Source organism: Siphateles boraxobius, unplaced genomic scaffold (genome assembly GCF_051911475.1).
Source record: "Siphateles boraxobius isolate OS27281-9 unplaced genomic scaffold, OSU_SipBor_1 39, whole genome shotgun sequence".
Classification (NCBI taxonomy): Eukaryota; Metazoa; Chordata; class Actinopteri; order Cypriniformes; family Leuciscidae; genus Siphateles; species Siphateles boraxobius.
Window position 1 is genome coordinate 1554113 of NW_027509019.1, and position 139144 is coordinate 1693256.

Sequence of the window (139144 nt, forward strand, 5' to 3'; positions counted from 1 at the left end):
GTTATTTGAGCGCAGCAAAGTTGTGTAAATAAAGAAAAGAAGAGGAGCGAGTACTGAACCTTGAGGCACCCCAAAGATTAGCTGAAATGTTGCAGGTATGCTGATATAAAAGTAATTTTAGTACATTATTCTTACATTCTGTTTGTAAAAAAAATAAAATAAATATATATATATAAATATATATATATAAATATATAAATATACACTCACCTAAAGGATTATTAGGAACACCTGTTCAATTTCTCATTAATGCAATTATCTAATCAACCAATCACATGGCAGTTGCTTCAATGCATTTAGGGGTGTGGTCCTGGTCAAGACAATCTCCTGAACTCCAAACTGAATGTCAGAATGGGAAAGAAAGGTGATTTAAGCAATTTTGAGCGTGGCATGGTTGTTCGTGCCAGACGGGCCGGTCTGAGTATTTCACAATCTGCTCAGTTACTGGGATTTTCACGCACAAACATTTCTAGGGTTTACAAAGAATGGTGTGAAAAGGGAAAAACATCCAGTATGCGGCAGTCCTGTGGGCGAAAATGCCTCGTTGATGCTAGAGGTCAGAGGAGAATGGGCCGACTGATTCAAGCTGATAGAAGAGCAACTTTGACTGAGATAACCACTCGTTGCAACCGAGGTATGCAGCAAAGCATTTGTGAAGCCACAACACACACAACCTTGAGGCGGATGGGCTACAACAGCAGAAGACCCCATCGGGTACCACTCATCTCCACTACAAATAGGAAAAAGAGGCTACAATTTGCAAGAGCTCACCAAAATTGGGCAGTTGAAGACTGGAAAAATGTTGCCTGGCCTGATGAGTCTCGATTTCTGTTGAGACATTCAGATGGTAGAGTCAGAATTTGGCGTAAACAGAATGAGAACATGGATCCATCATGCCTTGTTACCACTGTGCAGGCTGGTGGTGATGGTGTAATGGTGTGGGGGATGTTTTCTTGGCACACTTTAGGCCCCTTAGTGTGAATTTGGCATCGTTTAAATGCCACGGCCTACCTGCGCATTGTTTCTGACCATGTCCATCCCTTTATGGCCACCATGTACCCATCCTCTGATGGTTACTTCCAGCAGGATAATGCACCATGTCACAAAGCTTGAATCATTTCAAATTGGTTTCTTGAACATGCCAATAAGTTCACTGTACTAAAATGGCCCCCACAGTCACCAGATCTCAACCCAATAGAGCATCTTTGGGATGTGGTGGAACGGGAGCTTCGTGCCCTGGATGTGCATCCCACAAATCTCCATCAACTGCAAGATGCTATCCTATCAATATGGGCCAACATTTCTAAAGAATGCTTTCAGCACCTTGTTGAATCAATGCCACGTAGAATTAAGGCAGTTCTGAAGGCGAAAGGGGGTCAAACACAGTATTAGTATGGTGTTCCTAATAATCCTTCAGGTGAGGATATATTAATTGTGAAATGTAAAAAAAAGTGCTTTTGTTTATTGGTTAAAAAATTAAATTGAATATTTAAAAACCAACCAATTTAAAACATGTCAAAGTTGTTTGTCTTGTTTTTCTGTATCAGCCATTTTATCTATACAGATAAGCACAATGTTCCAAGGTAAAACAAGGTAAAAATGTTGTATTAATAAGAAGCTTGAGAATGTAGTGCAACATGCAGTCAGTGCCCACTTTTTCATTGACATTTGTGTAGGGAAATATTTTTCTCATTCTTTTGCTCCATATGGAGTTCATAGAGACCAGCTGAGATGAATCAAATCACAAAATGTATAATGTTTAGCAAATTTTTGAAAATCATAAAAGATTTCACATGCTAATAAATCTTAAATGCTATTAATTTTTAAAAAAGAAGCTACAGAAAAAAAGCTTTTGTCTGTAGACACATATAATCGCTTAATCTGAGCTTATAAAAGTAGAGCTTTTCAAACATTAAAAGTTTCTGAAGTGTACCTCTTTTGATATGAAATCAAATGTGACATCAGAATGTTCCTTTGGTTATGGGGTGTTATCTTTTAGGATCTATTACTTTAAATTCTCATTTACCCCAAAATAAAAAGGTCATCCTTTGCTTGCCCTCATGTTGTTCCAAACCTGATTGACTTTATTTATTCCCTTCAAACTCAAAAAGCAAAACTTTTTTTTTTTGAACTATTGATGAACTATTTATTTACGTAGGTTTCTAAGGAAATCGTGTAAGGAGATTGTTCTCATAGTGCTGACAATCCCAATTAGTGCATAAACAGCTTCTTACGTTTAAATTACCTTAGTATCATCCCAGTGCTCATGAGGGCGAGTCCTTCCTTTCCGCAGAGTAGGCCACACTTGTCTATATTTCTCATGTGTTTAATTAACATGCTAAAATATCTATTCCTTTGTTATACTGGCTTTTTTTCTGCCTAGAGGATGGGTGCTCTTCAGAAAACAGCCGCACCTTCAGTAATAAAATATACAATCATACTGGCTGTCACATTCAAAACCGTCCCGTTGCAACAGGGTCACTTTTATAAGGATGTGTCTGAGATTCAGTGCCGGGATGCAAAAAACCTTTCTTATATTTATATTTTATGTTTTTACATAATTCATAACTCAAAATGTCTCAATTTGCAATAGTAACCATGTGTCAAATGTTTAATACAAGATAAGTTGAACACTCCTCAGTTGGTGATTGTGCCGGGGCAGGTCATTGTGGGGAAGTATGTAACACCCAGCTGAGTGTAAAAGGGAAAGGCCTTATTATGGAATACTACTGCATGGAAAACAACACTTGACTCATCCTCCAACACATAAACTACACATTGGGAATTGAAACATGTTAGGAAAGAGGACGCTGAGCCATGCCAAAGCTCTAGAGAGTTGCCTTGCTTTGCATTAAATATCCCTTTAGGCTTTGAAACAGGACTTAAACTGAGGACGTGTCAAACACGAGAATCAAATTTCATTCCTGTCTTTATGTTCAGAAAAGCATAATTTTAACTGAGGAAGTGAAGCCTTAATCAAAGTGATATTCCTTGCTTGATTTTATTATTAAGTGCTCAGAAACCCAACAACCCAAAGCCTACATTGTGATTTAAGTTTCATACAATATATTACATATGATTTGATATTACAGTTTATGTTGTTGAATCTGCGAGTAATGAACTGGTTATGGAACGATGCCTCCTTTGAAAATGTTGAGTGGAATAATCAATATACCCTGTCTTAGAGGCTCATTGATATGTAACTAATTAAAAATAAGCTGAAATGGCACGTGATGTACAGGATCATTCAGTTAAACTTTTTGTTGTCAAAATGTCTGATCTCTGATCTGTAAATAAAGACAAAATAATTGACTAATTATCTAATTGAAAACAATAATTTTCTCTTAATGAAGTTTTAAGATATACTTAATGTTCAAAACAGTCTGTAAAGAGATCCGCGGCGCTCTTAAAAACACAAACTATGCACAATTTGGTTGATATGCATTTTTGGTGTTTTTCCCCAAAATAAGACATTTAATTTTAAAATCAATTTAGCCTTTCTGGCGTGGTTAACACAATGGAATCAATAGTGTTGGCTGATGCTCATTTAAACAGTACACTTCTTTCTCTCTATGATAACAACACTACATCTAATTCCTCCCATGTCCATATCATGTAATGTTCAGTTCAAGGTCTAGCCCTGGTTTATACATGGAGAGGGCGTTAGTCAGGGTAGAGCAAGAACCCAGAGAAGGTGCTGTCATCCTCGCTGCTAGAGTAGACACCATTCCAGTCTCTCAGCGTCTCTACCCATACCTGGTCTCCGACATCTAGCTTCAGGATCACTAGATTGGATGCCTGGTCAATGTCTTGACCTTGTAGAGTGTCCCTCGAACGTACCTTACGCACGCCATTCACCACCAAAGAAGCACGAAGTGGCTTGTTTCTCACCGTGATCTGGTAGGAGAATACATAAACTCCTGAGTAGGTGCAGTTGAATTTGCTTATGACAATGTCATAATGGTTTTCTCCGTTGTAGAAGATCTTGTCGAAGCGAACTGGAAATCCAGAAGGAGGAAAAGACTTGCTGGGATATAGGCCAACGCTGAAAGCAGAACGTACTCTCGATTCACTTTGACCCATAGCACCCTTCATTCCCTGTAGGCCTCGGTCTCCACGTTTCCCTTGGGGGCCGCGGTCACCCCTTATTCCCCTCAGACCTCTTATACCTTTGGTTCCTGTTGGCCCACGTGCTCCTGGCTCTCCCTTTGCTCCGGGAATTCCTGGTTCTCCACGTTCTCCGGCAATGCCTGGAGTTCCATGCATGCCATGTTGCCCAGATGGACCAGGGTCTCCACGCACACCTGGTGGTCCAGGGTCACCTTGCTCACCTTTCTGGCCCCTCTCACCAAGTAACCCGCACTCTCCTCTATCCCCTTTTTCACCCTTTTCACCAGTCATGCCTTGGGGTCCTGGTGGTCCATCTTTGCCTGGATCTCCCTGATCACCCTTTGACACATTCAGATTCGGATCTCCTTTTTCCCCTTTAGAACCTTTGAATCCTGGCAGGCCAGCTGCACCCTTCTCACCTTTAATACCCATCTCACCTGTTGAGTAAAAACATTGATTTCTTATATTCATGTTGTTTGGTCTAACATTTATATTTCCATGGATAATTATGTTCACCTTTCATTCCAGCCTTTCCCTGGTTGCCTGGAGATCCTGCGAGTCCTATGTTTCCCTGATCACCTTTCTCTCCTGTTGCATTACAATAGGACTGCAATCTTATATCTGATGACGGATTAAGGATAATATATGTAATATACTGCTCAAGTACTTACCTTTATCCCCTTTAGATCCTGGAATACCCTTTGGCCCTATTTGACCTGGTAGACCTTTGGCTCCAGGTGTTCCCTTTTCCCCAGGTGTGCCTACAATACACAATTAAACAAAATTACAGATCATAGGTTTCCCCCAACCCCATCTTTAGTAAACAACACACTATTTAGTTTCATGTATAAATGGAGGACTTGATACATGTGTGTAGGGACGACTTGACTTAGCTGACCTGGGAGTCCTATGTCTCCTTTGAACCCTTGTGGGCCTTTCTCTGGAGGGCAGCACTCACAGAAATTGAAGTAGCATTCATTATAGTCTAGCGTGTAATTGTCTTTCGCTGCAGTGGGAGATACGGTTGTGTCTGTAGGGTAGTCTATATAGCTGTCAGCAGGAACTGTTGTGCTCTCTGTGATGTATGCAGGGAAGCGCTCTCTTGGTTTGGTGTGGTCCACAATCCGTGCTGTGACTGTAGGCCTGGCTGCATATACAGTAGTTTGGATCATCTCTCTAGGGGGTTTCTTGGTGTACTGGTACTTTGGCCTCTGAGTGGGCTTGATTGTGTCACACGAGGGTATAAAGGTAAGTGCTATTACAATCAAGAAGAAAGTGTGTGCACAGACCATCCCCATTTTCTATCTGTAGAGAAAGAAGAGACATGTAAATAATCACAGAATCAAATGTTGGGTCTAATTGGACAAAACATCACCTTTTAATTTGTTAAACCTTAATTACAAAAGGTGGTAAAAGAAAGGGAGCGCACACAATTGATTAATTTCAATCACCATTAGATTGCATGCTAAACAAGTAATTCAGGGCCATCACAACTGTATTTACAAGAAAGAGAGATAGCCACTCAGTGCTCTTCCCAAAACCAAATCATCAAACCAAATCACTGATCAGCTTGTGTACGAAGCACAATTCAGATATGGCAACACGTCATGGTGTCATAATGTTAAGTCAAGTGATTTGCAAAAAACAACAAGGTTTAATGTTTACTAGCATATCACCAAACTTGATTTTGACAATGGTCAATGTTTTGATTTGAGTGAATAAGTTATTAAATTTCACTCTGTTCATCATATAAAGTTATTGTATTGCTTCAGAAGACTGGAGTAGTTTGGATCAACCGGAGTTGTTTGATTCCCTTTTTTTTTACGCTATCTTTATGCCCAGTTTGACTTTCACTGCATGAACAAAAGCTTAAACATTCTTCAAATTTCTTGTTTTGTATTCCACAGAAGAAAGTCATACAAGTTTGGACCAACATGAACCTGAGTTTTAATTTTGTGGCGAATTATCACTTATATAAAAAGTCATCTGAAAACAACATTAGGCCTAAACAGAAACTGTACACCTAATTTTAGTTTGCAGACCATCCCTATTATACTTAAAGTCCCCCTGTAGTCAATCGTTTTATCTCTTAAAACTCATTGATCATCAATAGTACTTATTTAAATGGTTTTCCTTGGAAAAAAGTCTTCATGCCTTAAAATATTTTGAATGTAACTTGACACCCTTGCCTCATTTAATATACACAGTTCTATGAATATGCAAATGAGCCCCGCCTCCACTCACTCACTCACTCACTCAGAGATCCACTCGTTGACGATCACACGTTGATCTGATTGGTTACAAGGTAGTTTGTGACGTCAGAAACACCAGCGATTTCAAACCGGGTTTTTGAGACTTTTCACTGCAGTTTTATGGAGAGAATACTCAGCAATGCTGTCGACTTGTGAATTTGCAAATGGTGTGTCTTAAAGCTTATCAAAAACACCACATAGACATATAAACAACATTAAAAGCTTTATTTTCACCACAGAACACTTTAACTGAACCTTGAAAAAATAGGTTACATATCTGCGATGTAGTATGTGTGCTGTCAGGGTGACATTATATGATCAAACGTGAGAAGAACATTTTTCAGAATTTCTCCTTCTATGCTCAGAAAAAGAAAAATGATCATACTGCTTTAGAACAATACCGATGTGAGCAAATAGTGACAGAATTTTCATTTTTGCGTAAACTATGCCATTAAAAAAACAATATGTTTTCACGTATCATGGATATTAAAATATTCAAAATGGCCATATTTGTTTTAGCATTTTTAAAATAAATAATTTGTAAAAACAAATAATAATAATACATTCCATTATTTTATAAGAGAGAGCCACAATGAAATACACAATGTGAGCATATCTCCCCCCTAATACTTAAAAGCATCTGCTAAATTAATAAATGTAAATGTTTTGGATTAAAATTCATCTTCTTTGTTGCGGTCACAATTCTAGCCTGCTCGGTTGTATCTTTATTGAGAACACAAGCTGCAGTCATCACTTCTAAGGCTGTGTGTAAGGTCCACACCTTTAAGGACTCCCCCACCAAATGCCTATAAAATACAATGTACAGCTCCTTTATTCAGACTTGATGATTGCAGCTACCAACAGCTCGTGTTCTCAATAAAGAATTCTGCTGGAGATACAACCGAGTGTCCTGGTCTTTCGCTTCTGAGTTTCCTAAAGGGGGTAGATCCTTTAGTCTCTGGCTCTGGCCTTTCTAGCATTGTTCGAGACACACTCTCAGTTTTGATCTAGACTCTAGTCTAGAGATAGTCAACACTGATCCTGGAGAGCTTCCGTCCTGCCGAGTTCATCTCTAACCCCAGTCAAACAAACCTCAGCCAGCTAATCAAGGAGTTTCGTGAAAATAACTGCACACTGAAAAAAGTGAACGTGCAGTTGTTGCTTTAAGAAGGAGGTTTTTCTACCTGATTCTACTTACAAATTCTAATTTTGTTGTTGTAACCTACTTCAATCAGTTTGATGTAACATAAAAGGGGAATGCTGTTTTAACTTAATTGAGTTATTGACCCAACATACTATTTCCATTAAAGATCTGTATGGATTAGGAGAGTATATTTCAAGGATGCAAACAGCGCGCTTTTCGGCGATTTACGCTTTTTTCACGTCAGTTTGGGTGACTTGGGTCTGAGACTGAGAGGGTCTTATTATAATTTCACAAAGTCATCTGAAGCCATTCCATAGCTTAATGTGAGGGACAGAAGTCTATTTACATCATTAAATTAAAGTTTACAGAAACTCGTTTTCCCTCCTCTGCGGCTGTCAATCATTCTCCATTCAGTATTCAAACAGTGCGCGCGCCTCGTCCGGTTACAGCAGGATGCACAGTAAAACTCTCTCCAATATGATATATTCACATTATAGTGCTTGATCTGTAGATAAAAGACTGTGGATTTGCATAAAATTACTTTATTTTGTGTATTTGTATATTTTGTTTGTTGCTGTTTTTAAACGACTCGCTACCGTGCCTGTTAGCACAAGGACTATGAATCGGCATCAAACGCACAATAACTGGAATTTAAAACTGTGAAGAAACAAATGATCAATAAACTGTTGGACAGATATACTCTAGGATTTGTGCGGTTGACATTTCTTCGCTTTGTGCCGTGAACTTTTAAATGCGCACTTGTGCAGCGCAGCGCTGCACACTGTGACTCCATGTTGCTTTGAGCACATCATTCTGCACCCGCGATGCGCATACGCGCTTTGTGCGCTCTGTTTTGAAGGGTTCATGGTTTTGCGCACTGAAAGATTATTAAAAGCCAATTTTTTTTATACCTATCCTGCACAATGCATTTAAAATAAGTATCATTTAATTGTATATTATTTGTGTAGTGTAGTGTAGGCTATATAAATATATACACTTCTGAATTCTTGACATTCATATATAAATATAAAATTGTGAAATGTATGATTGCATGATTACATTTTATAAGAGTACTAAAAGTAATTTGTTTTTATTAACGTGTTTAGTTTTTATAAAATTACTGTGCAGATTTTTTCAAGAATTACTTTTTACTGCTGATTTATACACTCATTAAGTTTAATAAAAATACATAAAACATTTATGCAATATTTAAAGGTGTTAACTGTAATCTTACATTGCAAAATGATAACTTACAAAGTTATTAAATTCATCACAATTATGGATATTTGCCGCGGGGCGAGGGCTTCGATAACCTCTCTCTTTTTTGACCATACATGTGTTTGCATCCCTGAAATTTAGTGTTATTGTATGTGTATTTCAGTAAAAGGTTGGTAGTTTATGTTAAATGTTCAGTTGGACATTTAGAGGAGTTTCTGTTACTGAATTTTGTGGTTACCATTGTGATTGGGACACTGATTTATTTTAAATAAACTCATTTTAGTTGTGTGGAAAAATTGTCTTAATTAATTACCCTTATTTTATTTAATTGGTGTTGCATCAAGGTGGTAAAGGACTTTCATCATATAAAACGAAAAAAATATTTTATCAAATTTAAATAATTTTACATTGAACAGGTTATTAAATCATGTTATATCTACTGACATGCTTCAGTAAAACCTTGTTTTTCAGGTTGGTTGAACTCAGTTATAATCAGTAATCTTAAATATTTTATTTTATTTCAACAAAACCAGTTATTGTAGATATTACCAAATGCAGTACATTTCCTAAATTGAACTGACTAAACATAGTCTAGACTAAAGAGTAAATACTGATCTTTTCAGTCAAGTATACACCTACTCTCATTCTTCAATTCACAGTTATGCTGCGTTAGTCAGTCAGGTCAACCAATCTCCTGCTATATAACTGCTTTAAGAGTAAACTGAATATAATAACCTATTATTGGCCACAGTGTGTACTTGTACTTTCCTTTTCTGACACATCCTTGATCAATATCATTAAATCCATATGCAGTGTTGAGCAGTTGGCTAAAAGAAGAGAGTAAGAGTGGGAGATCTGTAGCAGTTTTTATAAGACTATCTAGCACCTTGCAACAGTGGCCACGTTTCTTTATGTCTATAGTGTGTGGCTCTTTTGTGACATAGAATACTGGACCCCATGAATCAAGCCTTCTAACCAATTGCAAACAGGGACAGGAAAAATACTAGTCTTTCAGCTGGACGGCTGGACTCGGGGGCAACGTGACACATGATCCAGGGAGAATTTATTCTGCAACTCTCTGGCACTAATGGATGGACAGGTGCCAAGCACACAGCTTTCATAGATATATAACAACGCCTTATAGGCTGATTCATCAAACCTGCTACTTGGATCAAAACTTGTCATGTTTTTAGTCTTTGTAACAGAATAGTTTGTGACTATTACATGTGGTGTTTGATTCTAGATTTCTGAAGCATTCATTGAGGCCTGAACCTGCCAGCTTAATATAACAGACTCAGTCAGGAAATCAGAGTCTCATTCCAATCTGTTTGGTGTCAATCCAAAAAAGCTTTTGTCCAAAAGAGCACCGATAATCTCAGGAGCTCACTTCAGCATCAACTGTTTTCTGATGGGAAATGGCTTATCCATTGAAGCTGCTTTTGAGGTAAAATGAAGGCTACTGGCACCCAGAGACCATGACAAGCTTAGTTCTGGGAATGTGTGTGTGATGTGTTAGGGGTCGTTCACAGAGACGGCTTTTTAAAACTTAACACAGTGTCTTAAAAAACGAGGCTCTCACACGCAAGATGCTGCGTCAAAGACGTCAGTCCAGTGGATGGTTACATATGAAAACAGTGTAGCACAAAAACAAGTTTTCTGTGAACTGACTCTTAGGTTGTGCAATGCTTAAAGTGGCTATATGTAAGAATTTTCATGCATTAATCACTTTTTGTGTTGCCAGTGTGTGAATAGTTGTAATAATACCAATGTCCTAGTTTGTGTATGAAAGCCTGTAGACTGACTTTTATGTGAAGGACCTGGGCCGGTTGTGCCGAGAAAATCAAAAGGACAAGGAAATGAAACAAATGCTTATACAATGTTCAGGATAACAATGAAAGAGCCGTTCTGCACTGTAATGTCTATGTGTCATGCAAAGAAAAGGGATTAATTCAAACTATAGTCTCACATAGCCAGATCAATATAGTCTATAGTCTCAAGTACACTTTATAATCAAACTACCATAACAGTGTAATTTTAATGACCTCATCTGTCGACATGATGCTGGTGCAAACATATCCACATCACTGTGATCAGATGCTTTCTGAACTACTGCTTTCTCACCGCTGTCATTTTTGTTGTGTTTATTTTGTTATTGAGAGGAAAACGCGCAACACATATTTACATTGGCGGCGTCTGAATGTTTGTTAACCGTATTGCTGCAAATGTATTTCCAAATTCTTTTTACTTCTAAATGAAGAAGGAAAGAGCCTCGCCGTGAGTATATCGTGGCCTTGAATCTCGTTCAGTCTCTTTTACCTTACGTGTGCATGAGGAATAAGTTGCTGGCTGGCTGCAGTTCACTTAACAGCCACCGGTGTTGCTAATAACAAGGGTTTCTGAACTCTACATATAGCACCTTTAATATACAGTGGTCCCAAAAAAGTACATATTTAAAAATGTATGGATGTCTTTGCACTATATAACAAAATATAAATGCTAGTGTCATTTATTGCAAAGACAGATAGTAAAAACACATTCATGTACTTTTTGGAGTTGCTGTACATCTCTGTAAACTGATAAACGAAGCTGAAAAAAGGCATAAAGGAAATTCAGTCTCTCTTATGTTTCAGACTGGAGCATAGGATATAGAGTAAGGTATGCAGACCACAGCAAGGCAAGAGGCCGATACCCATCTGAAACGTGAGAGGAAGGGCTGCTTCAGGAGGGTAATACTCCACCTTGACCTGCTGGTGTCACTCCACCATTCAACACAAACCCAACCATAGTGCTCACTTTACCCCAACCCATGCAAAGAGAGGCTCTGCTGAACACAGGCCCTGTGCCGCCAACCCCCCCATTCCTGAAAAGCCTTATGGGAGCGAGACAGGGTAAACCATAGGACACGGAGCCCGTATCACAATACAACCCCAGAGCCCCTGGTGCACTACTCCACAATCAAGAGCAACAGAGCGGACAGAAATAGATGGTTTTGAGTTCAAATGATCCTTAGATCGAGAGGTTTAAAATTGCAAATAAAGAGACGGACATTCATTTTATCAAGGCATCATGTCATGAATGTATAGTATATCTGTAAAGCATGTTTGCTCCTGTTTAAGGGGATCTGAAGAGCATGGAGGATCGAGTGTCACCTGAGCTGGAGGTGTCTTTGGTAACGGTTAAGGCTGTGCTCTACTGGTAAGCCTTTAATGGAGATCACTATGACCTTGTCAGCAATAGAGAGGCTTTTGGACCATTCACCTTTTTTGCTTTTTTTCTCTTCAAATTCCCAAGACAGACTGGAAGACTTTTTGATTCACAGGGTTATGTAAAAAGGAAGGTAAATTTAACAACAATGGACAAAAAGAAAGACAATAAAGACCTGAACAAAAAGATATGAGCTTTTTTGCTTGCTTTTTTTTTTTCTTCTCTTTAGATCATTTGAACTAGTCCTGTGATAAATTATTTAAAAAATATTGTACTCTTCAATAAATATAAAGTCATAAAAGCAACTACAATAATGATCTGCCTAAATATCACTCATTTTAAAGAATGAACTCAAAATGCCCTGGTTAAACATGATAAAATGACATGTACGTAAAACACCCCAAATCATGCAAATTACATTTTGGCTACAGCTCTTGGAAATGGACATTTGCAATCTCCTTAGGTCAGCTTCACATTTTTGACATTTTGCTAAAAAGTTTAGAAATGCACCTAGATCTAAATTAGGTAGATGTACTGTAGTATAATACACATAATATACAACAGAACTGCAGTACATGACCAGAGATTATCTTTAAAAATGCATTTTAATTTAAAAGTTAAATAACATAAGGATAATACGTAACTTTAGGAAGCTGAAATGTGACTTTTGCTCTACATCACCACTGCATCCTCACACAGAGCTGAGGTCAAGTCAATGAAAGGCATCAGTAAAAGTGTTTACCAGACAGCAGGCTTGTCTCGTGTCCTGTGGCTTCAGCTGTTTCCTTCCGATTGAGCTCAAAACACTGAGGACGCAGAGAGCATGGAGATGCAGATCTGTGTCTGTTTGTCTCTAGCTCACGCATACACACAGATTTTAGGCTCGAGCAAGGGGTGTGTACTACTGTTCTGGCCCAGTGCTTCACAGTCACAGTCACCCAGACTGAACCTGAACAAAGTGCCGGGCAGTGGTGTTACCAGAACTGACCCAGAAACCTGACCCAGGCCCACAGAACACTGTGCGCACTATTCACCTGCTCGTCCTTCCCATTCCCTCCCATTTACTCCCTCTTTCTCGCTTTTTCCATTCATTCTCATGTAGGGCTCAGACATTTAATCTAGTACTATGGGGGGATAATAACAGTTTTGTATCCTTTCATTTGAAAAAGTTCCATCTGAACTGTGGGGAAATTATATTTTCACACCTTTAGGCACAAAGGGCCGTCACCACTGTATCGAAGCTTGTTTCCGCCACAGAATAAAACATTTTAAAGGATAATTGCGACTTTACCTTTTTTTTTATTTTTTTTTACCTTTTTACCTCGCAATTGCAAGTTAATATCTCACAATTCTGACTTTATATCTCGCAATCCAGAATTGCGAGATGTAAAATCTCAATTTTGAGATAAAAAGTCGCAATTATCTTTTAAAATGTTTTATTCTGTGGCAGAAACAAACTTCCACACCACTGCTCCTCCTCAACATTATCTGTTTTTCAAAGGCCGTTTCTGCAGCGATTACCCACAATTATAAATGTGTACTTACAATGAAAATATATATATATATATATATATATATATATATATATATATATATATATATATTTGTTGAGTGCCTCGAAATAAATGTATTAACACCGTTACTGAATTTAACGTGTCGCCTCTTTATTCTTCCACATCACATGTTCTACACTTCTCACTTTCCATTACTGTCTTACACACCAGAGCTCCCTCTAGAGGCTTACTATACAACACCACATATTCCTCTCTCTTAAGAACAAACATACCATAACAGTGACTCATTACTAGTAACAGTAAGAATACAAGATAACAAGTATTCCTTTTGGTAATATTACTCCCAACAGTATTTGAACCCAGAACAAGTAGTCACCTATTAATGCAATTACAAAACACTCAAATGTAACTCTCACAAACAGTACTCACAGAATACTCACAGAACAGCTATTCATTATTTTTCTTATAATGCAGAGACACATATGATGTGCTAGCAATACGTTAAATCACATGTTACATCACATAATCCTGAGTCCATGCAGGCGCATGCCTACTCCGAACAGGCCGTGCTATTGTTGGTATTTCACTCCCTAACGATTCAGTGTTCCCAGAGTCAAACAATGACAGTTCACTTGACTCATCTGACTCTGTTCTACTTGGAACAAGTGCAGGTGCCAGGTGAGATGCATTCCAACATCGTCCATCAGACAGTCTATATGTGTATAGTCCTTTCTTGCCCACAACCTTTAGGGGTTTCTCAAATTTAGACTGGGTCTTTGGCACAATTCCTGGTCTCTTTACACGAACATAAGACCCACACTGAAATGAGACATGCTTTGCGCTGCATTTTCGGTCACTGTACTGTTTACTTTTTGCCTTTTTCTCGCTCACATGCGAAGCCAGCTGTTGAGGTGAGAGCAGTTTACCAGCAGGTGGCAAGTGAAGACCCGAAACGTTAAGTTTGGTTAACATGGGTCTGCTATGCAAGAGTTCAGTTGGGGTACACTGTGTTGTGGCATGCGGCGTTGTGCGATATGCCTGCAGAAAGTCTTTGGTGAACTCCTTCCACCCTCTTCCCTCCAGTGATGCAGTTTGTAAGCTATCCTTCATGCTGCGATTGAAACATTCAACTTCCCGTTTGCTCTAGGGTAATACACAGGTAATTTTCCCAGGCGTCAGACGGAAAGGGTACAGGATGGAGTGGTGTTATGTGTGTGACAGCAGATTTGTCATGTAACTGGGATGTAACACAAGATTTCAAAGCCATTTACACTTGTGTGTCCATGCCAGGCCACCAGTAGAGTTCTCTCAGCCTCCTTTTCTTCCTCACAATGCCTTGATGTGTGTCATGCGCAAGAGCGATGAACTTGGGCTGGAGACATTCTGGAACTAGGAGGCGGCTGGTCCCCCGCACCACACATCCATCCTGGAGTGAAAGTTCAATGCCGTATTTGAAAATATGGCCGTAAAACACAATCCAGTGCCTTTGCACACTTTGGCCATTTTGAAGTGACCAATCTGCGTAGCTCGGCTTGAATAGGACAAGAATTGCATGCTGCTTTGAACTCAGAGCTGGTTATTGCAGTAATTGTGGAAGTGAGTGCTACAACTTCAACATCATGTTCCAAACTAGGTTCAGTACTAGGCAGCGGTAAGCGAGATAAACAGTCTGAAGTCACATTCTCACGCCCTGGCTTATACTGAATGTCATAGGTAAATGCCATCAGCCTAGCTGACCATCTGGCTATGCGCATACCTGCTCTACCTTGACCCTTAGATGTTAGAAGAGTGGTCAGTGGGCTGTGATCTGTCCGCAGTATGAAGTATCGTCCCCACAGGTTGGTCCTCCATCTCTCTGTGGCCCAAACACATGCTAGTGCTTCTTTTTCTACCGTGGAGTACTTCCTCTCTGCTGCTGTAAGGGTGCGTGAGGCAAATGCCACTGTTCTCTCTGTGTTGTCTGCATGCAGCTGGGTAAGAACACCTCCTACTCCATAGTATGAGGCATCTGTGGTCACAATAGTGGTTAGTTTTGGATTGAAGAGCGTGAGGGCAGCACTATTCACGATCAGACTTTTTACAGACTCAAAGCTCTCCTGGGCCTCAGGTGACCAAATGAACGGAGCAGAGCCGCGTAAAAGCATGCGCAGTTTCTCCTACACGGTAGCGAAGTTTGGTATAAATTTAGAATACCATGATGTAAGACCCAGAAATGAACGAAGACTAACCTCGTCGGCAGGAGCTGGGGCATCTGCCACTGCAGAGACATGTGAAGCATCAGGCCGCAATCCCTTCTCAGACAGCGTGTGACCCAGAAATGATAGTTCTGATTGTCTGAAGTGACACTTTGCGGTGTTCAGTTTGAGTCCTGCCTTGTTAATTCACTGCAGCACTGATTGTAGGTTATCATCATGTTCCTCAAGTGTTGCTCCTGCGACCATGATGTCGTCTAAGTAGCAATGAGCTCCAGACTGACCTTTAAGGATTTCAGACATCATCCTCTGGCAGCAGCTTGGAGCTGAGGCCAGTCAATAAGGAATCCTTTTGAAACGAAATAACCCATCATGCGTAATAAACGCAGTAAGGTTAATACTTTCCTCGTGCAACTCAACCTGATGGTAAGCACTTTGGAGGTCTAGTGTGGAAAACACCGTAGCTCCGCACATATTTGCGAACATCTCCTCCATATGCGGAAGAGGAAAACTGTCCACAACAATGGCTTTATTAGGCTCCCGTAAGTCGACACAAAGCCGAATACCCCCGTCTTTTTTTCTGGTGACCACTATCAGTGAGACCCACTCAGATGCATCCACAGGCTCGATTACGTCCTGTTGTACAAGCTTCTGTAATTCCTTGGACACCTCGTCACGAATTGAGAAAGGCAAGCGCCTCAGTTTCTGCTGAATGGACTGAACCTCAGGCCGAAACTTGACACGATGCACAAATCCTCTTGCACATCCCAATCTGTTTTCGGAGATTGCGCACACTGAGCTGTACTGACCTGGCCATCACATAATTGTAAACACAGTCCCGTAAGAAGATCTCTGCCTAGCACAGCTGAGCCCTTTTGTACAATGTATAGGTCTGCAGTAGTGCAACGGTTACCGTATGAGATACTGGCTGGCAAACATCCTTTCACATCAATTGCATCACCCCCAAAACTAACTAGGCCGAGTTTCGGTGATGAGAGGGGTGCTTGACTGAACGATCCAGTGTAAATTGACATTGGTAGTATAGACACAGCTGATCCAGTATCTACCATTAGCTGAATGTCCCGTTTTTGTCCTGTGCTTACACGTATTTGTACTGTACACATTATTTTGCCAGTCACGCGCAGAATGTTCAACATTTAACACAGTCACTTCAGGCACTGTAATTTCACTCACCCGTTTGTTTCCACGGCATGCCTTAGCGTAATGTCCTTTTTTGTTACAGTTCCTGCACACTGCGTCCTTAGCAGGGCATCCGGGAAAATTAGCTGCGTGTTGCTCAGAGCCACAGCGGTACCAAGTAAGTGCACGGACGGGTTTGGAAGGTCCGCGCATCGCGTCAGCTTTATGTTTGCTCCATCGGGGTCTGTTATGTTGTTGAACTGCTTGTACTGAGTTGTCGGATATGCTATCGTCGCTTTGGCCTCCGCTGTAGCAATTTCAATTTTCCGGGCGACAGTCACAACTTTTTTAAGGTCGAGTGGTACTTCCAACAGCAGCCGTTCTCTGGTAAATGGATAATTAGTCTTTTCAACCAGCTGATTGTGTATCACCTCATCCTCCATAGCGCCGAATTCACAGGTGGCAGCCAGTTCACGGAGAGCAGCGATATACTGGTCTGTGGATTCGCCCGCGCGTTGACTGCGTTGCCGGAAGCGATAACGTTCAGCGACCACGTTAACTTTAGGAATGAAAAAGTCCTGGATTGCACTCAAAGCAGAAGCGTACGTATCATCTCCCTGTTGACTCACATTCAGAGTGTAGAACAATCTTTGCCCTTCGGCTCCGAGGCAGTGTATCAGCAGAGCAAGCTTCCTTGCATTAGATATCTCCTCTCCCAGGGCCATCAAGAAATTGTCGAAAGTTTTAATCCATGCCGTGAACGGGATCGGCGGTTCTCCCGGTGTTTGCAGGAACGGGGTGGGTTGGCTCAAATTCAAAGCCATCCTCATCGCCAATATGTTGAGTGCCTCGAAATAAATGTATTAACACTTAACTTAACGTGTCGTCTCTTTATTCTTCCATATCACATGTTCTTCACTTCTCTCTTTCCATTACTGTCTTACACACCAGAGCTCCCTCTAGAGGCTTACTATAGAACACCACAAAATTGATTCTAAACTTAGGCAAAACCCTAGAGCACTTCTTTACTTTAACTGTGTCTCAGTAAGTTTGGAACTGATATAATTTGAATAGAGTAAACTAAAGCAGTATCACTCAGTTAAATAAATCACAAATATAAAAATATCCCTGACTCATGACATTTCTCTTTCAAAACATGTCAACCCTTTTAGAATGTTTTGGAGCTGATTGTTACCGGGTTATTAGTGTTTTACAAGTATTTTTTATGAATTTCTGCTTGTCACCAAAAATTATATTGAAGGTCACTACATTAAGATTTCTCAATCTTCTTTAGTATCCTTTCAAGTAATATGTATGATGTAAGTGTACACTTCCTGGACAGTCTTTCAGATAGTTTAGTGTACTTGCAAGTATATATTTGATTGGCTTTACTGGATGTCTGTTTTATTAACTCACTGGAAGATTCTTTCGGAATTCTAGGTTGCATTAGGAAAGTGAAAAGAGGTCTAATAATGCAAAACCAGCTAAACCAGATTTCATTTATATAAACAATAAACTCAGGAACTGAAAGAAAGTATTACAGAGCGTGAAATTAAGGTTAACACACACAACATGCAAACATCAACCGTCAACTGAAGACTGAACACAGAAGAACGTCCTGGTTTCGTATGCAACCCACCGTTCCCTGAAGGAGGGAGCGGAGGACGTAGTCGACGGTCGACTGAATGGGGGATTGCGTCAGAGAGCCTATCATCTTCGAGTACTATTGACGAGTCAATGTAATTGGCGTGCGTGATTCGCATCACACACTCCGCCCCCGCGGCACGGGTATAAATACGGAAGTGGATGCACGCACTAGTTGCTTTTTCGCTGAGGAGCCGAGCGTAACCCGGAGTCAGCGGTGGTCCAGCGGTAGTGGCAAGGGGACTACGTCCTCCATTCCCTCCTTCAGGGAACGGTGGGTTGCATACGCAACCAGGACGTTCCCTTTCAGTCGATAACATCAGACGTAGTCGACAGTCGACTGAATGGGGATAACCTTTGAAAGCGCCACTAAAGCTGCCACCTTCCAGTGCCCTGATGCCCCCGCAAATTTAAGGCGGGGAAGGACAGGGCTTAGGCCAGGGAAGTCACTGCTGTTCCTACAGGACCACTGGGAAAGCGTTCCCCGTACATTGGAAGGAAGGGAGGCTGTGGAAGCCACATCCAACCCAGATGGAGGTAACGTGGAGAATACACATATGAACTGGGCGGGAACCGGGCAGTCTAACATATGGAATGTCACTGGGGTGGCTCCAGCCTAAGACGGGGGGAGACACACCGGACAGTGACGGCAGAGAGACTCTGCCGAGGGAAGACACGGGCTCGCCGTAGGGAGTTGTATCGAGGAAGAATATACATATGGGATCACCGTAGGGACCAGAACATATGGACCCAGCCTAACACAGGTTCCACACTGCTTACAAGAGGTAGGCCTAACATCAGACGTTCCGCACGTCCGACGTTGGAGGGGTGCGGAGGAACTCAACAGGGTTCAATTTTAAGGGAACTCAACTGGAGTAGAAAGGCGCACGTATCCAGTCCATAGGAGGGGAATGGCGCAGCAAGCCGACACTTGAACCGGGCTCACGGTGAAACTGGCTTCATGAGAAGGGAGCCCACGGGAAGCAGCGGTTCGACTAGGTGTCATCCAGCCCCCAACTCTAGAATCTGATTAGCAAAGCATATCGTCAACGCCCAGGAGCACTTTACACTCATCATAGAGGAGCTCAACACCTAAGTGGACATGTTGCATCTCGGAATTTTTACCAAAATGAAAGCAAGCACTAATTAGCCAACTTTGCTTGGAAACAGCCTTCCCTCTCTGCTGAATTCCTAACAGATATTTGTAGAGCTGGACTGAGGTCTATGGCTTGCGTTCTGTACACGTCTAACCGCTATAAGTGAACGGACAGAGAAGCCAGGGCTGGATCTGCCTCCTAAGGGGCAGCGCTTGCAGGCTCACCACCTGCTCCTATTACGGAAGAGGTTGGAACCTTGGGCACAATCCGAGCCGGGGTCTCAGCTTGTGAGAGTTAGCCGGCCCGAACTCCAGGCACAATACGTTGACCGAAAGTGAGCAAGTCCCTACCCTCTAGTAGAGACCACGCGAGCAGGAGAACTGATATAACAGAATTTTTAACTCACTGCCTGCAGTGGCTCAGGGGCGGTCTCTGCAGTGCAGTTGCACCAGAGACAAGGCCCAAGAGGATAAAGAGGGACGCAAGGACTTACATTACCTTGCTCCTCAGGAACCTGATGATCAGGACGTGCTTCTCCATACTTCTGCATCACGATGAGCGTCGTTTAAACACAGAGGCAACATCATTTTGAGGGTATAAAAACAGCCTACTCCAACCCATCTTGCTGGAAAGAGAGCACTGAAGTGATCGAAAGCTTTCAGGATCTCCTCTGGAGAGAAGACGCACTCAACGACTAGGTTCCACTTCTAAAGGCGTAAGCACACTACCCATTTCTAGGGGGTGCTCGCGGAAGTGATGGTAACTATCACATGTCCCTGTGATAGCCACCTGAACCTCCGTGTTCTGATGTAAGACCGCCCGGAATCTCCAGGGGTAGTACGCGGGTGCCATCGTGCCCCGTCCCTGAAAAAGTGTTCAGGGGAAGTCAGGAAGGCTGTCGATCGGAACCAGGTCTAGTTGGGCCAATAAGGGGCAACTATGAAGACCTGCTCCCTCCTGACTTGGCACCGTAGGTGCAAGCGACGGGCGCAAAAAGACAGGAGCATTGCTCAACACAACATGTGAAGATCACTGAGCTTCAGGAGCATTTTCTTCTCAGCACTTGAGTGTGATAAGTTCACTGAGCTTCAGGAGCATTTCTGCTCAACACCTGAGTGTGATAAACTCACTGAGCTACAGGAGCATTTCTGCTCAACACTTGAGTGCGAAGAACTTCACTGAGTAACAGGAGCATTTCTGCTCAACACTGAGTGTGAAAGGATTCACTGAGCTTCAGGGCATTTCTGCTCAACACCTGAGTGTGATGAATTCACTGAACTACAGGAGCATTGCTGCTCAACACCTGAGTGCGATGAACTTCACTGAGTTTCAGGAGCATTTCTGCTCAACATGACGTGTGAAGAATTCACTGACTTAAGCAGGCGCCAGACGACCCTGAGTCGCAGTCGCTTTTAGGAGGCTCACTGGGGAAACGTATTTCTGCAGGCCCCTGGGGCAGTTGAGAGCTAGTGTCTGTCCAAGGGTAGACCGCTCGGACAATACTGGCAAGGAGACGAAACCGGAGAGGCAACTGGGCGGCTCCGGAGTGGTCATGACCCAGCTGGACCCCAGGGGATGGAGTCTCCACTCAGCCTGGCTCTAACTGTCATGATGCTTGTCGGCGGCACGACTGAGTAGGGCGGAAATAGTGGAACAAAGCGTCCTCAGAAGCTTCAGACTCCAAGGAGGAGGGGACGGGTGAGTCGTGACATGCGAGGGTAGCTTAAGCAATCAGTCGCAATGCCCAACAACTCAAGGCACATATGCCCGTGTAGTCAAGGGTCGCCCAGGCCCTCGTTAAAACACGCCCTTTATACATGGCCCCTCAGTTGAATAGGGTTTGGCAGCAGACCGGGATGACTATAGTCACACAGGGTGAGCTGCTCTGCCACCCTCACCTCGGGACTCGATCATGAAGCTAGCCCTGAAGCGGTCATATATGGAGGAAGCCAATGGCTGCATCTACCATATACCCCAGGAGCCTCTGAAACTTCTTTAAGTGGGACCCTTTCTCACTTCAAACACCAGCTGAACACATTTTCATTGGAGAGACGTGTTAGACCGAGTCCATCTCCAAAACTGAAAAAGAGATACTCAGCCCGTGGGCGAGATTACTCTCTCCCAGTTGACCTGAAGACCCAACGGGCTCTGGAGCACTCGAAGGGAAGGACTCTGTACTGATACTCAACCCTCTCACGCAACACACAGGATGGCCTGCGGTGCGGAGGGTAGAGATCTGAAGCACATGTCTTTCAGGTCGGAGCTGCAGACCAATCTTGGGCCAAGATGGTCACGACCCACCACCTAGTAACACGAAGAACGAGTTTACAACTGGCCTTCGTACCGGCTGGAGGAGTGGCTATATCAAATCCTTCGCCAGCAGGAGAAGATAAGCACGCACAAGTCAGGAGCACTGCTCAACACTCGGTGTGATGAATATCACTGGATTTTAAGGAGCACGTCTGCTCAACACCTAATGTGATGATTATCACTGACTTGAGCGGGATAGCCGAGCCTGAGGTGGGGCAGCAAAGTAGAGAGAGTGATGTTAGTGTGCTGTGCAACACTTACCTGTCTCCACTAGCGGCAGGGGGTGCGTGAGAAGGCGGATGACCGGGTCCTCGAACGCACCAAGCTGCCTGCTGGCGACTAAGGGGGAGCTGAGGGGTGTAAGGCTATACAGGGTCACACCAGCCAGACTGGCCCTCTTGGGACCCAGGAACAGATGAAATTGCTCTCTCTTTGAAGTGTGGGTACCGCTTGCTCCGCTTTTTTTTTTTTTTTTTTTTGGGAGCCAGCGGCGGAACAGACACACACACAAACAAAGACTCCACCCGGCCCTCACCCGGGGGGATGGAGTGATCGTGCCAGCTCCAAGAGCATCTCATCCATCCCTGGGCGTCTCTACTGCGGCCGGCTCCATGCTGAGGCCTGGGTGGAGACTGCTGCGGAGGCCCAGCGGGAGCGGCGGCCGGGGAACGTCCTCGGCGACGAGCAGGCGCAGGAGCTGCCACCGGCGAGGGTGGAGGCAGCAGCTGGCCACCGGGGCAGAATGTGCCGGATGACCTCCGTCTGCTCTTGAGCGGCAGAGAGCGGCACCTGTGTCGACAGACCGCTCCAATGGAGGGACAACTCAAACCCTTCACCGTTCCTCCATCAAGGGTAGTGAGGGCGAAAAGCTATTCAGGCAGTTTCTGGCAGAGAAAGATGCTGTTCACCACCTGACAAGCTCTCCATGCATTTCGGGAAAGAAAGGCACTGGGGCAGCGAGCTGAGAACCAGCACGGCCCGCCCCAAGATACCAAACTCCAGATTCCAACCAAGACTGAACGGGACACAGTGGAGGTTCCACTCGAGCCCAGCAGCCTCGGCGGCCCGTTTCAGAATAGCTGACATTTCTGGATCTGGCTTGGGCAACGTTACACTCACAGAGGGAGATAACACAGCCAAGTCGTCATTTCCAGAGGCCAGCTCACCCTCCGATGCTGCTATCGACATCTTATCCTCAGGGGGAACCCCCATTGAAACAGCTGATCAGTCTATTACAGAGGGACCAGTATGCTCAACAGGAATTCCATCGGCTGCGGTGTGATGGAGGAGTGAGGAGCCCACAGGGAATGGTTACCAGGCGAGACATCCATCACTATCCTCCGATTACCCATCCCACACGGCATCCGGGGTGGGGCATGGTAATGGGGACTCGCACTTCGCGGACGAAGGCGAGTCTCGATCTCAACACCGTGACAGTCATATTCCCGCAATGAGAACTTGAACCGTCCACAAAAGCTGCCCCAGCATGCTGAACCTATAAGCACATATGCATACATATTTATATACATATAAACATATAGCCCAAACCCGTGATGGAACAATTGTGACCGTCAGAGAGGAAAAGGGAACGATCGCATCCAGAAACGCACAGGTGGAATGACATCTTGAAAAAGACGCAAACGCACCCGTGTTGCTCTTTCAGAAAATACGACCGTCACCAGTGCCGGAGCACACAGGGGAATGACCGCAGCAACACTGAATAGAGAACTGAAACAGTGAAGCACTCACTTTTCCGCCCTCTAACCAGCCGTTAACACACACAAACATTTAGAAATTTGTTGCTGTTAAAACAGCAGTTGAGAGCTCAAAGCTCGCGATCAACGCTGCACTCGCGCTGTAGAACACCAGCACTGGGAGAGTCTTCCTGAAGAACACCGACACACTTGCTCGTTGTAAACAACAGCACTCTCAGAGACATCAAACGATCGGCTCCGAAGCGAAAGGCAACTAGTGCGTGCATCCACTTCCGTATTTATACCCGCGCCGCGGGGGCGGAGTGTGTGATGCGAATCACGCACGCCAATTACATTGGCTCGTTCAATAGTACTCGAAGATGATAGGTTCTCTGAAGCGATCCCCCATTCAGTCGACCGTCGACTACGTCTGACGTTATCGACTGAAAGGGAACTAAATACACAGAGGTAATGAACTACATGATGTGCAGCTGTGGAGGAAGATTAGTGGAACAGGTGAGTGGTGGGAAACAAAGACAAAGAAATGCATGACTTATGAAAACAAACTAAAAGTCCATAAAAGTGAAACTAAAGATGAATGAGTCCAGATAACTGTGACAGAACCAGTTAGTCTCCCAGTAGACGGGACCTCGTGCCGTAGTAGCAGTTGTGAGGGAGGGATGGAGGGGGGCGAGGCGATGACACAAGGAAGACAGGAGATGAAGGGATGGTGCCAGGGACGGACTGGGACAAAAAATCGGCCCTGGAATTTTGTCCCAGACTGGCCCACAACATATGATCAAAAACACCACCCATATTTGCACGCCCTTGAATATATACCAACTCCTATTCCTTAAAACCACTAATGTCATGTAATGAGTGAGAGTTAACAGATGAAATAACTCCCAAATTGTCATTTATCAATAAAATAGAACTAAACTCCAGGTACACCACTAGGATTGGAAGACAGGGGGGGCTTAGCCCCCAGGGTATTTCTAACTTGCGTTTGTAAAATCTTTGCACTCACATCTAGAGCTACACTTTTGTCAACAACCAGAAAGGTTATATTATTGGCAAAGAATAAAGAGTTGTGATTAGCTTGCTAAGTTAACCATTTCTTGTATTTTGCTTGTTCACTCTAGCTAGACTACAGTTTTCCATAGCAAACCAAAATATACGGTATCCCCTTTCCTTTACCTCAAGAAAACGTAGCTAAAGGTAACCAGGTAATTAAAAAACAACTTACAATTTCACTCTGTATCACGACACTTACTTAACAATCTTCCTTTCACCATTAGCGTGTATCGGTGTGTGTGGGCGGGAGCGTGTGTATCGGTGTGTGTATCGGTGTGTGTGGGGGCGGGAGGGTGCATAGCGAGTTCAACTTCAGACCAAACTAGAGTAAAGACGAGACGAGAGGAATCCTCCAGTTACTTGCAGCGCTCCGGTCTGCAACGCTCTGAAAGCTGCCACAGTTCACACCAAGACAACGAGACAGTGTGGTGCATCATCTTGATAGCACAAGACTCTTTGTACTTCTGTCCAACTTACGACTTTTCAGCTATTTTTTGCAGCTGGATATATATCATTTGTTGCGTCTAATTCTAAATATGAATGAGTGTACTCATTCCAATGAGGTTATTGATGAATCAAATTGTTGTTGTTCTTATTATAATTTAGGGGGGTTTAGGAACATTTTGGGGTAGCTTCAGCCCCCCTAAAATAGGCCTAACGACGTCCCTGGAAGAAACAAATTTAATGTTCTATGTATGTCTTAATCTAGTAAAGTATTAAAGGACTATTTGGAAAGATTGTTTTAAAACGTAATCACCCTCATGATAATAGCTCCAGTGGCTATAATCCCCACATTAAATTTGGTATTGTTCTATGTATATCTTAAAGTATTAAAGGACTATCTTGAAATATTGTTTTAAAACTGAATCACCCTCATCATAATAGCTCCAGTGGCTATAATCCCCTCAAGAAATGTGGTATATTTTCATCTTTAGAAGCTCCAGAGGCGCAATCGGTTAGCGCGCGGTACTTATACGGCAGTACGCAGCTAAGCAATGCCAAGGTTGTGAGTTCGAGTATGGAATTTAAATTTTTCAATGTCTAAGTTAAAAGATCGTCTGAATATCACATTGTCATCATCCAATAGAAGAATGATCACGAAATGAAACATGTTTAATGTTTAATGTAATCCCCTCATGAATGGTATATGTTCTTGTTTAGAAGCTCCGGTGGCGCAATCGGTTAATGCGCGGTACTTATAAGGCAGTACTCAGCTGAGCAATGCCGAGGTTGTGTGTTCGAGAGATGCTATGGAAGATAAAGGTTTCAATGTTTAACTTAAAAGATCGTCTGAACATCACATTGTCGTCATCCATTAGAAGAATGATCATGAAATAATCCAAGAAACACATTTAATGTTCTATGTATGTCTTAAACTAGTAAAGTATTAAAGGACTATTTGGAAAGATTGTTTTAAAACTGAATCACCCTCATGATGATAGCTCCAGTGGCTATAATCCCCACATGAAATTTGGTATATGTCTTTTTGAAGCTCCAGTGGTGCAATCGGTTAGCGCGCGGTACTTATAAGGCAGTACACAGCTGAGCAATGCCGAGGTTGTGAGTTCGAGCCTCACCTGGAGCATGGTTTTAGAAAGCAAGAGATACTATGGAAGATAATGATTTCAATGTCTAACTTAAAAGATTGTCTAAATATCACATTGTCATCATCCATTAGAACATGGATCACCAACCCTGCTCCTGGAGAGCTACTGTCCTGCAGATTTTAGCTCCAACCCCAATCAAACACACCTGGACCAGCTAATCGAGCTGTTCAGGGTTACTTGATAATTACATGCATGTGTGTGTTGGAACAGGGTTGGAACTGAAGTCTGCAGGACAGTAGCTCTCCAGGAGGAGGGTTGGTGATCCCTGCATTAGAAGAATGATCACGGAATAATCCAAGAAACATGTTTAATGTTCTATGTATGACTTAAAGTAGTAAAGTATTAAAGGACTATTTGGAAAGATTGTTTTAAAACGGAATCACCCTCATGATAATAGCTCCAGGTGCTATAATCCCCTCATGAAATTTGGTATATGTTCTTGTTTAGAAGCTCCGGTGGTGCAATCGATTAATGCGCGGTACTTATAAGGCAGTACGCAGCTGAGCAATGCCGAGGTTGTGAGTTTGAGAGATGCTATGGAAGATAAAGGTTTCAATGTCTAACTTAAAAGATCGTCTGAACATCACATTGCCGTCATCCATTAGAAGAATGATCACGAAATAATGCAACAAAAAAGTATTGTTCTAAATATCTTAAAGTATTAAAGGACTATCTTGAAAGATTGTTTTAAAACTGAATCACCCTCATCATAATAGCTCCAGTGGCTATAATGCCCTCATGAAATGTGGTATATTTTAATCTTTAGAAGTTCCAGTAGTTCAATCGGTTAGCGCGCGGTACGCAGCTGAGCAATGCTGAGGTTGTGAGTTCAAGCCTCACCTGGAGCATGGTTTTAGAAAGCAAGAGACGCTATGGAAGATAAAGATTTCAATGTCTAACTTAAAAGATTGTCTTAACATCACATTGTCGTCATCCATTAGAAGAATGATCATGAAATAATCCAAGAAACACATTTAATGTTCTATGTATGTCTTAAACTAGTAAAGTATTAAAGGACTATTTGGAAAGATTGTTTTAAAACTGAATCACCCTCATGATAATAGCTCCAGTGGCTATAATCCCCACATGAAATTTGGTATATGTCTTTTTGAAGCTCCAGTGGCGCAATCGTTTAGCGTGCGGTACTTATAAGGCGGTACACAGCTGAGCAATGCCGAGGTTGTGAGTTCGAGCCTCACCTGGAGCATGGTTTTAGAAAGCAAGAGATGCTATGGAAGATAATGATTTCAATGTCTAACTTAAAAGATCGTCTGAACATCACATTGTCATCATCCATTAGAACATGGATCACCAACCCTGCTCCTGGAGAGCTACTGTCCTGCAGATTTTAGCTCCAACCCCAATCAAACACACCTGGACCAGCTAATCGAGCTGTTCGGGGTTACTTGATAATTACATGCATGTGTGTTGGAACAGGGTTGGAACTGAAGTCTGCAGGACAGTAGCTCTCCAGGAGGAGGGTTGGGGATCCCTGCATTAGAAGAACGATCACGAAATAATCCAAGTAACATGTTTAATGTTCTATGTATGACTTAAAGTATTAAAGGACTATTTGGAAAGATTGTTTTAAAACTGAATCACCCTCATGATAATAGGTCCAGGTGCTATAATCCCCTCATGAATGGTATATGTTCCTGTTTAGAAGCTCTGGTGGCGCAATCGGTTAATGCGCGGTACTTATAAAGCAGTACTCAGCTGAGCAATGCCGAGGTTGTGTGTTCGAGAGATGCTATGGAAGATAAAGGTTTCAATGTTTAACTTAAAAGATCGTCTGAACATCACATTGTCGTCATCCATTAGAAGAATGATCATGAAATAATCCAAGAAACACATTTAATGTTCTATGCATGTCGTAAAGTATTAAAGGACTATTTGGAAAGATTGTTTTAAAACTGAATCACCCTCATGATAATAGCTCCAGTGGCTATAATCCCCACATTAAATTTGGTATATGTTCCTGTTCAGAAGCTGCAGTGGCGAAATCGGTTAGCGCGCAGTACTTATAAGGCAGTACACAGCTGAGCAATGCCGAGGTTGTGAGTTCGAGCCTCACCTGGAGCATGGTTTTAGAAAGCAAGAGATACTATGGAAGATAATGATTTCAATGTCTAACTTAAAAGATCGTCTAAATATCACATTGTCATCATCCATTAGAACATGGATCACCAACCCTGCTCCTGGAGAGCTACTGTCCTGCAGATTTTAGCTCCAACCCCAATCAAACACACCTGGACCAGCTAATCGAGCTGTTCAGGGTTACTTGATAATTACATGCATGTGTGTGTTGTAACAGGGTTGGAACTGAAGTCTGCAGGACAGTAGCTCTCCAGGAGGAGGGTTGGTGATCCCTGCATTAGAAGAATGATCACGGAATAATCCAAGAAACATGTTTAATGTTCTATGTATGACTTAAAGTAGTAAAGTATTAAAGGACTATTTGGAAAGATTGTTTTAAAACGGAATCACCCTCATGATAATAGCTCCAGGTGCTATAATCCCCTCATGAATGGTATATGTTCTTGTTTAGAAGCTCCGGTGGCGCAATCGGTTAATGCGCGGTACTTATAAGGCAGTACTCAGCTGAGCAATGCCGAGGTTGTGTGTTCGAGAGATGCTATGGAAGATAAAGGTTTCAATGTTTAACTTAAAAGATCGTCTGAACATCACATTGTCGTCATCCATTAGAGGAATGATCATGAAATAATCCAAGAAACACATTTAATGTTCTATGCATGTCTTAAAGTATTAAAGGACTATTTGGAAAGATTGTTTTAAAACTGAATCACCCTCATGATAATAGCTCCAGTGGCTATAATCCCCACATGAAATTTGGTATATGTTCCTGTTCAGAAGCTGCAGTGGCGAAATCGGTTAACGTGCGGTACTTATAAAGCAGTACACAGCTGAGCAATGCCGAGGTTGTGAGTTCGAGCCTCACCTGGAGCATGGTTTTAGAAAGCAAGAGACGCTATGGAAGATAAAGATTTCAATGTCTAACTTAAAAGATCGTCTTAACATCACATTGTCGTCATCCATTAGAAGAATGATCATGAAATAATCCAAGAAACACATTTAATGTTCTATGTATGTCTTAAACTAGTAAAGTATTAAAGGACTATTTGGAAAGATTGTTTTAAAACTGAATCACCCTCATGATAATAGCTCCAGTGGCTATAATCCCCACATGAAATTTGGTATATGTCTTTTTGAAGCTCCAGTGGCGCAATCGGTTAGCGCGCGGTACTTATAAGGCAGTACACAGCTGAGCAATGCCGAGGTTGTGAGTTCGAGCCTCACCTGGAGCATGGTTTTAGAAAGCAAGAGATGCTATGGAAGATAATGATTTCAATGTCTAACTTAAAAGATCGTCTGAACATCACATTGTCATCATCCATTAGAACATGGATCACCAACCCTGCTCCTGGAGAGCTACTGTCCTGCAGATTTTAGCTCCAACCCCAATCAAACACACCTGGACCAGCTAATCGAGCTGTTCGGGGTTACTTGATAATTACATGCATGTGTGTTGGAACAGGGTTGGAACTGAAGTCTGCAGGACAGTAGCTCTCCAGGAGGAGGGTTGGTGATCCCTGCATTAGAAGAATGATCACGGAATAATCCAAGAAACATGTTTAATGTTCTATGTATGACTTAAAGTAGTAAAGTATTAAAGGACTATTTGGAAAGATTGTTTTAAAACGGAATCACCCTCATGATAATAGCTCCAGGTGCTATAATCCCCTCATGAAATTTGGTATATGTTCTTGTTTAGAAGCTCCGGTGGTGCAATCGATTAATGTGCGGTACTTATAAGGCAGTACGCAGCTGAGCAATGCCGAGGTTGTGAGTTTGAGAGATGCTATGGAAGATAAAGGTTTCAATGTTTAACTTAAAAGATCGTCTGAACATCAATTTGCCGTCATCCATTAGAAGAATGATCACGAAATAATGCAACAAAAAAAAGTATTGTTCTACATATATCTTAAAGTTTTAAAGGACTATCTTGAAAGATTGTTTTAAAACTGAATCACCCTCATCATAATAGCTCCAGTGGCTATAATGCCCTCATGAAATGTGGTATAATTTCATCTTTAGAAGTTCCAGTAGTGCAATCGGTTAGCGCGCGGTATGCAGCGCAGCAATGCTGAGGTTGTGAGTTCAAGCCTCACCTGCAGCATGGTTTTAGAAAGCAAGAGACGCTATGGAAGATAAAGATTTCAATGTCTAACTTAAAAGATTGTCTTAACATCACATTGTCGTCATCCATTAGAAGAATGATCATGAAATAATCCAAGAAACACATATAATGTTCTATGTATGTCTTAAACTAGTAAAGTATTAAAGGACTATTTGGAAAGATTGTTTTAAAACTGAATCACCCTCATGATAATAGCTCCAGTGGCTATAATCCCCACATGAAATTTGGTATATGTCTTTTTGAAGCTCCAGTGGCGCAATCGGTTAGCGCGCGGTACTTATAAGGCAGTACACAGCTGAGCAATGCCGAGGTTGTGAGTTCGAGCCTCACCTGGAGCATGGTTTTAGAAAGCAAGAGATACTATGGAAGATAATGATTTCAATGTCTAACTTAAAAGATCGTCTAAATATCACATTGTCATCATCCATTAGAACATGGATCACCAACCCTGCTCCTGGAGAGCTACTGTCCTGCAGATTTTAGCTCCAACCCCAATCAAACACACCTGGACCAGCTAATCGAGCTGTTCAGGGTTACTTGATAATTACATGCATGTGTGTGTTGGAACAGGGTTGGAACTGAAGTCTGCAGGACAGTAGCTCTCCAGGAGGAGGGTTGGTGATCCCTGCATTAGAAGAATGATCACGGAATAATCCAAGAAACATGTTTAATGTTCTATGTATGACTTAAAGTAGTAAAGTATTAAAGGACTATTTGGAAAGATTGTTTTAAAACGGAATCACCCTCATGATAATAGCTCCAGGTGCTATAATCCCCTCATGAAATTTGGTATATGTTCTTGTTTAGAAGCTCCGGTGGTGCAATCGGTTAATGCGCGGTACTTATAAGGCAGTACGCAGCTGAGCAATGCTGAGGTTGTGAGTTTGAGAGATGCTATGGAAGATAAAGGTTTCAATGTCTAACTTAAAAGATCGTCTGAACATCACATTGCCGTCATCCATTAGAAGAATGATCACGAAATAATGTAACAAAAAAGTATTGTTCTAAATGTCTTAAAGTATTAAAGGACTATCTTGAAAGATTGTTTTAAAACTGAATCACCCTCATCATAATAGCTCCCGTGGCTATAATGCCCTCATGAAATGTGGTATATTTTAATCTTTAGAAGTTCCAGTAGTTCAATCGGTTAGCGCGCGGTACGCAGCTGAGCAATGCTGAGGTTGTGAGTTCAAGCCTCACCTGGAGCATGGTTTTAGAAAGCAAGAGACGCTATGGAAGATAAAGATTTCAATGTCTAACTTAAAAGATTGTCTTAACATCACATTGTCGTCATCCATTAGAAGAATGATCATGAAATAATCCAAGAAACACATTTAATGTTCTATGTATGTCTTAAACTAGTAAAGTATTAAAGGACTATTTGGAAAGATTGTTTTAAAACTGAATCACCCTCATGATAATAGCTCCAGTGGCTATAATCCCCACATGAAATTTGGTATATCTCTTTTTGATGCTCCAGTGGCGCAATCGTTTAGCGTGCGGTACTTATAAGGCAGTACACAGCTGAGCAATGCCGAGGTTGTGAGTTCGAGCCTCACCTGGAGCATGGTTTTAGAAAGCAAGAGATGCTATGGAAGATAATGATTTCAATGTCTAACTTAAAAGATCGTCTGAACATCACATTGTCATCATCCATTAGAACATGGATCACCAACCCTGCTCCTGGAGAGCTACTGTCCTGCAGATTTTAGCTCCAACCCCAATCAAACACACCTGGACCAGCTAATCGAGCTGTTCGGGGTTACTTGATAATTACATGCATGTGTGTTGGAACAGGGTTGGAACTGAAGTCTGCAGGACAGTAGCTCTCCAGGAGGAGGGTTGGGGATCCCTGCATTAGAAGAACGATCACGAAATAATCCAAGTAACATGTTTAATGTTCTATGTATGACTTAAAGTATTAAAGGACTATTTGGAAAGATTGTTTTAAAACTGAATCACCCTCATGATAATAGCTCCAGGTGCTATAATCCCCTCATGAATGGTATATGTTCCTGTTTAGAAGCTCCGGTGGCGCAATCGGTTAATGCGCGGTACTTATAAGGCAGTACTCAGCTGAGCAATGCCGAGGTTGTGTGTTCGAGAGATGCTATGGAAGATAAAGGTTTCAATGTTTAACTTAAAAGATCGTCTGAACATCACATTGTCGTCATCCATTAGAAGAATGATCATGAAATAATCCAAGAAACACATTTAATGTTCTATGCATGTCGTAAAGTATTAAAGGACTATTTGGAAAGATTGTTTTAAAACTGAATCACCCTCATGATAATAGCTCCAGTGGCTATAATCCCCACATGAAATTTGGTATATGTTCCTGTTCAGAAGCTGCAGTGGCGAAATCGGTTAGCGCGCGGTACTTATAAGGCAGTACACAGCTGAGCAATGCCGAGGTTGTGAGTTCGAGCCTCACCTGGAGCATGGTTTTAGAAAGCAAGAGATACTATGGAAGATAATGATTTCAATGTCTAACTTAAAAGATCGTCTAAATATCACATTGTCATCATCCATTAGAACATGGATCACCAACCCTGCTCCTGGAGAGCTACTGTCCTGCAGATTTTAGCTCCAACCCCAATCAAACACACCTGGACCAGCTAATCGAGCTGTTCAGGGTTACTTGATAATTACATGCATGTGTGTGTTGGAACAGGGTTGGAACTGAAGTCTGCAGGACAGTAGCTCTCCAGGAGGAGGGTTGGTGATCCCTGCATTAGAAGAATGATCACGGAATAATCCAAGAAACATGTTTAATGTTCTATGTATGACTTAAAGTAGTAAAGTATTAAAGGACTATTTGGAAAGATTGTTTTAAAACGGAATCACCCTCATGATAATAGCTCCAGGTGCTATAATCCCCTCATGAATGGTATATGTTCTTGTTTAGAAGCTCCGGTGGCACAATCGGTTAATGCGCGGTACTTATAAGGCAGTACTCAGCTGAGCAATGCCGAGGTTGTGTGTTCGAGAGATGCTATGGAAGATAAAGGTTTCAATGTTTAACTTAAAAGATCGTCTGAACATCACATTGTCGTCATCCATTAGAAGAATGATCATGAAATAATCCAAGAAACACATTTAATGTTCTATGCATGTCTTAAACTAGTAAAGTATTAAAGGACTATTTGGAAAGATTGTTTTAAAACTGAATCACCCTCATGATAATAGCTCCAGTGGCTATAATCCCCACATGAAATTTGGTATATGTTCCTGTTCAGAAGCTGCAGTGGCGAAATCGGTTAACGTGCGGTACTTATAAAGCAGTACACAGCTGAGCAATGCCGAGGTTATGAGTTCGAGCCTCACCTGGAGCATGGTTTTAGAAAGCAAGAGACGCTATGGAAGATAAAGATTTCAATGTCTAACTTAAAAGATCGTCTTAACATCACATTGTCGTCATCCATTAGAAGAATGATCATGAAATAATCCAAGAAACACATTTAATGTTCTATGTATGTCTTAAACTAGTAAAGTATTAAAGGACTATTTGGAAAGATTGTTTTAAAACTGAATCACCCTCATGATAATAGCTCCAGTGGCTATAATCCCCACATGAAATTTGGTATATGTCTTTTTGAAGCTCCAGTGGCGCAATCGGTTAGCGCGCGGTACTTATAAGGCAGTACACAGCTGAGCAATGCCGAGGTTGTGAGTTCGAGCCTCACCTGGAGCATGGTTTTAGAAAGCAAGAGATGCTATGGAAGATAATGATTTCAATGTCTAACTTAAAAGATCGTCTGAACATCACATTGTCATCATCCATTAGAACATGGATCACCAACCCTGCTCCTGGAGAGCTACTGTCCTGCAGATTTTAGCTCCAACCCCAATCAAACACACCTGGACCAGCTAATCGAGCTGTTCGGGGTTACTTGATAATTACATGCATGTGTGTTGGAACAGGGTTGGAACTGAAGTCTGCAGGACAGTAGCTCTCCAGGAGGAGGGTTGGTGATCCCTGCATTAGAAGAATGATCACGGAATAATCCAAGAAACATGTTTAATGTTCTATGTATGACTTAAAGTAGTAAAGTATTAAAGGACTATTTGGAAAGATTGTTTTAAAACGGAATCACCCTCATGATAATAGCTCCAGGTGCTATAATCCCCTCATGAAATTTGGTATATGTTCTTGTTTAGAAGCTCCGGTGGTGCAATCGATTAATGTGCGGTACTTATAAGGCAGTACGCAGCTGAGCAATGCCGAGGTTGTGAGTTTGAGAGATGCTATGGAAGATAAAGGTTTCAATGTTTAACTTAAAAGATCGTCTGAACATCAATTTGCCGTCATCCATTAGAAGAATGATCACGAAATAATGCAACAAAAAAAAGTATTGTTCTACATATATCTTAAAGTATTAAAGGACTATCTTGAAAGATTGTTTTAAAACTGAATCACCCTCATCATAATAGCTCCAGTGGCTATAATGCCCTCATGAAATGTGGTATATTTTCATCTTTAGAAGTTCCAGTAGTGCAATCGGTTAGCGCGCGGTATGCAGCGCAGCAATGCTGAGGTTGTGAGTTCAAGCCTCACCTGCAGCATGGTTTTAGAAAGCAAGAGACGCTATGGAAGATAAAGATTTCAATGTCTAACTTAAAAGATTGTCTTAACATCACATTGTCGTCATCCATTAGAAGAATGATCATGAAATAATCCAAGAAACACATATAATGTTCTATGTATGTCTTAAACTAGTAAAGTATTAAAGGACTATTTGGAAAGATTGTTTTAAAACTGAATCACCCTCATGATAATAGCTCCAGTGGCTATAATCCCCACATGAAATTTGGTATATGTCTTTTTGAAGCTCCAGTGGCGCAATCGGTTAGCGCGCGGTACTTATAAGGCAGTACACAGCTGAGCAATGCCGAGGTTGTGAGTTCGAGCCTCACCTGGAGCATGGTTTTAGAAAGCAAGAGATACTATGGAAGATAATGATTTCAATGTCTAACTTAAAAGATTGTCTAAATATCACATTGTCATCATCCATTAGAACATGGATCACCAACCCTGCTCCTGGAGAGCTACTGTCCTGCAGATTTTAGCTCCAACCCCAATCAAACACACCTGGACCAGCTAATCGAGCTGTTCAGGGTTACTTGATAATTACATGCATGTGTGTGTTGGAACAGGGTTGGAACTGAAGTCTGCAGGACAGTAGCTCTCCAGGAGGAGGGTTGGTGATCCCTGCATTAGAAGAATGATCACGGAATAATCCAAGAAACATGTTTAATGTTCTATGTATGACTTAAAGTAGTAAAGTATTAAAGGACTATTTGGAAAGATTGTTTTAAAACGGAATCACCCTCATGATAATAGCTCCAGGTGCTATAATCCCCTCATGAAATTTGGTATATGTTCTTGTTTAGAAGCTCCGGTGGTGCAATCGGTTAATGCGCGGTACTTATAAGGCAGTACGCAGCTGAGCAATGCCGAGGTTGTGAGTTTGAGAGATGCTATGGAAGATAAAGGTTTCAATGTCTAACTTAAAAGATCGTCTGAACATCACATTGCCGTCATCCATTAGAAGAATGATCACGAAATAATGTAACAAAAAAGTATTGTTCTAAATGTCTTAAAGTATTAAAGGACTATCTTGAAAGATTGTTTTAAAACTGAATCACCCTCATCATAATAGCTCCCGTGGCTATAATGCCCTCATGAAATGTGGTATATTTTAATCTTTAGAAGTTCCAGTAGTTCAATCGGTTAGCGCGCGGTACGCAGCTGAGCAATGCTGAGGTTGTGAGTTCAAGCCTCACCTGGAGCATGGTTTTAGAAAGCAAGAGACGCTATGGAAGATAAAGATTTCAATGTCTAACTTAAAAGATTGTCTTAACATCACATTGTCGTCATCCATTAGAAGAATGATCATGAAATAATCCAAGAAACACATTTAATGTTCTATGTATGTCTTAAACTAGTAAAGTATTAAAGGACTATTTGGAAAGATTGTTTTAAAACTGAATCACCCTCATGATAATAGCTCCAGTGGCTATAATCCCCACATGAAATTTGGTATATCTCTTTTTGATGCTCCAGTGGCGCAATCGTTTAGCGTGCGGTACTTATAAGGCAGTACACAGCTGAGCAATGCCGAGGTTGTGAGTTCGAGCCTCACCTGGAGCATGGTTTTAGAAAGCAAGAGATGCTATGGAAGATAATGATTTCAATGTCTAACTTAAAAGATCGTCTGAACATCACATTGTCATCATCCATTAGAACATGGATCACCAACCCTGCTCCTGGAGAGCTACTGTCCTGCAGATTTTAGCTCCAACCCCAATCAAACACACCTGGACCAGCTAATCGAGCTGTTCGGGGTTACTTGATAATTACATGCATGTGTGTTGGAACAGGGTTGGAACTGAAGTCTGCAGGACAGTAGCTCTCCAGGAGGAGGGTTGGGGATCCCTGCATTAGAAGAACGATCACGAAATAATCCAAGTAACATGTTTAATGTTCTATGTATGACTTAAAGTATTAAAGGACTATTTGGAAAGATTGTTTTAAAACTGAATCACCCTCATGATAATAGCTCCAGGTGCTATAATCCCCTCATGAATGGTATATGTTCCTGTTTAGAAGCTCCGGTGGCGCAATCGGTTAATGCGCGGTACTTATAAGGCAGTACTCAGCTGAGCAATGCCGAGGTTGTGTGTTCGAGAGATGCTATGGAAGATAAAGGTTTCAATGTTTAACTTAAAAGATCGTCTGAACATCACATTGTCGTCATCCATTAGAAGAATGATCATGAAATAATCCAAGAAACACATTTAATGTTCTATGCATGTCGTAAAGTATTAAAGGACTATTTGGAAAGATTGTTTTAAAACTGAATCACCCTCATGATAATAGCTCCAGTGGCTATAATCCCCACATGAAATTTGGTATATGTTCCTGTTCAGAAGCTGCAGTGGCGAAATCGGTTAGCGCGCGGTACTTATAAGGCAGTACACAGCTGAGCAATGCCGAGGTTGTGAGTTCGAGCCTCACCTGGAGCATGGTTTTAGAAAGCAAGAGATACTATGGAAGATAATGATTTCAATGTCTAACTTAAAAGATCGTCTAAATATCACATTGTCATCATCCATTAGAACATGGATCACCAACCCTGCTCCTGGAGAGCTACTGTCCTGCAGATTTTAGCTCCAACCCCAATCAAACACACCTGGACCAGCTAATCGAGCTGTTCAGGGTTACTTGATAATTACATGCATGTGTGTGTTGGAACAGGGTTGGAACTGAAGTCTGCAGGACAGTAGCTCTCCAGGAGGAGGGTTGGTGATCCCTGCATTAGAAGAATGATTACGGAATAATCCAAGAAACATGTTTAATGTTCTATGTATGACTTAAAGTAGTAAAGTATTAAAGGACTATTTGGAAAGATTGTTTTAAAACGGAATCACCCTCATGATAATAGCTCCAGGTGCTATAATCCCCTCATGAATGGTATATGTTCTTGTTTAGAAGCTCCGGTGGCGCAATCGGTTAATGCGCGGTACTTATAAGGCAGTACTCAGCTGAGCAATGCCGAGGTTGTGTGTTCGAGAGATGCTATGGAAGATAAAGGTTTCAATGTTTAACTTAAAAGATCGTCTGAACATCACATTGTCGTCATCCATTAGAAGAATGATCATGAAATAATCCAAGAAACACATTTAATGTTCTATGCATGTCTTAAAGTATTAAAGGACTATTTGGAAAGATTGTTTTAAAACTGAATCACCCTCATGATAATAGCTCCAGTGGCTATAATCCCCACATGAAATTTGGTATATGTTCCTGTTCAGAAGCTGCAGTGGCGAAATCGGTTAACGTGCGGTACTTATAAAGCAGTACACAGCTGAGCAATGCCGAGGTTGTGAGTTCGACCCTCACCTGGAGCATGGTTTTAGAAAGCAAGAGACGCTATGGAAGATAAAGATTTCAATGTCTAACTTAAAAGATCGTCTTAACATCACATTGTCGTCATCCATTAGAAGAATGATCATGAAATAATCCAAGAAACACATTTACTGTTCTATGTATGTCTTAAAGTATTAAAGGACTATTTGGAAAGATTGTTTTAAAACTGAATCACCCTCATGATAATAGCTCCAGTGGCTATAATCCCCACATGAAATTTGGTATATGTCTTTTTGAAGCTCCAGTGGCGCAATCGGTTAGCGCGCGGTACTTATAAGGCAGTACACAGCTGAGCAATGCCGAGGTTGTGAGTTCGAGCCTCACCTGGAGCATGGTTTTAGAAAGCAAGAGATGCTATGGAAGATAATGATTTCAATGTCTAACTTAAAAGATCGTCTGAACATCACATTGTCATCATCCATTAGAACATGGATCACCAACCCTGCTCCTGGAGAGCTACTTTCCTGCAGATTTTAGCTCCAACCCCAATCAAACACACCTGGACCAGCTAATCGAGCTGTTCGGGGTTACTTGATAATTACATGCATGTGTGTTGGAACAGGGTTGGAACTGAAGTCTGCAGGACAGTAGCTCTCCAGGAGGAGGGTTGGTGATCCCTGCATTAGAAGAATGATCACGGAATAATCCAAGAAACATGTTTAATGTTCTATGTATGACTTAAAGTAGTAAAGTATTAAAGGACTATTTGGAAAGATTGTTTTAAAACGGAATCACCCTCATGATAATAGCTCCAGGTGCTATAATCCCCTCATGAAATTTGGTATATGTTCTTGTTTAGAAGCTCCGGTGGTGCAATCGATTAATGCGCGGTACTTATAAGGCAGTACGCAGCTGAGCAATGCCGAGGTTGTGAGTTTGAGAGATGCTATGGAAGATAAAGGTTTCAATGTTTAACTTAAAAGATCGTCTGAACATCAATTTGCCGTCATCCATTAGAAGAATGATCACGAAATAATGCAACAAAAAAAAGTATTGTTCTACATATATCTTAAAGTATTAAAGGACTATCTTGAAAGATTGTTTTAAAACTGAATCACCCTCATCATAATAGCTCCAGTGGCTATAATGCCCTCATGAAATGTGGTATATTTTCATCTTTAGAAGTTCCAGTAGTGCAATCGGTTAGCGCGCGGTATGCAGCGCAGCAATGCTGAGGTTGTGAGTTCAAGCCTCACCTGGAGCATGGTTTTAGAAAGCAAGAGACGCTATGGAAGATAAAGATTTCAATTTCTAACTTAAAAGATTGTCTTAACATCACATTGTCGTCATCCATTAGAAGAATGATCATGAAATAATCCAAGAAACACATATAATGTTCTATGTATGTCTTAAACTAGTAAAGTATTAAAGGACTATTTGGAAAGATTGTTTTAAAACTGAATCACCCTCATGATAATAGCTCCAGTGGCTATAATGCCCACATGAAATTTGGTATATGTCTTTTTGAAGCTCCAGTGGCGCAATCGGTTAGCGCGCGGTACTTATAAGGCAGTACACAGCTGAGCAATGCCGAGGTTGTGAGTTCGAGCCTCACCTGGAGCATGGTTTTAGAAAGCAAGAGATACTATGGAAGATAATGATTTCAATGTCTAACTTAAAAGATCGTCTAAATATCACATTGTCATCATCCATTAGAACATGGATCACCAACCCTGCTCCTGGAGAGCTACTGTCCTGCAGATTTTAGCTCCAACCCCAATCAAACACACCTGGACCAGCTAATCGAGCTGTTCAGGGTTACTTGATAATTACATGCATGTGTGTGTTGGAACAGGGTTGGAACTGAAGTCTGCAGGACAGTAGCTCTCCAGGAGGAGGGTTGGTGATCCCTGCATTAGAAGAATGATCACGGAATAATCCAAGAAACATGTTTAATGTTCTATGTATGACTTAAAGTAGTAAAGTATTAAAGGACTATTTGGAAAGATTGTTTTAAAACTGAATCACCCTCATGATAATAGCTCCAGGTGCTATAATCCCCTCATGAAATTTGGTATATGTTCTTGTTTAGAAGCTCCGGTGGTGCAATCGATTAATGCGCGGTACTTATAAGGCAGTACGCAGCTGAGCAATGCCGAGGTTGTGAGTTTGAGAGATGCTATGGAAGATAAAGGTTTCAATGTCTAACTTAAAAGATCGTCTGAACATCACATTGCCGTCATCCATTAGAAGAATGATCACGAAATAATGCAACAAAAAAAAGTATTGTTCTAAATATCTTAAAGTATTAAAGGACTATCTTGAAAGATTGTTTTAAAACTGAATCACCCTCATCATAATAGCTCCAGTGGCTATAATGCCCTCATGAAATGTGGTATATTTTAATCTTTAGAAGTTCCAGTAGTTCAATCGGTTAGCGCGCGGTACGCAGCTGAGCAATGCTGAGGTTGTGAGTTCAAGCCTCACCTGGAGCATGGTTTTAGAAAGCAAGAGACGCTATGGAAGATAAAGATTTCAATGTCTAACTTAAAAGATTGTCTTAACATCACATTGTCGTCATCCATTAGAAGAATGATCATGAAATAATCCAAGAAACACATTTAATGTTCTATGTATGTCTTAAACTAGTAAAGTATTAAAGGAATATTTGGAAAGATTGTTTTAAAACTGAATCACCCTCATGATAATAGCTCCAGTGGCTATAATCCCCACATCAAATTTGGTATATCTCTTTTTGAAGCTCCAGTGGCGCAATCGTTTAGCGTGCGGTACTTATAAGGCAGTACACAGCTGAGCAACGCCGAGGTTGTGAGTTCGAGCCTCACCTGGAGCATGGTTTTAGAAAGCAAGAGATGCTATGGAAGATAATGATTTCAATGTCTAACTTAAAAGATCGTCTGAACATCACATTGTCATCATCCATTAGAACATGGATCACCAACCCTGCTCCTGGAGAGCTACTGTCCTGCAGATTTTAGCTCCAACCCCAATCAAACACACCTGGACCAGCTAATCGAGCTGTTCGGGGTTACTTGATAATTACATGCATGTGTGTTGGAACAGGGTTGGAACTGAAGTCTGCAGGACAGTAGCTCTCCAGGAGGAGGGTTGGGGATCCCTGCATTAGAAGAACGATCACGAAATAATCCAAGTAACATGTTTAATGTTCTATGTATGACTTAAAGTATTAAAGGACTATTTGGAAAGATTGTTTTAAAACTGAATCACCCTCATGATAATAGCTCCAGGTGCTATAATCCCCTCATGAATGGTATATGTTCCTGTTTAGAAGCTCCGTTGGCGCAATCGGTTAATGCGCGGTACTTATAAGGCAGTACTCAGCTGAGCAATGCCGAGGTTGTGTGTTCGAGAGATGCTATGGAAGATAAAGGTTTCAATGTTTAACTTAAAAGATCGTCTGAACATCACATTGTCGTCATCCATTAGAAGAATGATCATGAAATAATCCAAGAAACACATTTAATGTTCTATGCATGTCTTAAAGTATTAAAGGACTATTTGGAAAGATTGTTTTAAAACTGAATCACCCTCATGATAATAGCTCCAGTGGCTATAATCCCCACATGAAATTTGGTATATGTTCCTGTTCAGAAGCTGCAGTGGCGAAATCGGTTAACGTGCGGTACTTATAAAGCAGTACACAGCTGAGCAATGCCGAGGTTGTGAGTTCGAGCCTCACCTGGAGCATGGTTTTAGAAAGCAAGAGACGCTATGGAAGATAAAGATTTCAATGTCTAACTTAAAAGATCGTCTTAACATCACATTGTCCTCATCCATTAGAAGAATGATCATGAAATAATCCAAGAAACACATTTAATGTTCTATGTATGTCTTAAACTAGTAAAGTATTAAAGGACTATTTGGAAAGATTGTTTTAAAACTGAATCACCCTCATGATAATAGCTCCAGTGGCTATAATCCCCACATGAAATTTGGTATATGTCTTTTTGAAGCTCCAGTGGCGCAATCGGTTAGCGCGCGGTACTTATAAGGCAGTACACAGCTGAGCAATGCCGAGGTTGTGAGTTCGAGCCTCACCTGGAGCATGGTTTTAGAAAGCAAGAGATGCTATGGAAGATAATGATTTCAATGTCTAACTTAAAAGATCGTCTGAACATCACATTGTCATCATCCATTAGAACATGGATCACCAACCCTGCTCCTGGAGAGCTACTGTCCTGCAGATTTTAGCTCCAACCCCAATCAAACACACCTGGACCAGCTAATCGAGCTGTTCGGGGTTACTTGATAATTACATGCATGTGTGTTGGAACAGGGTTGGAACTGAAGTCTGCAGGACAGTAGCTCTCCAGGAGGAGGGTTGGTGATCCCTGCATTAGAAGAATGATCACGGAATAATCCAAGAAACATGTTTAATGTTCTATGTATGACTTAAAGTAGTAAAGTATTAAAGGACTATTTGGAAAGATTGTTTTAAAACGGAATCACCCTCATGATAATAGCTCCAGGTGCTATAATCCCCTCATGAAATTTGGTATATGTTCTTGTTTAGAAGCTCGGGTGGTGCAATAGATTAATGCGCGGTACTTATAAGGCAGTACGCAGCTGAGCAATGCCGAGGTTGTGAGTTTGAGAGATGCTATGGAAGATAAAGGTTTCAATGTTTAACTTAAAAGATCGTCTGAACATCAATTTGCCGTCATCCATTAGAAGAATGATCACGAAATAATGCAACAAAAAAAAGTATTGTTCTACATATATCTTAAAGTATTAAAGGACTATCTTGAAAGATTGTTTTAAAACTGAATCACCCTCATCATAATAGCTCCAGTGGCTATAATGCCCTCATGAAATGTGGTATATTTTCATCTTTAGAAGTTCCAGTAGTGCAATCGGTTAGCGCGCGGTATGCAGCGCAGCAATGCTGAGGTTGTGAGTTCAAGCCTCACCTGGAGCATGGTTTTAGAAAGCAAGAGACGCTATGGAAGATAAAGATTTCAATGTCTAACTTAAAAGATTGTCTTAACATCACATTGTCGTCATCCATTAGAAGAATGATCTTGAAATAATCCAAGAAACACATATAATGTTCTATGTATGTCTTAAACTAGTAAAGTATTAAAGGACTATTTGGAAAGATTGTTTTAAAACTGAATCACCCTCATGATAATAGCTCCAGTGGCTATAATCCCCACATGAAATTTGGTATATGTCTTTTTGAAGCTCCAGTGGCGCAATCGGTTAGCGCGCGGTACTTATAAGGCAGTACACAGCTGAGCAATGCCGAGGTTGTGAGTTCGAGCCTCACCTGGAGCATGGTTTTAGAAAGCAAGAGATACTATGGAAGATAATGATTTCAATGTCTAACTTAAAAGATCGTCTAAATATCACATTGTCATCATCCATTAGAACATGGATCACCAACCCTGCTCCTGGAGAGCTACTGTCCTGCAGATTTTAGCTCCAACCCCAATCAAACACACCTGGACGAGCTAATCGAGCTGTTCAGGGTTACTTGATAATTACATGCATGTGTGTGTTGGAACAGGGTTGGAACTGAAGTCTGCAGGACAGTAGCTCTCCAGGAGGAGGGTTGGTGATCCCTGCATTAGAAGAATGATCACGGAATAATCCAAGAAACATGTTTAATGTTCTATGTATGACTTAATGTAGTAAAGTATTAAAGGACTATTTGGAAAGATTGTTTTAAAACTGAATCACCCTCATGATAATAGCTCCAGGTGCTATAATCCCCTCATGAAATTTGGTATATGTTCTTGTTTAGAAGCTCCGGTGGTGCAATCGATTAATGCGCGGTACTTATAAGGCAGTACGCAGCTGAGCAATGCCGAGGTTGTGAGTTTGAGAGATGCTATGGAAGATAAAGGTTTCAATGTCTAACTTAAAAGATCGTCTGAACATCACATTGCCGTCATCCATTAGAAGAATGATCACGAAATAATGCAACAAAAAAGTATTGTTCTAAATATCTTAAAGTATTAAAGGACTATCTTGAAAGATTGTTTTAAAACTGAATCACCCTCATCATAATAGCTCCAGTGGCTATAATGCCCTCATGAAATGTGGTATATTTTAATCTTTAGAAGTTCCAGTAGTTCAATCGGTTAGCGCGCGGTACGCAGCTGAGCAATGCTGAGGTTGTGAGTTCAAGCCTCACCTGGAGCATGGTTTTAGAAAGCAAGAGACGCTATGGAAGATAAAGATTTCAATGTCTAACTTAAAAGATTGTCTTAACATCACATTGTCGTCATCCATTAGAAGAATGATCATGAAATAATCCAAGAAACACATTTAATGTTCTATGTATGTCTTAAACTAGTAAAGTATTAAAGGACTATTTGGAAAGATTGTTTTAAAACTGAATCACCCTCATGATAATAGCTCCAGTGGCTATAATCCCCACATGAAATTTGGTATATGTCTTTTTGAAGCTCCAGTGGCGCAATCGTTTAGCGTGCGGTACTTATAAGGCAGTACACAGCTGAGCAATGCCGAGGTTGTGAGTTCGAGCCTCACCTGGAGCATGGTTTTAGAAAGCAAGAGATGCTATGGAAGATAATGATTTCAATGTCTAACTTAAAAGATCGTCTGAACATCACATTGTCATCATCCATTAGAACATGGATCACCAACCCTGCTCCTGGAGAGCTACTGTCCTGCAGATTTTAGCTCCAACCCCAATCAAACACACCTGGACCAGCTAATCGAGCTGTTCGGGGTTACTTGATAATTACATGCATGTGTGTTGGAACAGGGTTGGAACTGAACTCTGCAGGACAGTAGCTCTCCAGGAGGAGGGTTGGGGATCCCTGCATTAGAAGAACGATCACGAAATAATCCAAGTAACATGTTTGATGTTCTATGTATGACTTAAAGTATTAAAGGACTATTTGGAAAGATTGTTTTAAAACTGAATCACCCTCATGATAATAGCTCCAGGTGCTATAATCCCCTCATGAATGGTATATGTTCCTGTTTAGAAGCTCCGTTGGCGCAATCGGTTAATGCGCGGTACTTATAAAGCAGTACTCAGCTGAGCAATGCCGAGGTTGTGTGTTCGAGAGATGCTATGGAAGATAAAGGTTTCAATGTTTAACTTAAAAGATCGTCTGAACATCACATTGTCGTCATCCATTAGAAGAATGATCATGAAATAATCCAAGAAACACATTTAATGTTCTATGCATGTCGTAAAGTATTAAAGGACTATTTGGAAAGATTGTTTTAAAACTGAATCACCCTCATGATAATAGCTCCAGTGGCTATAATCCCCACATGAAATTTGGTATATGTTCCTGTTCAGAAGCTGCAGTGGCGAAATCGGTTAGCGCGCGGTACTTATAAGGCAGTACACAGCTGAGCAATGCCGAGGTTGTGAGTTCGAGCCTCACCTGGAGCATGGTTTTAGAAAGCAAGAGATACTATGGAAGATAATGATTTCAATGTCTAACTTAAAAGATCGTCTAAATATCACATTGTCATCATCCATTAGAACATGGATCACCAACCCTGCTCCTGGAGAGCTACTGTCCTGCAGATTTTAGCTCCAACCCCAATCAAACACACCTGGACCAGCTAATCGAGCTGTTCAGGGTTACTTGATAATTACATGCATGTGTGTGTTGGAACAGGGTTGGAACTGAAGTCTGCAGGACAGTAGCTCTCCAGGGGGAGGGTTGGTGATCCCTGCATTAGAAGAATGATCACGGAATAATCCAAGAAACATGTTTAATGTTCTATGTATGACTTAAAGTAGTAAAGTATTAAAGGACTATTTGGAAAGATTGTTTTAAAACGGAATCACCCTCATGATAATAGCTCCAGGTGCTATAATCCCCTCATGAATGGTATATGTTCTTGTTTAGAAGCTCCGGTGGCGCAATCGGTTAATGCGCGGTACTTATAAGGCAGTACTCAGCTGAGCAATGCCGAGGTTGTGTGTTCGAGAGATGCTATGGAAGATAAAGGTTTCAATGTTTAACTTAAAAGATCGTCTGAACATCACATTGTCGTCATCCATTAGAAGAATGATCATGAAATAATCCAAGAAACACATTTAATGTTCTATGCATGTCTTAAAGTATTAAAGGACTATTTGGAAAGATTGTTTTAAAACTGAATCACCCTCATGATAATAGCTCCAGTGGCTATAATCCCCACATGAAATTTGGTATATGTTCCTGTTCAGAAGCTGCAGTGGCGAAATCGGTTAGCGCGCGGTACTTATAAAGCAGTACACAGCTGAGCAATTGTGCTGTACACAAAAACTGCAGTACACAAAAACTGAGGTTGTGAGTTCGAGCCTCACCTGTAGCATGGTTTTAGAAAGCAAGAGACGCTATGGAAGATAAAGATTTCAATGTCTAACTTAAAAGATCGTCTTAACATCACATTGTCGTCATCCATTAGAAGAATGATCATGAAATAATCCAAGAAACACATTTAATGTTCTATGTATGTCTTAAACTAGTAAAGTATTAAAGGACTATTTGGAAAGATTGTTTTAAAACTGAATCACCCTCATGATAATAGCTCCAGTGGCTATAATCCCCACATGAAATTTGGTATATGTCTTTTTGAAGCTCCAGTGGCGCAATCGGTTAGCGCGCGGTACTTATAAGGCAGTACACAGCTGAGCAATGCCGAGGTTGTGAGTTCGAGCCTCATCTGGAGCATGGTTTTAGAAAGCAAGAGATGCTATGGAAGATAATGGTTTCAATGTCTAACTTAAAAGATCGTCTGAACATCACATTGTCATCATCCATTAGAACATGGATCACCAACCCTGCTCCTGGAGAGCTACTGTCCTGCAGATTTTAGCTCCAACCCCAATCAAACACACCTGGACCAGCTAATCGAGCTGTTCTGGGTTACTTGATAATTACATGCATGTGTGTTGGAACAGGGTTGGAACTGAAGTCTGCAGGACAGTAGCTCTCCAGGAGGAGGGTTGGGGATCCCTGCATTAGAAGAACGATCACGAAATAATCCAAGTAACATGTTTAATGTTCTATGTATGACTTAAAGTATTAAAGGACTATTTGGAAAGATTTGCTTTAAAACTGAATCACCCTCATGATAATAGCTCCAGGTGCTATAATCCCCTCATGAATGGTATATGTTCCTGTTTAGAAGCTCCGGTGGCGCAATCGGTTAATGCGCGGTACTTATAAGGCAGTACTCAGCTGAGCAATGCCGAGGTTGTGTGTTCGAGAGATGCTATGGAAGATAAAGGTTTCAATGTTTAACTTAAAAGATCGTCCGAACATCACATTGTCGTCATCCATTAGAAGAATGATCATGAAATAATCCAAGAAACACATTTAATGTTCAATGCATGTCGTAAAGTATTAAAGGACTATTTGGAAAGATTGTTTTAAAACTGAATCACCCTCATGATAATAGCTCCAGTGGCTATAATCCCCACATGAAATTTGGTATATGTTCCTGTTCAGAAGCTGCAGTGGCGAAATCGGTTAGCGCGTGGTACTTATAAAGCAGTACACAGCTGAGCAATGCCGAGGTTGTGAGTTCGAGCCTCACCTGTAGCATGGTTTTAGAAAGCAAGAGACGCTATGGAAGATAAAGATTTCAATGTCTAACTTAAAAGATCGTCTTAACATCACATTGTCGTCATCCATTAGAAGAATGATCATGAAATAATCCAAGAAACACATTTAATGTTCTATGTATGTCTTAAACTAGTAAAGTATTAAAGGACTATTTGGAAAGATTGTTTTAAAACTGAATCACCCTCATGATAATAGCTCCAGTGGCTATAATCCCCACATGAAATTTGGTATATGTCTTTTTGAAGCTCCAGTGGCGCAATCGGTAAGCGCGCGGTACTTATAAGGCAGTACACAGCTGAGCAATGCCGAGGTTGTGAGTTCGAGCCTTATCTGGAGCATGGTTTTAGAAAGCAAGAGATGCTATGGAAGATAATGGTTTCAATGTCTAACTTAAAAGATCGTCTGAACATCACATTGTCATCATCCATTAGAACATGGATCACCAACCCTGCTCCTGGAGAGCTACTGTCCTGCAGATTTTAGCTCCAACCCCAATCAAACACACCTGGACCAGCTAATCGAGCTGTTCATGGTTACTTGATAATTACATGCATGTGTGTTGGAACAGGGTTGGAACTGAAGTCTGCAGGACAGTAGCTCTCCAGGAGGAGGGTTGGTGATCCCTGCATTAGAAGAATGATTACGAAATAATCCAAGAAACATGTTTAATGTTCTATATATGACTTAAAGTATTAAAGGACTATTTGGAAAGATTGTTTTAAAACTGAATCACCCTCATGATAATAGCTCCAGGTGCTATAATCCCCTCATGAATGGTATATGTTCTTGTTTAGAAGCTCCGGTGGCGCAATCGGTTAATGCGCGGTACTTATAAGGCAGTACTCAGCTGAGCCATGCCGAGGTTGTGTGTTCGAGAGATGATATGGAAGATAAAGGTTTCAATGTTTAACTTAAAAGATCGTCTGAACATCACATTGTCGTCATCCATTAGAAGAATGATCATGAAATAATCCAAGAAACACATTTAATGTTCTATGCATGTCTTAAAGTATTAAAGGACTATTTGGAAAGATTGTTTTAAAACTGAATCACCCTCATGATAATAGCTCCAGTGGCTATAATCCCCACATGAAATTTGGTATATGTTCCTGTTTAGAAGCTGCAGTGGCGAAATCGGTTAGCGCGCGGTACTTATAAAGCAGTACACAGCTGAGCAATTGTGCTGTACACAAAAACTGCAGTACACAAAAACTGAGGTTGTGAGTTCGAGCCTCACCTGTAGCATGGTTTTAGAAAGCAAGAGACGCTATGGAAGATAAAGATTTCAATGTCTAACTTAAAAGATCGTCTTAACATCACATTGTCGTCATCCATTAGAAGAATGATCATGAAATAATCCAAGAAACACATTTAATGTTCTATGTATGTCTTAAACTAGTAAAGTATTAAAGGACTATTTGGAAAGATTGTTTTAAAATTGAATCACCCTCATGATAATAGCTCCAATGGCTATAATCCTCACATGAAATTTGGTATATGTCTTTTTGAAGCTCCAGTGGCGCAATCGGTTAGCGCGCGGTACTTATAAGGCAGTACACAGCTGAGCAATGCCGAGGTTGTGAGTTCGAGCCTCACCTGGAGCATGGTTTTAGAAAGCAAGAGATACTATGGAAGATAATGATTTCAATGTCTAACTTAAAAGATCGTCTTAACATCACATTGTCGTCATCCATTAGAAGAATGATCATGAAATAATCCAAGAAACACATTTAATGTTCTATGTATGTCTTAAACTAGTAAAGTATTAAAGGACTATTTGGAAAGATTGTTTTAAAACTGAATCACCCTCATGATAATAGCTCCAGTGGCTATAATCCCCACATGAAATTTGGTATATGTCTTTTTGAAGCTCCAGTGGCGCAATCGGTAAGCGCGCGGTACTTATAAGGCAGTACACAGCTGAGCAATGCCGAGGTTGTGAGTTCGAGCCTTATCTGGAGCATGGTTTTAGAAAGCAAGAGATGCTATGGAAGATAATGGTTTCAATGTCTAACTTAAAAGATCGTCTGAACATCACATTGTCATCATCCATTAGAACATGGATCACCAACCCTGCTCCTGGAGAGCTACTGTCCTGCAGATTTTAGCTCCAACCCCAATCAAACACACCTGGACCAGCTAATCGAGCTGTTCATGGTTACTTGATAATTACATGCATGTGTGTTGGAACAGGGTTGGAACTGAAGTCTGCAGGACAGTAGCTCTCCAGGAGGAGGGTTGGTGATCCCTGCATTAGAAGAATGATTACGAAATAATCCAAGAAACATGTTTAATGTTCTATATATGACTTAAAGTATTAAAGGACTATTTGGAAAGATTGTTTTAAAACTGAATCACCCTCATGATAATAGCTCCAGGTGCTATAATCCCCTCATGAATGGTATATGTTCTTGTTTAGAAGCTCCGGTGGCGCAATCGGTTAATGCGCGGTACTTATAAGGCAGTACTCAGCTGAGCCATGCCGAGGTTGTGTGTTCGAGAGATGCTATGGAAGATAAAGGTTTCAATGTTTAACTTAAAAGATCGTCTGAACATCACATTGTCGTCATCCATTAGAAGAATGATCATGAAATAATCCAAGAAACACATTTAATGTTCTATGCATGTCTTAAAGTATTAAAGGACTATTTGGAAAGATTGTTTTAAAACTGAATCACCCTCATGATAATAGCTCCAGTGGCTATAATCCCCACATGAAATTTGGTATATGTTCCTGTTTAGAAGCTGCAGTGGCGAAATCGGTTAGCGCGCGGTACTTATAAAGCAGTACACAGCTGAGCAATTGTGCTGTACACAAAAACTGCAGTACACAAAAACTGAGGTTGTGAGTTCGAGCCTCACCTGTAGCATGGTTTTAGAAAGCAAGAGACGCTATGGAAGATAAAGATTTCAATGTCTAACTTAAAAGATCGTCTTAACATCACATTGTCGTCATCCATTAGAAGAATGATCATGAAATAATCCAAGAAACACATTTAATGTTCTATGTATGTCTTAAACTAGTAAAGTATTAAAGGACTATTTGGAAAGATTGTTTTAAAATTGAATCACCCTCATGATAATAGCTCCAATGGCTATAATCCTCACATGAAATTTGGTATATGTCTTTTTGAAGCTCCAGTGGCGCAATCGGTTAGCGCGCGGTACTTATAAGGCAGTACACAGCTGAGCAATGCCGAGGTTGTGAGTTCGAGCCTCACCTGGAGCATGGTTTTAGAAAGCAAGAGATGCTATGGAAGATAATGGTTTCAATGTCTAACTCAAAAGATCGTCTGAACATCACTTTGTCATCATCCATTAGAACATGGATCACCAACCCTGCTCCTGGAGAGCTACTGTCCTGCAGATTTTAGCTCCAACCCCAATCAAACACACCTGGACCAGCTAATCGAGCTGTTCGGGGTTACTTGATAATTACATGCATGTGTGTTGGAACAGGGTTGGAACTGAAGTCTGCAGGACAGTAGCTCTCCAGGAGGAGGGTTGGTGATCCCTGCATTAGAAGAATGATCACGGAATAATCCAAGAAACATGTTTAATGTTCTATGTATGACTTAAAGTAGTAAAGTATTAAAGGACTATTTGGAAAGATTGTTTTAAAACGGAATCACCCTCATGATAATAGCTCCAGGTGCTATAATCCCCTCATGAAATTTGGTATATGTTCTTGTTTAGAAGCTCGGGTGGTGCAATCGATTAATGCGCGGTACTTATAAGGCAGTACGCAGATGAGATATGCCGAGGTTGTGAGTTTGAGAGATGCTATGGAAGAAAAAGGTTTCAAAGTTTAACTTAAAAGATCGTCTGAACATCACATTGCCGTCATCCATTAGAAGAATGATCACGAAATAATGCAACAAAAAAAGTATTGTTCTACATATATCTTAAAGTATTAAAGGACTATCTTGAAAGATTGTTTTAAAACTGAATCACCCTCATCATAATAGCTCCAGTGGCTATAATGCCCTCATGAAATGTGGTTTATTTTCATCTTTAGAAGTTCCAGTAGTGCAATCGGTTAGCGCGCGGTATGCAGCTGAGCAATGCTGAGGTTGTGAGTTCAAGCCTCACCTGGAGCATGGTTTTAGAAAGCAAGAGACGCTATGGAAGATAAAGATTTCAATGTCTAACTTAAAAGATTGTCTTAACATCACATTGTCGTCATCCATTAGAAGAATGATCATGAAATAATCCAAGAAACACATTTAATGTTCTATGTATGTCTTAAACTAGTAAAGTATTAAAGGACTATTTGGAAAGATTGTTTTAAAACTGAATCACCCTCATGATAATAGCTCCAGTGGCTATAATGCCCTCATGAAATGTGGTATATTTTAATCTTTAGAAGTTCCAGTAGTTCAATCGGTTAGCGCGCGGTACGCAGCTGAGCAATGCTGAGGTTGTGAGTTCAAGCCTCACCTGGAGCATGGTTTTAGAAAGCAAGAGACGCTATGGAAGATAAAGATTTCAATGTCTAACTTAAAAGATTGTCTTAACATCACATTGTCGTCATCCATTAGAAGAATGATCATGAAATAATCCAAGAAACACATTTAATGTTCTATGTATGTCTTAAACTAGTAAAGTATTAAAGGACTATTTGGAAAGATTGTTTTAAAACTGAATCACCCTCATGATAATAGCTCCAGTGGCTATAATCCCCACATGAAATTTGGTATATGTCTTTTTGAAGCTCCAGTGGCGCAATCGTTTAGCGTGCGGTACTTATAAGGCAGTACACAGCTGAGCAATGCCGAGGTTGTGAGTTCGAGCCTCACCTGGAGCATGGTTTTAGAAAGCAAGAGATGCTATGGAAGATAATGATTTCAATGTCTAACTTAAAAGATCGTCTGAACATCACATTGTCATCATCCATTAGAACATGGATCACCAACCCTGCTCCTGGAGAGCTACTGTCCTGCAGATTTTAGCTCCAACCCCAATCAAACACACCTGGACCAGCTAATCGAGCTGTTCGGGGTTACTTGATAATTACATGCATGTGTGTTGGAACAGGGTTGGAACTGAACTCTGCAGGACAGTAGCTCTCCAGGAGGAGGGTTGGGGATCCCTTCATTAGAAGAACGATCACGAAATAATCCAAGTAACATGTTTGATGTTCTATGTATGACTTAAAGTATTAAAGGACTATTTGGAAAGATTGTTTTAAAACTGAATCACCCTCATGATAATAGCTCCAGGTGCTATAATCCCCTCATGAATGGTATATGTTCCTGTTTAGAAGCTCCGTTGGCGCAATCGGTTAATGCGCGGTACTTATAAAGCAGTACTCAGCTGAGCAATGCCGAGGTTGTGTGTTCGAGAGATGCTATGGAAGATAAAGGTTTCAATGTTTAACTTAAAAGATCGTCTGAACATCACATTGTCGTCATCCATTAGAAGAATGATCATGAAATAATCCAAGAAACACATTTAATGTTCTATGCATGTCGTAAAGTATTAAAGGACTATTTGGAAAGATTGTTTTAAAACTGAATCACCCTCATGATAATAGCTCCAGTGGCTATAATCCCCACATGAAATTTGGTATATGTTCCTGTTCAGAAGCTGCAGTGGCGAAATCGGTTAGCGCGCTGTACTTATAAGGCAGTACACAGCTGAGCAATGCCGAGGTTGTGAGTTCGAGCCTCACCTGGAGCATGGTTTTAGAAAGCAAGAGATACTATGGAAGATAATGATTTCAATGTCTAACTTAAAAGATCGTCTAAATATCACATTGTCATCATCCATTAGAACATGGATCACCAACCCTGCTCCTGGAGAGCTACTGTCCTGCAGATTTTAGCTCCAACCCCAATCAAACACACCTGGACCAGCTAATCGAGCTGTTCAGGGTTACTTGATAATTACATGCATGTGTGTGTTGGAACAGGGTTGGAACTGAAGTCTGCAGGACAGTAGCTCTCCAGGGGGAGGGTTGGTGATCCCTGCATTAGAAGAATGATCACGGAATAATCCAAGAAACATGTTTAATGTTCTATGTATGACTTAAAGTAGTAAAGTATTAAAGGACTATTTGGAAAGATTGTTTTAAAACGGAATCACCCTCATGATAATAGCTCCAGGTGCTATAATCCCCTCATGAATGGTATATGTTCTTGTTTAGAAGCTCCGGTGGCGCAATCGGTTAATGCGCGGTACTTATAAGGCAGTACTCAGCTGAGCAATGCCGAGGTTGTGTGTTCGAGAGATGCTATGGAAGATAAAGGTTTCAATGTTTAACTTAAAAGATCGTCTGAACATCACATTGTCGTCATCCATTAGAAGAATGATCATGAAATAATCCAAGAAACACATTTAATGTTCTATGCATGTCTTAAAGTATTAAAGGACTATTTGGAAAGATTGTTTTAAAACTGAATCACCCTCATGATAATAGCTCCAGTGGCTATAATCCCCACATGAAATTTGGTATATGTTCCTGTTCAGAAGCTGCAGTGGCGAAATCGGTTAGCGCGCGGTACTTATAAAGCAGTACACAGCTGAGCAATTGTGCTGTACACAAAAACTGCAGTACACAAAAACTGAGGTTGTGAGTTCGAGCCTCACCTGTAGCATGGTTTTAGAAAGCAAGAGACGCTATGGAAGATAAAGATTTCAATGTCTAACTTAAAAGATCGTCTTAACATCACATTGTCGTCATCCATTAGAAGAATGATCATGAAATAATCCAAGAAACACATTTAATGTTCTATGTATGTCTTAAACTAGTAAAGTATTAAAGGACTATTTGGAAAGATTGTTTTAAAACTGAATCACCCTCATGATAATAGCTCCAGTGGCTATAATCCCCACATGAAATTTGGTATATGTCTTTTTGAAGCTCCAGTGGCGCAATCGGTTAGCGCGCGGTACTTATAAGGCAGTACACAGCTGAGCAATGCCGAGGTTGTGAGTTCGAGCCTCACCTGGAGCATGGTTTTAGAAAGCAAGAGATGCTATGGAAGATAATGGTTTCTAAGTCTAACTTAAAAGATCGTCTGAACATCACATTGTCATCATCCATTAGAACATGGATCACCAACCCTGCTCCTGGAGAGCTACTGTCCTGCAGATTTTAGCTCCAACCCCAATCAAACACACCTGGACCAGCTAATCGAGCTGTTCGGGGTTACTTGATAATTACATGCATGTGTGTTGGAACAGGGTTGGAACTGAAGTCTGCAGGACAGTAGCTCTCCAGGAGGAGGGTTGGGGATCCCTGCATTAGAAGAACGATCACGAAATAATCCAAGTAACATGTTTAATGTTCTATGTATGACTTAAAGTATTAAAGGACTATTTGGAAAGATTGTTTTAAAACTGAATCACCCTCATGATAATAGCTCCAGGTGCTATAATCCCCTCATGAATGGTATATGTTCCTGTTTAGAAGCTCCGGTGGCGCAATCGGTTAATGCGCGGTACTTATAAGGCAGTACTCAGCTGAGCAATGCCGAGGTTGTGTGTTCGAGAGATGCTATGGAAGATAAAGGTTTCAATGTTTAACTTAAAAGATCGTCCGAACATCACATTGTCGTCATCCATTAGAAGAATGATCATGAAATAATCCAAGAAACACATTTAATGTTCAATGCATGTCGTAAAGTATTAAAGGACTATTTGGAAAGATTGTTTTAAAACTGAATCACCCTCATGATAATAGCTCCAGTGGCTATAATCCCCACATGAAATTTGGTATATGTTCCTGTTCAGAAGCTGCAGTGGCGAAATCGGTTAGTGCGCGGTACTTATAAAGCAGTACACAGCTGAGCAATGCCGAGGTTGTGAGTTCGAGCCTCACCTGTAGCATGGTTTTAGAAAGCAAGAGACGCTATGGAAGATAAAGATTTCAATGTCTAACTTAAAAGATCGTCTTAACATCACATTGTCGTCATCCATTAGAAGAATGATCATGAAATAATCCAAGAAACACATTTAATGTTCTATGTATGTCTTAAACTAGTAAAGTATTAAAGGACTATTTGGAAAGATTGTTTTAAAACTGAATCACCCTCATGATAATAGCTCCAGTGGCTATAATCCCCACATGAAATTTGGTATATGTCTTTTTGAAGATCCAGTGGCGCAATCGGTAAGCGCGCGGTACTTATAAGGCAGTACACAGCTGAGCAATGCCGAGGTTGTGAGTTCGAGCCTCATCTGGAGCATGGTTTTAGAAAGCAAGAGATGCTATGGAAGATAATGGTTTCAATGTCTAACTTAAAAGATCGTCTGAACATCACATTGTCATCATCCATTAGAACATGGATCACCAACCCTGCTCCTGGAGAGCTACTGTCCTGCAGATTTTAGCTCCAACCCCAATCAAACACACCTGGACCAGCTAATCGAGCTGTTCTGGGTTACTTGATAATTACATGCATGTGTGTTGGAACAGGGTTGGAACTGAAGTCTGCAGGACAGTAGCTCTCCAGGAGGAGGGTTGGGGATCCCTGCATTAGAAGAACGATCACGAAATAATCCAAGTAACATGTTTAATGTTCTATGTATGACTTAAAGTATTAAAGGACTATTTGGAAAGATTTGCTTTAAAACTGAATCACCCTCATGATAATAGCTCCAGGTGCTATAATCCCCTCATGAATGGTATATGTTCCTGTTTAGAAGCTCCGGTGGCGCAAATCGGTTAATGCGCGGTACTTATAAGGCAGTACTCAGCTGAGCAATGCCGAGGTTGTGTGTTCGAGAGATGCTATGGAAGATAAAGGTTTCAATGTTTAACTTAAAAGATCGTCCGAACATCACATTGTCGTCATCCATTAGAAGAATGATCATGAAATAATCCAAGAAACACATTTAATGTTCAATGCATGTCGTAAAGTATTAAAGGACTATTTGGAAAGATTGTTTTAAAACTGAATCACCCTCATGATAATAGCTCCAGTGGCTATAATCCCCACATGAAATTTGGTATATGTTCCTGTTCAGAAGCTGCAGTGGCGAAATCGGTTAGCGCGCGGTACTTATAAAGCAGTACACAGCTGAGCAATGCCGAGGTTGTGAGTTCGAGCCTCACCTGTAGCATGGTTTTAGAAAGCAAGAGACGCTATGGAAGATAAAGATTTCAATGTCTAACTTAAAAGATCGTCTTAACATCACATTGTCGTCATCCATTAGAAGAATGATCATGAAATAATCCAAGAAACACATTTAATGTTCTATGTATGTCTTAAACTAGTAAAGTATTAAAGGACTATTTGGAAAGATTGTTTTAAAACTGAATCACCCTCATGATAATAGCTCCAGTGGCTATAATCCCCACATGAAATTTGGTATATGTCTTTTTGAAGCTCCAGTGGCGCAATCGGTAAGCGCGCGGTACTTATAAGGCAGTACACAGCTGAGCAATGCCGAGGTTGTGAGTTCGAGCCTTATCTGGAGCATGGTTTTAGAAAGCAAGAGATGCTATGGAAGATAATGGTTTCAATGTCTAACTTAAAAGATCGTCTGAACATCACATTGTCATCATCCATTAGAACATGGATCACCAACCCTGCTCCTGGAGAGCTACTGTCCTGCAGATTTTAGCTCCAACCCCAATCAAACACACCTGGACCAGCTAATCGAGCTGTTCGGGGTTACTTGATAATTACATGCATGTGTGTTGGAACAGGGTTGGAACTGAAGTCTGCAGGACAGTAGCTCTCCAGGAGGAGGGTTGGTGATCCCTGCATTAGAAGAATGATCACGGAATAATCCAAGAAACATGTTTAATGTTCTATGTATGACTTAAAGTAGTAAAGTATTAAAGGACTATTTGGAAAGATTGTTTTAAAACGGAATCACCCTCATGATAATAGCTCCAGGTGCTATAATCCCCTCATGAAATTTGGTATATGTTCTTGTTTAGAAGCTCCGGTGGTGCAATCGATTAATGCGCGGTACTTATAAGGCAGTACGCAGATGAGATATGCCGAGGTTGTGAGTTTGAGAGATGCTATGGAAGATAAAGGTTTCAAAGTTTAACTTAAAAGATCGTCTGAACATCACATTGCCGTCATCCATTAGAAGAATGATCACGAAATAATGCAACAAAAAAAAGTATTGTTCTACATATATCTTAAAGTATTAAAGGACTATCTTGAAAGATTGTTTTAAAACTGAATCACCCTCATCATAATAGCTCCAGTGGCTATAATGCCCTCATGAAATGTGGTTTATTTTCATCTTTAGAAGTTCCAGTAGTGCAATCGGTTAGCGCGCGGTATGCAGCTGAGCAATGCTGAGGTTGTGAGTTCAAGCCTCACCTGGAGCATGGTTTTAGAAAGCAAGAGACGCTATGGAAGATAAAGATTTCAATGTCTAACTTAAAAGATTGTCTTAACATCACATTGTCGTCATCCATTAGAAGAATGATCATGAAATAATCCAAGAAACACATTTAATGTTCTATGTATGTCTTAAACTAGTAAAGTATTAAAGGACTATTTGGAAAGATTGTTTTAAAACTGAATAACCCTCATGATAATAGCTCCAGTGGCTATAATCCCCACATGAAATTTGGTATATGTCTTTTTGAAGCTCCAGTGGCGCAATCGGTTAGCGCGCGGTACTTATAAGGCAGTACACAGCTGAGCAATGCCGAGGTTGTGAGTTCGAGCCTCACCTGGAGCATGGTTTTAGAAAGCAAGAGATGCTATGGAAGATAATGATTTCAATGTCTAACTTAAAAGATCGTCTGAACATCACATTGTCATCATCCATTAGAACATGGATCACCAACCCTGCTCCTGGAGAGCTACTGTCCTGCAGATTTTAGCTCCAACCCCAATCAAACACACCTGGACCAGCTAATCGAGCTGTTCGGGGTTACTTGATAATTACATGCATGTGTGTTGGAACAGGGTTGGAACTGAAGTCTGCAGGACAGTAGCTCTCCAGGAGGAGGGTTGGGGATCCCTGCATTAGAAGAACGATCACGAAATAATCCAAGTAACATGTTTAATGTTCTATGTATGACTTAAAGTATTAAAGGACTATTTGGAAAGATTGTTTTAAAACTGAATCACCCTCATGATAATAGCTCCAGGTGCTATAATCCCCTCATGAATGGTATATGTTCCTGTTTAGAAGCTCCGGTGGCGCAATCGGTTAATGCGCGGTACTTATAAGGCAGTACTCAGCTGAGCCATGCCAAGGTTGTGTGTTCGAGAGATGCTATGGAAGATAAAGGTTTCAATGTTTAACTTAAAAGATCGTCTGAACATCACATTGTCGTCATCCATTAGAAGAATGATCATGAAATAATCCAAGAAACACATTTAATGTTCTATGCATGTCTTAAAGTATTAAAGGACTATTTGGAAAGATTGTTTTAAAACTGAATCACCCTCATGATAATAGCTCCAGTGGCTATAATCCCCACATGAAATTTGGTATATGTCTTTTTGAAGCTCCAGTGGCGAAATCGGTTAGCGCGCGGTACTTATAAGGCAGTATAAGTCAGTATAATGTCTAACTTAAAAGATCGTCTTAACATCACATTGTCGTCATCCATTAGAAGAATGATCATGAAATAATCCAAGAAACACATTTAATGTTCTATGTATGTCTTAAACTAGTAAAGTATTAAAGGACTATTTGGAAAGATTGTTTTAAAACTGAATCACCCTCATGATAATAGCTCCAGTGGCTATAATCCCCACATGAAATTTGGTATATGTCTTTTTGAAGCTCCAGTGGCGCAATCGGTTAGCGCGCGGTACTTATAAGGCAGTACACAGCTGAGCAATGCCGAGGTTGTGAGTTCAAGCCTCACCTGGAGCATGGTTTTAGAAAGCAAGAGATGCTATGGAAGATAATGGTTTCAATGTCTAACTTAAAAGATCGTCTGAACATCACATTGTCATCATCCATTAGAACATGGATCACCAACCCTGCTCCTGGAGAGCTACTGTCCTGCAGATTTTAGCTCCAACCCCAATCAAACACACCTGGACCAGCTAATCGAGCTGTTCGGGGTTACTTGATAATTACATGCATGTGTGTTGGAACAGGGTTGGAACTGAAGTCTGCAGGACAGTAGCTCTCCAGGAGGAGGGTTGGTGATCCCTGCATTAGAAGAATGATCACGGAATAATCCAAGAAACATGTTTAATGTTCTATGTATGACTTAAAGTAGTAAAGTATTAAAGGACTATTTGGAAAGATTGTTTTAAAACGGAATCACCCTCATGATAATAGCTCCAGGTGCTATAATCCCCTCATGAAATTTGGTATATGTTCTTGTTTAGAAGCTCCGGTGGTGCAATCGATTAATGCGCGGTACTTATAAGGCAGTACGCAGCTGAGATATGCCGAGGTTGTGAGTTTGAGAGATGCTATGGAAGATAAAGGTTTCAAAGTTTAACTTAAAAGATCGTCTGAACATCACATTGCCGTCATCCATTAGAAGAATGATCACGAAATAATGCAACAAAAAAAAGTATTGTTCTACATATATCTTAAAGTATTAAAGGACTATCTTGAAAGATTGTTTTAAAACTGAATCACCCTCATCATAATAGCTCCAGTGGCTATAATGCCCTCATGAAATGTGGTTTATTTTTATCTTTAGAAGTTCCAGTAGTGCAATCGGTTAGCGCGCGGTATGCAGCTGAGCAATGCTGAGGTTGTGAGTTCAAGCCTCACCTGGAGCATGGTTTTAGAAAGCAAGAGACGCTATGGAAGATAAAGATTTCAATGTCTAACTTAAAAGATTGTCTTAACATCACATTGTCGTCATCCATTAGAAGAATGATCATGAAATAATCCAAGAAACACATTTAATGTTCTATGTATGTCTTAAACTAGTAAAGTATTAAAGGACTATTTGGAAAGATTGTTTTAAAACTGAATAACCCTCATGATAATAGCTCCAGTGGCTATAATCCCCACATGAAATTTGGTATATGTCATTTTGAAGCTCCAGTGGCGCAATCGGTTAGCGCGCGGTACTTATAAGGCAGTACACAGCTGAGCAATGCCGAGGTTGTGAGTTCGAGCCTCACCTGGAGCATGGTTTTAGAAAGCAAGAGATGCTATGGAAGATAATGATTTCAATGTCTAACTTAAAAGATCGTCTGAACATCACATTGTCATCATCCATTAGAACATGGATCACCAACCCTGCTCCTGGAGAGCTACTGTCCTGCAGATTTTAGCTCCAACCCCAATCAAACACACCTGGACCAGCTAATCGAGCTGTTCGGGGTTACTTGATAATTACATGCATGTGTGTTGGAACAGGGTTGGAACTGAAGTCTGCAGGACAGTAGCTCTCCAGGAGGAGGGTTGGGGATCCCTGCATTAGAAGAATGATCACGAAATAATCCAAGTAACATGTTTGATGTTCTATGTATGACTTAAAGTATTAAAGGACTATTTGGAAAGATTGTTTTAAAACTGAATCACCCTCATGATAATAGCTCCAGGTGCTATAATCCCCTCATGAATGGTATATGTTCCTGTTTAGAAGCTCCGGTGGCGCAATCGGTTAATGCGCGGTACTTATAAGGCAGTACTCAGCTGAGCAATGCCGAGGTTGTGTGTTCGAGAGATGCTATGGAAGATAAAGGTTTCAATGTTTAACTTAAAAGATCGTCTGAACATCACATTGTCGTCATCCATTAGAAGAATGATCATGAAATAATCCAAGAAACACATTTAATGTTCTATGCATGTCTTAAAGTATTAAAGGACTATTTGGAAAGATTGTTTTAAAACTGAATCACCCTCATGATAATAGCTCCAGTGGCTATAATCCCCACATGAAATTTGGTATATGTCTTTTTGAAGCTCCAGTGGCGCAATCGGTTAGCGCGCGGTACTTATAAGGCAGTACACAGCTGAGCAATGCCGAGGTTGTGAGTTCGAGCCTCACCTGGAGCATGGTTTTAGAAAGCAAGAGATGCTATGGAAGATAATGGTTTCAATGTCTAACTTAAAAGATCGTCTGAACATCACATTGTCATCATCCATTAGAACATGGATCACCAACCCTGCTCCTGGAGAGCTACTGTCCTGCAGATTTTAGCTCCAACCCCAATCAAACACACCTGGACCAGCTAATCGAGCTGTTCGGGGTTACTTGATAATTACATGCATGTGTGTTGGAACAGGGTTGGAACTGAAGTCTGCAGGACAGTAGCTCTCCAGGAGGAGGGTTGGGGATCCCTGCATTAGAAGAACGATCACGAAATAATCCAAGTAACATGTTTAATGTTCTATGTATGACTTAAAGTATTAAAGGACTATTTGGAAAGATTGTTTTAAAACTGAATCACCCTCATGATAATAGCTCCAGGTGCTATAATCCCCTCATGAATGGTATATGTTCCTGTTTAGAAGCTCCGGTGGCGCAATCGGTTAATGCGCGGTACTTATAAGGCAGTACTCAGCTGAGCCATGCCAAGGTTGTGTGTTCGAGAGATGCTATGGAAGATAAAGGTTTCAATGTTTAACTTAAAAGATCGTCTGAACATCACATTGTCGTCATCCATTAGAAGAATGATCATGAAATAATCCAAGAAACACATTTAATGTTCTATGCATGTCTTAAAGTATTAAAGGACTATTTGGAAAGATTGTTTTAAAACTGAATCACCCTCATGATAATAGCTCCAGTGGCTATAATCCCCACATGAAATTTGGTATATGTCTTTTTGAAGCTCCAGTGGCGAAATCGGTTAGCGCGCGGTACTTATAAGGCAGTATAAGTCAGTATAATGTCTAACTTAAAAGATCGTCTTAACATCACATTGTCGTCATCCATTAGAAGAATGATCATGAAATAATCCAAGAAACACATTTAATGTTCTATGTATGTCTTAAACTAGTAAAGTATTAAAGGACTATTTGGAAAGATTGTTTTAAAACTGAATCACCCTCATGATAATAGCTCCAGTGGCTATAATCCCCACATGAAATTTGGTATATGTCTTTTTGAAGCTCCAGTGGCGCAATCGGTTAGCGCGCGGTACTTATAAGGCAGTACACAGCTGAGCAATGCCGAGGTTGTGAGTTCAAGCCTCACCTGGAGCATGGTTTTAGAAAGCAAGAGATGCTATGGAAGATAATGGTTTCAATGTCTAACTTAAAAGATCGTCTGAACATCACATTGTCATCATCCATTAGAACATGAATCACCAACCCTGCTCCTGGAGAGCTACTGTCCTGCAGATTTTAGCTCCAACCCCAATCAAACACACCTGGACCAGCTAATCGAGCTGTTCGGGGTTACTTGATAATTACATGCATGTGTGTTGGAACAGGGTTGGAACTGAAGTCTGCAGGACAGTAGCTCTCCAGGAGGAGGGTTGGTGATCCCTGCATTAGAAAAATGATCACGGAATAATCCAAGAAACATGTTTAATGTTCTATGTATGACTTAAAGTAGTAAAGTATTAAAGGACTATTTGGAAAGATTGTTTTAAAACGGAATCACCCTCATGATAATAGCTCCAGGTGCTATAATCCCCTCATGAAATTTGGTATATGTTCTTGTTTAGAAGCTCCGGTGGTGCAATCGATTAATGCGCGGTACTTATAAGGCAGTACGCAGCTGAGATATGCCGAGGTTGTGAGTTTGAGAGATGCTATGGAAGATAAAGGTTTCAAAGTTTAACTTAAAAGATCGTCTGAACATCACATTGCCGTCATCCATTAGAAGAATGATCACGAAATAATGCAACAAAAAAAAGTATTGTTCTACATATATCTTAAAGTATTAAAGGACTATCTTGAAAGATTGTTTTAAAACTGAATCACCCTCATCATAATAGCTCCAGTGGCTATAATGCCCTCATGAAATGTGGTTTATTTTTATCTTTAGAAGTTCCAGTAGTGCAATCGGTTAGCGCGCGGTATGCAGCTGAGCAATGCTGAGGTTGTGAGTTCAAGCCTCACCTGGAGCATGGTTTTAGAAAGCAAGAGACGCTATGGAAGATAAAGATTTCAATGTCTAACTTAAAAGATTGTCTTAACATCACATTGTCGTCATCCATTAGAAGAATGATCATGAAATAATCCAAGAAACACATTTAATGTTCTATGTATGTCTTAAACTAGTAAAGTATTAAAGGACTATTTGGAAATATTGTTTTAAAACTGAATAACCCTCATGATAATAGCTCCAGTGGCTATAATCCCCACATGAAATTTGGTATATGTCTTTTTGAAGCTCCAGTGGCGCAATCGGTTAGCGCGCGGTACTTATAAGGCAGTACACAGCTGAGCAATGCCGAGGTTGTGAGTTCGAGCCTCACCTGGAGCATGGTTTTAGAAAGCAAGAGATGCTATGGAAGATAATGATTTCAATGTCTAACTTAAAAGATCGTCTGAACATCACATTGTCATCATCCATTAGAACATGGATCACCAACCCTGCTCCTGGAGAGCTACTGTCCTGCAGATTTTAGCTCCAACCCCAATCAAACACACCTGGACCAGCTAATCGAGCTGTTCGGGGTTACTTGATAATTACATGCATGTGTGTTGGAACAGGGTTGGAACTGAAGTCTGCAGGACAGTAGCTCTCCAGGAGGAGGGTTGGGGATCCCTGCATTAGAAGAATGATCACGAAATAATCCAAGTAACATGTTTGATGTTCTATGTATGACTTAAAGTATTAAAGGACTATTTGGAAAGATTGTTTTAAAACTGAATCACCCTCATGATAATAGCTCCAGGTGCTATAATCCCCTCATGAATGGTATATGTTCCTGTTTAGAAGCTCCGGTGGCGCAATCGGTTAATGCGCGGTACTTATAAGGCAGTACTCAGCTGAGCAATGCCGAGGTTGTGTGTTCGAGAGATGCTATGGAAGATAAAGGTTTCAATGTTTAACTTAAAAGATCGTCTGAACATCACATTGTCGTCATCCATTAGAAGAATGATCATGAAATAATCCAAGAAACACATTTAATGTTCTATGCATGTCTTAAAGTATTAAAGGACTATTTGGAAAGATTGTTTTAAAACTGAATCACCCTCATGATAATAGCTCCAGTGGCTATAATCCTCACATGAAATTTGGTATATGTTCCTGTTCAGAAGCTGCAGTGGCGAAATCGGTTAGCGCGCGGTACTTATAAAGCAGTACACAGCTGAGCAATTGTGCTGTACACAAAAACTGCAGTACACAAAAACTGAGGTTGTGAGTTCGAGCCTCACCTGTAGCATGGTTTTAGAAAGCAAGAGACGCTATGGAAGATAAAGATTTCAATGTCTAACTTAAAAGATCGTCTTAACATCACATTGTCGTCATCCATTAGAAGAATGATCATGAAATAATCCAAGAAACACATTTAATGTTCTATGTATGTCTTAAACTAGTAAAGTATTAAAGGACTATTTGGAAAGATTGTTTTAAAACTGAATCACCCTCATGATAATAGCTCCAGTGGCTATAATCCCCACATGAAATTTGGTATATGTCTTTTTGAAGCTCCAGTGGTGCAATCGGTTAGCGCGCGGTACTTATAAGGCAGTACACAGCTGAGCAATGCCGAGGTTGTGAGTTCAAGCCTCACCTGGAGCATGGTTTTAGAAAGCAAGAGATGCTATGGAAGATAATAGTTTCAATGTCTAACTTAAAAGATCGTCTGAACATCACATTGTCATCATCCATTAGAACATGGATCACCAACCCTGCTCCTGGAGAGCTACTGTCCTGCAGATTTTAGCTCCAACCCCAATCAAACACACCTGGACCAGCTAATCGAGCTGTTCGGGGTTACTTGATAATTACATGCATGTGTGTTGGAACAGGGTTGGAACTGAAGTCTGCAGGACAGTAGCTCTCCAGGAGGAGGGTTGGTGATCCCTGCATTAGAAGAATGATCACGGAATAATCCAAGAAACATGTTTAATGTTCTATGTATGACTTAAAGTAGTAAAGTATTAAAGGACTATTTGGAAAGATTGTTTTAAAACGGAATCACCCTCATGATAATAGCTCCAGGTGCTATAATCCCCTCATGAAATTTGGTATATGTTCTTGTTTAGAAGCTCCGGTGGTGCAATCGATTAATGCGCGGTACTTATAAGGCAGTACGCAGCTGAGATATGCCGAGGTTGTGAGTTTGAGAGATGCTATGGAAGATAAAGGTTTCAAAGTTTAACTTAAAAGATCGTCTGAACATCACATTGCCGTCATCCATTAGAAGAATGATCACGAAATAATGCAACAAAAAAAAGTATTGTTCTACATATATCTTAAAGTATTAAAGGACTATCTTGAAAGATTGTTTTAAAACTGAATCACCCTCATCATAATAGCTCCAGTGGCTATAATGCCCTCATGAAATGTGGTTTATTTTCATCTTTAGAAGTTCCAGTAGTGCAATCGGTTAGCGCGCGGTATGCAGCTGAGCAATGCTGAGGTTGTGAGTTCAAGCCTCACCTGGAGCATGGTTTTAGAAAGCAAGAGACGCTATGGAAGATAAAGATTTCAATGTCTAACTTAAAAGATTGTCTTAACATCACATTGTCGTCATCCATTAGAAGAATGATCATGAAATAATCCAAGAAACACATTTAATGTTCTATGTATGTCTTAAACTAGTAAAGTATTAAAGGACTATTTGGAAAGATTGTTTTAAAACTGAATAACCCTCATGATAATAGCTCCAGTGGCTATAATCCCCACATGTCTTATATGTCTTATATGTATATGTCTTATATGTATATGTCTTTTTGAAGCTCCAGTGGCGCAATCGGTTAGCGCGCGGTACTTATAAGGCAGTACACAGCTGAGCAATGCCGAGGTTGTGAGTTCGAGCCTCACCTGGAGCATGGTTTTAGAAAGCAAGAGATGCTATGGAAGATAATGGTTTCAATGTCTAACTTAAAAGATCGTCTGAACATCACATTGTCATCATCCATTAGAACATGGATCACCAACCCTGCTCCTGGAGAGCTACTGTCCTGCAGATTTTAGCTCCAACCCCAATCAAACACACCTGGACCAGCTAATCGAGCTGTTCGGGGTTACTTGATAATTACATGCATGTGTGTTGGAACAGGGTTGGAACTGAAGTCTGCAGGACAGTAGCTCTCCAGGAGGAGGGTTGGTGATCCCTGCATTAGAAGAATGATTACGAAATAATCCAAGAAACATGTTTAATGTTCTATATATGACTTAAAGTATTAAAGGACTATTTGGAAAGATTGTTTTAAAACTGAATCACCCTCATGATAATAGCTCCAGGTGCTATAATCCCCTCATGAATGGTATATGTTCTTGTTTAGACGCTCCGGTGGCGCAATCGGTTAATGCGCGGTACTTATAAGGCAGTATTCAGCTGAGCCATGCCGAGGTTGTGTGTTCGAGAGATGCTATGGAAGATAAAGGTTTCAATGTTTAACTTAAAAGATCGTCTGAACATCACATTGTCGTCATCCATTAGAAGAATGATCATGAAATAATCCAAGAAACACATTTAATGTTCTATGCATGTCTTAAAGTATTAAAGGACTATTTGGAAAGATTGTTTTAAAACTGAATCACCCTCATGATAATAGCTCCAGTGGCTATAATCCCCACATGAAATTTGGTATATGTTCCTGTTTAGAAGCTGCAGTGGCGAAATCGGTTAGCGCGCGGTACTTATAAAGCAGTACACAGCTGAGCAATTGTGCTGTACACAAAAACTGCAGTACACAAAAACTGAGGTTGTGAGTTCGAGCCTCACCTGTAGCATGGTTTTAGAAAGCAAGAGACGCTATGGAAGATAAAGATTTCAATGTCTAACTTAAAAGATCGTCTTAACATCACATTGTCGTCATCCATTAGAAGAATGATCATGAAATAATCCAAGAAACACATTTAATGTTCTATGTATGTCTTAAACTAGTAAAGTATTAAAGGACTATTTGGAAAGATTGTTTTAAAACTGAATCACCCTCATGATAATAGCTCCAATGGCTATAATCCCCACATGAAATTTGGTATATGTCTTTTTGAAGCTCCAGCGGCGCAATCGGTTAGCGCGCGGTACTTATAAGGCAGTACACAGCTGAGCAATGCCGAGGTTGTGAGTTCGAGCCTCACCTGGAGCATGGTTTTAGAAAGCAAGAGACGCTATGGAAGATAAAGATTTCAATGTCTAACTTAAAAGATCGTCTTAACATCACATTGTCGTCATCCATTAGAAGAATGATCATGAAATAATCCAAGAAACACATTTAATGTTCTATGTATGTCTTAAACTAGTAAAGTATTAAAGGACTATTTGGAAAGATTGTTTTAAAACTGAATCACCCTCATGATAATAGCTCCAATGGCTATAATCCCCACATGAAATTTGGTATATGTCTTTTTGAAGCTCCAGTGGCGCAATCGGTTAGCGCGCGGTACTTATAAGGCAGTACACAGCTGAGCAATGCCGAGGTTGTGAGTTCGAGCCTCACCTGGAGCATGGTTTTAGAAAGCAAGAGACGCTATGGAAGATAAAGATTTCAATGTCTAACTTAAAAGATCGTCTTAACATCACATTGTCGTCATCCATTAGAAGAATGATCATGAAATAATCCAAGAAACACATTTAATGTTCTATGTATGTCTTAAACTAGTAAAGTATTAAAGGACTATTTGGAAAGATTGTTTTAAAACTGAATCACCCTCATGATAATAGCTCCAATGGCTATAATCCCCACATGAAATTTGGTATATGTCTTTTTGAAGCTCCAGTGGCGCAATCGGTTAGCGCGCGGTACTTATAAGGCAGTACACAGCTGAGCAATGCCGAGGTTGTGAGTTCGAGCCTCACCTGGAGCATGGTTTTAGAAAGCAAGAGATGCTATGGAAGATAATGGTTTCAATGTCTAACTTAAAAGATCGTCTGAACATCACATTGTCATCATCCATTAGAACATGGATCACCAACCCTGCTCCTGGAGAGCTACTGTCCTGCAGATTTTAGCTCCAACCCCAATCAAACACACCTGGACCAGCTAATCGAGCTGTTCGGGGTTACTTGATAATTACATTCATGTGTGTTGGAACAGGGTTGGAACTGAAGTCTGCAGGACAGTAGCTCTCCAGGAGGAGGGTTGGTGATCCCTGCATTAGAAGAATGATCACGGAATAATCCAAGAAACATGTTTAATGTTCTATGTATGACTTAAAGTAATAAAGTATTAAAGGACTATTTGGAAAGATTGTTTTAAAACGGAATCACCCTCATGATAATAGCTCCAGTGGCTATAATCCCCACATGTCTTATATGTCTTATATGTATATGTCTTATATGTATATGTCTTTTTGAAGCTCCAGTGGCGCAATCGGTTAGCGCGCGGTACTTATAAAGCAGTACACAGCTGAGCAATGCCGAGGTTGTGAGTTCGAGCCTCACCTGGAGCATGGTTTTAGAAAGCAAGAGATGCTATGGAAGATAATGGTTTCAATGTCTAAGTTAAAAGATCGTCTGAACATCACATTGTCATCATCCATTAGAACATGGATCACCAACCCTGCTCCTGGAGAGCTACTGTCCTGCAGATTTTAGCTCCAACCCCAATCAAACACACCTGGACCAGCTAATCGAGCTGTTCGGGGTTACTTGATAATTACATGCATGTGTGTTGGAACAGGGTTGGAACTGAAGTCTGCAGGACAGTAGCTCTCCAGGAGGAGGGTTGGTGATCCCTGCATTAGAAGAATGATTACGAAATAATCCAAGAAACATGTTTAATGTTCTATATATGACTTAAAGTATTAAAGGACTATTTGGAAAGATTGTTTTAAAACTGAATCACCCTCATGATAATAGCTCCAGGTGCTATAATCCCCTCATGAATGGTATATGTTCTTGTTGAGAAGCTCCGGTGGCGCAATCGGTTAATGCGCGGTACTTATAAGGCAGTACTCAGCTGAGCCATGCCGAGGTTGTGTGTTCGAGAGATGCTATGGAAGATAAAGGTTTCAATGTTTAACTTAAAAGATCGTCTGAACATCACATTGTCGTCATCCATTAGAAGAATGATCATGAAATAATCCAAGAAACACATTTAATGTTCTATGCATGTCTTAAAGTATTAAAGGACTATTTGGAAAGATTGTTTTAAAACTGAATCACCCTCATGATAATAGCTCCAGTGGCTATAATCCCCACATGAAATTTGGTATATGTTCCTGTTTAGAAGCTGCAGTGGCGAAATCGGTTAGCGCGCGGTACTTATAAAGCAGTACACAGCTGAGCAATTGTGCTGTACACAAAAACTGCAGTACACAAAAACTGAGGTTGTGAGTTCGAGCCTCACCTGTAGCATGGTTTTAGAAAGCAAGAGACGCTATGGAAGATAAAGATTTCAATGTCTAACTTAAAAGATCGTCTTAACATCACATTGTCGTCATCCATTAGAAGAATGATCATGAAATAATCCAAGAAACACATTTAATGTTCTATGTATGTCTTAAACTAGTAAAGTATTAAAGGACTATTTGGAAAGATTGTTTTAAAACTGAATCACCCTCATGATAATAGCTCCAATGGCTATAATCCCCACATGAAATTTGGTATATGTCTTTTTGAAGCTCCAGTGGCGCAATCGGTTAGCGCGCGGTACTTATAAGGCAGTACACAGCTGAGCAATGCCGAGGTTGTGAGTTCGAGCCTCACCTGGAGCATGGTTTTAGAAAGCAAGAGACGCTATGGAAGATAAAGATTTCAATGTCTAACTTAAAAGATCGTCTTAACATCACATTGTCGTCATCCATTAGAAGAATGATCATGAAATAATCCAAGAAACACATTTAATGTTCTATGTATGTCTTAAACTAGTAAAGTATTAAAGGACTATTTGGAAAGATTGTTTTAAAACTGAATCACCCTCATGATAATAGCTCCAATGGCTATAATCCCCACATGAAATTTGGTATATGTCTTTTTGAAGCTCCAGTGGCGCAATCGGTTAGCGCGCGGTACTTATAAGGCAGTACACAGCTGAGCAATGCCGAGGTTGTGAGTTCGAGCCTCACCTGGAGCATGGTTTTAGAAAGCAAGAGATGCTATGGAAGATAATGGTTTCAATGTCTAACTTAAAAGATCGTCTGAACATCACATTGTCATCATCCATTAGAACATGGATCACCAACCCTGCTCCTGGAGAGCTACTGTCCTGCAGATTTTAGCTCCAACCCCAATCAAACACACCTGGACCAGCTAATCGAGCTGTTCGGGGTTACTTGATAATTACATTCATGTGTGTTGGAACAGGGTTGGAACTGAAGTCTGCAGGACAGTAGCTCTCCAGGAGGAGGGTTGGTGATCCCTGCATTAGAAGAATGATCACGGAATAATCCAAGAAACATGTTTAATGTTCTATGTATGACTTAAAGTAATAAAGTATTAAAGGACTATTTGGAAAGATTGTTTTAAAACGGAATCACCCTCATGATAATAGCTCCAGTGGCTATAATCCCCACATGTCTTATATGTCTTATATGTATATGTCTTATATGTATATGTCTTTTTGAAGCTCCAGTGGCGCAATCGGTTAGCGCGCGGTACTTATAAAGCAGTACACAGCTGAGCAATGCCGAGGTTGTGAGTTCGAGCCTCACCTGGAGCATGGTTTTAGAAAGCAAGAGATGCTATGGAAGATAATGGTTTCAATGTCTAAGTTAAAAGATCGTCTGAACATCACATTGTCATCATCCATTAGAACATGGATCACCAACCCTGCTCCTGGAGAGCTACTGTCCTGCAGATTTTAGCTCCAACCCCAATCAAACACACCTGGACCAGCTAATCGAGCTGTTCGGGGTTACTTGATAATTACATGCATGTGTGTTGGAACAGGGTTGGAACTGAAGTCTGCAGGACAGTAGCTCTCCAGGAGGAGGGTTGGTGATCCCTGCATTAGAAGAATGATTACGAAATAATCCAAGAAACATGTTTAATGTTCTATATATGACTTAAAGTATTAAAGGACTATTTGGAAAGATTGTTTTAAAACTGAATCACCCTCATGATAATAGCTCCAGGTGCTATAATCCCCTCATGAATGGTATATGTTCTTGTTGAGAAGCTCCGGTGGCGCAATCGGTTAATGCGCGGTACTTATAAGGCAGTACTCAGCTGAGCCATGCCGAGGTTGTGTGTTCGAGAGATGCTATGGAAGATAAAGGTTTCAATGTTTAACTTAAAAGATCGTCTGAACATCACATTGTCGTCATCCATTAGAAGAATGATCATGAAATAATCCAAGAAACACATTTAATGTTCTATGCATGTCTTAAAGTATTAAAGGACTATTTGGAAAGATTGTTTTAAAACTGAATCACCCTCATGATAATAGCTCCAGTGGCTATAATCCCCACATGAAATTTGGTATATGTTCCTGTTTAGAAGCTGCAGTGGCGAAATCGGTTAGCGCGCGGTACTTATAAAGCAGTACACAGCTGAGCAATTGTGCTGTACACAAAAACTGCAGTACACAAAAACTGAGGTTGTGAGTTCGAGCCTCACCTGTAGCATGGTTTTAGAAAGCAAGAGACGCTATGGAAGATAAAGATTTCAATGTCTAACTTAAAAGATCGTCTTAACATCACATTGTCGTCATCCATTAGAAGAATGATCATGAAATAATCCAAGAAACACATTTAATGTTCTATGTATGTCTTAAACTAGTAAAGTATTAAAGGACTATTTGGAAAGATTGTTTTAAAACTGAATCACCCTCATGATAATAGCTCCAATGGCTATAATCCCCACATGAAATTTGGTATATGTCTTTTTGAAGCTCCAGTGGCGCAATCGGTTAGCGCGCGGTACTTATAAGGCAGTACACAGCTGAGCAATGCCGAGGTTGTGAGTTCGAGCCTCACCTGGAGCATGGTTTTAGAAAGCAAGAGACGCTATGGAAGATAAAGATTTCAATGTCTAACTTAAAAGATCGTCTTAACATCACATTGTCGTCATCCATTAGAAGAATGATCATGAAATAATCCAAGAAACACATTTAATGTTCTATGTATGTCTTAAACTAGTAAAGTATTAAAGGACTATTTGGAAAGATTGTTTTAAAACTGAATCACCCTCATGATAATAGCTCCAATGGCTATAATCCCCACATGAAATTTGGTATATGTCTTTTTGAAGCTCCAGTGGCGCAATCGGTTAGCGCGCGGTACTTATAAGGCAGTACACAGCTGAGCAATGCCGAGGTTGTGAGTTCGAGCCTCACCTGGAGCATGGTTTTAGAAAGCAAGAGATGCTATGGAAGATAATGGTTTCAATGTCTAACTTAAAAGATCGTCTGAACATCACATTGTCATCATCCATTAGAACATGGATCACCAACCCTGCTCCTGGAGAGCTACTGTCCTGCAGATTTTAGCTCCAACCCCAATCAAACACACCTGGACCAGCTAATCGAGCTGTTCGGGGTTACTTGATAATTACATTCATGTGTGTTGGAACAGGGTTGGAACTGAAGTCTGCAGGACAGTAGCTCTCCAGGAGGAGGGTTGGTGATCCCTGCATTAGAAGAATGATCACGGAATAATCCAAGAAACATGTTTAATGTTCTATGTATGACTTAAAGTAATAAAGTATTAAAGGACTATTTGGAAAGATTGTTTTAAAACGGAATCACCCTCATGATAATAGCTCCAGGTGCTATAATCCCCTCATGAAATTTGGTATATGTTCTTGTTTAGAAGCTCCGGTGGTGCAATCGATTAATGCGCGGTACTTATAAGGCAGTACGCAGATGAGATATGCCGAGGTTGTGAGTTTGAGAGATGCTATGGAAGATAAAGGTTTCAAAGTTTAACTTAAAAGATCGTCTGAACATCACATTGCCGTCATCCATTAGAAGAATGATCACGAAATAATGCAACAAAAAAAAGTATTGTTCTACATATATCTTAAAGTATTAAAGGACTATCTTGAAAGATTGTTTTAAAACTGAATCACCCTCATCATAATAGCTCCAGTGGCTATAATGCCCTCATGAAATGTGGTTTATTTTCTTCTTTAGAAGTTCCAGTAGTGCAATCTGTTAGCGCGCGGTATGCAGCTGAGCAATGCTGAGGTTGTGAGTTCAAGCCTCACCTGGAGCATGGTTTTAGAAAGCAAGAGACGCTATGGAAGATAAAGATTTCAATGTCTAACTTAAAAGATTGTCTTAACATCACATTGTCGTCATCCATTAGAAGAATGATCATGAAATAATCCAAGAAACACATTTAATGTTCTATGTATGTCTTAAACTAGTAAAGTATTAAAGGACTATTTGGAAAGATTGTTTTAAAACTGAATAACCCTCATGATAATAGCTCCAGTGGCTATAATCCCCACATGAAATTTGGTATATGTCTTTTTCAAGCTCCAGTGGCGCAATCGGTTAGTGCGCGGTACTTATAAGGCAGTACACAGCTGAGCAATGCCGAGGTTGTGAGTTCGAGCCTCACCTGGAGCATGGTTTTAGAAAGCAAGAGATGCTATGGAAGATAATGATTTCAATGTCTAACTTAAAAGATCGTCTGAACATCACATTGTCATCATCCATTAGAACATGGATCACCAACCCTGCTCCTGGAGAGCTACTGTCCTGCAGATTTTAGCTCCAACCCCAATCAAACACACCTGGACCAGCTAATCGAGCTGTTCGGGGTTACTTGATAATTACATGCATGTGTGTTGGAACAGGGTTGGAACTGAAGTCTGCAGGACAGTAGCTCTCCAGGAGGAGGGTTGGTGATCCCTGCATTAGAAGAACGATCACGAAATAATCCAAGTAACATGTTTAATGTTCTATGTATGACTTAAAGTATTAAAGGACTATTTGGAAAGATTGTTTTAAAACTGAATCACCCTCATGATAATAGCTCCAGGTGCTATAATCCCCTCATGAATGGTATATGTTCCTGTTTAGAAGCTCCGGTGGCGCAATCGGTTAATGCGCGGTACTTATAAGGCAGTACTCAGCTGAGCCATGCCGAGGTTGTGTGTTCGAGAGATGCTATGGAAGATAAAGGTTTCAATGTTTAACTTAAAAGATCGTCTGAACATCACATTGTCGTCATCCATTAGAAGAATGATCATGAAATAATCCAAGAAACACATTTAATGTTCTATGCATGTCTTAAAGTATTAAAGGACTATTTGGAAAGATTGTTTTAAAACTGAATCACCCTCATGATAATAGCTCCAGTGGCTATAATCCCCACATGAAATTTGGTATATGTTCCTGTTCAGAAGCTGCAGTGGCGAAATCGGTTAGCGCGCGGTACTTATAAAGCAGTACACAGCTGAGCATTTGTGCTGTACACAAAAACTGCAGTACACAAAAACTGAGGTTGTGAGTTCGAGCCTCACCTGTAGCATGGTTTTAGAAAGCAAGAGACGCTATGGAAGATAAAGATTTCAATGTCTAACTTAAAAGATCGTCTTAACATCATACAATGTTTAGGTTTCAATGTTTAACTTAAAAGATCATCTGAACATCACATTGTCGTCATCCATTAGAAGAATGATCATGAAATAATCCAAGAAACACATTTAATGTTCTATGCATGTCTTAAAGTATTAAAGGACTATTTGGAAAGATTGTTTTAAAACTGAATCACCCTCATGATAATAGCTCCAGTGGCGCAATCGGTTAGCGCGCGGTACGTATAAGGCAGTACACAGCTGAGCAATCGCGAGGTTGTGAGTTCGAGCCTCACCTGGAGCATGGTTTTAGAAAGCAAGAGATGCTATGGAAGATAATGGTTTCAATGTCTAACTTAAAAGATCGTCTGAACATCACATTGTCATCATCCATTATAACATGGATCACTAACCCTGCTCCTGAAGAGCTACTGTCCTGCAGATTTTAGCTCCAACCCCAATCAAACACACCTGGACCAGCTAATCGAGCTGTTCATGGTTACTTGATAATTACATGCATGTGTGTTGGAACAGGGTTGGAACTGAAGTCTGCAGGACAGTAGCTCTCCAGGAGGAGGGTTGGTGATCCCTGCATTAGAAGAATGATTACGAAATAATCCAAGAAACATGTTTAATGTTCTATGTATGACTTAAAGTATTAAAGGACTATTTGGAAAGATTGTTTTAAAACTGAATCACCCTCATGATAATAGCTCCAGGTGCTATAATCCCCTCATGAAATTTGGTATATGTGCTTGTTTAGAAGCTCCGGTGGCGCAATCGGTTAATGCGCGGTACTTATGAGGCAGTACGCAGCTGAGCAATGCCGAGGTTGTGAGTTTGAGAGATGCTATGGAAGATAAAGATTTCAATGTCTAACTTAAAAGATCGTCTTAACATCACATTGTCGTCATCCATTAGAAAAATGATCATGAAATAATCCAAGAAACACATTTAATGTTCTATGTATGTCTTAAACTAGTAAAGTATTAAAGGAATATTTGGAAAGATTGTTTTAAAACTGAATCACCCTCTTGATAATAGCTCCAGTGGCTATAATCCCCACATGAAATTTGGTATTTGTCTTTTTGAAGCTCCAGTGGCACAATCGGTTAGCGCGCGGTACTTATAAGGCAGTACGCAGCTGAGCAATGCCGAGGTTGTGAGTTCGAGCCTCACGTGGAGCTTGATTTTAGAAAGCAAGAGATGCTATGGAAGATAAAGATTTCAATGTCTAACTTAAAAGATCGTCTGAATATCAAATTGTCATCATCCATTAGAAGAATGATCATGAAATAATCCAAGACACATATTTAATGTTCTATGTATATCTTAAAGTATTAAAGGACTGTTTGGAAAGATTGTTTTAAGACTGAATCAACCTCATGATAATAGCTCCAGTCGCTATAATCCCCACATGAAATTTTGGTATATGTTCCTGTTTAGAAGCTCCAGTGGCGCAATCGGTTAGTGCGCGGTACATATAAAGCAGTACACAGCTGAGCAATGCCGAGGTTGAGAGTTCGAGCCTCAAATGGAGCATGGTTTTAGAAAGCAAGATATGCTATGGAAGATAATGATTTCAATGTCTAACTTAAAAGATCGTCTGAACATCACATTGTCATCATCCATTAGAACATGGATCTCCAACCCTGCTCCTGGAGAGCTACTGTCCTGCAGATTTTAGCTCCAACCCCAATCAAACACACCTGGACCAGCTAATCGAGCTGTTCAGGGTTACTTGATAATTACATGCATGTGTGTTGGAACAGGGTTGGAACTGAAGTCTGCAGGACAGTAGCTCTCCAGGAGGAGGGTTGGTGATCCCTGCATTAGAAGAATGATCCCGAAATAATCCAAGAAACATGTTTAATGTTCTATGTATGACTTAAATTAGTAAAGTATTAAAGGACTATTTGGAAAGATTGTTTTAAAACGGAATCACCCTCATGATAATAGCTCCAGTGGCTATAATCTCCACATGAAATTTGGTATATGTTCCTGTTCAGAAGCTGCAGTGGTGAAATCGGTTAGCGTGCGGTACTTATAAGGCAGTACGCAGCTGAGCAATGCTGAGGTTGTGAGTTCAAGGCCCCATCCACACTACTGCGTTTTCGTTTAAAAACGGAGACCTTTTGCTACGTTTGCACCTCCCGTCCACACTAAAACGGGAAAAACGAAGACCCAAAACGGAGAAGTTTAGAAACGCTGCAGCTCCGTTTTTCGTTTTGAATCTCCGGAGGGCGTTTTAGTGTAGACGGGACAAAACGGAGGAGTTTAGAAACGATGACGTAGAAGGTCACGCTCGGCTCTATGATTGGGTGTCATCACCCATGACGTATCCTTCCCTGATTCGTCAGCCACCCATCACATGTCCCGTCCCCGGAAGAAAACAAACAAAAACATCCTGGAGTACGTAGCTGATGTTAGTGAGTGCAACATGGATAACGAATTACAAGCGTTACTGACTTTGATGTCTTTGTTAGCAGCTGTTGTGCAAGCAAATTCTGCATTTTACAATGCTATAACTGCCTACATGCGCCGGAGGCAAACTATTATTCTAGCGATCTATGACAATTCCCGTGTGCAGCGGCGGTCCATGAAAAGAAATCTCTGGTCTTCGACATTTTCTAATCTTTGCAGAGGTAGCTAACGTTACTTGCTTCCTCATCAAATCTGAGGAATAGTCCATCCGTTTACTGTTTACACCGGCACGCGCATGCACAGTGTTGGAGAATGGTCACGTGATCCTAGTTTTCAGTCGTTTTAATGTGGACGGAGATCAATTCTAATACGCAGCTAAAACGCTGGTGTGGACGGAGATCGTTTTCGTTTTAATTCTCCGTTTTTAAACGAAAACCCAGTAGTGTGGACGGGGCCCAAGCCTCACCTGGAGCATGGTTTTAGAAAGCAAGAGATGCTATTGAAGATAAAGATTTCAATGTCTAACTTGAAATATCATCTGAACATCACATTGTCGTCATCCATTAGAAGAATGATCATGAAATAATCCAAGAAACACATTTAATGTTCTATGTATGTCTTAAACTAGTAAAGTATTAAAGGACTATGTGGAAAGATTGTTTTAAAACTGAATCACCCTCATGATAATAGCTCCAATGGCTATAATCCCCACATGAAATTTGGTATCTGTATTTTTGAAGCTCCAGTGGCGCAATCGGTTAGCGTGCGGTACTTATAAAGCAGTACACAGCTGAGCAATGCCGAGGTTGTGAGTTCGAGCCTCACCTCGAGCATGGTTTTAGAAAGCAAGAGACGCTATGGAAGATAAAGATTTCAATGTCTAACTTAAAAGATCGTCTGAACATCAAATTGTCATCATCCATTAGAAGAATGATCATGAAATAATCCAAGAAACACATTTAATGTTCTATGTATATCTTAAAGTATTAAAGGACTGTTCGGAAAGATTGTTTTAAGACTGAATCAACCTCATGATAATAGCTCCAGTGGCTATAATCCCCACATGAAATTTTGGTATATGTTCCTGTTTAGAAGCTCCGGTGCCGCAAACGGTTAATGCGCGGTACTTATAAGGCAGTACGCAGTTGAGCAATGCCGAGGTTGTGAGTTCGAGAGATGCTATGGAAGATAAAGGTTTCAATGTTTAACTTAAAAGATCGTCTGGTCATCCATTAGAAGAATGATCATGAAATAATCCAAGGAACACATTTAATGTTCTATGCATGTCTTAAAGTATTAATGGACTATTTGGAAAGATTGTTTTAAAACTGAATCACCCTCATGATAATAGCTCCAGTGGCTATATAATCCCCACACGAAATTTGGTATATGTTCCTGTTCAGAAGCTGCAGTGGCGAAATCGGTTAGCGTGCGGTACTTATAAGGCAGTACGCAGCTGAGCAATGCCGAGGTTGCGAGTTCGAGCCTCACCTGGAGCATGGTTTTAGAAAGCAAGAGATGCTATGGAAGATAAAGATTTCAATGTCTAACTTCAAAGATCGTCTAAACATCAAATTGTCATCATCCATTAGAAGAATGATCATGAAATAATCCAAGAAACACATTTAATGTTCTATGTATATCTTAAAGTATTAAAGGACTGTTTGGAAAGATTGTTTTAAGACTGAATCAACCTCATGATAATAGCTCCAGTGGCTATAATCCCTACATGAAATTTTGGTATATGTTCCTGTTTAGAAGCTCCAGTGGCGCAATCGGTTAGCGCGCGGTACTTATAAAGCAGTACACAGCTGAGCAATGCCGAGATTGTGAGTTCGAGCCTCACCTGGAGCATGGTTTTAGAAAGCAAGATATGCTATGGAAGATAACGATTTCCATGTCTAACTTAAAAGATCGTCTGAACATCACATTGTCATCATCCATTAGAACATGGATCACCAACCCTGCTCCTGGAGAGCTACTGTCCTGCAGATTTTAGCTCCAACCACAATCAAACACACCTGGACCAGCTAATCGAACTGTTCAGGGTTACTTGATAATTACATGCATGTGTGTTGGAACAGGGTTGGAACTGAAGTCTGCAGGACAGTAGCTCTCCAGGAGGAGGGTTGGTGATCCCTGCATTAGAAGAATGATCACGAAATAATCCAAGAAACATGTTTAATGTTCTATGTATGACTTAAAGTAGTAAAGTATTAAAGGACTATTTGGAAAGATTGTTTTAAAACTGAATCACCCTCATGATAATAGCTCCAGGTGCTATAATCCCCTCATGAAATTTGGTATATGTTCTCGTTTAGAAGCTCCGGTGGCGCAATCGGTTAATGCGCGGTACTTATAAGGCAGTACGCAGCTGAGCAATGCCGAGTTCGAGAGATGCTATGGAAGATAAAGATTTCAATGTCTAACTTAAAAGATCGTCTTAACATCACATTGTCGTCATCCATTAGAAGAATGATCATGAAATAATCCAAGAAACACATTTAATGTTCTATGTATGTCTTAAAGGACTATTTGGAAAGATTGTTTTAAAACGGAATCACCCTCATGATAATAGCTCCAGTGGCTATAATCTCCACATGAAATTTGGCATATGTTCCTGTTCAGAAGCTGCAGTGGTGAAATCGGTTAGCGTGCGGTACTTATAAGGCTGAGCAATGCTGAAGTTGTGAGTTCAAGGCCCCATCCACACTACTGCGTTTTCGTTTAAAAACGGAGACCTTTTGCTACGTTTGCAACTCCCGTCCACACTAAAACGGGAAAAGCGAAGACCCAAAACGGAGAAGTTTAGAAACGCTGCAGCTCCGTTTTTCGTTTTGAATCTCCGGAGGGCGTTTTAGTGTAGACGGGACAAAACGGAGGAGTTTAGAAACGATGACGTAGAAGGTCACGCTCGGCTCTATGATTGGGTGTCATCACCCATGACGTATCCTTCCCTGATTCGTCAGCCACCCATCACATGTCCCGTCACCGGAAGAAAACAAACAATAACATACTGGAGTACGTAGCTGATGTTAGTGAGTGCAACATGGATAACGAATTACAAGCGTTACTGACTTTGATGTCTTTGTTAGCAGCTGTTGTGCAAGCAAATTCTGCATTTTACAATGCTATAACTGCCTACATGCGCCGGAGGCAAACTATTATTCGAGCGATCTATGACAATTCCCGTGTGCAGCGGCGGTCCATGAAAAGAAATCTCTGGTCTTCGACATTTTCTAATCTTTGCAGAGGTAGCTAACGTTACTTGCTTCCTCATCAAATCTGAGGAATAGTCCATCCGTTTCCTGTTTACACCGGCACGCGCATGCACAGTGTTGGAGAAGGGTCACGTGATCCGAGTTTTCAGTCGTTTTAATGTGGACGGAGATCAATTCTAATACGCAGCTAAAACGCTGGTGTGGACGGAGATCGTTTTCGTTTTAATTCTCCGTTTTTAAACGAAAACCCAGTAGTGTGGACGGGGCCCAAGCCTCACCTGGAGCATGGTTTTAGAAAGCAAGAGATGCTATGGAAGATAATGATTTCAATGTCTAACTTGAAATATCATCTGAACATCACATTGTCGTCATCCATTAGAAGAATGATCATGAAATAATCCAAGAAACATGTTTGATGTTTTACGTATGACTTAAACTAGTAAAGTATTAAAGGACTATTTGGAAAGATTGTTTTAAAACTGAATCACCCTCATGATAATAGCTCCAGTGGCTATAATCCCCTCATGAAATGTGGTATATTTTCATCTTTAGAAGCTCCAGTGGCCCAATCGGTTAGCACGTGGTACTTATAAGGCAGTACGCAGCTGAGCAATGTCGAGGTTGTGAGTTCGAGCCTCACCTGGAGCATGGTTTTAGAAATCAGGAGATGCTATGGAAGATAATGATTTCAATGTCTAACTTAAAAGATCGTCTGAACATCAGATTGTCATCATCCATTAGAACAGGGGTCACCAACCCTGCTCCTGGAGAGCTACTGTCCTGCAGATTTTAGCTCCAACCCCAATCAAACACACCTGGACCAGCTAATCAAGCTGTTCAAGGTTACTTGATAATTACATGCATGTGTGTTGGAACAGGGTTGGAACTGAAGACTGCAGGACAGTAGCTCTCCAGGAGGAGGGTTGGTGATCCCTGCATTAGAAGAATGATCACAAAATAATCCAAGAAACATGTTTAATGTTCTATATATGACTTAAACTGGTAAAGTATTAAAGGACTATTTTGAAAGATTGTTTTAAAACTGAATCACCCTCATGATAATAGCTCCAGTGGCTATAATCCCAACATGAAATTTGGTATATGTTCCTGTTTAGAAGCTCCAGTGGCGCAGTCGGTTACCGCGTGGATCTTATAAGGCAGTACGCAGCTGAGCAATGCCGAGGTTGTGAGTTCGATCCTTACCTGGAACATGGATCACGACAGCCGCTCCTTACAAACAAAATGGTGGTGCGCGTAGGCACAGCGGCCAAGTGCTTTCCCGGTGGGTGCCTTGTATGGCTGGTTACGTATGTGTCGTTTTTTGTTTTATGTACATTATGTCGGGCAAATAACATCTACAGCCGGCATGAGCTCCTGAAAATTGGTCTAGGCTACGGACGCAGCGTTACAACCGAGTTTCTGCATATACACAGAATTCTGGCTGAAGTAGCCAGGAGCGCCGGCTTTCCATGGATTACCATCCCAGTGGGGAGGAGACAGGGCTCTCTACAGCACAGCCCGATCTAACCTAAAGAGAGGCATCAGAGAGGCCAAATTGAACTACAGCAGGAGGATTGAGGAACACCTGGGCAGTAACAACAGATAAGTTGTTACTGCCCAGTAGGCAGTAGGCGGTGAGTAATACTCTCACCAGATGAGTGAGAGTAGAGCCTTCGGTAAGCAGAACTACTTTCAAAACACAAAACGTACTTGGTTACTAATATAACCTTGGTTCCCTGAGAGACTAAAACACCAGATCTCACTTGAGCACATAGAGATCTTCGCCTTTTTGACAAGTTATACAACATTATTCTCTGTGTCATATTCCGGTTTAATCATCACAAAAATACGCAATTTTGGCTTTGCCCATATATTGTCAGCCCACTGCTCTTTGTCTTTAACAAACAAAATAGTACTTTTACAAAGTAGTAGTGTAATGTAGACTGAGACACTATATACCACATTTCATGAGGGGATTATAGCCACTGGAGCTATTATCATGAGGGAGATTCAGTTTTAAAACAATCTTTCAAGATAGTCCTTTAATACTTTACTAGTTTAAGTCATACATAGAGCATTAAACTTGTTTCTTGGATTATTTCGTGATTTTTTTAATTATTATTTTTTTATTATTATTTTATTTATTAAAGTGTCTTGCACTTACATGCCCAGCCCCCATAGGCTTAAAAGACACTAATGACATAAAACAAACATAATACAAAAAGATGACCATCATACAAATCACAAAGGAAGATGACCATCATAAAAGATACATTACCATCATTTTCACAATATAAACAAACAAAACAAGACGAGACACCATCAATTTAGGTCAGGATATAAATTCCTCTGCCTAAGTTTCCACGCCTTTTCCACATATCTAGCCAAACTATAGATTTCATTTTCAAAGTGCGAATTCAACATATCCCCATCCGTCATCCAAAAATGCGATCTGTAGGCGTAATTCATCCATTTTATTTGCGAGTGATCTGGCGTTCGTGAGCAACAGGCAGGGGAGCGGTGTTTTGAATGGCTGCCTCCATAGCCTAGCTAGCACGCCGGCCCTGCAGCCTAGTTTTTGCCTCCTCTCTCTGCGCCGCCTTCGTGTCCTCCCCACCGGGATGGTAATCCATGGAGAGCCGGCGCTCCTCGCTACTTCAACCGGAATTCTGTGTATATGCAGAAACTTGGTTGTAACGCTGCGTCCGTAGCCTAGACCAATTTTCAGGAGCTCATGCCGGCTGTAGATGTTATTTGCCCGACATAAGGTACATAAAACAAAAAACGACACATACGCAACCAGCCATTCAAGGCACCCACCGGGAAAGCACTTAGCCGCTGCGCCTACGCGCGCCGCCATTTTGTCTGTAATGAGCGGCTGACAGTGTGGTGAAGCGATAATAATCTCCTTCTGAACACAGCAAAGACCAAGGAGCTTATTATAGACTACAGAAAAAAAGAAAACAATCATTCAACCACTTATTATCAATGGGGACTGTGTGGAGCGGGTGGCAGACTTCAGCTTCCTGGAAGTCCACATTGAGGAGGGTCTAACCTGGAGCAAGAACACCTCTGAGCTAATAAAAAAGGCCCAGCAGAGACTTTATTTCCTGTGAGTACTCAGGAGAAACAACATCACACAGAGGTTGCTTGTGTCCTTCTATCGAGCCTCCATAGAGAGCTTGCTGACATACTGCATGTGCGTGTGGTACACCAGCTGCACAGTGGCTCACAGGAAAGCGATCCAGAGGGTCATCAACAACGCACAGAAGATCGCTGGCTGCCCTCTCCTCACACTGGAAGAACTATACAGTTCCCGCTGCTTCAAAAAAATCTGGAACCTTTTAAAGCTCCAGTAGGTAGCTTTTGTAAACAAATATTTGTTAAAACTCTCATTATGTCCTGAAAGTAGAATATGAGACAGATAATCTGTGAAAAAAATCAAGCTCCTCTGGCTCCTCCTTGTGGTCCTACTGCCATTTGCAGAAATACACCGCTCCCGGTCAGAAACAACCAATCAGAGCCAGGAGGAATGTCTTAGCAGTGTCAATCACGCTGGTGTACGCGCTGATCACCCCTATCTTGCACACCGCGAGTGCGTACCGTCGTTCGTGACTCTTCTGTTCAAACTCGTTCATCCAAATGAACAAATCTTTTTTCGAGTCATTTCGTTCATTCAACGAACGAAATGACTCGAAAAAAGATTTGTTCATTTTGAACAAGTCTTTTTCGGAGTCATTTCGTTCATTCAACGAACGAATGACTCGAAAAAAGATTTGTTCATTTGGATGAACGAGTATGAACAGGATCACGAACGTGCATCACAGAACAGAGCAAGGCGAGCATTTGTGCTTATAAATCGTCTCAGGTTACAACTGTAACCTATGTTCCCTGAGAACAGGGAACGAGACAATACGTCATCGACGCTATGGGGAACGCCTCAGGCGTGACAGGTGTCTGAAATCAAGAATCAACTCACAACAATCATGTTGACCGGCGACAGCCCGTGCTTCATCAGCTCGAATGATGAGCACGCAACCTGGATGTATAAAAAGGGCGCCTTGAGACCGTGACAACATCCTATCGTCTGAAGGGACTGTTGCAGGCAGGCCCCGAGGTATGGCAGGGAGACGTATTGTCTCGTTCCCTGTTCTCAGGGAACATAGGTTACAGTTGTAACCTGAGACGTTCCCTTTCGAAGGGAACTCAACAATACGTCATCGACGCTCTGGGGAACGAAATACCCACGCCGCCATACTGAGGGGAGTGCATGCCCAATGGCAGTGACAACTGTCAGAACCAGTAATACAAAGGACACTAAAACCACTCACCCTAGGTCACGTTGGGCTGTCAGTGACAGCACTCCCTACCGATCATAGCCCAAGCTAATGAACCGAGAAAACTGCCAGAACATAGTTCACGGGAGGAATATCTGGGCCACCTCAAAGGCTTAGGACCACAACTTCCTAATAGAAGGGGTCCCTTCTAGGGAGTGTGGCTAGGGGACTCAAGGGACACCCAGCCAGTCACTATTCAGGAGAGCATGCCTCCTGACATGCCACCAGGCTGGCCTGGTGATCTATCCTAAGACGCACAGTCTGGCCATTGCCTGTCTGTCCGAGACAGAGCCTCTGGAAACTGCCTTGGAAAAGGCATCCAAATTTGAAGGCCTGCAAAGCTGGCAGAAACCATTCAGTTCCGGATCACAGAGACGGGATTCCCCGGAGAGTGTGACTCAACCTCAAGAAATGACGGAAGACGTCCACTCAATCCATGGGCCTACCCAGTGTTCGTTCTGAACACTGAGAAAGTAAGAGGGATCAAAACCAGGAAGGTCTTCTGAAGCCTAAGACCTGATAACCCCCTATGTGGGGAGCTCCAGTACATGAGGGCTCATATCAGGAAGGCCGGTGAGGCCTGAAACCTGACGACCACAGCATGTGGAAGTACATAGTCAGGAAGGCCCATGCGGCCTGTAACCCGGCGACCACAGTATGTGGGAGCTCATATTCAGGAAGGCCGGGTGAGGCCTGTAACCTGGTGACCACAGTATGTGGGAGCTTATATCCAGGAAGGTCGGGTGAGGCCTGTAACCTGGCGACCACAGTATGTGGGAGCTCATATTCAGGAAGGCCGGGTGAGGCCTGTAACCTGGCGACCACAGTATGTGGGAGCTCATATTCAGGAAGGCCGGGTGAGGCCTGTAACCTGGCGACCACAGTATGTGGGAGCTCATATTCAGGAAGGCCGGGTGAGGCCTGTAACCTGGCGACCACAGTATGTGGCAGCTCATATTCAGGAAGGCCGGGTGAGGCCTGTAACCTGGCGACCACAGTATGTGGGAGCTCATATTCAGGAAGGCCGGGTGAGGCCTGTAACCTGGCGACCACAGTAGGTGGGAGCTCATACTCAGGAAGGCCGGTGAGGCCCGAAACCTGGCAACCACAACCTGTGGGAGCTTACTTTCAGGAAGGCCTGGTGAGGCCTGTAACCTGACAACCACACCATGTGGGGCTACTTCCAGAAAGGCCATAAATATGGATTTTTAGAAAGTACATGAAACAAAAGTGCATGAACTTAGCCATTCTGAGTCCAGGAAGGCCTGGATCAAAAGTGGAAGTTAGCTAGAGAAAGGCGTCTGTCGTAGCATACTTTGATGACAGGACGCATCTAGAGTGGGACCCAAGGTGAAAGACCGGGGTCTAGCCACATAGGAAGGGACTGAAGCGTACAGCGCACGACCCTTACCATAAGAAATGGATTTTAGAAAGTACACAAGACGTTTCGTTGTGTGACTTACCATAAGTATGGGTTTATTTAGAAGGTACGGAGCGTACAAAGAAAATAGATGAAGTAAATGTGCATGTACTTCATCACTCTAAATTCAGGAGGCCGGTTTTGAGGCCTGAATTTACCCATGATCAGGAAGGCCAGATGAGGCCTGTAACCTGATAGTCATAGTGGGTGGGAGCTCACATTCAGGAAGGCCTGATGAGGCCTGACATGTGAAAGCTCACAACTACACCCTAGCGACCACAGTGAGTGGGAGTTCACATTCAGGAAGGCCTGGTGAGGCCTGTAACCTGGCGACCACAATATGTGGGAGCTCATAACCACGAAGGCCGGGTGAGGCCTGTAACCTGGCGACCACAGCATGTAGGAGCTCACACCCAGGAAGGCCTAAGAGGCCTAAAAACCTGGTGACCACAGTGTGTGGGAACCCACATTCAGGTAGGCCGGATGAGGCCTGTAACCTGACCTGTAAAAGCTCATGGGGGCTCACACTCAGGAAGGCAGGGTGAGGCCTGTAACCTGGCGACCACAGTATGTGGGAGCTTATATCCAGGAAGGCCGGGTGAGGCCTGTAACCTGGCGACCACAGTATGTGGGAGCTCACATTCAGGAAGGCCGGGTGAGGCCTGTAACCTGGCGACCACAGTAGGTGGGAGCTCATATCAGGAAGGCCAGAGAGGCCTATAACCTGGCGACCACAGTAGGTCGTACTCAGGAAGGCCGGTGAGGCCTGTAACCTGGCGACCACAGTATGTGGGAGCTCATATTCAGGAAGGCCGGGTGAGGCCTGTAACCTGGTGACCACAGTATGTGGGAGCCCATATTCAGGAAGGCCAGGTGAGGCCTGTAACCTGGCAACCACATTAGGTGGGAGCTCATCCACAGTGCGTGGGAGCTCATAACCAGGAAGGCCGGATGAGGCCTGTAACCTGGCGACCACAGTATGTGGGAGCCCATAACCAGGAAGGCCGGCTGGGGCCTGTCACCTGCCACAGAATGTGCCGGGCCACAGTATCTGGGAGCTCACATTCAGGGAGGCCGTGTGAGGCCTGTGACCTGACATGTAGAAGCCCATCACCAGGAAGGCCGGTGAGGCCCGTAACCTGGCAACCACAGTAAGTGGGAGCTCACACTCAGGAAGGCCGGGTGAGGCCTGTAACCTGGCGACCACAGCATGTGGGAACTCACATTCAGGGAGGCCGGGAGAGGCCTGCAACCTGACATGTAGAAGCCCATCACCAGGAAGGCCGGTGAGGCCTGTCACCTGGCGACCACAGTGTGTGGGAGCTCATAACCAGGAAGGCCGGATGAGGCCTGTAACCTGGCGACCACAGTGTGTGGGAGCTCATAACCAGGAAGGCCGGATGAGGCCTGTAACCTGGCGACCACAGTATGTGGGAGCTCACACTCAGGGAGGCTGGGTGAGGCCTACAACCTGACAACCACAGTGTGTTGGAGCTCACGTTCAGGGAGGCCGGGTGAGGCCAGCAACCTGACAACCACAGTATGTGGGAGCTCACATTCAGGGAGGCCGGGTGAGGCCTGCAACCTGACAACCACAGTATGTGGGAGCTCACATTAAGGAAGGCCGGGTAAGGCCTGTAACCTGACATGTGGAAGCTCATAACCCGGAAGGCCTGGCGAGGCCTGTAACCTGGCGACCACAGTGTGTGGGAGCTCGACTCACAACCTTGCTTACCAAACATGTCCCCGGCTCTGTACAGGAGGCGAGTTCTGAAAAAGAAGAGAAAAATGTTATTTGCGCAAAAGAACATTTTCACTCAGCATAAAACCTGCAGCATGCGGAATGAGGCACACCGGGAGTCAGAAACTCAGTAACCCCCTCTTTCTTTTCTTTCTTTTTTTTTTACTGTTTCACAAGTAAAGGTAAGGCGCTCCTATCAACCAAGCTGAAGCGGGCCATCAGAGAATTCATGAGCTCATCATGGGCCCCGCCCCAGGCCTGATGTAGGAGGAGCCTGGGAGCGATGGTGGATAGGAAACAAGATCCAGGGAGGTTAACGTTTGGTCTGAGAACGTTTGCTCTGGATCACCTCCCTGAGATCGTGCCTCACGCGGGAGTTACGCCTCCTGCGCGCCCTGCTCCCTCTGCTAGGAGGAGGGGGCGTGCGGGAAGCAACACTGGCCTTCTGGGCCTGTCTGTGATCCTCAGACCACGACGGACCAGGCCCTCCCGCCTGCCTGGGCTGGGCCGAGGACCTCCGCGGTATGCAGCTCTTAAACGCCGCAGAGCGCGCCCTCGCCTCCCTGAACTTATCGACCACCGTGTCGACAGAAGGTCCGAAAAGCTCGGAAGGCGAAACCGGCGAATCGAGGAGAAAGGTCTTTTCTTTCTCCCCGATGTCAGCCTGGTTGAGCCACAGATGCCTCTCCGTGGCCACCATAGCCGCCATCGAACGACCGATGGAGGCAGCAGACTGTTTGGTGGCCCGGAGAGACAAATCCGTGGTGCGGCGCAGCTCTACGACCGCGTCAGGGGACAGACCGGCCCCCTGATCGAGGTCCCGCAGCAGGTCGGCCTGGTAGGCCTGAAGGACCGCGAGGGTGTGCAGAACCGCTCCTGTGTGTACGCTCTGCCATTCAAGCGTGATGTAGTCTTAAGCGGCTTGGATGGCAGGGACGGAGCTCCTAGTGACGAAGACCGACCAGAGGCGAGATAGTTGGCCAACGTCTCGTCCACTGGTGGCATCGACACATACCCGTGCTCCGCGGCCCCATCCACAGCAGCGAAATTATTCCGCTGATGCAGATGAAGACGCGCAGAGAACGGGTTCTTCCATGCCTTCTCGATCTCAGAGTGGAGATCAGGAAGGAACGGAAGGCTCGTCCGGGCTGGTGGTTTATGGGAAGGGAGGAACCGATCGTCCAAAATACCATGAGCAGGTTCCTCCCGGACGCGCCTCCACTTTAGCTGTAATCTGTTGGTGGCGCGCCCCATAACATCCACCAACTCAGCGTACACTGGGCAGGAGGGCTGAGATGGTTCAGTCTCAACCAGACTGACATCATCAGCAGCCAACTCCTGCCCGGCCCGAAGAGAACCGGTTACAGATCCATCAGAAAGAGAAAGAACCTCTTCAACATCGACCTGTAACTCACCCTCGTCAGCTGGCAGATCATCCGCGAGGTTAACGCCCCTCTCCAGACGATCTGCCAGCTCCATCTGAGAGCCCCACGAGCTCACGCGCCGCTGAGCCTCAGCCCGAGCGGGACCAACACCGCGGGGTTCAGATGCCGCGCCCACTTCCCTCGAGAAGTGGGACAGACGAGAACGGAGCGTTTTCAGAGAAAAACGCTCACAGTTTGCGCAGGAAGCTCCCTCGAGAATTTCCCACGCGTGCTCTTCTCCCAGGCAGAAAACGCACAGATCGTGTGAATCCTCCGGTGTCAGATATCTGGGACACGGGTCGGCACACTTGCGGAAAGTATTTCTCCCCTTCTCTGCACGCTTCATTTTTGTTGACTACTCAAAAACAGACAAACAGTCCCTGAAGACGAAAAGGATGTTGTCACGGTCTCAAGGCGCCCTTTTTATACTAGACTAGCCTTTCTTTTCCGTAATAAAGCCTCCTTTACCCATGCTTCCAATTGCACCCTCGTTAAGACGACAGTACTGCCAATTTTGGATTACGGCGATATTATCTACAGAATGGCACCAAAAACAGCTCTAAAAAAACTTGACACAATCTATCATTCAGCTATCCGTTTTGCCACTAATGCACCCTTTCACACTCATCACTGTGACCTGTATAAACTGGTGGGTTGGCCCTCCCTTTATACCCGGCGGCTCCATCATTGGTTTCTCCTCATATACAAGACAATTCTGGGCAAGGCACCTCTCTATTTGTTATCCCTACTTCATGCCGCTCATAACACCTATCACACAAGAGCAAGTAATTGATTAAATTCAGTATCCCCTCTACTTCTACTACCTTTGGACGTAATGCCTTCCGCTTTGCATCAGTACATGACTGGAACATACTACAAAATACCCTGAAACTTACATCTCTGATCCCAATCTCCACCTTTAAGCAAAACCTAGAAAATTACATAGTTGACTCTTGTTCCTGCTGACAATCATGAACCATATTTATACACACATATTTAAGCAATCTATTCCTTTTCTTTTTCCCCTTTGTTGTCTATCTTTTTTTAATTTAGTTGCTTGTTTATGTGTTATGTGTTTGACTATGTACAGCTGTACAGTATGTTCTTATTTATTCCTGTAGCCTCTTGGCCAGGTCATGTTTGTAAATGAGAAGTGGTTCTCAAACAGTTTACCTGGATAAATAAAGGTTAAATAAATAAAAAATAAATTATACATCCAGGTTGCGTGCTCATCATTCGAGCTGATGAAGCACGGGCTGTCGCCGGTCAACATGATTGTTGTGAGTTGATACTTGATTTCAGACACCTGTCACGCCTGAGGCGTTCCCCATAGCGTCGATGACGTATTGTTGAGTTCCCTTCGAAAGGGAACTTAAAGTTTTTTATTTATTTTTGAAATGACCGATCGTTTCACTAGATAAGACCCTTATTCATCGTCTGGTATCGTTTAAAACCCTTTGAAGCTGCGCTGAAACTGTCATTTGGTCCTCGAAACGTTTGTGTCCTATTGAAGTCCATTATATGGAGAAAAAGCCTGGAATGTTTTCATCAAAAAACTTAATTTCTTTTCGACTGAAGAAAGAAAGACATGGACATCTTGGATGACATGGGGGTGAATAAATTATCAGCAAAAGTTTTTTTTTTTTTAAAGTGAACTAATCCTTTAACGTTATCTTAGTAGCTATAACTTATAGAAAGAGTGCAACCTTATAAAGTTACATGTATTGCAAAATACATAATGATTTGAGGACCAAGTTTGTAGTCAAAGTATGGCCAGGCCATAGTCAATGTAAAGCATATTGTTGATGTTTCGTCCCTATTAGTGAATGTTCCATAACTGTTTATAATCCGCCCTCATCGGTGGTCCTGCTTACTAGCCTGCGTGTTCACGGCAGGCTCCGCTGTGGGGGAGGAGCTGTGGAGGGAGGGCTGTAGCGTAGCAGAGAGCAAGGGGTTGGACCTGTAAGTTGTGCTTGTTCAAATTTTCAGGCTAAGTCAACATTTTCTCAAAACTCCCTACTGCAGCTTTAAATGATGCCTCTCACCCAGGCCACCCCCTGTTCGAACTGTTACCGTCAGGCAGACGGTACAGATCCATCAGGACAAAAACTAATAGACTCAAAAACAGTTTTTACCCATTGGCAATAACTGTAATCATTGCTGCTAAAGTGAATTAAACTGATTGCAGGACTGGTGCAATAAGTGTGACTGTGTATGTGTATATGACTGCCTGTTCAGGTTGCTTTTCTTTTAGATATTATTTATTTTTTAAATATTTTTAAAATATTCTTTTTTTTTTTTTTTTATAATATTAGGAATGATGCACTGGCTGATCAGCACTTTAAAATCTTTTCGTTGTACATGTGACAATGACAATAAAGTTCTATCTATCTATCTATCTATCTATCTATCTATCTATCTATCTATCTATCTATCTATCTATCTCTCTCTCTCCTGATGCTCCTCACTATCATCATCAGCCACGGGAGCTGATGACGGTCATGCTGCTGCAGAAAACATCTGTTCCCTTTCGTTGTCACTCCGAGTTCCGTCGGATGACGACGAAAGGGGTTTCGCTTAGAAAGCCTATCAGCTTCGAGTATTACAAAACGAGCCAATGGCAAGGAAATGCCATGGGTCTGTGGAATTTGCAATACGTAACTCCGCCCCAATTCGTGGGTATAAAAGGAGGACGCCGACAACATGCAGATATGTTTTCGCTTCGGAGCCAAGTTTATTCTTCTCTCCACAAGCCATCTTTGAATTGTCAGCTTTACAAACGAGAACCTCGAGTGTTGGTGTGACGGCGATCTCCGGCAAGCGCGTGCTTCCTGCTTATCTCTGCAGTGGTTTGTCAGACAGTGCGTGTCTCCCCGGGTGCTTCAACACTTGAGTTTTCTCTCACAAAAAGAGCTTACACACGCAGCACATCTTTTTAAAGATGCCTCCCCCGTGTACTTCTAGTTGCGGCAGATTGGTATCGGACTCTGATGGGCACGAGCGTTGTCTAGTATGTTTGGGCATTGATCATGCTAGAGCAGCGCTCGTGGATGACTTATGTTCTCTCTGTGGGAACATGACCATCGCGTCATTAAGGTCGAGAGTCAGCGAACTCGCAAGAGTGAGAGTCCCCTTATCCACCCCCGTCCTTCGGCTGGTGGCCAGGGTGACCTGAGGGTGACGGTCTGGGACAAGGCGCCGACTCTGTGTCCGCGACCCCAGCCCCCTCTTCAATGACGGTTCCCGCTAGTGAACAGCTGATTCCCACGGGTCTACCTTCTGGTGGCCCGTGTGTTTCAACTGAAGCTACAGAGGATGATGCCATGTCTGTTGCAGCATCACTAGGTGGGTTTGATTCTCCTGGAAGTGACGACTCGTCACAGCTGCCACCTTCCGGTGTGCATATGGCTGTGCCCGAGTCCGATCCGGAGATGACGGCCATGCTTTCCCGGGCAGCCACGAGCATCGGACTCGAGTGGAGGCCTCCACCTTTTCCTGAGCGCTCGCGGCTGGACAATTGTTTTTTGGGTAAGGCCGCCGACCCTCGTCCACGGCAAACCCCAACACCTTTCTTCCCGGATGTGCATGATGAGATCTCAAAGTCCTGGAAGACCCCCCTGTCTTCTCGGGACCGCTCGCTGGTCTCAACCGCCTTTCCTCCCCTTGATGGGGCAGCTGCCCGTGGGTACACTGTGCTTCCCCCGGTTGAACGCTCTTTTGCGATGCAACTTTGTCCTTAGAGTGCTTCTTCTCGGGGCGATCCTAAGCACCCATCCAAGGCCTGTAGATTTTCGTCCACCCTTGTGGCGAAGTCTTACAGAGCGGCGGGACAGGCGGCTGCCTCACTGCATGCTATGGCCACTCTGCAGGTCTACCAGACCCAGATGCTCAGAGACATGCACGAGGGCAGGAAAAGCCCAGAGCTCTTCGATGAGCTGCGCGCCGCGACCGACCTTGCTCTCCGGGCGACGAAGGTTACCGCACGCTCCCTGGGTTTGATGATGTCCACAGCCGTGGTCCAGGAGAGACATCTCTGGCTGAACCTGGCTGACATGCGGGACACCGAGCGGACCCGTCTGCTCAACGCCCTCCTGTCCCAGGCCGGCCTCTTCGGCGGTGCAGTTGAGGACTTCGCCCAACTGTTCTCGACTGCCCAGAAACAGACTGAGGCAATCAAACACATTCTGCCCCGCCGGCCCGCTGCTGCTTCCACCCGCTCGGCCGGGCAGACGCCTCAGCCTGTTTCCCGCCGAGAACGTCCTCCTGCGGCTCCCGCCCCTCCCGCCCGGACCACACAGCAGCCTCCACCCAGGCCCGGTCGCGGAGGAAGCCGCAAGAAGGCGCCACAGCCCTCTCCTGCCCCGCCCCTAGCTAAACGCCGGACCAAGCGGCGCTCCTGAGACGGGCTGCTCAGGGATGATGGTCGTTTTTCAGGAGATGGTAGCAGGACCACTCCTTCCCCCGGTGGAGGGCCGGGGGAGAATCTTTTGTTCTCCGCTCACCCTAAAGTGGTTAAAAACAGAAACGACCCCCTCTTCCCTGAGCTCACAAAGTGCTCGGGCGACACAGAGTGCCGCCCACAAGCCATGCTCTCCTCGCCCCCCTCTGTCCCAGAGGCGGCTGACACGGCGTGCCGTCCATGGACCGCTTCGCCCTTGTCCCCCTCTGTCGCCAGACCCCTGGCGGCGCAGGAGGGACGATCAGCCTGGTCCTTCCCTGGCCCCCTCTGCCACGGCGCGGTTGCTAATTGTGCCCCCACACCGGGCCGCTATGCCGTCCACGTCTGGGCCAGTTACTCCGCTTCGCTGCCCCCCCGGGGGGACGTCTGTGGTTCACATGACCCCGCTGGTTCAGTTCCTGGGAGCCTGGTTAGAGCTGCCCCGTCTGTCCCGCTTGGTCACGCGGACCGTCAGGCTCGGCTATGCGATTCAGTTCGCACGGTAGTCCGCTCCACTTTGGTCGGTGGCAATGCCCCCATCATGAGAGCAGAGATTGCCACCCTGCTGGCGAAGGGTGCAATCGGTGCAATCCCTCCAGCCGAAATGAGGTCCGGCTTCTACAGCCCCTACTTCATTGTCCTCAAGAAAACCGGTGGGTTACGGCCAATCCTGGACTTGCACGTGCTGAACCGCTCCCTTCACAGGATGCCGTTCAAGATGCTCACTGCTAAAGGCATTTTCGAATGCATACGGCCCCAGGATTGGTTTGCAGCGATCGACCTGAAGGACGCCTACTTTCATGTCTCCATTCTTCCTCGACACAGACCGTTCCTACGGTTTGCTTTCGAGGGGCAGGCATACCAGTATGCGGTTCTCCCTTTCGGGCTAGCCCTGTCTCCTCGCGTCTTCACGAAGGTCGTCGAGGCTGCCCTTGTTTCCCTCCCGGAACACGGGGTTCGCATCCTGAACTATATCGACGCATCCTGAACTATATCGACTGATTCTAGCTCACTCTCGAGATCAGGTTTGCGAACACAGGAACCTAGTGCTCCGGCACCTAGCCCGTCTGGGCCTTTAGGTCAACTGGGAGAAGAGCAAACTTTGCCCCGTGCAGAGAATCTCTTTTCTCAGTATGGACATCGACTCGGTCGCCATGTCCGCGCAGCTTACGAGCGAGCGCGCGCAGTCACTGCTGACTTGTCTGAGACAATTCGAGGGCAAGAGTGCGGTTCCACTGAAACTTTTTCAGAGGCTCCTGGGGCATATGGCATCTGCAGCCGCGGCAACGCCGCTCGGATTGCTTCATATGAGACCGCTTCAGCTTTGGCTTTGCGACCGAGTCCCGAGTTGGGCATGGCAACAAGGCACGCTCTGAGTACCAGTTACTCCGACCTGCCGTCAGACCTTCACCCCGTGGTCGAACCTCAGTTTTCTCAGGGCGGGTGTCCCCCTGGAACGAGCTTCCCGGCATGTTGTTGTCTCAACAGATGCCTCCACCACGGGCTGTGGCGCCATGTGCAATGGACATGCTGCTGCGGGCTCCTGGACAGGAACCCAGCGGCTATGGCATGTCAATTGCCTCGAGTTGTTGGCAGTACGCCTTGCCCTACACCGCTTCCGGGCGTTGCTCAGGGGTCAACACGTACTAGTGCGATCAGACAATACCGCCACTGTAGCATAGAACAACCGTCAAGGTGGACGGACTCTGAACTGTGCAGCCGACGAGCTTTCAAGGCTTCAGCCCCTCCCTGGAGAATGGCGACTCCATCCCCAGTCGGTTCAGATGATTTGGGACCAGTTCGGGGATGCACAGATAGACCTGTTTGCCTCTCACGACTTGACCCATTGCACCCTGTTTTATTCCCTGACCGAGGGGACGCTCGGCACGGATGCACTGGTGCACAGCTGGCCGCCGGGCCGCAAATATGCGTTTCGCCCAGTGAGCCTTCTTGCGCAGACTCTGCGCAAGGTCAGGGAGGACGAGGAGCAGGTCATTCTGGTTGCGCCGTACTGGCCCACCCGGACCTGGTTCCCCGAACTTATACTCCTCGCGACAGCACCTCCTTGGCCCATTCCTCTGAGGAAGGACCTCCTTTCTCAGGGACGGGGCACCCTGTGGTACCCTCGTCCCGATCTCTGGAGCCTCCACGTGTGGCTCCTGGCGGATCGAGGCAGGTTTGAGTACCCTACCACCAGGGGTGGTGGCTACCATCACTTCCGCTAGAGCGTTGTCCACGAGACACGTCTATGCGTTGAAGTGGAACCTCTTCGTGAACTGGTGCTCTTCTCACCGAGAAGACCCCCGGAGATGCTCGATCAGCGTTTTACATTTACATTTAGTCATTTAGCAGACGCTTTTATCCAAAGCGACTTACATCTGAGGACTAAAGCAAGCGAGTCATCGTGAAGAGGGAAGAACGACGCAAGAAGTGCTCAAAATACAAAGTTCAGGCATTGCTCAGAGTAGCAAAAGCCAGACAAGGGAAGATTTAAAAGGGAAGGAAAGATTTAAAAGAGAAGAATTTTTTTATTATTTTTTTTATTTTTATGTTAAGTACTCACGGAAGAGATGAGTGTTCAGTTGTCTTTTGAATGCTGTCAGGGATTCTGCATTACGGACGAGGGTGGGGAGATCATTCCACCAGCATGGAACCGTGAATGAGAATGTTGTAGAGATTGATTTAGTGCCTCGCTGTGATGGCACCACGAGCCGTCGCTCCTTGGCCCATCGTAGGCTTCTGGTAGGGACGTAGACTTGTAGTAGGGAGTGAAAGTAGGACGGAGCTGAGTCTGTGGTAGATCTGTAAGTAAGGGACAAAAGCTTTGAATTTGATGCGAGCATCGAGTGGTAGCCAATGCAGTGAGATGAACAGAGGAGTGACGTGAGCCCTTTTGGGCTCGTTGAAGACAAGGCGGGCTGCAGCATTCTGGATCATTTGTAGAGGTTTAGTAACAGATGATGGAAGTCCAGCTAGAAGAGCATTGCAGTAATCAAGCCTAGAAATAACCAGGGCCTGGACGAGAAGTTGTGTTGCATGCTCAGTTAGGAAAACTGAGCATGCATTTTGCTTTCCTTCCTTCAAGATGGCATTAATTGCATATTTCCCCTAAGCTTGGGATATGTTTCCCAGTGTACCTTGGTATTCCTGTGATAAATAGGAGTCCTTCGTCCAGTCTCACGACAGGGATCTCAGATTTACGCAGGGCACTGGAAGACAGCTGAGAAGGTGGCGTGATTAGACTGGTAACCCCTTTCGTCGTCATCCAACGGAACTTGGAGTGACAACGAAAGGGAACGTCTTGGTTACAGATGTAACCATCATTCCCTGAGTAGGGAACGGAGACGTTCCGTCTGCCTGCCACTTTCCGCTGTACCACGGGGATTGCCTGAGCTCAGTCTTGGCTCCTCAGCGAAGAAACATATCTGCATGTTGCCGGCGTCCTCCTTTTATACCCACGAGGTGGGGCGGAGTTACGTCATGCAAATTCCGCAGACCCATGGCATTTCCTTGCCATTGGCTCGTTTTGTAATACTCGAAGCTGATAGGCTTTCTAAGCGAAACCCCTTTCGTCGTTATCCGACTGAATGTCTCCGTTCCCTACTCAGGGAACGAGGGTTACATCCTTAATCGAGACGTTTTTTTCACGCTATTTCTCTGCACATTCCTTGCGTTGACTATGTTGGCAGTTACACACTAATACTGCACACTCCCCAAAAGGGGGAGGTGTTTAAAGATGTGATTGGACCAGCCCAGTGTCAATCAAGAAAAGAACCAATGGGCCACTGATCTACGTGTTACATGGGCCGGTCAAAGAAAAAAAAATCTACCTTGACTTTTTTTGACCAATGCATTACACCGGCACAAAGCAAATTAAGCAAAACAAAACGAATGGGCCGCCAATATACGAGTTTTATGGGCCGTTCAGACACAAAAAAAAAAGTATATGTATCGGCCCAAAAAGCACGTCAGCCCACCGGGAAAGTGTCCGGTCTGCCATGTGGCCAGTCCACCCCTGGATGGTGCAATACGGACGACAAGACCCCAGCGGCGATGTTGAAGGGCGTCTGACGGCATAGACCCAGAGCCCAGAGACAACGGTGGAGACGAGGGAGGGAGGAGCCAAGGTGGAGTAATGGCTGACGTCAAATGGGGGACGACCGACGGAGGCAGAGCCGATGAAGACGAGCGACATCGTCCATCAAGTCTCTATTTCCACCAGTATATCTCAGGCTCTATCTGACACATCGCGGCGGGTGCTAGCTCTCCGTCTGCGGGGCTCACACGATGCCTCCATGGCCGATGGTGGTAAAACGGACTCTGGGTCCAGTTGTGTTCTGGACCGGGGGTAAACACTCTCCAGACACCGGATTATATCGAATCTGGTGGATTATGGAATCCACTGCTGCTTCAATGTATATCTAATGAGTGATTATAATCAAGGTATTAATCAATATTTTTCAAATGAGTTTAATGACTTCTCTAGGTATCTTCTGATATCTGAATGCAGTAACAGTGCTTGCTCATTTAGCCTGGCTTCCAGAAATTAAGGATGGACTTGTTTAAACGTGTCAATACATACATCTGTTTTTCTACGGTACCCTGACAGCTATGGTCACTGGGGTCATTGGAACTAATAGTTTGAGTGACTATTTCATAGTTAAAGCTTTACTTTACTGTGACTAAAGTGTCCTCTCCTTGAGAGAAAGAATTTATTATCTTTATGTTTTGAGATGACTCTCCTGTTTATAGTTAGAGCCTGGCCAAATCCAACCTTTGGAAAAGCTGTGTGTGTTAGTCTTTTTGGTTACAGGTTAAGGAACCACTGGCATTATTGGAGATTGACTAAGTTGTTGTTCTGGACATGCTGGCGCCCAGCAACCCAAATCTGCGACCTGGAAGGTCACGGCGTGCCTAACTTCAGGGTCTGAGTGTCAGCTGCCTGATCGATGGAAATATGCATCTGAATATGTGTGCAAAAATTACTATGTTTATCTATTTCTTAGCCAACCAGAAACTGCAACCTGAAGCTAGGATGTAGCTTAGACCTTGGTGAAGGGTATAATTGCTGTGATCTTTGTAACTGTAAGTGGGGTGGCCTACAAACTCCTCTTGAGTCTTGAAATTGACTTCTGCTGATGAAACTGCAAACTATCTTCATTAAAACTTTTCTTTAATTGAAACTTTTCTTTGACTGTAAATCCCCTTACAATAGCGCACCTCCAGTTCAGCCCAGAGGTGATGGGGTGATGTTAAATCGCCCCGATCCAGAACAGTGACTTCAGGGTCTCGTCGTCAACGGGGCTGGTGACAGCAAGACAGAATTGACCGTTCGCAAAAGCCACGCCCCCTAGTTATTGTTACTATGCCCGTCAAACAAATGGTCAAACATGACCAGCGCCACAGATTGCCATGACGGGAAGAGGTATACCCGTGCGTGTCAGTGACCTTTTTTGGAGCAATACCTGCGCAATATCCTCCAGATCGAGGCAAAAGGGGTTACAGTATGCAGTGGAGGGATATATTAAAAATATAAAAATACGCAATGAAGGAGACACGACTACTATCGAGGCTAATGCTTATACGGTCTCAAGGGAAATCTGAGAAACCCCATGACCTTTACCTCAAAGGCAACGAGCACAGCCTTGAAGAAGATTGTATAAGCTGGTTCAGTGGCTAATTGTTTGGAGTTAGAAATATATAACTCGCACTGCATATTTAGTAATTTTGCCTCAGATACAGGATTATACATTCGCTTTAACATGCAGGTTGTTCATTACCACGGCATCCGCTTGCGTGTCATGCTGAATGCGATTTTCGTGTTTAAAAAGTAACTACACATAAGAGATGGAAAGATGCAGATAACCATACATTATTTAAGGTTATTTCTATTCATTACGATATTGATATATGAACTGATGTTGTCAAGTAAGCTTCATGCTTTCCCCACCTACAGGTGCTGCATAGCTAGTGACTGCTGCTCATTTCCCCCCGAAAATATCATGTTAACAACAACCCTTTAGAAAACGTAATTCCTTTGTGGATCCTCTTGATCTGCTTCCTCCATGTTTCTTTGACTAACGTTAATCTCAGTGTCTCAGTCTCACGCACGCTGCACGCGAGTTAACCATGTTCGACACATTTAACTGGGAGTGGGGCTGTCCACACTGTTTTTATCCATTGTAGGCACCGCTCACGTTGTGTTTTCGGCTTTGGAAACGGAAAGAACACAACTCCTTCAGACAATCTCTCGGGGTACCTAGTGTCCGATTTACAAACGCTGTGGGCGCACCGCTTCACCATCTTGCTTGGAGTCAATGTTTGACAGACCTGCTCACATAGTAACGGTTGCTATGATGTGTGATTGGACAATGGCCGTTTTGGGGGCCAATTGTCCGTTTTGGGGGTCAAGGTCAATTGTCCAGTGAAGGTAAAACATTCCAGGCTCTCACAAGCAATGACAGAAAATCAAGCTGCATAATCTGTTTGGTCGGTCGATCACAAGACAGGAACTGATAGAAAGTGTTACAGACCGTGAAACTAAGGTCAACACACAACACGCAAACATCGAATGGAGGATGATATTTTGAAGCCCAAAAAAGGGCATCCATCCATCATAAAAGTAATCCATATGGCTCCATGGGGTTAATGAAGGCCTTCTGAAGTGAAAACAATTTCCTTCTGACAGACGGCCTACGCAATTCGACTTCCGCCACAAGAGTAACTCCTGATGCGATGTAAGATGTAGGATGTAGGATGTAGGAGTAGCGTAAGCTTTGACGCCTCTCGCGGTTCAAACAAACAGGGCTGGGCAACAAACTCAAGCTCGTTCAACATTTCTCTTTAAAAATTCTCATTTTAGACTTCTAGTTGGTGACTGATGATTTGTTTTGCTCTATCCTCTGCGCTTCAATGTTCTTCAATACGTCATGAGTTACTCTTGACGTAAATCGATGCGTACAGCCAATGAGTGCGTTTCATTTTTGGGTGAACTAACCCTTTAAGTATACTTTAATAATATATTTCTATATTATATTTGTTTGTTTTTATACAACAACAAAAAAAGATTATTCCAGTTCAGGCATTCTTTGGTAAACCTTTATAATAAGCATACTGTATAGTAATAAGTACTTACAAATCATTTGCAAACTATTAGTTTAAAGTTAATTCATGGTTTATATATTTTACTCTCTACATTGTTAATATATTAATAGGCTGTGTACAAATAGTGAGTTCATCATTCATTGCCACTGTAATTATTACAAATTTTAAGCAAATTCCAGTACAAGTGGACAAGCCTAATCAAAAAATCAGATACTCAGAATTAGGAACATATATGTTTTCTTTATAAATCAATATTTTCAAACAATGTAAGTTTATAAGACAGTATGTAAAACTATTAGGAAAAAAAATATTTCAAGAAGTGTGGCAAAGTGAATTGGTAATTCAGTGCCCTGATGCCTTAGATTTCACCACTAGAGGGAAATGTTCACAGTTCACAAGCAGTCCGTATGGAGCAACAGCAATCTGAAAGGGTCTGTGACTGTGTATTGCTTGAGATGCATCTTCGAACCCTATTTAAACACTACACTCTTTAAAGGCAGAAAGCTTTTGTTATCAATCTACTTCATCATGAATGCTTATGAAAAGAACGTACACTTAAGTATATTGAATGTGTACTTGATGTGAAAAGCACTCAGGTTATATTATATAGATTAAATTATTTGAATTGAGTGTAATGTAAGTGAATACACATTAATGAATGTGTCTTTAAAATTATATGTACATGTTTAACATGTGCGGAATTATTTTATGTAAACTTAAAGAAATTTGATAAGGGAAGGATCACTATCAAGCCATTCTCAGTGTTTTTTTGTGTTGAAGTCATTGGGGTCCAATGCTATTTGATCACCAACATTCTTCGAATTATCTTCTTTTGTATTCAGCAGTAGTAAAAAAGGGCATACAGGTTTGAAATGGCATGAGGGTGAGTAACTCCCAGGTAAAACATTGTCTCTCAACAATGCTCAACCATCACATGCAGAAGGCAGCGCAATACCGCTAATCTGTGTCCCATTCGCTCCTCCTCTCACACACCTCTCTCTGTTTCAGTGGGTCTCTGTAATCGTCAGTCAGCAGTCAACAAAGCTGACTTCAGCCTTTGCAACTCAATCTACTCTCAATATTTTAGGCTTGAGTGAGACCTGGATTCATCCAGAAGACTTAGCAACCCCTGCCTCTCTCTCTAACAACTTCTCTTTCTCTCACACCCCTCAGTCTGGGATTGGTGGAGGCACAGGTCTTCTCATTTCTAACAATTGGAAGTACTCAACTCACTCTTCTCTATGCAATAACAATTAGTTTGAATTTCATGCTATTACAGTTACAACTCCTGTTAAAATCCACATGGTAGTAATTAATCTCCCCTAGGTCAACTGGGCACCTTTGTAGAGGAGCTGGATGTGCTGCTGTCTTCATTCCCTGAGTATGGCAGTCCACTTGAGCCTAATTCAACACAGCACTAGAGAAGACTTATGCTACAGACTTCCTGTCTCTCCCAGCCTCATTTGATCTCAAATGGCTCATAACCACAAGTACTCACAAATCAGGCAACCAACTTGACCTAATATATACACACGCAACTGCATCACAGACAAAATTTTGGTGAAACATCTGAACATTTCCGATCATTTCTTTAGTACTTTTAATCTGCAACTTACTACTTGTGCTCCGCCAAACCCGCTACCAGTTACTTTCAGACGAAACCTGCGCTCACTTTCTCCTTACCATCTTTCCTCTGTTGTGTCATCCTCTTTTCCCTCACCCACACAATTCTCATCTCTAGATGTTAATACCACAACGGTGTTTTCCTTCTCTCCCCTCGCTGAGGCAGAAGTAGCACCTCTCCAGTCATCCTGAACCAGCCCTCTAGACCCCATTCCCTCACCCCTTCTACTAGCCACCTCTACCGTATTCAAGCAGGCTCGTGTATCACCACTGCTTAAACACACACACACATTAAACACGTCACTTGTAGATAGTTACAGACCTGTCTCTCTCCTACAATTCATAGCGAAAACACTTGAACGAGTTGAATCTGGTTTCAAAAAAGGCCATTTAACTGAGACTGCATTACTGTCAGTCACTGAAGCCCTGCGGATTGCGAAAAATGTTTCCACTGCTTTTCTCACGCCACTCCATGTAGTACTTACAATTAATTTTAAAAAAAAGATTCTTCAATCGTCCTATCTAGCGGCCTGTTATTCCATGACAATAGCCACGACAACTGATCACAGACTACTCAAGTGGCTACGCCTTATCTAGAGGTAGTAAAATATGTCAACTTAATATTTTGTGTTCAATTATTTACTTATGTTTAAAGTAGCCACATAATAAGCGGGATACTTTCACAGTGGGGTCTTGTATCACCCTTAAGAGGTTTCTGTTGCATAATCTGCTGACTGTACAATGGATAGTGGAGATGATAAAACAATTTGTAAAGCAGAGATTTGGGTCAAACTTTTGAGAATTACACAATTCGTAATTTTACATTACGTGAATTAGTGACAAATTTGAATAAATTTGTTCAATATCATTTGAGATATCAGGTTTAGGGATGGGTTTTTTTTTATGGATAAAAAATCCATACAAATCACATATCATAAAAATTTATGCAAGGGTGATTCTCACAAAACTGTATTTTCTGCAAGCTTTTTTTAAGGTAAATTTAGGTGTCTTTCCACAAACAAAAAAGACACTTGGAGACTCCAAAAGGACCAAATGACATAAGTAGTCCACACGGGCGTAATTTCCTATGGGGACAGGGGGGACATGCCCCCCCCCCCACACACACTTTTCAAAATCCCGTTTGTTTCCCCCCCACTTTCAAATTCGTTGCTTATGATTTTTTTTAACCGCACACCGCCATCGCCACGGAGGAGCAGGAGATAGCCTTTGCTGATGTGCGTGTCCGCGTCCAGGTACGTCGCGTCCACACCAGTTATAGCTCACTGAAAGTTCGAATGAGCAGGTATCGCGCGATTCGCACGCAATCCAGAATCCAGTTCTCTTTCGCGCTTGAATAATAAAACACACATTTGTGCCAAAATGTCAGTTTTGTCAATTGTATCATCACAAGAACAGTCTTAAATGAGTTAAATAAAATCTTAAATGAAAGTCAAGAGTAAATGAGAAAATTAAATGCGTAAGATCCTGTCATCAGCGACAGATCTTAAAGGGACAGCAGCCAATTATGTCTGTCAGTTAACCAAAGAACAAAGGGGAACAGAGCAAATTACTTACTGCTCTTGACTAAATAACTTTTGTAGCTTTAATAAGGATTAATCTATATTTAATTTATAATTTAGACTATTTGATAACCTTATTCAATTTCTGTATATTTCTGTATTTATGTGAGGATTGTTTAAATTAAAAGTTGTTATATTTTTGAAGCCTAATAAATGTTTCAAATTTGGCTGGTAAAATCCTTTTCATCGAGACAGTAGCTATCAGTAGCTATATTAATATCAGTGATACTGGCCTTCATTCATAAAAAGATGCTATTAAACAATTATTTTAAATATACTGTCATTATGTTGTTTTTACATTACAGTTGAAATTGGGTCTCAATTTCATGATCATTATGTTTTCTTTGTTCTTTGTCTAGGTCAGTGACCTAGTCAGCACTTTAGTTGAGGGGCCACACACATGATGAAGTCATTGGTAGCTAATGCTTAGTTAATGATGACTACTGTATTGGACAGACCCCAAAATAGACCAATCGCAACTCATAGCACACAAATTCTGTTGACATTCAAATACAGTAGTCATCATTAACTAAGCATTATCTATCAATGACTTCATCATGTGTGCGGCCCCTCAACTAAAGTGGTGACTAGTCCTTTGAAACACTGATGAACAATGTGCTATTAATGGTGGCATAACTGTGAACAAAGAAAACATCATGATCATGCGTAATAAATCATAACTCATGATGATGTGCTTATCTTAGTTAATGTTTTAATTAAGGTGTTGTTCATCCATGAAGTCATGAATGAATAATGTTGAACTTGTGTTAGTTCCTGATGATTCATGAGATATTAATGCATGAATGAATGCAGAATTCATGTACCCCCTACCTTAAAGTGTTACCAAATTATTCTCTCAAGTCTTGGCAATCGGCCCCTATTAAACAATAAAAAAATAAGACATCTTTTTGTTATACATAGTTTAGTAGCCTACTTTTATTTTCGGCAGAATTGATCATTATAAATCAACTTAATTATTTCCTGGATTTTGTATCACCATAGTCCCTGGGATTCAAATCGGGGGAAAAAATCCCCCAGTTTGTTTCCCCCCCACTTCTCAAACCAAAGTTACACCCTTGTTAGTCCATATAATTCAGAAATTTATGCACACAAAAGCACCCATAAAAAAATTTGTAGTGAATTCACAGTTTATAGAATGTGTACAGTGCAACAGCAAAGAGCTTGTTTAAATTTTAGACAAGTCGACTTGCGATACTGAACTGAACAACATGTTTGCGCATCAATATAACAGACAATATGACCAAACGGTTGGGATTAAATTAGCATCTTAGTGGGTGAGTTGCGCGGTGACCTCCACGGCTCCAGATAATCGATATGGGGCGTATCTTAAATTTTAATAAAGTGTGCGCCAGTATTCAGGAACACATCTCATCTAAAATGAGACGTAAATTGTTTGAGAAAATTGTGCTAGGTGCCCTCAAAATTAGCTTTATTATTGACGAGGCAACAAGTTTAAAGCAGCAGTTCACTTCAGTTTGGATGATTTGAGTGCCGAGGGAATTGTTCACAGCTTACTGTCGAGTCTAGAGAGCCACAACTTTATGAAGGAATTTCTCTCCAAACAGCTGATTGCCATAATAACTGATGGAGCGTCTGTGATGTTTGGACGTAAAAGTGGGGCAGTTGCTAGGATGCAGGCCCTGTTCCCTAGTGTCACCGGTTGGCACTTCATGGCTCATAGACTTGAGTTTGAGCTGTGAGTGACACGATCAAAGCAATTGGAGCAATTGATCATTTCAAAATCCTCATGTACAAACTTTACTCGCTCTACAACACATCCAACAAGTATAGAATGGACCTGAAAGAATGTTCAGAAAGTCTAGGCATTCAGCTGTATACAATTGGTAGAATTCTAGACTGGACTCAGGTTCGGGCTGATACAACTGTGAGAGGGCGTTGGCCTTGCAATTCTTGTGTCCAGGTCGGTAGGTGACTACAAAGTCAAATCTTGTGAAGAATAAGGCCCATCTGGCTTGGCGAAGATTGAGGTGTTGGTTGAGGCGTTTCGCTTCACGAAGATATTATTTGGTCAGTGATTACCTCAAAGCAGTGATTTGCTCCCTCCAGCCAATGTCTCCATTCCTCGAGAGCGAGCTTGATAGCAAGGAGCTCTCGGTTGACGATGTCATAGTTCTGCTTCACCAGGGACAGCTTCTTGGAGAAGAAAGCACATGGATTGAGACGTTGGAGATTCATCTGCCTCTGTGAAAGCTTGATAGCGAGGAGCTCTCGGTTGCCGATGTCATAGTTCTGCTCCACCAGGGACAGCTTCTTGGAGAAGAAAGCACATGGATGGAGATATTGTAGATTCCCCTGCCGCTGTGAAAGGACCGCTGTGAGGTGAGAGGTGAACTGAGGAGTCTGTAGTTCTAAATGAAGTGGCGATAGAAAATGTCGGATTCCAGGAATCTTTGAAGTTCTTTGACAGTGATGGGTTGTGGCCAGTTTTGGATGGTTTCACCCTTCCTCTGGTCCATTTGTATGCCTCGTTGGTCAATGACATACCCTAAAAACTGGGCAGAGTTGGTGTGGAACTCGGACCTCTCCAGCTTGAGATATAGCTGGTGTTCTCTCAGGCGTTGGAGGACTGGCTTCACATGTTAGCGGTGTTCGGCCGGGGTCCGGGAGTATATCAGGATGTCGTCGATCACCCTTCGGGTGTGGCAGCGGTGGCCGAGTGGGACCCGGAGATGATGGCCATGCTTTCCTGAGCAGCCAACAGGATCGGGCTTGTGTGGAACGCTCTACCATGTCCCGAGCCCTCGAGGCTGGACGTTTGGTATCTTGGGGTGGCGCGCACTGGTTCTCAGCAACCCACTCGAGTGCCTTTCTTCCCGGAGGTGCATTAGAAGCTCATGGTGGGTGGACGGCACCTTTTACTGCCAGAAACCGTCCCGGTTGCTCCCCCTCCCTCACCACCCTTGATGGCGGGGCGGCTAAGGGTTACATGCGTATCCCACCAGTGGTGAGGGTCGTTGCTATGCAACCGGGAACTCCCTTCCCGGGCCTGTAAGAACTCTTCGGAATTAACTGGCAAGGCTTAAAAGATCTGTGGAGAAGCTGCCTCTGCCATACACACCATGGCATTGTTGGAGGTCCATTAGGCCAAGGCACTGAAGGACCTGCACGAGGGTGGTTATGATCCAGGAGTTCTCCAAGAACTTCGTGCCGCAACGGACCTCGCGCTTTGTGCGACGAAGGTCACCGCGCACGGTCAGTGGGTTGTGCAATGTCCACTATGATGGTCCAGGAACTCCATCTCTGGCTGTGTCTGGCTGACATGAGGGAGACCGACAAAGTCAGGCTCCTTAACTACCCCGTGTCCCAGACCGGCCTCTTCGGCGACGCGGTGTTCACAGATGCCCCTGCCACCGGCTGGGGTGTCAGGGGTGTGGACGGGCCCCCAACATCATTGGCACATCAACTGCCTCGAATTGCTAGCAGTATGTCTCGCTCTGAGCCGCTTAAAAAGGCTGCTACAGGTTGGGGACCTGCTGGTCCGTACGGACAACACTGCGACCATTGCGTACATCAACCGACAAGGTGATCTACGCCTCCGTCGCATGTCGCAACTTGACCCGCCATTTCCTACTCTGGAGTCAGAAGCATCTGAGGTTGCTTCGAGCCATGTATGTCCCCTGTGTGCTCAACCGAGTGGCCAATGAGATGTCACGAGCTGTGCTCCTGGGAGAATGGCGAATCCCACCCCAGGTGGTTCAGCTGATCTGGAGAGAGTTCGGGGAGGCTCAGGTAGACCTTTTTGCCTCATCAGAAACCACCCACTGCCAGCTGTTTAACTCCCTGACAGAGGGAACACTTGGCACAGACGCACTGGCACACAGCGGGCCACCGGGGCCTCCACAAATATGCGTTTACCCCAGTGAGCCTACTTCCACAGACCCTACGCAAAGTCATGGAGGACGAGGAGCAGGTCCTTCTGGTGGCTCCCTATTTGCCCACTCATACCTGGTTCCTAGAACTCATGCTCCTCGTGACAGTCCCTCCCTGGCCCATTCCTCAGAGGAAGGACCTTCTGACACAGAGACGGGGCACCCTATGGCACCCGCGTCCGGACCTCTGGAAACTCCATGTGTGGTCCCTGAACGGGATGCGGAGGTTCTAGATGACTTACCCCCAATGGTACTTAACACCATCACATCTGCACGGGTGCTGTTTATGAGACGTGCATACACCTTGAAGTGGAACCTGTTCATCGAGTGTTGTTCTTCTCGCTGAGAGGACCCCCGAAGATGTTCGATAGGCTTCGTGCTTTCCTTCTTGCAGCAAGGTTTGGAGCGAAGGCTGTCTCCACCACCCTCAAAGTACATGCTGCCGCTATTTCAGCTTATGGTGGACGGCACTGATCCTCAACAACTCGTCTCAACACCGGCGTGATTACTTGGACTTCCAAAAGATGGAAATGGATAAATATTCTAAATGTTCCGATCCAATCTGACTTGTAATGCTGCCCGAATCATAAATCATGCACTGTTCCTTCGTTGGCCAGAGGAGAACTGGCCCTCCGACTGAGTCTGGTTTCTCCCAAGGTTTTTTTCTCCATTCTGTCACCTGATGGAGTTTTGGTTCCTTGCCACTGTTGCCTTGGCTTTTGGCTTGCTTAGTTGGGGACATTTAATATTCAATAATATTATTGATCTGCCTTGCTTAAGGTGGACGTTGACTCAATTTTCTTTTAGAAACAAACTCTGTTATATTATTTTCATGTTATCACTGTGAAGCTGCTTTGATACAATCTGTATTGTAAAAAGCGCTATATAAATAAAGGTGACTTGACTTGACTTATCACAACCACATAGATGGCAAAGCAGTAGGAAAGCACGACCTGGTCATCAGGTTCCTTAGGGGGTCGAGACGGTTAAACCCTCCTTGACCCCCCTCCATACTCTCTTGGGAGGTTTCCCTGGTGCTCCGAGCACTCCACTTTGAGCCTTTGCAATCAGCAGACTTAAACCTTCTCTCCATGAAGACTTTGCTGCTGGTTGCACTGGTCTCTATCAAGAGGGGAGAGGACCTGCAGGCATTTTCGGTCAATGAATCGAACCTGGAGTTTGGGCTGGGTGACAACCATGTTGTACTGAGACCCCGGCTTGGCTATGAGCCCAAGGTTCCTACCACTCCTTTCAGGGACCAGGTAGTCAGTCCCTCCAGGATGTTGCGATGACAACAATTAACGCAACTTCAACAAATCCCCGTGAATTCAGTACGACTTGCAATTTTTACCAATCACCGCAACTTTTCTGCAACTTTGACAAATCATTGTGGTCTCCTGCAAAGCGGCGTCCACTTTCCTCACGCAGCGGCTCACTCTCCTCATGCAGCGACTCACGCTCCTGACACCACGGGTGACGCGCTCTTTTTTACAAAATAGGTAAAAGTAAAACACATTTCAAAGTTACATGCAACATTATGTTGTGCAGCTAGGCGGGCATTATAACATGTGTTACAAAGTGAGCACATTTGTCTCTAAAGGCTGGACTACAATAGAGCAGATGGTGAACAGTGTTTTCTCTGGGACATGGTAAGTCCCTTTGGGGTGGACTTTGGGCTTTTTCACTTTGTAAACCTATAACATGCACAAAAAAAGATATATAACAATAAAAGAAAATTCCCGCTCCTCCGTGAGAGATACGAAACCGGTGCGTCTCACAGGTGTCGCTCATCAGTAATCACTCGCGTCGTTCTTCTGCGGCCCTCAGTCTCGTCCTGCTCGCCACAGTAAACATAATGAATGGCGACTGTAGAACGCAAAAGCCAAATCCAGGACATTTTGGCAATCTCGAAATCTCGGGCAGACTTGTCACGGAGACTCACTAGTAGATAGCCTTGTTGTTTAACTGCGCTCTCTTACAGGTAGGGCGTGGCTCGGAATGGCAAATTCAAAAATAATTTCACATTTCTACTACCCTCTGGGGTCCAAAGTGTTTTTGGGGTCCTGGAGGTGTTCTGACATGCTCTAACATTTGTGTTTTTTTCAGTTATTTATAAACATGTTAATGGCAAAGGTGTAAATTCACTCTATATAGCACAAACGGGGCTACCATAATATGTTAGCAAGATGTATGTACATGTTTGTATTTTTGAGAGAATATTGTTTATGCATGGTTATTGAAAAAACTAAAACTTAAAGTCTCTGAAATAAGGCCACAAAACACATACTAAATATGTGTCCACAAGACTTTTGACTAATGGATGTTCTCGCCTAGGATTTTTGCTTCAAAATGATCTGAAAATCATCCTTCCAAATCATTCACATAAACCAATACATTGATTTAAATTTAGTAAAACACTTTTTGTTTGGAAAGGCAATATGCGAAATGGGCGTGACTCATGTATAATGGTCTGATTCACACCTGTGAAGGCAAAAGACCTGCTTAATGAGCCTGCATAATGAGCCTGCATAATGAGCTTTTCACAGGTGTGTCACTGAGCCACAAGAAAGAATACAAGGACACAAAAAAATAAATGTGTATATATACTACAAAATTGGTTCACAGTTAGAAACATCTAAAAAAAATAGTATTTTTCGACTTGTATTTTTGCTTGCAAATTGTATAATATCCAAGGTGAACATTTCTAGTAATTGTGTAGTTAATTCTCATACTGTATTTTCAGAAAGTTTTGGATATGTATCCTCTCCCCAAATTTGTCACTAATAAAACACAATACAAATAATTTGAAGAGAAGGCTTATATGGACCTTTTAAGATTTTGTTTACATCTACCTTGTAAATATATTATTTGCTATTTTATTAAAAAGGTTACAATTACAGCAACAATTAAAATAACAAAATTTCAAGTGTAATATTTCTTTGTAAAAACTAAAGTATACATTTTATCATACATATTTCAAAGTTAAGGATTCATTAGTTTGAATAAAGCCTACATTGGAACAAACACTATAATAGCATCCTAGTTGATGACTTTATTTTTGACAAAACAAACATAGCCTAATATATAACATTTGAGCACAAATTGGTGAACAAAAGCTTATTCAATGTGGCAGTAGTCTAGTTTACAGTAAACAGTTAATAATCTATCCAAAACAGTCAACGAAATGTTGTCTTTCATATTTCGTCTGTAACATAGGCATATCGTTTGTTGTTTTTATGAGCCTATATTAGGGCATATAAATATTAATTTGCAGTTTAATACGTTTCTAATACAAAGACATTTTAACGTTATTTCAACATATTTCAGTCGATTTTCACTCATCTCAGTATAGCAGGGTTTGGTAAAAACTGTTCAGTTCATTCATTCACACACAGACGCGATTCATATTTAAACAGTCTTTTTGCGGTTTACATACACTATGATATCGCGATTAGAACAATAATAATAAAGAACTTACTTATCAGATGGATCCGTTGCTCCTCGAAATGAAAAAAAACAGCACATGTTCTGAGGTAAATGTCCCAGGATTATTCCTCACACAGCCTCGCAAGAAGAAATAGTACATTAATCTGATGATTACATTTGTTGTGTTATCGCGTTTATGAGGGGCGTTGACACTTTGCATGTGTTGCTTCAGATCATTTGCGTTTGAATACCGCGCGCTCTCCGTGGGCGTGTCACATTAGCAGAATAATGAGCTGAGAGAACGATAATGAGATCGGCTGACACCTCTCTCTTTTTTAATAGATTACATAAACAGATGATATTTATTTTAGTTTTGAATTAGATATTTTAAAAGTACAAACTTAAATGATTATAAAGATATATTGCTCGTGCTTGTGTGAATAGTATTCGCTGAGCTTTGTTTAAGTTTAGAGACGTGCACCAGAAAAAAATTTAACGGAGACAGAGAGGCAGAAAGCACACCCTGTTTATTTTCTTCATTTTACAAAAGCACACGGTTTTGATGTTAATGTGAGTGTACACAAAAAAAGAAGACCATCTATAGTTTATAATCATGTATTGATTTCATTTATATGACCAAAAATGACGGAGTATTTTAAGTCTATGTTGCCCTCTATGTGGGAAAAAAACGGCAAAACGCGCCGGCCGTTTCTCGACCCCAGAGGGTTAAATACACATTCATCTTTACAGAGGTGAAGTATCCCTTTAAGTAAAAATCTATCTACATTTGCCGTTTTAACCTATAAAAACAAATGCCAAAAACATCGCAACTTTCATCACAACTTTTTAGAAAAGTGGCCGCAACATCAGGCAATTTAGGCCGCAACAATCACAAAAAAGGCCCGCGAAATCCTGGAGGGGTAGTGAACCTTAAAGCGCTGCCCCTGGAGGAGGCAGACCCAACCCTGGCTTTGCTCTGTCCCATTCACGCTCTGCGCCTGTACGTGGAAAGAACTAAATATCTCAGACCCTGCGGGGGATCCCATATGTGTATTTCTTCCACGACTGCTCCTAAACGGAAGCCTGTGTCCTTTCCTTGGGCTAAGTCACCCTGTATTTCATATGCAGTACAACCTTCGGGTTAGTCCATATGTATATCGCTTGGCTCCTCAGCAAAAAACTGAAGTGCAATCACACCTGCTGGTCATTCTATACCCGCGCTGCGTGGCTGAACAGCTGATGCAAATGATTGCACGCCAATGTGCATTGGCTTGTTTAGTTTCATTCGAAGTAGATTGGCCTCTCTAGCGAGATTCCTATTCGTCGGTCACGACGTATGTCTCTGTTCCCTCCTTCAGGGAACGAGGGTTACCATACATAACCGAGACGTTTCGAATAGTAATTAGACAGCTTTTAGAGCAAGCATGTTTTCAGTAACAATCAGATAGCCTTAAGAACAAGCATGTTTTCAATAACTAGCCTTTAGAACAAGCATGTTTCAATAACAGCTAGGTTAGATAGCTATTAGAGCAAGCATGTTTTCAATACACTATAGCTTTAAGAAAGGCATGTTTCCAAGAACAACTAGATTGACCAAGTATGTCTGATACCCGACAGAATCAACGCTGAACTGATTAAACTAAAAAGCGAATGTTTACTATGTCTTTTTAGAGCTGCGCCACAGCAGAAATTATTCTGTTTGCACCATGAATCGTTTCCTATCTATCACCGCTGTGCTGCATAGTGCTATAAAAAATAAAGCAACCTGACTTGATAGATTTAAGTACAGCATGTTCAGTGACAAGCAGTTGTCACGATACCACACACAGGAAACGGAGATAGATCCAAAAGCAGTTTAATGGGTGTCTGTAAATCATAAACCAGTCCAGACAAGGGTCAAAATCTTTATAAGCAATCCATACACGAGAAACAAAACAAGAACAGGCAAGAACTCAGAAGTGGTGTGACGATTAACAAGGACTCCGTAACAAACACTAAACAGGCAGGGTATTTATACACACAGAGAATAACAATCATGATGGGGAACAGCTGAGTGCAATGAACAGTGATAAGTGCAGACAAGGATTGTGGGGGATGCAGTTCCTAATGTGAATTACACCGTGGGGGAAGAGGACCTCTAGTGGACACCAGGGAAACACACACCGGACACTGTGACATAAACCCCCCCTCTACGGCTACCAGACGCTCCAAGACACAACTACACAACAACACAAAACAAGAGTTCAGGAGGGAGGTGGAACGGTGGAGGACCAGGGGGAGGGATGGGGGGCCAGGTCCATGAAGGGGAACAGGAACAGGGGGTGGCGGTTTAGCCGGCGGCCAGGGTGAAGCAGACAGTCCATCGGGTGGCCAGGGCGAAGCAGACGACCCATCGGGCGGCCAGGGCGAAGCAGACGACCCCTCGGGCGGCCATGGCGGTGAAGACCCTTCGGGCAGCCAGAGCCGTGAAGACCCTTCGGGCGGCCAGGGCGGTGGAACAGGATCAGGCTCAAGAACAGACACTGGCTCAGGCTCAGGAACAGACACCGGCTCAGGCTCAGGAACAGATACCGGCTCAGGCTCCGGAACAGACACCGGCTCAGGAACAGACACCGGCTCAGGCACAGGAACAGTCTCTGGATCGGCAGACGTGACGTGAACAGTCTTTGGATCGGCAGACGTGACGTGAACAGTCTCTGGTTCGGCAGACATGACGTGAACAGTCTCTGGATCGGTAGACGTGACTTGAACAGTCTCTGGATCGGCAGACGTGATGTGAACAGTCTCTGGATCGGCAGACGTGGTGTGAAAATAGATAAGGACTTTGTCACAAACACTAAACAGGCAGGGTATTTATACACACAGAAACTAATGGCGCTTTTCCACTGCATGGTACGGTACGGTTCGGTTCGGTACGGGTCGACTCGGCGCGGAACGGTTCGGCTCGCTTCGCTTTTCCACTGCGTGGTACGACTCGACTCGGTACGGCACGGTTCGGTTCGCTTTAGCTCGGTTGCTTTTCCACCGCAGTTAGTACCCCTTCAAAGTGGGTGGGACTGATCGTTATTTGCGCCGCCTCTATTGCCATGACATCATCGTAAACGCGCCAAATTTCAAACGCAAAACACAGGAACAATGGAGCCTATCGAGGGGATGGTGTTCCTGATTCTCGGCATGTGGATGTTTTTAACTGCAAGACGGAGAAATGTGTTTAAAATGAGGCTGATGGCAGCAAAACAAAATACTGCTAAAAAAAACAAAAGAGTCTGGGAACTCTTACAACGAAGCGCAGATGACGACATCACTCAGTTTGCCCGACGGCGCACTAGGGTAAGCTAATCTTGTTTAGGGTCTCAATCCTGATATAGTCACAAAGCATATAATGAATTTAGCTGGCAATATTATGTATTAAGAAGTGTAATCTGTGTATTTCAGATGTATCATATTTCGCAAAGTCGCCGCCACAGACCATCTGTTTGGACGTTTAACAGAGCTTCTGAGTGGTGGGATGTGATTGTTCCTGGTTTTACAAACACGCAGTGGTTGGAGAACTTTAGAATGTCGGAAGAAACGTTTATCCATTTGTGCAACAAACTGCGTCCTGCGATGGAGCGACGGGACACAAACTTCCGCGTGTGTGTACCTCTAAAGAAGAGAGTAGCCATTGCACCGTGGAAGCTTGCAACCGGCTCTGAGTACAGAAGTGTTGGACATCTTTTTGGAGCAAGCATTTCAACTGCGTGTCGGTGTGTTCAGGAGTTCTGTGCTGCAGCAGAGACGTTGTTGGTACCTGAAAAAAATCTTTTTCCAGATCAGGAGAGGTTTAAAGAAATGGCTGCCTACGTTGAGAACAGATGGGGACTCCCACAGTGTGTTGGTGCTATTGATGGATCACACATACCCATAATAGCACCACAACACTATCACTGTGACTATTTCAACCGTAAAGGCTGGCACTCCATCATCCTTCAAGGTGTTGTGGATGGGAAGGGACTTTTCTGGAATGTTTTCACAGGACTGCCTCGAAGCCTGCATGATGCTCGGGTTTTGAGACTGTCCACGCTTTGGGAGGTGGCAAGCCGTGGAAACCACATACCAGCTAGCACCAAAAACATTGATGGGGTGAATGTTGGCTACTACATCCTTGGAGACTCTGCCTATCCCTTGCAGAACTGGCTCTTAAAATCATTCATTGACACTGGACGGCTGACAGCGGAACAGCGGGTCTACAACACGAAAATATCCAGAGCACGTGTAGTGGTTGAAAATGCTTTTGGAAGATTAAAAGGAAGATGGCGTTGCCTTATGAAAAGAAATGACTGTTCGGTCGACCTTGTGAAATCTATGGTGCTGACATGCTGTGCTCTACATAACCTTTGTGAGAGTCATGGAGAGGCCTATGAGAGTGCATGGGATCCACCTTCAGCAGCAGAACCTGTGCTGGCACTGCCACAGCCTGTAGAGGAGGAGGGCAGGGATGTCCGTGAGGCTCTGATGCGTTACTTGAACAGTTGACTATGTCTGTTCTGTAAAGTGTGTGGTCAATAAACTTTTGTGCAGTATTTTAAAATGTTCCCCTTGCATATTTCTTAACCCCTTTCACGGAAAAGATCACAGATCATTTTAGTAAAACATTTCACCACTCGTTAAAACATCACACTCTTACTTGATCTGGAAAAACTTTCCCTCATTACAAAGTCAATAAACTTCTGTGCAGTTAATTGACTGCGTTACTTGAACAGTTGACTATGTCTGTTCTGTAAAGTGTGTGGTCAATAAACTTTTGTGCAGTATTTTAAAATGTTCCCCTTGCATATTTCTTAACCCCTTTCACGGAAAAGATCACAGATCATTTTAGTAAAACATTTCACCACTCGTTAAAACATCACACTCTTACTTGATCTGGAAAAACTTTCCCTCATTACAAAGATTTAAGACTCCAGCTTTGATATTTGACCACTTTTATGATAAATCTGCTTTGCAGTGACATTAAATTCTTTAGTCAATAGACTGTAAATGGGTATCTACAGGGCAATAAAATATTTGATAAGAATCTAATCAGCCTTCTCTTAAAAAAAACTCCCCATATATACTCCACAGCATGGATATTTTTAAGAAATCTTCAGATTTAAAATCTTTTTAAAATCAGATTCAAAATTCAGATCATGCTTCCTTGAGCTTATATATCTCAATATTAATAACAGTCTGATTAATTCTGAGTCCTGAACTGTAAACTCTTACTTCTAGACTTGGCTTTCTTAATATATGTTGGTTATGTCTCCATTCAGAATAGATTATATTCAAGTGGGGCATACATGACAACCAGCATAAAAAGGTTGCTACTCATAAGTCACAGCAACCCCTTTTTATTTTGGGTGTCATGTATGCCCCACTTGAATATAGTCTATTTTGAATTTCAAAGGTATAATTAGCTATATTACATGCTAATGAAATATTAAAGCATTAAAAAGGAAAGTACACGTTTAACAAGTAAATTTTATTGAAGAAAAATGTAAACAGATCAAACTTCAAACAAAGTGCAAATATATTTACTGAAAAAATAAAATATATAAAGACATATATAAACAAAAATTTAAAAGTAAAAAATGTACACCAAGCGAACTTGACATTTTGTGCAAATGTATGTAGTGCAAAAAAATAAATATATATATATATAAAATATAAAGACGACATATATAAACACAAATTTAAAAGAAAAAAATGTACACTAAGCAAACTTTAAACGTCGTGCGCAAACGTATTATACAAAAAATTCAGAGAAAACAAGTTAAAAAATAACTATTTCTATGAATTATGGACTAGAGAGGTTTTAGTCGGGCAGAGAGGTCTGTTGTTGCCGGCCACTCATCGCCTGTACAAGCATCCCCATGACGTTGAGGAAGGCTTGATTGAATGCAGCCGTTTGTGCATTTTCCTCCGTCCTTAAGGCCGCTTCCTGCTCCCTCGCTTGCCGGGCCTCATCGATTGCCATCTGCAAATGGAGCTCCCTCTGTGCCCGGTTCAGTTCCTGCTGTTGAATATCAGCCACCTGCATCTCTCTTAAAACAGCTAGATGCTCCTGATGGTGCATGCTCCTTTTCCTCTTGCCTAGATACAAAGGAAGAACAGTTATAATTGTGATTTTCTTTTAAAGGTAAAAAAAAAGGAGAGTAAAAATAAAGCTAACAGAATCACATATCAATTAATTTATGAAATAACTGTTCATTAACAACCCTTACATGATCTACAGTGTGAACTAATCACAAAGTTACAGTAGCTAGCAATAATGTATTTATGGTGAGCAACAGGATTTCATGATATATCCAATTTTATTGCAGGCATTCAAATCGACATAAGAAAAGGATTAGGTAAGCTTAGTCTAGATATATGATTTGTAACAGAAAGTGCTTTAGTCGTATTTCATACCTGGTACCACACGCTCTGGTGTCCTGCTGGTGCTGGAGGTTGCTGGTGTAGGCGGTCGTGCTGGTGGCGAAGCTGCTATCACCATTTGGGACGTTGAGGCATCACTGCACGGAGAAAGTGCTAACGAGTCAATCGTAGACAATGCATCTGAAACAAAAAGTTACACAAATTATTGCAACACAAATCAAACTAGCAACAATAACAAGTCCAGAACATTTAAATAATTAAATAGTCATAGATGTATATAAAGCTTTACAGTAGATGGTCAATAAAGTGAAGCTATCAAACTTAATATATTGTTAACTTAACACAACGTACCATCATTGAATGTGTTGTCTAACAACGAGGTCGCCGAGTCCAGGGCACCCTCTCTCCCATTGCTCGCAGGTCGTCTTCCGTAGATAGCGTCCATTTGGTCGAACCACTTCCACGTTCTCCTGTTCGCACCACTCCGGCCGTTGTGATCCTTTATGGTTCTATAGTCACTCTTAAGTTTTTTTAATTTGTCCCTACACTGTTTGTAGGTCCGGTAATAGCCGTGTGCGGCTAAGAGCTGAGCTACTTCTTGGAACACTTTTTCATTCCGTTTTGCCCCATCCAGCTCTCGCTGGATCCGCTCCTCGGCAACCAACGAGAGGAACGTCTGCACCTCGTCCACTGACCACGATTCAGCCATTTCTTTTTTAAAGTTTGATCTCTTTTTTTTCAAGAAAGTAAAAAACAGATGCTAACGCGTTGGCTGTTGTCTACTGGTTATTTAAATCTAGCGGGTTTAGTGTCTCGTGTCGCAAATCCAATGACGCTGGTAGTGACGATTCTATCTGACCAATCAGTGATCTGCAGTGTTTTTACGTCACATTTTAGTACCGGTACGGTACCCTTGGAACCTCAACAGACCAGGTACCATTTAAAGCGAGCCGAAGCGAGCCATACCGTACCGTACCATGCAGTGGAAAAGCACCACAAGTGAGCCGTACCGAACCGAACCGTATCGTACCATGCAGTGAAAAAGCGCCAAAGCGTGCCGTACCGAACCGAACCGTACCGTACCATGCAGTGGAAAAGCGCCATAACAATCATGATGGGGAACAGCTGAGTGCAATGAACAGTGATGAGTGCAGACAAGGATTGTGGGGGATGCAGTTCCTAATGTGAATGACACCGTGGGGAAAGAATACCTCTAGTGGACACCAGGGAAACACACACCGGACACTGTGACAGCAGTTGCCAATGACAGCAGTTGCCAATGGCAACAGAAAAGCAACGCACATTGCCAATATGATCGCATAAGCCTAGCACAAGCATTTTAATAAAAACGACAAGATAAGCCTAAGCAACACGGAGAGCATTAGCAACAGCATGTTGCCAATATTCTGATTGCTTTTAGCAATGAGCATTAAAAGAGAAACTTAGCTTAGCTTTGTGAAGATATTACTATAGTACTAACGCTATGCTTGATTTTTCATTGTTCTTGGTTCGTTGTCATTAATGTAAATGTGTAGTGTGTATGCAAAAGTTTCTCTGTGTTCATTAAAGTCTCCTTTTTGTTTGATGTCTCCTTCGTAGCTGATTGTCCCGCCCAACCACAAGTCTCCTTTTTCACTGATGGTCCCGCCCAGCCTCACATTCCCTCGCCCTCTGTCCAGTTCCTCTGCCCTGCCTCCACTGGCTCCCTTCATGCTCTCGGCTTCTCCTTCAGTGACTCCAGCCACCTGCTTGGAATCACATTGGCTTTTCCGTTTTCCAGATTCACCTTGGCTTGACGATCCCCTGGCTCCACTTCGGGCCACCGAGTGCTGGACCCCACCTTGGCCCTCCGACCCATCTCCAGTTGCATCTTGACTCACAGCATTACCTCCACCCCTCTGGATCCACTGGGCTCCTCTTTTCCTCCTGTTCTGTCACTGACCTCACTCCCATCGGCTCCGCCCCAGTCTGCCGAACCCCCTTCTCCTCGATCTTGGCCCTCTGTGTCACCCTGGGTTTTCAGCTCCTCTGTTCTTCCTGGTTCTCCACCTTGCACGTCTCCCCCTGTGTCGATTTGGTTTCTGGCTTTTCCCTGGTTCCTTCATAAGTTCCGTTGTGGTCCTTTCTCTTCTCTGAGGCTACGTTCACACTGTCAGTCCAAATCCGATTATTTGTGTATCCGATTGGAATCCGATTATGTTCCTGTGTATTTTGCGTGAATGAGGATTGGTGTTTGGACAGATATTGTGTTTTGCGGTAGTATGCCATATGGAACCGTTGCCACTGATCCTGCTTTAAACGTCGACAGTGGGGCTCGACAGCCGTAGTCAAAGGGGTTGGCGCGTATGGTCGGGTTGAGGAGATTGAGAGATTGTGGTTAGGTCACATGTGAACTACGAGGAAGGAGCAACCTCAGCAGCAGGTTACAACCTCCGTGCGTAAAGGTTAGTAAGCTGGGCTGAGTTGAGTGGGGGACGGAGGGGGGTGACTCTGGGACGCCAGAGTCACTGTCGAGCCCTCTTGAGGAGTCGTGGGCTAGTCGACGAAACACTGAGGACGCAAGGTGCCCACTTGAAGATCCTAGAGATGTCCCCTACTCGGCTCAATCCAGATGGTTGTCATGCTGATCCAATGGGGAGACCGCACTGTGGTTGCAGCCATTGAGTGTGCTGACGCGTGTTAACACTAGACAGAAGGAGATTCACATCACCATTTGGAAAGAAGCGTAAATGGAGAAGCACAGGTTACTGTAAAGCTACGTCTTAGTTGGTGCTTATCTAGGCGAAAGCCAGGTACAAATCAGCATGAAGTTTTAACATCTACTCTCTTGTAATGGAAATCAAACCTGATCTCAAATGGTTGATGTCCACACTGTTTATCGTAACTGTTCAGATCCGATTTGTGTGTCCATGCAGCTCTTTTGTTTTCAGGAATATCTGCATTGGTTTCTATCACAATTACGTTGTTTTGGAAGGCATACGGCAAAAAAAATAAAAAAAACGCAACATGAAGGGGTTTGCAATAGAGATGTTGTCTTATTTAAATTTGGAAACATGGAAAGTGGCAATACCGGAGGATAGTATGCACAGATTTTTTTCGCGCTGTTGTCTCTACCAGTTTCAATACATGTCTACGTTACATTGTAATTTTCTGCTCGTTTGGCACTTTGCAACAACATTGTTTCAGCAGTGACTTTCAGCATGTTTCCTTTGACAACGCCTGACGTTTACATTTTACCTGGCATGAGAAAGTCACATAAACCACACGAAATCTGATCAGAGCAGTGAGACTGAAACGGATTTCCTTTTCGCATTTCATGTGATTTTTTGCAGTTCACATTAGCTAATTCTTATCAGTTTTCAATCAGATATGCACAAAAATTGGATTTGGATTTACAGTCTGAACGTAGCCTGAGTCTCTCTCTGGCTCCTTTCTCCTTTGTCTCCTCCTTGGCCCCTCCCTTCATTTGTGTTTCCCTCTGCCAGCTCCTCCTAGGTGTAGTTTGTCTCTGGCTCCTCGTCCACTACCGCAAAGACCTCCCTCCGTGCCTTGCAGGAAGGGGGTACAGTTTAACAATCATTTCCTGTTTAGTTTTGTTGATCCCTGTCACTGTTGCCTGAGTTTTCTTTCTTTGTTTGTTGTCATGATTACTAATTAAGTTTTACACCTGTTCCTTGTTTTTCTGATGATCATTCCCTGTGCATATAAGACCTAATTTCTCGTTGTTCTTGGTTCGGTGTCGTCAATGTTTTTTGACTATCATTGACTATATGATAATGGACACGCTGTGGACACGGAGTTTTTCGAGCTCCGTCGAATCGATTCATTAATCCTTGATTTTCTTCTTTTCAACTCAATTATAAACAAGCACTTTCTATTTTTATATCATGGGAACTTATCCTCGCTACTATTCCTTATAAAAAACAATCGGATTACTTTGATATCGCTACTTAGATCCAACTTTGCGAATCTCGGCTACTAACCTTTAGTCCGCTAGCATTTCACGCGTGGCCTCGCGCCTACCGACCGTCTTATTTTACACCCGTTTCACTGAAAGGATACAGGTTATATCCAGCATTTCAGTCCTAAATTAGTAGTGATATTGGTAGTATCACTACTAATTTACTGTTCATCTGTTATAATGGCGAACATATCGGATGTGTGTCTAACGTTACCTCTGAGTGCAGGTGAGGACACATTCAAGCTGATTTCGGTACGATTGGAGCTGGAATCGGTGGAGAAACAGATCCGTGGTCTGCTGGAGAAACAAGCCGAGCTGCGGGATCGGCGATCAGCGCTTGAAACGTCACGCGCCGATGCTCATAAGTCAGTGGTTAGTAACTTTTTGACTCCGACTTCGTCTACTCCGTGTGTTTCTCTGCCCAGGAGGACGCGATCATCTCTGGCATCATTCACTCCGGCACCGACACAACACCATGGACCCTGGATGATCCCACAGCGAAAGACACGAGCCAGGACCAGAGCAAGAACCTCAGCGCCCCTCCCGGTCTTCGAGATCTCCACCCGGAACCGCTTCTCCCCCCTTCGCGTGACGACGTCGTGATCATCGGCAGTTCCATGGTCCGTCAAGTCCGCGCTACCTCAGGTAAGGGTACGGTGCGCACTCACTGCTTTCCTGGTGCTCCTGTTCTTGATGTCGCCGCACAGGTTCCCGAGATCCTGAACGGTGACGAGCGCGTCGGAGCTGTCGTGCTGCACACGGGAGTGAATGACATCAGGCTGCGGCAGACGGAGGTTCTGAAGAAGGACTACAAGAGCCTGATCGAGACGGTACGCAGCACAGCGCCTGAGGCAACGATCATCGTGTCTGGACCGCTTCCCACGTACCGACAAGGACAGGAAAGGTTCAGTAGATTATTTGCACTAAATGAATGGTTAATGTCATGGTGTAATGAACAGAAACTGCTCTTTGTAAATAATTGGAATCTGTTCTGGGAGCGACCTAGGCTCTACCGTGCTGATGGCCTGCACCCCAGCAGAATCGGAGCGGCTGTTCTGTCGAAAAACATCTCCAAGACGTTACACACCATATGACTAGAAAATCAAAGTCCAAATCACAGTCTTTGCTGTGCCAAATTAATTGATATAAGTAGTGTAGAACATTATATAGAAACTGTGTCTATTCCTCATTTAGTGAGGCCATATAATAAATCTACTGTAGGATCTAGGAAAAATCTTATTGTAATTAAACCTGAAAATCTAAATATCAGTGAACAAAAACAATTTCTTAAACTAGGTCTTCCAAACATTAGATCGCTCACACCTAAGGCGGTTATTGTAAATGAAATGGTCACAGATAATAGCTTCGATGTACTTTGCCTTACTGAAACCTGGCTTAAACCAAATGAGTATTTCGGTCTAAATGAGTCTAGTCCACCAGGATACTCTTATAAGCATGAGCACCGTCTGATCGGTTGTGGCGGCGGTGTTGCAACAATCTATAGAGATATTCTTAATGTTACTCAGGAAACAGGTCACAGGTTTAATTCGTTTGAAGTACTTGTACTAAATATTATGCTCTTAGATGTAAGAAAGAAATCCCTATTATCTCTAGCCTTGGCTACTGTATATAGACCTCCAGGGCCCTATGCTGATTTCCTAAAAGAGTTTGCAGAGTTTCTCTCAGATCTATTGGTCAATACCGATAAAGCAATAATTGTTGGAGATTTTAACATACACGTAGATAACACAAATGATGCGTTAGGGACTGCGTTTACAGATTTATTAAACTCTTTTGGGGTCAAGCAAAACGTCAGTGGTCCCACTCATCGTCTAAATCATACACTAGACTTAATTATATCATATGGAACCAATCCAACTGATATAGATATTATACCGCAAAGTGACAATCTCACTGATCATCACATGGTAACTTGTATAATACGTACTGCTGAAATTTGTCATGTTGCGCCATTTTATAGACCAGGCAGAACATACGTTCCAACCACTATAGATAGATTCTCAAATAGCTTACCTGATCTATCTCAGCTGCTCAGTGAACCCAAACAAACAGATGAACTAGAGGAAATGACTAGCAGTTTGAGCACCATTTTCTCTAGTACATTAGATATTGTTGCACCAATTAGATCAAAAAAGGTTAGAGAGAAAACTAAAGCACCTTGGTACAACAGTGCTACGCATGTTATCAAGAGAGAAACTCGTAACTTAGAGCGTAAATGGAAACAAACTAATTTAGAGGTCTTTAGAATCGCGTGGAAAGACAGTATGTCACGTTATAAAAAGGCTCTAAAAGCAGCCAGGGCTGAGCATCTCCACAAACTAATAGAAAATAACCAAAATAATCCAAGGTTTTTATTTAACACCGTGGCAAGACTAACAAATATACAGACATCACCAGAGCAAAATATTCCGTTACAGTATAGTAGTAATGATTTTATGAACTACTTTAATGAGAAAATAGAAAGCATCCGTAACACAATTGTAAATGTACACTCTTTTATGGTGTCTTATGATTCAGCCTCAATAATCGCCCCTCTGGAACAACTACACCGCTTTACAACTATAGGACAGGAAGAGCTAAATAAACGTATCATTGCATCGAAACCAACAACATGTTTATTAGATCCAATACCCACTAAACTACTGAAAGAAGTGTTACCTGTAGTGGAAGAGCCTGTTCTCAATATTATTAACTCGTCTTTATTTTTAGGTCATGTTCCAAGAATATTCAAGCTGGCAGTAATACAACCTCTCATTAAGAAACCGCAATTAGACCCAAATAACTTAGCAAATTACAGACCCATTTCAAATCTTCCATTTATGTCTAAAATACTAGAAAAAATTGTGTCCGCTCAATTGTGCTCTTTCTTGCAAGAAAATTAGATATATGAAAAATTCCAGTCAGGATTCAGACCGCATCATAGCACAGAAACTGCGCTAGTTAAAATTACAAATGATTTACTTTTAGCTTCTGACCAAGGCTGTATCTCAATACTAGTTCTACTCGATCTTAGCGCTGCGTTCGACACTATCGATCATAAAATACTCCTGGATCGACTACAAAACTACACTGGTGTTCAGGGACAGGCATTGAGCTGGTTTAGATCGTACTTATCAGACCGTTATCATTTTGTCTGTTTAAATGGGGAAAAATCAAAGATAACGTCAGTAGACTATGGAGTGCCGCAAGGATCGGTGTTAGGCCCTCTGCTATTCTCAATATATATGCTCCCACTTGGTAATATTATAAGAAAACATGGAATTAATTTCCACTGCTATGCTGATGACACTCAATTATATATTTCATCACGGCCAGATGAAAACACTAACTTATCAAATTTGACAGTGTCTCAAAGATATAAAATGCTGGATGACGCGTAATTTCCTGCTACTAAATTCAGACAAAACGGAGGTACTACTTATTGGTCCAAAAAACTACCCACAAACTCACTTACAATACAACTTTAATATAGAAGGATGTCCAGTTACTTTATCCACTACAGTAAAAGACCTGGGTGTTATACTAGACCGCAACTTGTCTTTCGAAAATCATATTTCATATGTTACAAGAACAGCCTTTTTCCACCTTAGAAACATTACAAAGCTACGTAACATGCTATCTGTTTCTGATGCAGAAAAGTTAGTTCATGCATTCATGACCTCGAGACTAGATTATTGTAATGCTATATTAGATGGCTGTCCTGCATCCTCAATAAACAAGCTACAGTTAGTGCAAAATGCAGCTGCTAGAGTTCTTACTAGGTCAAGAAAATATGATCATATAACACCAATTTTATCATCTCTACACTGGTTACCTATCAAGTTCCGTATCAATTACAAAGTACTATTACTGACCTATAAAGCCCTAAATGGTTTAGCTCCTGTGTATTTAATGGACCTTCTATCGCCCTACAATCCATCGCGTTCTTTAAGATCACTAAATTCGAGGCTTCTGGTCATTCCTAGGATATCTAAGTCCACTAAAGGAGGAAGGGCGTTCTCACATTTAGCTCCAAAACTCTGCAATAGCCTTCCTGATATTGTTCGAGGCTCTGACTCGCTGTCCCAGTTTAAAACTAGATTAAAGACGCATCTCTTTAGCCAAGCATTTACATAATGCTTACCTTTTATACCACTGCTGAATCAGATCAAATGCATTTAATATTATAAAACTTGAAGAGTCTGTAGGTTATTTGTATAGGTTGCATAGTATTTACAGTCATTACGTTCCTGTGTATATTGCGTGAATGACGGGTGGTTGGGTAGATATTGTGTTTTGCGGTAGGTGGTATGCCATACGGAACCGTTGCCACTGAACCTGCTTTAACGACGACAGTGGGGCTCGACAGCCTTAGTCAAACGGGTCGGCGCGTATGGTTGGGCTGCGGAGAGATTGTGAGATTGTGGTTGGGTCTCAGCAGCAGGAGGGATGTAGAGGTCAGTAAGCAGGGCTGAGTTGAGTGGGGGATGGAGGGGGGTGACTCTGGGACACAAGAATCACTGTCTTCATGTTTTTTATCATTTACGCCCGTGTTATGGAAATCATTATGAACAGCAGCTACGCTAATTATTTTCCCTTTTTGTTTTTTTGCTGTTATGACTCGCGTCCCGAGAAAAACGGCGTTCGTCAGCTCCAGTTTGTATCCAGCCTTTCACGGAGACTTCAGATACCCCAATCACAAAGCCTGTGAAGAGACGACTCAACACCGGCGATATGGACCCTCTATGGTGGACGGCACTGATCCTCAACAACTCGTCTCAACACCGGCGTGATTACTTGGACTTCCAAAAGATGGAAATGGATAAATATTCTAAATGTTCCGATCCAATCTGACTTGTAATGCTGCCCGAATCATAAATCATGCACTGTTCCTTCGTTGGCCAGAGGAGAACTGGCCCTCCGACTGAGTCTGGTTTCTCCCAAGGTTTTTTTCTCCATTCTGTCACCTGATGGAGTTTTGGTTCCTTGCCACTGTTGCCTTGGCTTTTGGCTTGCTTAGTTGGGGACATTTAATATTCAATAATATTATTGATCTGCCTTACTTAAGGTGGACGTTGACGCAATTTTCTTTTAGAAACAAACTCTGTTATATTATTTTCATGTTATCACTGTGAAGCTGCTTTGATACAATCTGTATTGTAAAAAGCGCTATATAAATAAAGGTGACTTGACTTGACTTGACAATGTTAATGTGTAGTATGTATGTATAGAGTTTCTCTGTGTTTATTAAAGTCTCCATGCATCTTGATTTTTGGATTATACTAATCCAAGATTAGTTCAGAATTTATCCTGATTTAAGGGGAAATCCAAATTCTGACTGGGTGAGAGGAGGAGCTGGGGATGGAGGAGGGTAATTAGCTCCTGAGAAACGCGATAGCTGCTGATAATACTGAAGGAGCTTATATATGTATACAGTGATAGGCGTCGTATTCCTATTGGTAGACGTGGATCATCTGAGAGTCACTTATGCGAGCTTGACTAACGTGACCTGCCAGAACTGACGCTACGCTTCATTTTTAACTCAACAAACACAAGATCTAACAATAATAGTGTGCTTTGCAACAAAACTGTTACAAGCTCAGTTATTATTTATTTCCATCAGTTGGGTTAACGTTATGCCCTGTAATTAGCCAACAGAATTTTCCAATCTGAAGGTAGTTTCAAAGATGAACATTTGCTATTTATTTCCTACAACTCTATTTCGTGACAAAGTATAGTTTAACAAGTCATAACTAAAAGTATGCCATGCATAGAATTCAAGGCAGTAACCAAGGAACTAATGATTTGTGTGATGAAGGATTTGTGCTATTTAGAATATTTATTCTATATTTTATTTGTATATTATTCTTAATATTTTATATTATTGTTGCTCTCTGCTCTTGTTACATTTTTATATATCTGATTGTATATATGTTTGGCACATGAGTGAGTGAGTGAGAGAGAGAGAGAGAGAGAGAGAGAGAGAGAGAGAGAGAGAGAGAGAGAGAGAGAGAGAGAGAGAGAGAGAGCTCTGGCGATGCTCTGTATCAAATGTCAGGAATTTCACAATATGTTTGATCATTTCTTTTTCTACACACACACACACACACACACACACACACACACACACACACACAAGTGAGAGTAAATAAGATAAGTGGGAGTGGTGTGTCTGTGGAACTGGCAGAGCAGCGAGACCATCAGATCATCACACACACACTCCTCACTGCAGCTTTCCCGCCGAGGTGAGTGACTTTACATTGCTCTCATCACACCTGACAAATATAATGTTTACTAAGGCTTTAAAATAATTGCAGTGTTTTATTTTACCACGCAATGATCCTGCCTTTGAAAATTAATATGAAACATTAATCTAATGGTCATAATAACAGCATAATAACTGCAACTATGCAACTTACTATTACACCATTACTACAATTTGCAACAACAAATATGATATAGAGTGATTAACTAACCATGTGTAAAAAGTGTGAGCATCTCATAACAGCGTAGATAAAGGAAAACATTGCGAATATATCCCTCTCGTGCACTTTTTAACTGTTTTCATGCCAGTGCGCGTTCACATATAGGAGGTTTTTTTTAGTACAGCAAAATAAAATAAAAACTACTCGTTATGTCCTACTAACAACCAGTGCAACAAAAGGATCCAGTTAAATGATGTTTATATGTTTCTGCTGTCGCCTGGATATGGCATTACAGTTGACATACTGTCTCGTGTTCTTGTTCTCATCAAATGACTGTTGTTAAGGAATGTCCGTTTTGTTGATGCTTTCTTTGTGTCATCTTGGTATACACTATAGATGAAACTTATTATATGCAATATGTCTATGGCTGTAGGGATACTGAATATAGTCCTGTAAATATGTATCCCAATGTGCTTCATGTGGTAACATCAAACATCTTTTATTTAAAATAGGATTAGAGTAAAAAATAAAATAAAATAAAAAATCATGGACATTATTTTCACTTTATACAGTGAGACACTACACTAGCTAAACTATAGAATTTTTTTAATGCAATTAATAATTGAACATATTAGCCACATTTTAAGTCCATGCAACCCAGTTGTTGTATTAGTTTCCGTCATATGAGCAAGAGAGTAAATGTTTTCCATGCTGTTGAAATGAGTGATGAGAGAGCGTGTTCCTGTGGTGTTTTGTGCCTGTATGTGGGACGTGCTCCACCTGAACGGCTGCAGATTGTGCATTACTGCTACAAACGCTGGAGTTTTACCTTTACTTGCCCTTGAGCTACACATCATTAATGAGCACATTCAAATATGTTTTTTTTTTGTCCAAGGCAAGCACTCGCTTCATGCACAGAGGTCAGATAGCCCCAAATGTGAATACAGCCGAGGAAGAATAAACCACTGATAATTGAATATGGTTACACAAAAGACTGATTTAAATAATATCTAATTTTCATGACGGCCCAGTTTTCATTACTGGACATTCATGTAATGAGATTCAGTTGGAACGCAAGTGCGTATCATTCATGTTTCTCTTGTTTCAAGTGATGAAATTGCTATCAATAGTATCATATTACAGTCCCAAAAATAAATAATGAAGAATACGTCACCAAATCCAACTGTGAGCCCCTTGAATGCCGCGGAGCCATGAATTCCTGTGGTGTAATTTGATAGGCTCTTTAAAGACGCACACTAGCACTCCTAACCTATATTATCAGGCATGATTTGATCTGTTGTTGTGTGTCCATTGTGCGTCTCACCCTGTTGTCTTCCCCCTCAGCTCATAGCGAGGCTGTGTGGCCCTTCACATGGAAATGAAGAGTATGAGAGAGAACATGGGCTGGTTGTACTACCAGTACCTGCTCATCACAGGCATCTATGTGCTGGAGCCGTGGGAACAGTCTGTCTTCAACACAGTCCTCTTTACTATGGTGGCCATGGCCATCTACACCTCCTATGTGTTTGTGCCTGTTCACGTGCGTCTGGCGCTTGAGTTCTTCTCTGAGCTGGTCCGAGGACAACCGGAGAGCACAGTGGCCCTCATGAACTAAATAGGAAGGAAAGACCTTTTTTTGACCTGTGGGTTACTCTTGTTTATTTTTCTACTCGGGAACAAACAAGCCAGATAAAGCCATAGTCAAGTCTTCCGTGCTGGATTCCTGGATTCCTGCCACGTCATGGGAATTCTATATGCAAAAGTTTTGGATGGATCTCTCTCAGACACTTTGGCCTGTTGCTACTGTGCGATTAACGTCCTCTTCATCACTGGTTGATAATAAGGAAATCATTATTTTGACTCTATATTAGGAATCCCTGATCGGACTGAGATATGATGATTATTTGCTCCAGTGCAAATTAAAACATTTAATTATTATAACATCCCCCAAAAACATTTATTTATTTTTTGCATATTTTATATCCTGAAAGTTTTGTAAATCACCTATGCAATGTGACTGGTCTAAATGAAGGTGTTTGCAGGTTTATTTTTAAATGCACTTGATCACAAATCAGTGGAGGCCACTTTTACACTCTTGTGTTGATCGGACCTTTGTTCTGGTGGTGGTGGGATCATCATTCCTGCAGTCTCTACTGCTGATGCTCAAATGCAAGATATGCACATAAATGTCTGGAATTACTGGCACATTTATAGGCACTTGAACGTTTGTTTATTAAATACTGTTGGTTATTGGGTTACAGTTTATATTAGGTGTCATTAACTACTATGTACTGTTAGGTATAATGTACTTGTTGTGTTGATGTTGCATTGCGTAACCCTTGTGTTGCTATCGAGGTGTGATACAGGTACTGTAAGATTAGGACAGGTTTGGTGGTATAGGTTTAAGGGCTGCTTTAGATGTAAGGGAAGCGCAATAAGTGCATTGTATCAAATTAATAATTTAAATTTTAGTACATAGTAGTGAGAGACACCTAATATAAAGTGGGAACGGTTAATGTTTTAAGTAACATAATGTAGTCTCTCAGCTCTGTTGAACACATTTTACCATGTTTAAACTCATCCCACAGATTTATCCTCAAATCTAGCACAGACAAATCCTATTTTGGCTAATTACGTCTGGAGTCACTGAAAATATTTTTTTTCTTAATTTGTGTCTTGTTATTTCGATTCTAGTTACCTTTAAGTCACGTTTCTTTTTAACCTTACTTGTCAATTTCATAACATGTCTCTTGGAATAATGACATAAATAATTGTTGAGTGACACTTTTTATATCAGAATGTATTTTTCAGAAATAAACAAATTTTACAAAATATCTGTCCCCTTTCCTGTAATACTTTTAGGATGTAGAACTTACATGGCCTTAAATTATATTTTGTATTTGTATATATTAAAATAAATGTTTACATTATGGGATAAATTGCATACATTTGATTTGTTTTAAGTAATTAAATGCAATTAAAAACTAATACACTACTATCTGGCCAGTGGAAAAAATTGAGAATAGCTCTTCTCTGAAATGTTATAAAATTTGCATTTATTCTAAAACAAGGCAAGAATACTGAATGATTTTTAGCAATGTAATGTGAGGGAACATAGTCCTTATTGTCATGGTTGTGGTGTAGATGAAGACAGGCTGAGGCAAAAAGCTCCAATTCAAAGATTTACTCAAAAGCAACAACAAACAGGTACAGGCAGGCAGAGGGTACACTCACAAAACACAATAACATTACAAGAACCGACCAAGACTAACTGAACAGAAGGATACTAAATACAGATACTAATCAAACATAAGGTGAAGACAGGTGACACGGATGAAGATAATGATGAACAGGCTGGTAAGTGAGGGAGTGAGTTCAGGTGTGGAGAAAAGGAGGATTCTGGGTAGTGTAGTGCAGACAAGGGCTGCGTTCCAAACCGCATACTCAATGAGTAGGTACTTAATTTCAATGAGTACTTTCTTAACGAGTGCTAAAAGAGTAGGTACTTTATAGCCAAATCTCGTTGAGTATGAATGCGATCCGGACATCATCCGCCATGTTGACGTTATCATGTGACCTACGACACGTTATCACAAGCGCAACAACTTAAAAGATGAACGACACGTTTAATTCATCTATCTGTAAATATCTTGATATTGATGAAACTTGCTCATTTTGTGGTATTGTTGAAGAAACAGCTGCCAATTTATTTTGTGAATACATTTAGGGTTGATTTAAGTTGTTATATTTTAAACCCTACTAATGTGACCCACAGTTCCTTATAACGATTTTTTAAGAAACCCCAAAATCGTCATCTCTTGAATATGTTGTTAATTTCTTTATTTTATACCCAAAAAGTTTCTCCAAGTTTTCCTCTTTTCTTGATGAATTTACCTCTCGTTTCATCCCTCAGACAATAACAACAAAACTATTTTTTAATGTATTATGAAGAACTATTTATATTTAAAGATATTTAGCCTTGTTATGGTTCTTTTTTCCTGTGTATAAATATCATATTATGATGTACACAAACCAATGATCTTTATGTTTTCTGTTTTGTCATTATGATTGTTCATTGTTAGATACAACTAGTATCTTTCCATGATCTTTATGTAATAAGTTTATAAGTTTAAATTATATGAGCGACAGGTGCACTAACACTTCATAACATCAGTAACTCGACAGCACAACCTAGAACAGTTTTCCTCTGCGTTTACTGTCTGCAGTGCACAAGGAGACGGGCCGCTGCTCGAAGATCTCCTTTGGAGAAACTGTTGACTTTATACTCGAAAAATGCAAGTATCGCTCATAAAAAATTAATATTACCTCAGAATGAATTGCATTGTTAGCCCACCCCAAAACTTAAACAAAATAATATTAAATGCTGACCAATACTTAATTATATTACTTTTTTATATACTAAAAATGATATAATTTAATAAAACAAGCAAAATGTAATTTGTTTTGTCATATGAGTTATGCATGAATACACGTGAACATCTCAATTGTCAGTCAAGCAATGAATTAATGCATACATTAAATAATTATATTTTATATACTGACAACAATAAGAAACATGAATAAATGAGTAAAAGAACAAATAAAAGTAACCATCACACAATAAACAAATGCATGCACATGAAACAAATCTTTATTCAAACTACAAGCATGTATTTGGGCGCTGAAGCCCACATCCTACTGCCATCTCAACACAGCGGTTCCCATTCTGCGGCTTTATTCTGATGAATTCACCAGAAGTGACCGTGCCTTCGTGCCGGAGCTTGTTTCTGCGCTGCGCTTCACAATCTGAGGCGATAAGGGCAGATGGAGAGATCTTATGACAGTCTCATCCATGGCACCGTTTCCAGGATTCAGCTCTGGGCTCCTCATCCTCAGTGCTCACACCAGTCTGAATAAAAACATGTTTAGTTACTTTATAGATTGGTTTATTTACCTTATTTACAGCACATTAGTCTAATGTCAACAGTGTTGGCAACAGTGAATTAACGTTATCCTATCCTATGATAATGCCACACATACATCACTCAGATGTCTTTTTCATGTTGTGATGTGCTCATCTGCAATATGTCAATACTTACAATATTTTCCTTTCAGATGTAAATAGACATTTTAAATAAGCGTGTTTAAGATGTATATGGTTATGTAAATCCACTTTAGAGACGTTACGTGTGCTTAGAGCTCCCCTGTTAGCTAGCTATACAAAACATGTTTTTACAGCAAAATCACAACTATACTATACTGTCTAACTACTTTACACCTTCAACAGTTAAAACGTCTACTCTATTGTAGTTTAACACATAAGGAACCGTGTTTACTCACATTTGAAAACCCCCGGCGTCGCTGATCTCCGTGATGTTTGATAATGACGTATGCTCTCGCGTGGCCTCCTGGGATAGAAGAGTATCCATCGGTTGAGCACTCAAAAATCGGGCCGGAAGCAGTAAGCCATCCGGGAACTTCTCCCCTACTCTTTTATGAATACTGATGTTTCGAACGTACTGCTTCCTTCACGTACTGTTTTCGCCTACTATATAGTAGGAAAGTAGGCACATTCGAACGCACTTAAGTCCAAATCTCGCGATAATTGGTACGTCACCCAGGTAATTCTCGCCTACTCTTTTGGATTAATACATACTTTTTCGCTCGCCTACTCTTTTCCCATACTAAATAGTAGGGAAGTATGCGGTTTGGAACGCAGCAAAGGACAAACAGATGCAGACGAGGACTGTGACACTTATCTCATCTTTTCCTAATGTCTTGTGTTAAACATGGTATCAAGTGGATGGGAATATGCATGGGAATTATATGTTTCAGGGTGGAGATGCATGAACGCATCTTTTGCACAGGTTCTGGCATATGCATGGTTTTATAAATCTAAAAAAACTTTTGTGGTACACATAATCTAGCTTTTGTGCATACGCACACTTTTAGGATGAAAACTATTGAAAATTGTATATATGCGGCCCCAGGTCTGGATGGGCTGTGAGTATTTAAGTTCCTGTTCACTAACCTGTGGTGTAAGGTTGTTTGATGCTCTTGGTTCTTTTCTTGCACTTCGCAGGAATGGGCTCGTAGCAGATGCCCTTGGATGTGAACACCTCGTTGCCATGGTTGGACTAGTCGGCATTTGAATGTCTTCTTTATTTTTTCATTTCATTATGTTTTACCCTAGAACCTTGTAATAAATATATATTTTGCAATCCTATTTATTTTACGGTCGCCCTAACAATTTTTTTAAAATAAAAATAGCCTCAGAGTTAGAAGAGTTTTTAAAACATCAGATGGAGGAGTTAGACAAAATGTCTAAAGATCAATTATTAGAGGTAGCAGGACACTTTGACATTGGGATCACAGCTAAAGAAAAACGTATTTTTTTTAGAGAAAAGACCTTATTGTAAAATCATCCTTGGGTTGTGTTTACAACTAGGCCAGAGAGATCTGCTGTGTCTGAAGTTCAAGACCCTAAAAAGCAGGTTAATCCTCAAAAGAGTTTTCCTTCCTTAACTTATGAGCAACAGAGAGACTTGATGCTCTTAGAAATGGAAAATAGAAAAAGAATTCGAGAACTTGAACTTTGTAAGTTAGATACTGAAGCACAGAGACTGAAATTAATTACAGAAGGTAAGCTAGAGGCTCCTTCTAATATTGTGCATTCACAAATGGGTAACTCATCTTTGTAGGGTTTGGATGTTGCAAGAAGTCTTAAACTTATGCTCAAGTTTAATGAAGATGTGTTGAACACTTTCTTTAGTTTATTTGACCATTAAGCAAATTTGATGGGATGGAAAGATAGTGAACTAACAATATTGTTGCAGTGTGTGTTCCAAGGTAAAGCTCAGAAAGACCTATTCTACACTTAGGGCACTATCATACAATCGGCACGATGCAAGTGTTTTTTGCTAGTTTCAGCCCGACGCAGTTATCATTTTCACATCCTGCGCCACATTGTTTAAATAGCAAATGCATTTGCGCCCATTTGAGCGCCCATGGGCTGCTTGTCTGAAAATGAGGTGTGTTCAGGCGCATTGCTATTTTGAGACAACTAAAATAGACTGCACCATTGACTTTAGACCAGGTTTCAGTTGGTCAAAAATAGACTGCGCAATATTTTTTTATGTTATTTAAAAAGCGGATCAGTAATATGCGCCTATAGGCGGGTCCACAACTCGTGTACACTTTGCTTATTACACACACAGGGACGCGCAGCAGCACACAAACATTTTTAAATATGAAAAAATAAAGGATTAAAATTTAAAAGATTATTATTGTTTATATAAATATAAAAATTTCTACATGTCATAATGGATAGTCATTGCATGTATCAGAAGTAGCCTTCCTATTTGCAGTAATGACTAATGAAATTGGCTAATTATTTGACCAATCGTGCCAATACACACATGTGACTCATCAAGTTGAGGGTGTCTATCAACAACCAGTAAGCCAAATCAAACCCTGGATCCAACGTGGACGACTGACTGACTACTGAACATGTAATTTGAGCAAAACATCACTCGTTGACCTGCTCAGTTTAAATGATTAAATGCATCCTGCCCATATGCTCTCCCCATTGCTGTTAAAGTAACTGCTGCACTAGATTTTTTTGCGAGTGGGTCATTCCAACATCCCTGAGTTCAATTGGAGGCATATCCCAACCTGCCGTAAGTTCGGCTATACATGCAGTAACATTAAGCCTAGTCCGACATGCGCACAAATTCATTAAATTACCAATGATGTCTGCTAGCCAAAATCCCGTCAGAGAATGCTCTGATATATGTTAATCGTAAGGGGAACCCATTCCATCATTATCCAGGTGATTCGCGATGCAACATGTAAGGTTACACACGCATTCAAAAATTATCCTGGATCAAGTCATGACTCATTTATTCTGGCAAACTCTGTAATTCCTGCAGTCTTCCAGGGTGACCCACCCCTAGACGGGTGGTTGTTCGGGACAATGGGGGCTCGTCCATTCTTTCAATCCTTTAATGGATTTGCAGTTAATTTTTTTGTTGATAATCTGACTTTTTGTAGTCATTGTTAAGTTTCTTTGCAGCTTCGAACCTGTGCGGTTGAGGAAGCGTATACAGCATAATTGAGTATAGAATTTGATTTGATCAAGTTTACTTTGTGATTGCAGAATTTAATATTCCTGTCAACAAGGAGGCAAAGAAACAATGCATCAAAGATGGGTTATACCAGAAGCTTGTCCAAGCAGGTATTCTGCCAGCAGATTCTAAAGTGGGTGGGGAAGCTGCGTCAGAAAAATCAATTTCTGTTCCGAATCGCCTTGAGGTCAGAAATAGATCTCACACTCAAGAAGCAGGAGCAACTCAGCTGGTAAAGTTGAGAGCTCTGGAAATTGAAGCAGATCGAGACATTAAGCTGCGAACGTTGGAAATTGAAGCCCAGACACTTCATAGTAGGCCGGTCCCAATGCATAGGTCTCGTCCTCCATCCTCCAGTGTTTTTGTACCGGTAGAGACAGATTTTGATGTGGGTAGGTTCTTAAAATTGGTCCCTCCATTTTGTGAAGGTGAGGTGGACGCACACTTTATTGCGTTTTAACGTATTGCCACAAAATTGAACTGGCCAAGGGATTTGTGGGCTCTTTTTTTTGTGCAGAGCAATATTGCTGGCAAAGCTCAAGAGGCGTGTGCACAGTTGTTAATTGAGAGTTCATTAGATTATGACACTGTGAAATCTGCGGTGCTTTGGTCCCTGAAGCATACAGGCAAAAGTTTAGGCTGTGTTCGAAGCTGCCTAGCCAAACGTGAGTTCACGAGAGCGCCACGATGCATGAACGAGAAACGAGAAGATTGTAAAAAGATAGTGTAGCGCTTCCCGCTATGTCAGGACGTCACCTGCGTCATCTTCTCAGTTCTCGTGCATGCGTCGTGGTGCTCTCGTGAACTCACGTCAGAGGCCCACATGGAAGAAAACGAGTAGTTGAATAAATTCGTTATTTTTGTGCACAAAACGTATTCTCGTCCCTTGATAAACTTAAGTTTGAGCCACTGTAGTCACTTGGAATATTTTGACGATGTCTTTACTAACTTTCTTAGCCGGCAGATGCAACTACCAAGCAGCCTATGAAGAAGTGAGACAGCTCTCAGCTTTCATAAAAAATATCTTAATTTCCGTTGTTCCGAAGATGAATGAAAGTCGCAAGGGTTTGGAACAACATGAGGGTGAGTAATTACTGACAGAATTTTCATATTTGGGTAAACTAACCCTTTGTAGGGTCTCAGCTCAGGTGTCACAATATAACCAGGCTGAAGACCAGGATACAATTCACAGAGTTTATTTAAGGCAATTCCACAGACTAATAGAAGTTCAGGAACTTAGGAAAAGTCTTCAGACAGAAATATCACCTTAAACTATAATAGAACGCAGGAAGTCCATTCTTGAAATGTCTCTTAAGGATAACTCACAGAAGATACAAGAGGTCCTCTTTCTCGGACAGTCAACAGAACATAACTCACTGAAGATAATTGATTCACAGAAGAGTGAAGTCCTCTCAAACGATCCACTGAATATAACTCACAGAAGTAGAGTGAAGTCCTCTCTCAAACGATCCACTGAATATAACTCACAGAAGAAGAGTGATGTCATCTCTCGGACGATCCTCATCATATAACTCACAGAAGAAGAGTGAAGTCCTCTCTCGGACGATCCTCATCATATAACTCACAGAAGAAGAGTGAAGTCCTCTCTCGGACGATCCTCATCATATAACCCACAGAAGAAGAGTGAAGTCCTCTCTCGGACGATCCTCATCATATAACTCACAGAAGAAGAGTGAAGTCCTCTCTCGGACGATCCTCATCATATAACCCACAGAAGAAGAGTGAAGTCCTCTCTCGGACGATCCTCATCATATAACCCACAGAAGAAGAGTGAAGTCCTCTCTCGGACGATACTCATCATATAACTCACAGAAGAAGAGTGAAGTCCTCTCTCAAACGATCCACTGAATATAACTCACAGAAGAAGAGTGATGTCCTCTCTCGGACGATCCTCATCATATAACTCACAGAAGAAGAGTGAAGTCCTCTCTCGGACGATACTCATCATATAACTCACAGAAGAAGAGTGAAGTCCTCTCTCGGACGATCCTCATAATGTCTTATTGATAACACAAGGATCCACCTCGCTAGCAACACAACAGACACTAGCCCTGCACAAGAACTTTAAAAGGCACAAGGGAACAGAATAATGTGTAACATATAATACCCAGCAGTGAGGGAGTGAGAGCAAACAGAATATAAAGGCTGGTGATGAGATGATTATGACGTGATAGAGATCAGTTGTGGTGATGAGGGAATCGAGTGCAGGTGAGGATCCAGGGGAATGCTGGGAAATGTAGTGCGGGACAGGACCAGAAAACCAGAGGAACCGTG

General features: G+C 42.2%; 2 protein-coding genes and 51 non-coding genes across 53 annotated transcripts; 52 read left to right on the forward strand and 1 right to left on the reverse strand.

The window, feature by feature from the left end:
* Window positions 1–2982: 2982 nt before the first annotated feature.
* otol1b (otolin 1b) lies at window positions 2983–12964 on the reverse strand. The gene is made up of 5 exons (XM_077197318.1): window positions 12671–12964; window positions 5009–5415; window positions 4782–4871; window positions 4627–4698; window positions 2983–4547 (listed from the first exon to the last, which is right to left on the reverse strand). The coding sequence occupies exons 2-5, from the start codon at window positions 5406–5408 to the stop codon at window positions 3664–3666; spliced, it is 1446 nt and encodes a 481-aa protein (XP_077053433.1). The 5' UTR covers window positions 5409–5415; window positions 12671–12964; the 3' UTR covers window positions 2983–3663.
* A 13120-nt stretch (window positions 12965–26084) lies between these two features.
* Window positions 26085–26178, forward strand: trnai-uau (transfer RNA isoleucine (anticodon UAU)). The gene is made up of 2 exons: window positions 26085–26122; window positions 26143–26178. It is a non-coding gene; the product is annotated as a tRNA-Ile (tRNA).
* Window positions 26179–27313: 1135 nt separating this feature from the next.
* trnai-uau (transfer RNA isoleucine (anticodon UAU)) lies at window positions 27314–27407 on the forward strand. Its single transcript has 2 exons — window positions 27314–27351; window positions 27372–27407. It is a non-coding gene; the product is annotated as a tRNA-Ile (tRNA).
* Window positions 27408–29073: 1666 nt separating this feature from the next.
* Window positions 29074–29167, forward strand: trnai-uau (transfer RNA isoleucine (anticodon UAU)). Its single transcript has 2 exons — window positions 29074–29111; window positions 29132–29167. It is a non-coding gene; the product is annotated as a tRNA-Ile (tRNA).
* A 265-nt stretch (window positions 29168–29432) lies between these two features.
* On the forward strand, window positions 29433–29526 carry trnai-uau (transfer RNA isoleucine (anticodon UAU)). The gene is made up of 2 exons: window positions 29433–29470; window positions 29491–29526. It is a non-coding gene; the product is annotated as a tRNA-Ile (tRNA).
* A 1137-nt stretch (window positions 29527–30663) lies between these two features.
* Window positions 30664–30757, forward strand: trnai-uau (transfer RNA isoleucine (anticodon UAU)). Its single transcript has 2 exons — window positions 30664–30701; window positions 30722–30757. It is a non-coding gene; the product is annotated as a tRNA-Ile (tRNA).
* Window positions 30758–31892: 1135 nt separating this feature from the next.
* trnai-uau (transfer RNA isoleucine (anticodon UAU)) lies at window positions 31893–31986 on the forward strand. Its single transcript has 2 exons — window positions 31893–31930; window positions 31951–31986. It is a non-coding gene; the product is annotated as a tRNA-Ile (tRNA).
* A 781-nt stretch (window positions 31987–32767) lies between these two features.
* trnai-uau (transfer RNA isoleucine (anticodon UAU)) lies at window positions 32768–32861 on the forward strand. The gene is made up of 2 exons: window positions 32768–32805; window positions 32826–32861. It is a non-coding gene; the product is annotated as a tRNA-Ile (tRNA).
* Window positions 32862–34019: 1158 nt separating this feature from the next.
* trnai-uau (transfer RNA isoleucine (anticodon UAU)) lies at window positions 34020–34113 on the forward strand. Its single transcript has 2 exons — window positions 34020–34057; window positions 34078–34113. It is a non-coding gene; the product is annotated as a tRNA-Ile (tRNA).
* Window positions 34114–35250: 1137 nt separating this feature from the next.
* trnai-uau (transfer RNA isoleucine (anticodon UAU)) lies at window positions 35251–35344 on the forward strand. Its single transcript has 2 exons — window positions 35251–35288; window positions 35309–35344. It is a non-coding gene; the product is annotated as a tRNA-Ile (tRNA).
* A 1135-nt stretch (window positions 35345–36479) lies between these two features.
* Window positions 36480–36573, forward strand: trnai-uau (transfer RNA isoleucine (anticodon UAU)). Its single transcript has 2 exons — window positions 36480–36517; window positions 36538–36573. It is a non-coding gene; the product is annotated as a tRNA-Ile (tRNA).
* A 781-nt stretch (window positions 36574–37354) lies between these two features.
* trnai-uau (transfer RNA isoleucine (anticodon UAU)) lies at window positions 37355–37448 on the forward strand. Its single transcript has 2 exons — window positions 37355–37392; window positions 37413–37448. It is a non-coding gene; the product is annotated as a tRNA-Ile (tRNA).
* Window positions 37449–38239: 791 nt separating this feature from the next.
* Window positions 38240–38333, forward strand: trnai-uau (transfer RNA isoleucine (anticodon UAU)). The gene is made up of 2 exons: window positions 38240–38277; window positions 38298–38333. It is a non-coding gene; the product is annotated as a tRNA-Ile (tRNA).
* A 257-nt stretch (window positions 38334–38590) lies between these two features.
* On the forward strand, window positions 38591–38684 carry trnai-uau (transfer RNA isoleucine (anticodon UAU)). The gene is made up of 2 exons: window positions 38591–38628; window positions 38649–38684. It is a non-coding gene; the product is annotated as a tRNA-Ile (tRNA).
* A 1137-nt stretch (window positions 38685–39821) lies between these two features.
* trnai-uau (transfer RNA isoleucine (anticodon UAU)) lies at window positions 39822–39915 on the forward strand. Its single transcript has 2 exons — window positions 39822–39859; window positions 39880–39915. It is a non-coding gene; the product is annotated as a tRNA-Ile (tRNA).
* A 2012-nt stretch (window positions 39916–41927) lies between these two features.
* Window positions 41928–42021, forward strand: trnai-uau (transfer RNA isoleucine (anticodon UAU)). The gene is made up of 2 exons: window positions 41928–41965; window positions 41986–42021. It is a non-coding gene; the product is annotated as a tRNA-Ile (tRNA).
* Window positions 42022–42286: 265 nt separating this feature from the next.
* trnai-uau (transfer RNA isoleucine (anticodon UAU)) lies at window positions 42287–42380 on the forward strand. The gene is made up of 2 exons: window positions 42287–42324; window positions 42345–42380. It is a non-coding gene; the product is annotated as a tRNA-Ile (tRNA).
* A 1137-nt stretch (window positions 42381–43517) lies between these two features.
* Window positions 43518–43611, forward strand: trnai-uau (transfer RNA isoleucine (anticodon UAU)). Its single transcript has 2 exons — window positions 43518–43555; window positions 43576–43611. It is a non-coding gene; the product is annotated as a tRNA-Ile (tRNA).
* Window positions 43612–44746: 1135 nt separating this feature from the next.
* trnai-uau (transfer RNA isoleucine (anticodon UAU)) lies at window positions 44747–44840 on the forward strand. The gene is made up of 2 exons: window positions 44747–44784; window positions 44805–44840. It is a non-coding gene; the product is annotated as a tRNA-Ile (tRNA).
* A 781-nt stretch (window positions 44841–45621) lies between these two features.
* On the forward strand, window positions 45622–45715 carry trnai-uau (transfer RNA isoleucine (anticodon UAU)). The gene is made up of 2 exons: window positions 45622–45659; window positions 45680–45715. It is a non-coding gene; the product is annotated as a tRNA-Ile (tRNA).
* Window positions 45716–46897: 1182 nt separating this feature from the next.
* trnai-uau (transfer RNA isoleucine (anticodon UAU)) lies at window positions 46898–46991 on the forward strand. The gene is made up of 2 exons: window positions 46898–46935; window positions 46956–46991. It is a non-coding gene; the product is annotated as a tRNA-Ile (tRNA).
* Window positions 46992–47773: 782 nt separating this feature from the next.
* trnai-uau (transfer RNA isoleucine (anticodon UAU)) lies at window positions 47774–47867 on the forward strand. The gene is made up of 2 exons: window positions 47774–47811; window positions 47832–47867. It is a non-coding gene; the product is annotated as a tRNA-Ile (tRNA).
* Window positions 47868–48132: 265 nt separating this feature from the next.
* trnai-uau (transfer RNA isoleucine (anticodon UAU)) lies at window positions 48133–48226 on the forward strand. The gene is made up of 2 exons: window positions 48133–48170; window positions 48191–48226. It is a non-coding gene; the product is annotated as a tRNA-Ile (tRNA).
* A 1172-nt stretch (window positions 48227–49398) lies between these two features.
* Window positions 49399–49492, forward strand: trnai-uau (transfer RNA isoleucine (anticodon UAU)). Its single transcript has 2 exons — window positions 49399–49436; window positions 49457–49492. It is a non-coding gene; the product is annotated as a tRNA-Ile (tRNA).
* Window positions 49493–49757: 265 nt separating this feature from the next.
* trnai-uau (transfer RNA isoleucine (anticodon UAU)) lies at window positions 49758–49851 on the forward strand. Its single transcript has 2 exons — window positions 49758–49795; window positions 49816–49851. It is a non-coding gene; the product is annotated as a tRNA-Ile (tRNA).
* A 1172-nt stretch (window positions 49852–51023) lies between these two features.
* trnai-uau (transfer RNA isoleucine (anticodon UAU)) lies at window positions 51024–51117 on the forward strand. The gene is made up of 2 exons: window positions 51024–51061; window positions 51082–51117. It is a non-coding gene; the product is annotated as a tRNA-Ile (tRNA).
* Window positions 51118–52601: 1484 nt separating this feature from the next.
* Window positions 52602–52695, forward strand: trnai-uau (transfer RNA isoleucine (anticodon UAU)). The gene is made up of 2 exons: window positions 52602–52639; window positions 52660–52695. It is a non-coding gene; the product is annotated as a tRNA-Ile (tRNA).
* A 2057-nt stretch (window positions 52696–54752) lies between these two features.
* Window positions 54753–54846, forward strand: trnai-uau (transfer RNA isoleucine (anticodon UAU)). The gene is made up of 2 exons: window positions 54753–54790; window positions 54811–54846. It is a non-coding gene; the product is annotated as a tRNA-Ile (tRNA).
* A 1140-nt stretch (window positions 54847–55986) lies between these two features.
* On the forward strand, window positions 55987–56080 carry trnai-uau (transfer RNA isoleucine (anticodon UAU)). Its single transcript has 2 exons — window positions 55987–56024; window positions 56045–56080. It is a non-coding gene; the product is annotated as a tRNA-Ile (tRNA).
* A 783-nt stretch (window positions 56081–56863) lies between these two features.
* trnai-uau (transfer RNA isoleucine (anticodon UAU)) lies at window positions 56864–56957 on the forward strand. Its single transcript has 2 exons — window positions 56864–56901; window positions 56922–56957. It is a non-coding gene; the product is annotated as a tRNA-Ile (tRNA).
* Window positions 56958–57222: 265 nt separating this feature from the next.
* Window positions 57223–57316, forward strand: trnai-uau (transfer RNA isoleucine (anticodon UAU)). The gene is made up of 2 exons: window positions 57223–57260; window positions 57281–57316. It is a non-coding gene; the product is annotated as a tRNA-Ile (tRNA).
* Window positions 57317–58453: 1137 nt separating this feature from the next.
* trnai-uau (transfer RNA isoleucine (anticodon UAU)) lies at window positions 58454–58547 on the forward strand. The gene is made up of 2 exons: window positions 58454–58491; window positions 58512–58547. It is a non-coding gene; the product is annotated as a tRNA-Ile (tRNA).
* Window positions 58548–59605: 1058 nt separating this feature from the next.
* Window positions 59606–59699, forward strand: trnai-uau (transfer RNA isoleucine (anticodon UAU)). Its single transcript has 2 exons — window positions 59606–59643; window positions 59664–59699. It is a non-coding gene; the product is annotated as a tRNA-Ile (tRNA).
* Window positions 59700–60836: 1137 nt separating this feature from the next.
* trnai-uau (transfer RNA isoleucine (anticodon UAU)) lies at window positions 60837–60930 on the forward strand. The gene is made up of 2 exons: window positions 60837–60874; window positions 60895–60930. It is a non-coding gene; the product is annotated as a tRNA-Ile (tRNA).
* Window positions 60931–61708: 778 nt separating this feature from the next.
* On the forward strand, window positions 61709–61802 carry trnai-uau (transfer RNA isoleucine (anticodon UAU)). Its single transcript has 2 exons — window positions 61709–61746; window positions 61767–61802. It is a non-coding gene; the product is annotated as a tRNA-Ile (tRNA).
* A 1058-nt stretch (window positions 61803–62860) lies between these two features.
* On the forward strand, window positions 62861–62954 carry trnai-uau (transfer RNA isoleucine (anticodon UAU)). The gene is made up of 2 exons: window positions 62861–62898; window positions 62919–62954. It is a non-coding gene; the product is annotated as a tRNA-Ile (tRNA).
* A 1137-nt stretch (window positions 62955–64091) lies between these two features.
* On the forward strand, window positions 64092–64185 carry trnai-uau (transfer RNA isoleucine (anticodon UAU)). The gene is made up of 2 exons: window positions 64092–64129; window positions 64150–64185. It is a non-coding gene; the product is annotated as a tRNA-Ile (tRNA).
* A 1172-nt stretch (window positions 64186–65357) lies between these two features.
* trnai-uau (transfer RNA isoleucine (anticodon UAU)) lies at window positions 65358–65451 on the forward strand. Its single transcript has 2 exons — window positions 65358–65395; window positions 65416–65451. It is a non-coding gene; the product is annotated as a tRNA-Ile (tRNA).
* A 1162-nt stretch (window positions 65452–66613) lies between these two features.
* Window positions 66614–66707, forward strand: trnai-uau (transfer RNA isoleucine (anticodon UAU)). Its single transcript has 2 exons — window positions 66614–66651; window positions 66672–66707. It is a non-coding gene; the product is annotated as a tRNA-Ile (tRNA).
* Window positions 66708–67879: 1172 nt separating this feature from the next.
* trnai-uau (transfer RNA isoleucine (anticodon UAU)) lies at window positions 67880–67973 on the forward strand. The gene is made up of 2 exons: window positions 67880–67917; window positions 67938–67973. It is a non-coding gene; the product is annotated as a tRNA-Ile (tRNA).
* Window positions 67974–68238: 265 nt separating this feature from the next.
* On the forward strand, window positions 68239–68332 carry trnai-uau (transfer RNA isoleucine (anticodon UAU)). The gene is made up of 2 exons: window positions 68239–68276; window positions 68297–68332. It is a non-coding gene; the product is annotated as a tRNA-Ile (tRNA).
* Window positions 68333–68597: 265 nt separating this feature from the next.
* On the forward strand, window positions 68598–68691 carry trnai-uau (transfer RNA isoleucine (anticodon UAU)). Its single transcript has 2 exons — window positions 68598–68635; window positions 68656–68691. It is a non-coding gene; the product is annotated as a tRNA-Ile (tRNA).
* A 491-nt stretch (window positions 68692–69182) lies between these two features.
* trnai-uau (transfer RNA isoleucine (anticodon UAU)) lies at window positions 69183–69276 on the forward strand. The gene is made up of 2 exons: window positions 69183–69220; window positions 69241–69276. It is a non-coding gene; the product is annotated as a tRNA-Ile (tRNA).
* Window positions 69277–70448: 1172 nt separating this feature from the next.
* Window positions 70449–70542, forward strand: trnai-uau (transfer RNA isoleucine (anticodon UAU)). The gene is made up of 2 exons: window positions 70449–70486; window positions 70507–70542. It is a non-coding gene; the product is annotated as a tRNA-Ile (tRNA).
* Window positions 70543–70807: 265 nt separating this feature from the next.
* trnai-uau (transfer RNA isoleucine (anticodon UAU)) lies at window positions 70808–70901 on the forward strand. Its single transcript has 2 exons — window positions 70808–70845; window positions 70866–70901. It is a non-coding gene; the product is annotated as a tRNA-Ile (tRNA).
* A 491-nt stretch (window positions 70902–71392) lies between these two features.
* trnai-uau (transfer RNA isoleucine (anticodon UAU)) lies at window positions 71393–71486 on the forward strand. The gene is made up of 2 exons: window positions 71393–71430; window positions 71451–71486. It is a non-coding gene; the product is annotated as a tRNA-Ile (tRNA).
* Window positions 71487–72658: 1172 nt separating this feature from the next.
* Window positions 72659–72752, forward strand: trnai-uau (transfer RNA isoleucine (anticodon UAU)). Its single transcript has 2 exons — window positions 72659–72696; window positions 72717–72752. It is a non-coding gene; the product is annotated as a tRNA-Ile (tRNA).
* Window positions 72753–73017: 265 nt separating this feature from the next.
* trnai-uau (transfer RNA isoleucine (anticodon UAU)) lies at window positions 73018–73111 on the forward strand. Its single transcript has 2 exons — window positions 73018–73055; window positions 73076–73111. It is a non-coding gene; the product is annotated as a tRNA-Ile (tRNA).
* Window positions 73112–74248: 1137 nt separating this feature from the next.
* Window positions 74249–74342, forward strand: trnai-uau (transfer RNA isoleucine (anticodon UAU)). Its single transcript has 2 exons — window positions 74249–74286; window positions 74307–74342. It is a non-coding gene; the product is annotated as a tRNA-Ile (tRNA).
* Window positions 74343–76388: 2046 nt separating this feature from the next.
* trnai-uau (transfer RNA isoleucine (anticodon UAU)) lies at window positions 76389–76482 on the forward strand. The gene is made up of 2 exons: window positions 76389–76426; window positions 76447–76482. It is a non-coding gene; the product is annotated as a tRNA-Ile (tRNA).
* A 1976-nt stretch (window positions 76483–78458) lies between these two features.
* On the forward strand, window positions 78459–78552 carry trnai-uau (transfer RNA isoleucine (anticodon UAU)). The gene is made up of 2 exons: window positions 78459–78496; window positions 78517–78552. It is a non-coding gene; the product is annotated as a tRNA-Ile (tRNA).
* Window positions 78553–79479: 927 nt separating this feature from the next.
* On the forward strand, window positions 79480–79573 carry trnai-uau (transfer RNA isoleucine (anticodon UAU)). Its single transcript has 2 exons — window positions 79480–79517; window positions 79538–79573. It is a non-coding gene; the product is annotated as a tRNA-Ile (tRNA).
* A 48860-nt stretch (window positions 79574–128433) lies between these two features.
* Window positions 128434–130496, forward strand: sptssb (serine palmitoyltransferase, small subunit B). Its single transcript, XM_077197388.1, has 2 exons — window positions 128434–128543; window positions 130068–130496. Exon 2 carries the CDS (start codon window positions 130096–130098, stop codon window positions 130336–130338), a length of 243 nt encoding a protein of 80 aa, XP_077053503.1. The 5' UTR covers window positions 128434–128543; window positions 130068–130095; the 3' UTR covers window positions 130339–130496.
* The last annotated feature ends 8648 nt before the right edge of the window (window positions 130497–139144 follow it).

Bases quoted from the DNA above. Each gene is read 5' to 3' on its own strand.
- otol1b (XM_077197318.1), bottom strand. From the start codon at position 5,408: ATGGGGATGGTCTGTGCACACACTTTCTTCTTGATTGTAATAGCACTT. The intron at 4,699-4,781 runs GTAAGTACTTGA...GTAATGCAACAG, and splicing joins AGGATCTAAAGGGGATAAAG to GAGAGAAAGGTGATCAGGGA. The intron at 4,548-4,626 runs GTGAACATAATT...TTTACTCAACAG, and splicing joins GGGAAAGGCTGGAATGAAAG to GTGAGATGGGTATTAAAGGT.
- sptssb (XM_077197388.1), top strand. From the start codon at position 130,096: ATGGAAATGAAGAGTATGAGAGAGAACATGGGCTGGTTGTACTACCAG.